Raw genomic sequence first — 121,896 nt, forward strand, 5'->3', positions numbered from 1 at the left:
AATAGCCCTTTTAAAATAGAACACCACAAAATGCTATGATTTTCAGAAAAATAGAGCTATTTAACTAATGTGGAATTTTTTGACTTACCAAAAAATATCTGTTCAAAGGAGAAAAAAAATTTTCATTTCAAAGCTCAGAACAAAACCTCAATGAGGAACTGTATGATTTGAGTTTGACTCTTCAGTAATTTCTTTGTTTCCATGATTATTCAGAGGAAAAAGAAATTGAATAAAGAGGTAGACTTTCTTTTGTTTACTGAAAATATTCATTTAACACTCATGGTACCTAACTATAACATACATATGATATTATAGCATGGAGGTACAAAAAAACAGGAAAAAAAGATGGGTATCTTTATAGAAAGGGGCATGAAAAGGCTAAAAAAAGAATGGGAAATAATAATAAAGATAGCTTCCATTTTTTGAAAAACAAATAAATGACTGAGTTCTTTATTCCTTTTTTAAATTTGATTCTATAAAATATTCCTAATTGATAAATTAAGAATAGTCACTTTAAGAATAAGATAAAACTTGTTTTTCTTCTTTTTCATGGTTTTCCTTTCTTTTATTTCTGATTCTTCTTTTACAACATAACTAATATGGATCATAATATGAATTATATGATTATACATATATAACCTTTATCAGATTACTCACTACCATAGGGAGGTGGCAGGGAAAGGAGGGTGGGAGAAAAATATGGACCTCAAAAGCTTATAAAAAGATCAATTTTGAAATCTATCTTTGTATGTAATTGGAAACAATTAAATAAAATAATAAGAACAATAAAAAAGAGAAGCTAAGGAAGAACTGAGAGTTATATCTGAAGTTACTAATGTGTTTCAATAATTAGCAGTAAGGGAAGCCATCTCTAAAATCTCTTTAAGACTCAATTTACATACATCATTTCCTTAGCTCTAAGAACTAGGCACAACTGTATGTTACTCTTAACTAAGTTTGTAAGTAGGGGAATTTACCTTTCAGGATATTATGGAGGAGATGGGGGTGGGGGGGAAATCCTGTTTCCTCTACACTGCTTTCTAAGAATGCATTTTATTCTTGAATGACATAGGGATAACTGAAGGGCACTACCAGTGGTTCTCTGTCATCTCCTTTAATGCAGTATTCCTAGTGATCCCTTGTCCCTTAATGAGATTACAGACACTGATGATTTACAAGAAGTGAAAATTCAATTGGAATGATTCAAAGTGACTTTGATAAACTACAATCCAGTGGACATGTGTTCTTGAAACATATTTTTATTGATTACTGTTGTCCCTAAGCAATGAAGAGATGACCCATCATGAAGATTAAAACTATTACAGACAAGAAAAGAAATAGAGTGGAGGCAGGCAAGTTAAAATATTTTGAAATTTCTTATGAAGTTGATTTAACCTTTGGAATTTTATATCAATCAACTTGGGTTTCAGTTTTACCTAGGGGAAAAAAAAAGAACAGTTGAAGACAGTGACCATGATATGGGGGTCTTTGAATTTATTCTCTATGAGAAATGGTTGAAGAAAATTAGGGAGTGTTTATTTTAGAGAAGAATGAAATGATGGTCATCTTCTATTATTTAAAGAAGGGTCATAGGGAAGAGAAATTAGACTTTTTCTAATTTGTCTCAGAGGGCAGAATTAAGAATAATCAGTAGAAAGAGAGTGGCTGCTACAGGATTGATAGAAGGAAAAACTACCTAAAGGTCTGAACTATCTAACAGTGTCATTAACTACTTGGATTGATTTGAGAAGATAATTTGTTGTAAAAAGAAAAAAAGTTTTAAATTTATAATCCAGAGACCAAGATTGAATGCTGGCTCTGAGTCTTATTAGTATTATAATCATTTTGTCTGAATTTCCTTATGTATAAAATGGAAATATGATGTGGCACTACCTATGTTATGGGGAAGTGCCCTGTACATAATGAAATAAGAAATGATATAAAAATATGAATTGTTATTCTTAATGTAGGCCACAAGGTGATGCAGTGAATAGAGCCGTGTACCTGGAGTCAAAATGACCTGAGTTCAACTGTGATCTCAAACGTGAAGCTACGTGACCTTGTGCAAGCCACTTAGCTTGAAGGTACCTCAGTTTCCTCATCTATAAAATGAGGATAATAATAATAATAATAACACCTACTTCCCATGGTTGCTGTGAAGATCAAAAGAAATCATAATGTAAAGCATTGGACAAACTTAAAAGTTCTATATAAAATGTGATTTTAAAATTACTATTATTACTGTTCTTATTCAACAAATTGCTGAAAGCAGAAACTGGCTGATCACTTGCTGGAGACGTAGAAGGCATTAATGGTCAAGTATGGCTTGATTGGACTAGACAACCTCAGAAGTTCCCTCCAACTCTGAGAGCTTGTGAAGAACTTCCTAGAAAATAGAGACTCAAATGAATTCTAAATGAAAAAAAAATTCTTTTTGAAATATCATTAGGAGAAGAGTACAGAACAGTCAGTTTGGGGGCTAGTTGGGCTGGTTTTGGAACCTCTATGCTGCACCTCATTAAAGTTCACACATCCTAAAAATTGCTCTGTTTCCTGAGCATTTCTCATGCTACTGTACTCTAGTCCTCTCAACTCTGAAGTCAAAGTTCCTTGACCCAGCACTGGGCAATGACAGCCATTCTAACTACATATATTCTAAGTATATAATTATTCCCCTGACACTCCATTCTGTGAACCACAGAAATAATGAATGTCAAAGCAGACAAGAACTTTAGGGCTCATCTAGCCCAGTCACTTCATTTTATAGGGAAGGAACCTGAGGCCCTGAGAATTATATCTAAAGTTACTAATGCGTTTCAATGCTTAGAGACTGGACTAAAGACTAAAGATGAAATGATTTTTCTCAAGTATTACCAAGCTAGTTAATAGCAAACTCATTAACAGCACTCCATTTCTCTTGCCTAGTGCCACGGCCTGGCTCAGAAAGATTCAGAAGGTTATGTTTCCTATCAAGAATAAAAGAAGAGACACTTCTTTTCCTGTATTTTCTTCTTTAGTTTTTTTAATCCTAAAGCACCCACCTTCTTTGTCATTTCTTAGTTCAATTAGAGGGGGGATGCAAATTAGTTCACTATTTGACTTCTATTACAAAAGAGGAGATTATTCCTATAAAGCTTTAAAATGTCATTTCAAGTAGATTAAGCAGGATAGTTTCCTGTGTTTAGTCTGAAGAAGGCAGGGGACACATACCAGTTTTGCCACACCCTTCAGTTACTAAAGTGACATGAAGGTACATTATAGGACCCAGATGTTAGCTGCCACAAAGGAAATTAGTTTGTCAAAAAGGAAGACTTGGACCTGAAGGACACTTTGCTGTGCTGTACAAGCATGCCTGGGGGCTCGTCTAACTAAAGGACTGAAAAATGCACTTTTGGCCAAAGCATGTTTAGCCAAGGAATGATCACAAAAGAACAATTAAACTCTGAAGAGGTTGAAGCCTCATCAATTGAAGACATCTTTGGAAGACAGCAGCATTTTCATTGGAAAGTCCAACGACAGCTGGGAACAGCAGCTTCATGGAGAAGACCATATAACATGAGCAACTCTGTGGACTAACAGTACAAGATAACTTCAAATGAAGATGCAATAAAAGTAACAGAAAACTAGGCAACAAACAGGGCAACTCTAGGAACATGAGTTTTTGGAAAGAGTACCTTCTATCACTACAGCATGCTTATTAGTGGAAGTTGTTATTCTTTTACACAGAAGGAATTTTCCCTCGTTATTTACTTTCCTATTCTACTTAAATTAAAGGTCTATTATTTCAAATTTATTTGATTCACTTTAGGGACAGTTTCAAGTGGAGGCTCAGAGGTATTTCTTTGAATATAATGTTGACCCGGGGAAATAGAAGGGATCCCAAGGTAGCTAGGTGGCACAATGCATAGAAATGCTCAGCCCGGAGTGAGGAAGATTTATCTTTATGTATTCAAATCTGGCATCAGACCCAGAGGATTCACTTAACCTTGCCTCGGTTTCCTTATCTATAAAAAGAGCTAGAGAAGAAAATGGCAAACCACTCTAGGATGTTTGTCAAGAAAACCTCAAATGATGTTATGAAGAGTCACATGAGTGAAAAATAATAAGTGCCTTAGAATGTAGTGACTTTCCAATTGTGAGAGGAATTTAAGTAGAGTCTAGATGAATAATTGCTAGGATATTGCAGAGGAGATTTCTGTATACAGATAAACAGGATTAGATGTTCTCAGCATTTTTGAATCGATAATTTTCTCACACTTTTTCACAATGAATTATGATAGAAGTAGAACTGGGTTGTCAGAAGACCTGGTTCTAATACTATGTCACCAAACTTGGAAAAATTTTTCACTTAAATTCTTTTGTACTTAATATCCTCATTTAGAAATTGAAAGGGTCACCAGATAACCTTTCCAGTTCCTTCCAGGTCTAAAATGTTAGAGATTTTTAAAATAGACAACTTTTCAGGCAAGTATTTATTGTAGAAAATGGTATATTCCTTCATTTAATACCAAAAGCAATCCGCTTTCTACCAGTGCCTCTTTTAGTATATTTTAAGCATGTCATGGTGGTCTGTCTTCAGACATATGTTTAATTATAATGATTATTTCTTTGATTTCATGAAAAACAATCTATGGATAAAACTTTCATCTTGTATCTTGAGTAGAAAAACTTTATTGACTTCATTGCTTACATAGAATAATGGATAGAAAGACAGCTTTGGAGCCAGGACAACCTGAGTCTGGTATATGATGCACACTGCTTCTCAGTTTCCTGGTCAATTATTTAAGGCAATTAAATTGCATAGAATCAACCTATCTTCATTGATAGAGGGAATTTCTTATCCTTAGTGCCTCCCTCCTCTTCTCTCCCCTTCCCTTCCTTTCTTTTTCTTTCCTCCTTCCTGTCCCTCTGTACCTAAAGGGCATCATACCCTTACCTGTGAAAGCTCTGCTCAAAGGAATATAAACTTCCAAGATATGTTGGAGTTTATAGGCTATATTTCTTTCTTAAGGACCAGGACCAGAAAATCACTCTAGCTTTAACTGTTTGGCCAACAATATGCCTGTTTAGGATCAGACTGTTCAGAGTGAATGTAAATAGTAATTATTCTGTTTGGGCCAGAAACCCTGAGAGTCTTCCTCTCTCAGATTGACTTTATTTATTTACCTGTTTTTGACTAAAAAGAGAACATTCTTTTGTTGTTGTCCTTGTTGTTGAAAATAAAAAAATATATTTTATTTTATTTTTGTAATTATATGTTTTGATAGTTTTTTTAACATTCATCCATTTGCAAATTTATAAGGTATACACTTTTCCATTACCTTCCTTTCCTTTCTTCTCCCCTCCCCTTGACCTCTAATAATCTAGTAAAAGTTATACATGTGCAATTCTGTTTAATACATTTACATTTTCATCATTTTATGTAAGAGGAATTAGGACTAAGGAAAAGAAAAGAAAAACATGACATGGAAAGGAAAAACATATTAAAAAAATGCACACTGTATATATTTAGATTCTGTGGTTTTATGTCCCCCCCCCGCCGAATGTGGATGGTATTGTTCATAACAGGTCCCAATATTGTCCTTGTTCTTTGAACTGCTGAGAAGGGCAGCTTCTATCATAGTTGATCAACTCACAATGTTTTTAATGTATATAATGTTCTCTTGGTTCTTCTCCTTTTGTTCAGCATGTAATAAAAGAGGCCATTATTTGCCTTATTTCCCACCTAGTCCCCCTTGTAGCTAGGGCCATCTCTAGTTGTCCTGATATATATATATCTTGCCACTGGACCCAGATGGTTCGCTGGTGACTTTGTTGTCTCACTTAAATCCACTTCACTTGTATATTATGGTATCACCTCCCTAATGATATGATCCTCTTTGAGAATGAATCTCCAATCTAGTGGCATCACAGGTCTAGTTTCTATTCCTCTTAGAGAGAATATGAGCAATCATATGCATGATTTCTAAATCACTCATAAGGAGAAAACTATTGTCTTTTAAAATGAGGTAGGGGGTGGCTAGGTGGCGCAGTGGATGCAGCATCGGCCCTGGAGTCAGGAGTACCTGGGTTGAAATCCGATATCAGACACTTAATAATTACATAGCTGTGTAGCCTTGCAAAAAAAAAAAAAACCTAAAAAATCCCTCCAAAAAATTTGAGGTAAAATTACAGACATAATGATAAGAGTAGATTGTTGAACTTTGATGCTTTAGTCCTTGATTACACCTGGAATATCACCCATGTGTATACTCCCTTCATATCTTTGCCCCTGCTACACTAATCTAGAACATTCTTTAAAATATCTATTATAATTGTGGGGATGCCCATCATTTGAGGAGTGGCTGAACAAGTTATGGTGTATGAATATTATGGAGTACTATTGGTCTATAAAAAAACCATGATTGGTTGGACTTTAGAGAAGCATGGAAAGAATTACATGAACAAGGAAGCAGAGCCAGGATAATATTGTATATATTATCAAAATTATTGTGATTTGATCAATTAAAATGGATGTAGTTCCTCTCAGTAGTTCAGAGATCAAGGACAACCCTGGGAAACTTGTTATGGACAATGCCATCCACATACAGAGGAGAAAACAAACAATGGAATCTTCACTTTTTTTTAAAATTTATGTTTTTCCTTCCTATCTCATGGTTTCCTTTCCCCTTAGTCCTAATTCCTCTTACACAAAATGACTAATATATAAATATGTTAAATACATATGTACTTTTAAAAATCAGACTTTTACCATACTGTTCACTGTCAAGAGATGTTGGGGAAGGGAGGGTAGTAGAAAATTGTGTAACATGAATTTACAAATGAATGAATGTTAAAAGACCAAAAATTAAAATGAAAAAATCTTTGTTATTCTTAAATAAATAATTCTAAGCTTCAGAACCTTGGAAAAGAACAAAAATTAAAATAAACATTAGTAATATAATGGTTGATAATAATCATAATAAAATAAAGACCAGAAAATAGACTCAGGTATCTGAACCATGAAGACAAGAACCATTTGAATTATTTCAATCGTTCCTTTCTGACACCATGCTGTCTAGTCATAGAAAGCTATAATTGAAACCATGCAGTCTGTATAGTAGGTTCATCATGGGTTCTCACTGAGTAATCTCATGTCCTATCCATGGAGGGAGTCCAGAGAATCCTTGGGGTCAAGGTGACTTCACTTAAATATCAAATGGGACATATGATCTTGTTCCCTTGGGGAAACAAAAATATTAAAAGTCAGTATACACAGCGAGGTAAAACAGGTGTTTTTATACTAATAATCTATTATTTTATTGATATTCTCTATAGAAATGGAAGGAGTCCTTTTTTTTAAAGCAGTAAATTCCCAAACAGGAATCTTAGCAGACAGAACAGAGAAATTTTTTTGGGGGGGAGGGAAGGAATTTTAGAAAACCACATACATTTTCTGTAAAATCATACCCTAATGAAAGATATTAAGACTTATAGAAAAAAAGAACAGTGAAATCTGTTATGATATTAATAGGAATATCCCACAGAGACACATCCTTGGTTTTTGACTAATAAGTCATACCACACAGTAAGCTATCTAATTTAGCACAGTGAAAATCATGAAAGCTAAACTGAGTTAATGTAGACTAAATCTCAAAATTGGAAAGAAGGTTCAAAATATATATTCAGATTAGAAACACATTTTCTGATGAAGTATTCCAATATAAGAATAGATATTAAAATATAGTCAAAGTTACTATTCTTTCCCTCAGATTACTTTGTCCATAAAATATTAGTGCTGAATGGGAGGTGATCTTATCCAATTCCTGAATTTAACCTTTGAAGAAAATAAGACCCAGGCTGCTCGTGGTTATGAAATAAGCAGATGAGACAGTCACACATATTTTTATGCCATGTGCAGACTTCTTTCCCTTATTTGCTTCATTTAGTCTTCGATAGCTCTCACTATAGGTCCAATTAAAGGAAAAGGGAAGAAGTGAGAGGGGAGGAGAACTAGAAGTAGATAAATCTGGCAGGCTTTCTTATAAATCAATTAAAAAAATAATGATAAGTAATATTTATGCAGTACTTTGGTGACCAAATGTTTTGCACACATTAATCTTATCTGATCCTTGTGACATCCCTGTAGTATAGGTACTATAGTCATTATTATCCCTCCTGAGTTACAGAAACAAACTCAGAGGGGTTAAATGACTTGTCTAGGGTGACACAAATGTCTATAGGTAGGACATATTGTTCTTGGACTTTATGTATGCAAGGTGATGGACTGAGTTCTCACATCCACTCATATTGCTCCCTCCCTGGTTTAAGGTCTCTCTCATTGGTTCTCAATCGATAGTACAGTTCTGACCATGTCTCTACCTGCTTAAGACCCTTAAATGTTGTCTGTTGCCTCTACAGTAAAATATAGACTTTTTTATATGGCATTTATTTGAAGCTTTCTCTGGATCCAACCTATAGTTATAGCCAAATTTCACAGTAGTTCTCACGTCCTCACTCTCTCTCCTGGCCTGCCTTTTGTTCCCTCCTTCCTCCATTCCTTAGTACAGCCAGCGAACTTTATGCCCAAGATATAATGTCTTCTCACCTCTGATTCTTAAAATCTCTAATTTCTTTCAAGGTTCAGGACAGGTGTCACCTTTTACATAAGTATTTCCTAACAGATCATCTTTCTCCTCTACCCCAGGTGATTAGCATAACTCATACTCTCTCCTATCAAATCTCAAGAATCATATGGGCAGGACTCAATCCAGTTGGATGATCCCTCAAAGATTCATGGTTGCTTTTTGACTTATTGCTCCCCTCCCCTGGAGTAATATCAAGAAAATCCAACATGCTTACAGTATAACTTGTGTTTAGTTTTCCTGATTGTAGGTAACCACATTCAGAGTAGTAAATTGGAAGGAGGCAGTCTTTATTTCATCTCTGAAAATGCAAAAGATGCAAAGGTCTCACAATATTCCATAAACAGATACAGAAATCCATTTCAAAAAAATCAGAAACATAATGCATTCAAATAGTCTTTTCTAACTTACCTTGGGAAGAGATGTGAACTTAATGTTGACACTCAGGCAGCATTATTACACTCTGAAGGAGACTTAGCCCTCCCACAAAGCAAGGTCCTACATTATCTCTCCAAGATTTTTCATCCTGTGAACCAGATTCTTCTCAAGACACAAACATACTTTTTGGGAGTTGTTCAAAAAGCAAAATCCAGTTCCGATTATACCTACAACGCAAATTCACTAGCTTTGCCTTCCAAGAGGGATACTGTTCAGGAGCTACAGGGAAAACTATTCTTTCTCCAAAAATCATGTGCTACCCTTTTTTTTCTTCAGAAGGTCTTATCCCTGACTATGGGAATTCTCAAATTTGGGATTACACATGGGCATCTTGAAGCTGCCTAGGAAATCTTTCTCTGGCTATAAGGATAGTGTCTGCAGTCATGCTGCTTAGAGAATTAAAAATCATTCTTCTTCCAAAGAGGAATTTGGGATTCATGAATTATGTCCATTAGCTACCTTCTTGGCTTCATGGATACTTCATGGATGCTTCTTCCTCAAGCTGTCATTAGAATTTCTTAAGAAGGAAAGGAGAGGGAGAAAAGAAAACTACTATTTCTGAGTAGTTTTTGAAGTAGTTTTTGAAGAATTATTTAAGGCAAAATCCAGATAAACAGTTTAGATCAGGAGAGATTAGATGAAAGGAGAGAGAAGGGAATAAACATTTATTAAGTTCCTACTACATACCAGTTACTAAGATAAATAGTTCACAGATATTATTATCTCATTGGATGCTCATAACCTTGGGAGGCAGGTGCTAGTGTGATTTCCCTAGTTGAAAACTAAGACAGAGGTTACATGATTTGCATTGGGTCATAGATCTAGGAAATGTCTGAGTCTAGACTCGAATTCAAATTTCCTTGACTCAAGTCCCAGCTTTCCATTGGACTTCTGTATTGGTTTCTATAAATACATATCAAAAATAGAGCTTTGAGAATCATCCATGTAGAAATGACTCTATAGAGAGAAACCAGAAAAGGAGGTCTAGTAGAGAGAATCAGAATGATAGGAAGAGGATCGGAGCTCAGGATCACAGGAACTGAGAACAAATGAGAAATCAGAGGAAAGGAGTAGTTATTGGTTTGAAAAACTGCATGAAGGTCAAGCATGATTAAGCAAAGGCTGTAAAGTTAGCAATTAAAAGAGGTAACCTGAGCTCCAAAGTCCATTGATATAGGACTCTTCTCAGTGGTAGAGGTCAATGATCTTCATCTGTGTGATAGGTGGGAAAGAATTGACAAGAGTAAGAGAGGCAAGAGAAACATATTTTATTTTGACTTCCAGTTTCAACAGAGAAGATCTTTAATGCCAACTTCTCTTCAAATCACTGAAGGAAAAGAAAGAGACTGGGAAGAAACCAGAATGAGAATAGTTGGTAGTATCATGTCCTTATGTTTAACTTCCTATGCTGAAAACAGAGGAATTTTCCTGTGTGTGAGATCTAGAATGCTCTCTTTTGGTTGAACTGATATATCTTGCTCCCAATGGGAGAGTTCCTTCAATCTGTATAGTCTAGTACATATTCTTCTAGGTATACTTTCTCTGATTTTTGCTATTGACTTCAACACATGTGTGTCTTTGTTATTTGCTATGTGTGTTCACTGTGGAACTGATATTATGTGAGAGGGGCATTAAAACCTTGGATATAACTTGGGGTCCTCTTTCCCTGTTTAGAAAGATTGGGATATTAGTGTGAATCTAACAATTACTGTTCCTCTCTCTTCCAGACTACTTGTATTTAAGGGAGCAGATAGATAAAACTAGTCTGCCACTCCCTCTCTAAGGAGAAAACAGTGGCCAGCCTCTGCCCCCAACCTCCTGTTTCCTCTCCTGGTAGGAATCAGTCTCCCTTGGAGAAGGGTTGGGGGAAGTGATGCTAGAGAATCTTGCTTCCCTTTCAGCCACACATCAGGATTGCCACATTATAAAGGTGATTAGTAACTTTGAGGGAGAAGTTTTTCTAGAATTGTGACCTCAGTATCTAAACCAACAACTGCTAAGAGATAAGTCTCTAAGGAAGTAGAGGCATTGACTATTGATTACTCTTTCCAATCCTTATGGGGAGAAAAACTATAAAATGATAGCCTAAGGAGATAGTGATGATAATGTTTACCCTTTGTTCTTGAAGAAGAATAAAACATAAGGAAGATGATGCCATGACAAGCAAGTGAACAGTATTTGATTGAAGGAATTATGAGCTAAGTCATTACTTCACTCTGTCTTCTGGAGTTATTTGGGTCTAATGAGCAGATATGTGTCAAAATGACTGGATATGGCACTGGATGTGAGGCTGTCAGGGTTATGTGATTTGCCCAAAGTCACAGAACAAGAAAGAGTCAAGTTTCTAAGGTTGGATTTGAACTCAGGTCTTCTGACTCCAGGGTTGGTGCACTATACATTGTACCAACTAGCTGGATGGTATCATAAGGTAAAGTATCTATTTTTTTTAATAATGGGACAGACTTGAGTATGTTTATAGACAATGAGAAAAGGGCCATTAGAAAAAAGAAAGAGATGCATGTGTGACTGGGTAGTGGAGAAGGATTTAGTCTGAGCTCTAAAACAAAGGTTTTGAACCTGGTGGTCTTTTATTTATTTAAAAAATATTTCTATAATTTTGTTTCAATATGTAATTGGGTTCCTTGGTAATACTATGAATTTTATTTTATACATTTAAAAACATTATTCTGATGAGTTCACAGGCTTCAACATACATCATCCAAAGCACAAATAGGAAACCTTTGTTTTAGAAAGAGAAATAAGAAGATGGAATCAAAGTAGAAGACTAACTTAGTCTTGGAAAACAATAGACTTTTGAAGGAAAGGTAAAGAGAATAGGCTGAATTTCAGAATAGCTGTGAGATGTGGAAGAGGAAAGATGAGAAAGTTCATTACTGATGGTCTCAATAGTTTCAATAAAATAGAAATTAAGATCAGCTACTTTCTGAGAACCTGAATTTGGAGGGGTGTGTGTGTGTGTGTGTGTGTGTGTGTGTGTGTGTGTGTGTGTGTGTGTGTGTATGTGTGTGTGTGTGAAAACATGAAAAAACTTGAAAAAGTTATTGTACAAGGACAATTCACTCATCCTTTCATTTGAATGACCCAAACATAGGTTCATTTCAATATTCTTTAGAATATGAAGGAAGGAAATAATCATTTATTGTTTCTACTATGGGATAGGCATTACACGAAACACTTAACACTTTATTATTGAAATTAAAAATTTTAGTTTCTATTTATTCATGAGTAAGTATCTTTTGATACTCACAATAATCCTTGGAGGTAGATGCTATCAATATTCACATTTTGCTATTGAGGAAACAGAGCCAGACTAAGGTTAAATGATTAATCTGGAGCTACAAAACTAGGAAGTGTCTGAGGTTAGATTTAAGCTGAGATCTTCCTGATTCTTGGTTGAGTGCTCTATCTATCCCCTGTGCCACCTAGCTAATATGTAATTTTGTAAGCTAAAACATATAGTAATAGGCAAAATATTTACATGTATTTGCAACAACAGAGATGATGCATAAATCTGAAAAGCTCCATACAGAATTTAGTGAGGACCATTAGTGATAGCATCCTTAGAACCTCAGATCCCTGTCCACTATAAAGCTTGCCTACAATTTTGTCATTGTTAACAATGTTAACCCATTTTACAGCTAGGATGCTAACTAAGGTGGTTTGCTGAGTCTGCTTATTAATCTGCAAATATACTTTTGGCAAATTAAACTGCGTCTCATGCTGCAAGAACTAATATTGAGGACACTGTGAATGAGATCAAGTACAGGCATTCTAGGTATACCACATACATTGATGACTGACTACTCCTAGAATTTCTAATAAAAATGACAAGATAGGCTAACAATTCAAATATTTTTATCAGAATTAAATCTTTAAAAAATCTCTTTTTAATCCTGAAACGTAGAAGTGGTTGATCTAACAGAAGAAAAATTCATTTTTGAACAATCTAAATGCCTCATCTGCTCAAAAAGTCAAAGATAGGATGCCTGCCCATCTTTATAACTCTATTACCTTTACCTTTGAATTTTTTTTTAAAATCAGGAACATAAATATAACTGGAGAGACATCAAGGGCTATCTGGTCCTGATTCCAAAAATGAGTAAATTGAGACCAAGGGAAGTCAAATTGTTTGACTAAGATAATACCAGTGACGGCAAAGGCATCAAGACTTGAACCCAGTTTCTCTAAATCTAGAGCCAGCTTTTTTTTTTTCTTTTTTGCATTATATTGCTGCTCAGAATAGCCCGAGTAATAGAACTTGGCGTTATAATTCCATTTCTATTCATTCTTCAACAGTAGGGGGAACTCACAGAGGGGAAAAAGTTTAACACCTCACCCTCCAAAGTGATATTATTGAAACTAAGTATTTTAGTTACTATTTATTCACGAGTATGGACTTTGGTTGTATATTTTTGTGAAACCAGTTTATTTTATAATAAATGCATTTAATTTTCATTCTAACATTCTATGTATTGCTCCCTAGTGTTATGTGTTGGCTGACAGCATCAGCTTTTGCACATCCCTAATCAAATTTTGTCTAACAAAAAGCTGAACTAAGCATATTTGTTTTCCTATTTATAGCTATATGTGCTTACATAACATATGAGATAGCAAGATTTTTAAAATACTGATCTGAATCTTAAGAGCATTCATTGTATTGGGTTTAAATAAAAGCTATGCATTCCCATTAAATGGGAATATTAAAAACAATTGCAGACAGACAGCAGCTTATTGCCTGCTCTCCAACCAGTAGAATTTTTTGTATTCAGCAAAAGTAAAATAAAATAGCAGGCAGAAATTTATTGTTCAAAAGATATTTTCCTCCCCCCATCCCTCTTAGTGTTTGCACAATCACCCTGGCACTCCTCCCCTCCTCTATGTAACACATACTGGATCACACGTGTACAATAATGAATTATTACAATGCGGCTCAGGGAGACCCATTGTCATTGGGTAGCACATAAGCAGCAATTTCACCATATCAATAATTCTGACTGCCACTGGGAGCCAGTGTAGCTGAAACAGATGTTTCATGTTGATAAGTAGGGACTGGGAAAGGAATTTTTATCCTACTGTTCATTTTTCTCCATTTCCTCTACCCATACCTGGCAGCAACTCCTCTAGTACAGCTGCCACTTGCAGCCAATCTGCTCAATTCCAGCTCCTAGGTCTCATTTCATAAATCACACTCAATCCTGGTCAAACTCACACTTTCTGAGTACACTTGCTGCTTCCCCCTTTGAAAATGACTATATCACAACAAGAAAAACTAAGTCACTTGGGCTTAAATTAGTGGGGTGTCACAAATCATTAAGAGGAACAGGCATCCAAAGAGTGCCATTCGGTATCCTCCATTAACCATTTACTTAGGAGAGATTCACATACTGCATTTTACACAAGAAGATTATATTCAAATGAAACAAGTTGGGCTGAAGCCCAGAATATCCACAGGGAAGTTGTTCCATGCAAAATGAGTAGGGTCAAATACCACTGCTTATGTTTGCAAAACACCCCCTGATTCTCTTTAAAGAAAATAAAACTTTATCAACTATGCCTTTAGCCAAAGATTGTTAACCTTAAGTTTGCAGCACTTTAAGGGTTCCTTAATTTTCAAGAAGTGTCAAAAAGTTCTCAAACTAGAGATATTCACTGGGCCAAATTATTTGAATTTGCTTTAACAAATATGTACCATATGGTATTTTGAGGGACGAAGTGAAGGGAGTTTAACAAAAATCAAACATACTTGCATACATGAGATATTTGATATTTTTAAAGATGAAGAATCAATAAGGTAAATAACATGGGATTAAAGTAAGACACAAGTAGGTTTTTACTTTGTTTAATTTTTCAATTTATTTTTTTAATCATTCCAGGCAACCTTACAGGGTTCTGATTAATATGCTTAGAAATTAGGATAGTGGCAGAAGCTGACAAGCTCAAGCTAGCATATATGATGGGAGAGTAGGTCACAAGCCCATAAAATGTAGACTTTTTAATTTGAGGGAAGGGATATTTTAATCAGTGCTCTAAAAATGAATGAACTGGGACCCAATGCTACCTTATATTTGCAAATCTTTTGGGGGGGTAGGAGAGATGTGAGTTGGAAGAACAAAAATGAACTGGATGGATCAGATTTTTTTCAATCTAGACGCATTTTTCCTTGCTTATTGGGATGATTTTATTTAGAAAAATGATAAATGCATCAATAAATTTTTCATGGAACATTCCAATCCTTTAATTCTGTGGGGAAAAAAGTTTTCTTTTGGGGGGGAGAATTCAAATTAATATTTTCCTAATCCCAATTCAAGATGATTTTTAAAAAAATCATAAAGATTTATTTAAAGTTGTGACTAGGCCTATAAGTCCAGAGAATCAAAGCTTCAAGGTATCTTTTTTTAAAGCAAAGATATGCTTCTAATAACTATTTTCTCTAGAGCTGGGTCCTTAAACTCAAATTATATGTACAATATTTCTTCTTCCAAATTAAAAAAATACATATTTTAATAAGTTTCCTACTTTTTCATTATGTAGAGTCCTCTAGATTATAAACTCTTAAAGAATTTGGATTATATCTCTTTTTGTCTTAGGTTATCAGCAAATTAAGTACTAAAGAAAAACATGTTGAATTGATTAAATAAGTTTTTTTCTCTTCAGGAAGATCTGCATTCCTATATGACCTTGGCCACTTACTAGCTACATGTGGTCCTGTTCAAGTCACTTAACTTCTGTTTGTCTCAATTTTCTTATCTGCAAAACGTTTAGCACCATTGTCATCATAATATTAATGATATACACCTATCTCCCAGGGATGTGAGGATCAAATGAGAATATTTGTAAAGCATTTTGCAAATCTTAAAGTGTTATATAAGTGCTAAATATAATTACTGTTATCTCCTGTATTATTATTCTTAATCTTTCTCTTTATAAAGTTGTTTATTCATGACAAATTCTTCCCAAAAAAAGTGCAAGGAACTGCAGAAAAATAGTCAAAAAATAGTATTTATATATTAATTTTTAAAGTTTGCATAGCATTTTACATATGCTATCTCATTTGATTCTACACATGCAATTCAGTGCAATTGTACTTTATTATTCTCAACCTCAGATGAGGAACTGAGGTTGAGCAAGGTTAAATGACTTACTCAATGTCACACAGCTAGCTACTATCTAAGGCAGAACTCTAACTCATGTCTTTCTGTCTACAATTCCAGAGTTCCATGTACTGTTTTACTTAACTCCTTTGGGGGTATCAAATAACCACCATTTAAGATCTAACCTTAATCTACAATTACTCTCTTCTTCCTCTCATTCAGCTCTCAATTAGAAATTTTCATATACATGTGCTATTAAGAATGACCAAATTAGTTATCCTGTACCTATGTAATTAGCAAAGAGATTCACAATCTGGGCTTTGCAGAGCCCAGGGCTATGAGAAGCTTGTCAAGATGGTACATGAAATATTTCTGTAAATATTATGGACTTAAATAAAGGTTGTTGAGGCGACAGGGCAAGGCGAGATAGAGATAGATAGATAGATAGATAGAGAGAGAGAGAGAGAGAGAGAGAGAGAGAGAGAGAGAGAGAGAGAGTTATTCTGTACCTGGAAATTTTTAAAGAGGCAGTTGAAGGAATAATTACTGCTAAACAAAATCAAATGAATGAGATTTGGATATGGAAATCTTTTCTTTTAAATGAGCAAGAAAAAAAATCTGTGACAATGACCTAGTGAAAGATCAGCTAATTGATCTCTGCAATAACCAGAAACTCCAAACTGATTTCCAATCAATTAAGTTAAAATTTTTTTTGATATACTATTGGAGAAGCATATCACATTTTTACTAAATATACTCATAAGATTTTTAATTCAGTTTAAAACAACTTATTTTTGTGAATCAGTAGTCTCATTCCAGTTCTCATTAAAATCTAAAACAGAAACTATACCAAGAATAAAACTGAGGTTGACACAAAACAGAATCCATGGTTGTACTAATTTATTTATCTGTGTTCTTATAAACATTCAACAATTTTATAATACCAAAATGTGATTGTATACAGAAGTAAGTTTTCTTTATAAAATTTTAATTTATTTTTTTGTTTTTATGTGCATATGCATTATAAGTTATAGAATTTATTTCCTTTCATATCTCTCATTTAAAAAGGAGTAGGAAAAGTTTTACTGACAGCTAAATTCTTTCAGGAAGGGAAAGAGTTAGAAACCCTTGACCTATATTCTGGAAGATATCAAGATAGAATTAAAAGACTTTAGGCAATAACCACAGGAAAAAAATACCTCTATTTGTTCTACATTTCAATTTTATAGTTGATATAGGAGAGAACGTAGAGCTTCAAACTGTTTCTGAGCAAATATTCCTGGGATTGATCTGATTCAGTCTATGGATCTCCTCACCTGGGCAAAATCCACACCTTTTAGGAGAAGTAGGCAAAGAATACTGCAAAATTCTACTGGAGGGGTGTGAAAAGAAATCACAATTTTATTAACATTATAATGGATTTCTTGAATCCATGGATATAGATCCTCTTTGTGACTTTAAAACACGGTGCTAAATTATGAGACTGGTTGTATTTTCTTGAATTAATAAAACCTCTTGAGAATATCTGACTTATCTACCACCATAATACTAGTCATTATGAATTGAGGAAATATAAAATATAATTATTAAACATTTATGTGCCAATGAATATGCTAATATTTTAAATGCTATTTTAAGTAACTCTTTTCAAACTTAATGAATTGACTTACTGGGATAAAAAGACAGATGTTCCATGAAATCAGAAGACAGATTTTCACCATTAAATTAAACACTACAAAAAATCCATAAACCATAATTCAACTGTCTTTTCTACTTTTAAAAGTTAAGCCTTTTAGAATATAAAAAAGTTCCTCAACTTAAATTGTACTAGGAAAGAGGGAAAACAAAAAACACATTGCTTAGTTTATCCTTTCCAAGGAGAGAAGCTCATAAAACTATTGTTTCCCCAGTAGAAGGAAAACTACAATTGATACAAAAATATTCAGTGGATTTGTGAATATGTTAAAGACTTCTAGCATTAGGTACCATATTGTGCAATAAAATATATTAAAAATTGCCTGCAATTTAAAACTAGCAAAGCAAAACAAGAGACCTAAACCTTTTATCAGTCTTTACTCTATTTTCCTGGAGGGAAGGAGTTGTGCTTCAGATTATGTCTAATTAGACTGGCATATCACCACTTCTATAAAACATCTGATATCAAATTCTGTTCAACCATGCATCCATATCCTGAGACCTATAATCTTGTAATTCATTGCTCAGTCAAAGTGTAAGATTGATGGGGAAAATGTTGCACTGTAAAAAATGTTCCTTCTACTTAGAAAGCTACTCCATAGATTTAGAAATCTTATCATCACATACTCAACATATACAATGAAATTTCAAAGAGCATCATTCAGTATGACCTTTTATGCACTTGCAAATTTCTGTATGTAATAAAACATTTTGAGCTCAGAGAAAGTAATACTTAACACCTCAGTCCTGTACCACCAAATTGAGCAAGTCCAAGTCAGTAACACTTGGATAATTAGGATATTGTTCCTATATCCTCACAGCTGGGATTTGCAAACTCATATTTATGGAGTTAAGTAGGAAGAGGGGGAAATAGATACTTATAGAAATGAAGGGGAAATGAACCTTAAGATAGGATCCCTTACCAGAAAATTTGCTCATGTTACAATATTTTCCCTTTTTTATTCATGCAATGAATCTTGGTGTATAAGTGCTTAATAAGGCTTTTTTTTTGTTCATTCATTCACATGATGGAATCTCAGTATTTTGGAGTTGGAATAGATCTTATGATGATAGGACTTAGGACTGTAAAGAACCTTAGAGATAACCCTTCCTTACTGATAAGTCTGTTCCTTAAGTAAAATTACTTACTTTATTAGTTTTTAAGGTTGGTGATTCTCTCAAATAATCATAGAGTTAAAGATCACTAGCTAGAGTCATATAATTAAAGAAAAAAACTGAAGAATTATAAAGGGCTCCACAAAACTCAAAATTCCTATTAAGTTTCATGAATGGAAAAACTCTATTAAAATAAACCACTGATACTCCATTTCATTTTGAAGGTGAGCCTGAATTCTCAAGAGTATTCCAAGGAAACAGAAATTAAGGCAGGTATCCCCAAGTTGAGAAGACTTTTAAGGTGTGGGCTTGCCAATAGACAGTGTCTGAGGAGGACTATAAGAGTATAGAATTATAAGAGTAACTAACAAGTTATGAATTATTTTGGTCTTTGAAACTCATCTTGAAGGAATGACAATTTACTTTATTAGAGGGAGTATTCATCTTAGTAAAATCACCTATCTTTCAAAATATTGAAGAATAAATGGGGGAGAGCAGTCATAATTTGACTAATATTGGTAAATTGCCTTACAGTTTATTTCTTTTAAAAATTGCTGCTATAAATAATTCCTTTTAAACACATATGGTCAGTATTTTCCAACAGGTTTACTTTGAGTTTGGTTTGGAAAATGGTATAGTGTTTCTAAGTAGAATGCTTAATTTGAGTGAAAATATATCATGAAAATGGAAGAAAAATAGAAATTTAATAAAGAATAAAGAATCAAAATTGCAGTTTGCTTTTTATAAACTATACTAATGAAGGAGACCAAAGGCATGTTTATTAAAAATATTGAAACTAATTACCTAATTATATCTTACTTAATCTAACAAAAAATTCATCTTTCATTGTCTAAGTGCATGTCAATTTACAATAGGATCTCAGAGGCTGGGGGTAGGCATTGGTCAATGGAAGGGAGTTTTCTAAAGTGTAATGGAAATGGAGAAGGAATATCTAGGATAAGCTATATGCTATTAACTAGATGTTGGATACAATTATATTATATAGACATGTAGGATATATTCAACAGTAAGTACAAAAAATAAAATGAGACACAAGCAAAATTTTTTTCCTATTTTTAATTGTCATAAATCAGTTCTGCAGTGTCTTGGGAAAGAAGGAGGAAACTGTGACATGCAAAATATTAACAAAAATCAATGTTAAAAATTATCTTTACATGTAATTAGAAAAAATAAATTTTAAAAAAGAAGAGGAGGGGAGGATATCATCAATGAGTCACAAATCTGATAATCATAGTCTTTCAAACACATCATCTTGAAAAATTATACATTTATTCTAACAATTTTAGCACAACTGAAAACATTTTTGGAACTTCAATATTGGAATTTTCTTTTGAGTTTTTTGATGAACCACATGAGATAATTGGCTTTATATTTAAGAGTTATGGGTGATGGGGACTGGTACATATATAAAGCACCTCTCACAGTTCTCCCTTAGGAAGAGAGGCCCAAAGGAGTTGGCTTCCAAAAAGGATGGGACAATGGAATGTGGAATTGAATGGAATGTGCAATGGAAATACCTTGGTGAAACTTGACCAAGTGTAAATCCAACCTAATAAAAACCATAATCAAAATTTTGTACTGTTAGATACCTTTTTATGATGTTTGGGGAATGAAGTACTAGTAGTAGCATCACTGGATTGAAATGATTGATCAGCTTTGAGGTTCATTATTACCATTCTAGTCTTAAAAAAGGTTCACTGTGGTTGTTCCATAGTCATGTCCTATTCTTCATAACCCCATTTGGGATTTTCTTGGCAAAGATATTGAAATTTGTCATTTCCTTGTCCAGCTCATTAACAGATGAGGAAACTGAAAAAAAAACAGGGTTAAATGACTTGTCTAGGGCCACCCAACTAGTAAATGTCTGAGGCAAATTTAAAATCAAGTCTTCCTGATTACAGGCTAGACACTTTATTCATTGTTTACCAGTTATCCAATTATCCAATTCTAACTAAAATATATAATGGTATCTATTTTTTTCAAAGGTCTATTCACACTGGATTTTTATAGCTTTCATTTTGCTATTCTTGCCATTGTAGTAGATATAGAGTGGCATCATTAGTTTGTCTTGATAAATTTCTCTGATTATTATGGAGTTTAAGCAAATTTTCTTGTGACTATTGATAATTCTTATTTCCTCTGTCATAAATTTCTATGCCTCTCTATTGAATATTGCTCCATTGGGGACTGGATATTATAAGTCTTACTGGTATACATCAGTTACTTACAGATTCTAGATAACAGACCTTTATCTGATATATTTACTGCAAATATTTTCCCAATTGGTTTCTTTTCTAATTTTAGAGCTATTACTTTTTATCATACAAAGTCCTTTTATCCATAAAAATCAATCCCATTGATTCTGTTTCCAATGATTTTTTAGTTGATAAAACACACCCTTTTCTCCTTAGCAAAGTATATCTTGGCTTCTTCTAAACCCATTGTAAAAGAATTTTTGATATTTAGGTTTCTTATCCAGTTAAAATTTACTGTGGTATATGGCATAACATAAGAATCCTTATTTTCAAGGATTCCTCCCCAAATTCTTATTGATTCTTAATCATAGTCATCACTCTTACATGTGGGTTTGTCAAACACAAAACCTTTTATGTAATTTGGATTCTGCTTTAGTCTTTCTCTATTCTTTTCCCAACACCTAAAGGTTTGTTTGTTTTTAGATACTTATTGATTAATAGTACCTTTTGAGATCTGACATTCTCTGTTTTCATTTTCATAGTTAATGGCATTATTGCCCATCAATATAAATCATGTTATAATTTAACTTGTTAATAATCAGTTGGCATTTTTATTAGTATTGTATCAAATCAAAGTTAGTTTTGGAAGCATTTACATTTTAGAAAATATGCTGATGAGTAGGCTATCTCTCCATTTATTCAATTCTTCCTTGCTTTTTGTCATAAATAGTTCTAGAACTGCTGCTTTTAAATCTACATATCTGACAAAGTCAATTCCAAATATTTGATAATTTAATTTTTATACTAAAGTTTATATGTGATGCTTGGCTCAATGAGAGAAATCTAGATTATTTTTGCAGATTTATCTTATATTGTAGTATTTTATAAACTCGTTTATTACTTATTAAAATCCAATTATTTTGGATTTTCAGTAATTGTGATATTTAAATTAATTAATCAAAAACTTTAATTAATCATATGCAATGTTCCAGGGACTGTGATAGGCTCTAAGAATGACATCCAGAGAAAGAACTATAGAGTCTGAATACAGACCAAAGTATAATATTTTCACTTTTTAAAATTTAGTTTGTTTTTTCTTATTTTTTCTCTTTTGTTCTGGTTCTTTCTGAAACAATTTTTATTTTCATGGAGTTTCCTTCTAACCATCCTCATTCTTTTGATTTACTATTTAGGCTAACTGTTGTTGATAATATTTCAAAATTATTTAAAATAGGAATGATGAGAGAAGACATAATTGTTCCCTTCTTCCATTTTTATGAGAAAGCTTCTAGTATATCTCTATAACTTATGTTTTTAACATTATTTTTTTTAACATTTCAATTCATACTATGGAAAATGAATCTATTCTTTTTAAGAATATTTTTTAAAATGTGTGTGCTAGGGGCAGCTGGGTGGCATAGTGGATAGAGCACCAGCTCTGGAGTCAGGAGTACCTGGGTTCAAATCCGGTCTCAGACAATAATTATCTAGCTGTGTGGCCTTGGGCAAGCCACTTAACCCCGTTTGCCTTACAAAAAAACCTAAAAAAACCCACAAAAAAACCCAAAATGTGTGTGCTATAATTTATCTAATTATTTGATCATATATTCTTCCTCCCCCTTATTTATGAGTTTAATTAAACATAGAATTGTAATGTTAGAAGTAATGTTTGAAGATACTAGTTGGATTCAAAACTAACCAAGAGTCTTTTCTATACTATTTACAGAAAGAAGACATGTTGCGCCTCTATGTGAAAACTTGGAATTTAGAGGAAATTCATGCCATTTTGAGCCTTTTGGACAGCTCTATTTTTAAGGGAAATTTCCCTTACATTGAGTCTACATCTGCCTTTTAGTAATTTCCACACATTGTTTTTATCTCTCCCTTCTTGGAAGAAGCTGAGTAAAATTAATCCTTCTGCTGTGTGCCAGCTGGTCAAATATTTGAAGGAAGCCACCATGCTTGTCACAACCTCCTAATCCCCACCTCTCTAAATCTCCATCCTTCCACCAGTGATTTTATGTATTGTCTCTTGTCTCTTTACTGCCCTAAAGCATCTTCTCTGGACACATTCCACCTTGTCAGTGTCCTTTCTAAATTGCAGTGCTGAGGACTGAACTAAATAATTCTGACAATAGCCTCCTGGCCTTTTCAGGTTCCTCCCCACTCCAAACCATCTTCAATTCAGTCACTAGTTATTTTCCCATCATGTTATCCTAGCCCCCTTTAACTTCTTAGTAAACACCAATGTTTCCCTATAATTGACTCCAGGATTAGAATCAAAGTGCTCTGCTTGGCATTCAAAGTCCTTCATAATCTGGCCACCTCCTACTTTCCCAGTCTTCTTACACCTTATTCTTTGACATGTACTTTTTGATCCAGCAACAATGACCTTGTGACTGTTCCACAAACAAGGCACCCTTTCCTGTGTCAGGACCACTCCTTCCTCCACTCCAGACTACTGACCTCCTTGGTTTCCAGTCCAAAATAAAATCTTACTTTTTATAGGGAACCGTCTTTAACCCCTTTAAATTCTAGTTCTTTCCCTCTAGTATTTTCTATTTTTAATTTATTATATATATATATATATATATATATATATATTTACCTTGTATATATTTGTTTACAAGTTGTCTACCCCATTAGATTATAAGCTTCTTGAATACACTGTCTTGTCTTTTGCCTCATTTGTATCTTCAGTTCTTAGCACAGTATTTGGCACTAGTAGGTGATTAATAAATATTTATTAATTGATTGATGTGATCTGACCAGAGGAGAGAATAAATGGATCATGACTTCATTCTTTCTTGATACTGAGTCTCTTACGTAGCACAAGATGGCAGCTTTAAATGTTAATCTTATGGCACAATGTTAAGTCACACTGAGTCTACTGTCCACTGAATTCATCTAGTCATGGTTTCTCTGTCCTGTAAACAAGCCCATGTAGATTGTTAATAAGATCTGGGGAAAAACTGATGAGATGTATAATTACTCTTCCATTGGAATCGATTGCTTTCAGGTATTAAATGATCCTTGCATTCTATTCATAAATCATACTTCATCATGATAGATTTTTAATACACAATTTTATTCTATTTGTGGTTGGGTTATTTAGTATTTTCAATCAATATTTATTCATGATAATTATATGTACTTAAATTTCTCAGCTTCATTTAGTTTATTAATTAAGCATTTATCAAACACCTACTATGTATCAGGAAGGTGTGTGCTAGGTGTTGAGGAGATAAAAAGAAAAATGAAAAATTCCAGCTCACAAGAGTGTTACATTCAAAAGATTTGGTGTTCTTATTGTCATAGTTTTTTTATGTTATAGACTCTTTTGGTGTCCTAGGGAAACCTATGGATCCTTCTCAGAATAATGTTGCTATATGCATAAAATAAAATTGCCAGGATCATAAAGGAAACCAATTATATTAAAACAAAGATTCCCCCCCCCCCAAGTTATCCATGGACACCATATAAAGAATCCTTACTACAATGGGACATAGCTTGTACATATATTTAAGTGTATGAATAAATACAATGTAGATTAGGGAAGGGGGCACTAAAATTTGAGGGAATCAGGAAAAGCTTCATTTAGTAGAAGGTAGTGAGTTGGGTAACCTACTGTCTTATGTTTTGAAACAGATAATGTTCTTTTCAAACTTGGTTGTAATTGTTCCATAAATGGGGGAAAAAGTAAATTCCTTAATTTTTCCTCAAATTATTATACATTTAGTTTGTTTAATGACCTATTTAGCTTTATAATTTCTTATATATCTTTTGATGGATTTATCACACATTTATAATGGCATGTAAAGTATATCTCTCTATTCCTATTTTACTTCATTTTTCTCATAATTTTATAAGGTTTTTGTTATGAATTTTGCTGTAAAATTATTTTGTGTATTCATTCATATCATACATATTGAAGAGTGATAAACTTTTACTTATGTGAAATCTTTTGGTATCATACAATGTTCTTTGGCATTTTATTTAATGCTTTTTAGTTTAGGTTCAGCTTTTTTGTCCTCCTAAGGAGTAACATTCTTGCTTTGATGATTCCAGTATATAGTAGAGTCAAATTTGTACTCTTTAATTCTGACTTTATTTAGAGGTTTCTGGAATTAACATGTTTCTGTAATAAACACGCATTGTATGCAGCAAAGCATTCTGTGACTGCTAATTTTTTTGAGAAAATTGTAACTTATTCGTAATTAGTGTTAGACTTGCTAAGTTAGGGTTTTTTTCTGATGCTATCTAAAAAAGTTTACAATGCTTTTAATTTTTTTATTATCCATTCAAAATTAACCAAATCATACTAAAAATAACTTTCTTTGCCTTATATTAATTATTTAGAGAGATAGAATATTTATCAAGGGCCTGTGCTCTCTCCACTGTGCCACCTAGCTGCCCCTAGTTCTTAATATTATTCCAGACATTTTTCTAAATCTGGAGATCCAAGTATAAACAAGAGGTTTGTATTCCTGTTGGAAAATCTCAGTGAGTTAAGCAGGTAATAAAGTGAGAGTGGTTTATTTATGACTTTTCTGAAATGTTAATCTGGGCATTGGAGTCAGTCAGGGTAGAGATTTCTCCTGGGGTGGGGAGTTATGGTATTTTTGGAAGAAGTCCAGTATAACTGAGAATAATGCTTTTTTTTTTTTTTTGGTTATTAAGTACAGAATCTTTGATTTGGGGTTATCTCCTTTCTGTTAATACTCATGGAACATTTCAGGATCATAGAATATTATATATCATATAATGGATATCATTTATCTAGGCTGGAAAAGACATTAGAGTTCACCAAATTCAACTCTACATTTTAGAGAAGAGGAAAACAGAGAGGTTAAATGACCTGCCTGAGGTTATATTAAGTGTTAATCTGGATTCTTACTTAGATCCTTGGACTCTAAGTATCATACTAATTGCACTATACCATGTTGCTTTCTGTAATTTTTTGAAACTCCAATCCACTCTTCATTCAACTGTCAAAGTGATTTTCCTAAAGGTCTAATCATGTCTCTACCTACTCTACCTACTCCAATGACTCCCTATTTACCGGTAGGGTTAAATAATAAAAAAACAAATAGATATAAGAAAACCTTAACAAGGTTCATTTCAATTCAGTGGACCCAATGATACTGGTTTCTTTGCTGTTGCTCAAACAAAACATTTAAATTTCCCATTTCTAGGCATCTTTTTTGTCCTCCAGGCACTGGCTTCTTTCAAGTCTCAGTTAAAATCCATTCTTCTACAGGAAACTTTCAGAATTGCTCTTAATTATAGTACTTTCTTTTTTGTTGGTTATTTCTAATGTATCTTGGATCTAGCTTATTATTTGCAGTTATTTTCATATCCCTTCTAAAACTGTGAACTTCCTGAGAGTAGGGACTGTTTTGTAATTAGCACAATACCTCATATACATTAGGTACTTAAGGAATTTTTATTGTCTGATTGACTGAGGCACTTATCTGTAACCTTTATTTAGATTACTTTGAATATTTTCTTTTTTAGGTTCAGAGGATTGCTTATTTATACTTAAATTTTACAAAGATGTTTGCTTCTAGTATATCCATCTATTACCTTTATTGAGTATGCTGAGTTTTAATAGCATGATAATTCTGGTTTCAAGACCCAAAAGTCATCACTCTGGCTATTCTATGTTCTATTGTCTTTTTGAAAAGTTGATTGGAATACTATTAATTATTATTTGCAGTTATTTTCATATCCCTTCTAAAACTGTGAACTTCCTGAGAGTAGGGACTGTTTTGTAATTAGCACAATACCTCATATATATTAGGTACTTAAGGAATTTTTATTGTCTGATTGACTGAGGCACTTATCTGTAACCTTTATTTAGATTACTTTGAATATTAATTATTCTTAGGATTTATCCACTTTTGGCATCTTATGTTTATTTTGTTTATTATTGTCATATTGGAGCTTAACTGCTATAAGTTTATGTAGTTTAAGTCTCAGATCTTTTCCTTATATCATACTATGATCCTATAAAGGCATTCAATATACAATATGGATAATCTGGACCTGGATTCAGGAAGATAAGAGGTCAGATACTTATTGGTTAAGAAACCCTGGGCAAGTCACTAGACTTCTTTCCTTAGTTTTCCTCATCTGTAAAATGTAGCTAATAATAGCACCTAACTCCCAGAGTTAGGATAAACTGAGGATAAACTGAGATAGAATTTGTAAAGTGCTTTGTAAACCTAAAAAAATATATATATTTAAATACCAGTCATTTCTACTATTCTCTTTATAGGTGCTCTCTCTCTCTCTCTCTCTCTCTCTCTCTCTCTCTCTCTCTCTCTCTTGTTTGGGCTTTTGCTTTTGTGGGGCAATAGGGTTAAGTGACTTGCTCAAGGTCACACAGTTAATACGAATCAAGTATCTGAGGGTACATTTGAACTCACATCCTCTTGACTCCGGGGTGAGTGCTTATTCACTGCACCATCTAACCCCTATATAGGCTTTCTTAATGAAAAGGCACATCAGCAAATCACTTTTAGAAAAGTCAGTAAGGATAAGAAATAATCTCAGATCATCCCAAGGCACTTACTGAGTGTGTGCTGTTCTTAGAGACACTGCTAAGAACTTGTAGCATCCATAAATGTGATAACAAGAATAACAACTAAAAGACCTTATGTCTATATGGCACTTCCTGGTTATATATTGCTTTCCAATGCATTACCTTGTTCGATATTCACAACAGCTGATAAAAGAAGGCACTTCATTATCTAAGTGATAAAGTTAAGAGTTATACTCAGGCCCTCAGACACCAATTGGTTTGGTTTTACCACTTGTATCTTTAGGTGATGCCATACCTAAGGAGAATGCTGGATCAATGGTCTATGACTCAATGAGTGTCTTGCTGAAATTTATTCTCTAAAATTTTCTGGGTTTGATTACTTTTAAAGATAATGCAATTTAATAGAAGTGGATCTAAAATAGTAATGTAAGTAAACAACAAAGGTGTGATTTCATGATTAATGTGTTTTCATACTAATCAATTTTAGTCTTTTAAGAACTTAATTATAATCCTTAATATGAGAAAATGATATTTTAGTAATTTACAAATAAGAAATTTTATCAAATGATGCAAGAGGAAAGAGAAACTTAATAATTTCTCATCTTAGCATTTTTATTTTAAAGAGGAATTTTTAATAGAGGAAAGATAATAGATTCATAGACTTAGTATTGGAAGCACCTTCCAAGACTGTATAGTCCCAATTCCTCATTTTTACAAATTTTAATTGACTACATGTAAACTCTCATATACAAATTATCTCTGACTAATGAATGCATAAACTGTATTTTTTGTGAGTAAAGTTCTTTGCAAATCATAAAGCGCTGGAGAAATAGAGAAATATCAATGCATTCATAGGGATACCAGGCCTAGACAGGGAAGATGTCTTTTCTTGTCATCTGTAGGGTCTATTTCATTCCCTTCACCACAGACAACTGCCACTTTTCCACCTCTGATATTCAGAAATATGCCCCTTCATCCTGAAGGAACAAATACATTTGACTGGAGGACTCAGCCTGGTACAAAACTACTAAGATTAAAGGTTGAAGGAAGCTCTGTTTCAGATCAGTCAGGAAACCAGGTCATCTTTCTTTCTATCCATCCATTCTATCCAGAGCATCAGGATCTAGCCAATGTACATCTATCCTGATACAATGCACCTCTGTCTTTAATCTTCACATATATACATATATGTATATATATACAAAATGTATAGTATATAATGTCAACATTTTGTCAGACCTCAGCTACTTTTTCAAGTGGCTCTCACTGGATTAGCACCCTGGCCCATATGCCTTGAGTTTCTATTAAACTCAGAATGGATTAAGAACCAAGTATAAGGGAGCAGCTAGGTGGTATAATGGATAGAGCACAGGCCCTGGAGCCGGGAGGACCTGAGCTCAAATCCAGCCTCAGACACTTAATAATTACCTAGCTGTGTGGCTTTGGGCAAGCTACTTAACCCCATTTGCCTTGCAAAAACCTAAAAAAAATCAAGTACAAAACAGGTTGTGTTCCAGATTGCTTATTAATCTATTAGTGTACAACATCATTACAAGTACAGTATAAAATTCAATGACAGTTTACAACTTGTTTCGTGAGTAGTCTTTTTGAAATATTTAATTACTATTCCAAAATATTGCCAAGGTTATTTTGAGATTAAATATATTAATCAAAAAATTTTATGCCTACAATTAAACCTGGTTTCATACTTTATTAACTTTATCTTAGTGTATGCTGATATCAATAGAAATTTATTTGATAATATTTCATATTAATATGTATGTGTTGAAAAAGTTCCATTTTGGATTTTATTACTTTTCTAAGGTAAAAGTGATAGAGGTATGTTTCTGTTTCTTAAATTCAGAAGAATTTTTGTACTAAGTTTTTCCATTTGTCTTTTTTGAATGCATGTAAAGTAATATTAACATGTAAAATTTGCTAGTGTATATATATATATATATATATATATATAGTGCTTCAAAGTTTATGCACCTTGTTATGTACTTTAACTCATTTCTAAATTTTTGTGTGAGATTTTTGTAAGGTGAATAAACTGAGGTCTAGAAATGTTATATGCATTATCCAAGTTTCATTAGGTAACAGAGAGTAAATTCAGGATTAGAACCCAAATTCTCTGACTTCAGATCCTGTTTGCTCCCCACATATATGGATGCATATATATATATATATATATGTATATATATACATATATATATATGTGTGTGTGTGTGTGTGTGTGTGTGTACATGTACATGTGTGAAGATATGTGACTTCATTGGTGTGGGGTATTCATAGTCAGAATGAAACCAATTCATACTGTAAGTTCTGGTCTTCACCATTGCTTGGGGATAGTAAGAGATTAAATGACTCACCTGGAGTCAGAGAGCCAATACACATACAAACATAAATATAAACACATATACACATAATGTATCACAAGTACATGCATATATATGTGTTTATGTTTGTGTCTATGAGTCTATTTTTGGGTATGTGCACTATGTGATATGTATGTATGAGTAGGTATATGTATATGTCAATCAGGACTTCATTTTTTTATTCCCTCCTTTTGATTTAATCTGTCCTTTATCTATTACATCACACATCCTCTATCTCTGTTATATACTAATGTATATTAATCTAGAGCTAATTGTTTAATAAATAACTTGGATGAAATTACCCCCATGCCACTTGGAAAATATGATGAATAAATTGTGATTAATGCTTCATTCTTATCTAGGGCCTTAAAGTTTGCAAAATATTTTCATTTCAAAGCTGTTTTAAGAGTTTAAAACCTAAGGGAACATCTTAAAGATTCACATAAAATCTGTAAGTGACATTTTACTCTACTCCTATCCTACCCCACCCCATCTCTCTCTCTCTCTCTCTCTCTCTCTCTCTCTCTCTCTCTCTCTCTCTCTCTCTCTCTCTCCACCCCATATACATATTATGTACATAAATATATGTTTATATACATACATGTACATAATATATATATATATATATATATATATTTGCATACACAAATACATTTTTGACCCTAAGAATAAATTGAATTTATCCTATGGCCAAAAGAAAAAGAAATATTATTAAATATGTATGTTTTGTACCATATTATACTATAGTATAATATACTAAAATATATATAATATAATATACTATAATATACATATTTATCTTATATATAATATGATAGTATTAAATCAGATTATATCATTGTATTATATTATCATCAGAGACAGGGTGGATTGGGTGCTGCATATATGCAACTATATATGTACATATATATATATATATATATATATATATATATATATATACATGTTTCTAGTTAGTTATTATTATATCTGCCTTTTAGATCACATGATGAATGCAACTTCTAGGACCAGAGATTCAGAGCCTGAGCATTCTTTAGATATCATCTAGTCCAATCCTTTCATTTTTTAAATTAAGGAAACTGAGATCTAGGATTAAATAGTTTAAGGTCATTTGGTTCTAAGTGACAGTTCTGGGTCTTCTGACTCCTTTCTGATACCCAGAATAATGCCCCAAATTTTTCATTCTAGTGACTAAAGTAGAAGAAGAAATGTGGAAGAAAATGAGCATTAATATATAGTATAAATATATTCATACATATATTCATATACTGATATACTAAGTACCAGGCACTGTACTGGAAACTTAGGAACAAAACAAAACAAATATCTCACTTGATCCTTGTAACAATAAGAATATAGTGATGCAGTAAGTCCTGAAAAATATAATTAATATAGAAGAAATATAATATTTCATTTAATATGTTTAGAAGAGTATTTCAACTTTAAGATATAAAGAATAGGCATGTCCTGATAATGATGTTTTGAAATGTGATTTAAGTTCTTTATACTTGCTTTTATTTAATGAGATATTTTAATCATAAAATAGAAAATACATGAAAATTTTATAATTTTTAAAAATTGATTTAACTTTTAAAATAAAAAAAATTAATAGAATTCATATTTCAATATAGGAAATTAACTTGAAATGAAATATAAATATGCTATGTGAGTTTTAAGAGTTGGGGTGAAGGATACTTGCTTTCTACCATTGTGATCTTATTCTTCTGAATTAATATTCTGAAATGAATTACACCAAAGTTTCTCTATCACGTTAAGAAGTAACACAGTTTGCGGAATGTGGCTAAATTGCTTAATCTGTATTAAAACTGACTTGGGAGCTGATCAACACATTATAAATTCACTTTACTGGCAAAGTATATGAGTTAGTTGTTAATTTTTTTTCTTTAAAAGGAATAAGAAAAAACAACTAACCCTTGAAGACACATCTGCCTATTATTCAGAATTTATGCAGAGTGTTTTATTACCAAAATTCAATTAATCCTCTGAGAAATTAAACAATAATATATGATTTTCTCCTGGCAGGCAAAAGTAAACTAGATTTAAATATTACATTTATTTTAAAGCCCCATTTACTTCCTTAAAAAAACTCTCCTTAAAGCTTTTAAGCTAATAATTACTTTTCTTTATAAAAAAATTTGCATTTAGTGATAGCCTTACCTTGTACTCATTCTGGAGAGCACACCAAATGTTGTGTCAACATGATGTGCAAGGGAGGATCTGCACAATTATCTGGTGAATTGCAGACAATCCTTAAAGACTCTCAGTTGCTCACAGAAATGTAAATTTTCTGGCCTAGATTATTCAAAATGGCTTTGGGGAGGGTCCTGAATATATCATGTAATTAGGAAAACCTTCAATCTGGGGCTATGCCAATAGCTGTTAGCTTAGGACACTTTAAAGACTAGAGCTACAGTAATGTGGACTAGGGCTGGAGAACACTATGCTTTTTTCCTTACCACTGATATAAATAAGAATAATTATGCAAAAATAAAGCAATTTTCTTTGAAAATCACCTCCAATTATTGTCATTCTTTGGTTCTTCAAGTCACTGACACAACTTCCAGTTGCAGAGGTGCTATATATTGATAAAATACAGTTGTATAGACACACACTTAAATTTAGATTAGTATCATCCCTGGAGAGGCTAGATGGACTAGAATGTTGATTGCTGCTTTTCCCTAATTTGTCTAAGTGCTTAAATATTCATAATAAACTGGAAAATATTTATTAATTGTAAGATTAAAAACCAAATTCCACCAAAAAAAAGAATGCCTAAAGACTTTTGGTGAATTTTCTGAAAAATCTTAGAATTTTTTCAACTTCCGAAAAACCACGTAAAAGATTATGGTCCAGCTTATTTCTGTTGACATTTATTGATATTGAAGTTTGATTTTCTTATCGCTTTTAAAAAAATATGAGAAATTAAATAAGGGAAAAGGGTAACATTTAAAAATCAACTGAAAGAGAAAGGGAAAAATGTTTTTCAGTTATGAAAAGCAGGACCAATAATTATTCAATGAATTTGGAAATCAACTCCAGCAGAGAAGTATATGAGATTCCTGCTGATATTGGTCATCTGAGAAATAATGATTTATTGCTGTTCAGGGTATGCTTACTTATGTGGATGCAATTTTCCACTATGGAATCAAAATAAAATAAGTGTTCCAGCTGTTTGTATAGTTTCTTTAAAGAGATGAAGAGAAGAAAATTGAACACTAATGAGTACACTTAGCACAGCTGATTCACTCTGTGACTGTGAAGTGTACAATACTCAAAATTTAAAAGAAATGCTACATAGCCAAGTTAGCCTCACCTATACTTATTTTTTAAAAAATGAAAATGATAAAAGATAATCTGGGGAAATAGAAATTTAGAGAGATGTGAGAGAGAGATTTTAAGAAATTTACAATGAATACAAACTCCCTGCTTTCTTCCATAAGCCTTATATGTTTGCATTTTAGATAATTTAAAAACTTAAAGTGCAAGTTAATGAAAAGCTTATTTTATGCATATCATTTAATCATTTTTTTTTGGTAAACAGGTAAATTGTCAAAAAATTCCTAGTCATAAAAAGGTACTGTAATGGGAGAAAAAGTCTTAGTCGGGACAGACCTCTATACAAAAAATCTCACTGCCTATAAATGCTTTCCTTAAATCTGAATTGTGTGGAAACAGTCCTTGTATTGAAAGTAAAATATACAAGATGTCCTGGGCAGATAAAGTATCGAAACATTTTTAAATCATGTTTTTGGGAGAAGAATTTCAGAACCTTAGTCACCTGAGAAATAACCCAGAATGTGGATAAAAAAAAGTAGACCTTGGAGTGAAGAAAATAAAGAGTTTATTTTGAATCTGTAAGTGGAAACTTTAATCACGAGAAAAACTGGCCTATCGTTATGTGGTAGAGTACCCAGCCTTGAGTCAGGAAGACTGACCTTTAAGAAGACTTCAAATCTGACCAGACACCAATTGTATTACCCCAGACAAGTCCCTCAAAACTGTTTGCCACAATTTCTTCATCTGTAAAATGAACTGGAGAAGGAAATAGCAAAGCACTCCAGCATCTTTGCTCAAAAAAAAAAACCCAAATGGGGACATGAAGAATCAGACACAACAAAAGACTGAACAACCACAAAACTGACCCTCCAAGGATAAATGTTTCTTGCTTTATCTAGTGAATTGATGTAGTCTGTTCGTAAGTCTATAGGTTGAAGATGATGATGAAGAGCTAGCATTTATAAAGTAATTTCATATTTGCAAAATGTTTTGTGTATGTTAAACTATTTTATACTTGCAATAACTTTGTGAGATAAGTGATATTATTATCCTCATGTTATAGATGAGGAAACTAAAATTTTGAAGTTGGACAAAAATTCAAATAATAATTATTTGATTCAGACAAAATTATTGGAAGAGATGAAAAAAAATGTCATGCCAATAGCAGGATCATTAATTTTAAAGTGAAGATAAAAAAACTCAATGTTTACTTACAGCAAAGCAGTATAATGGATTAAGCATTCTAAAAGTGGGAGAAACAACTATTAATCTAGTAATATGGTCAGCAAATTCCAACACCCTCATTTTACAGGACAGGAGACTATCCTAGAAAGTGAAAAATGACATACAAATCATTTAAGTGAATAGTGACTCAGTGCTGAGAGTAAATCCAGCCCACCTGACTCTACATTATGCTACCTTGCTAAAAAGTATTTCCCTCATACTTTAAGTTATTTAACCAATTGAATTGATATTTGATAAGCACTGCACTTCTATCTTTCAGTTTCTTTTCCTCATTGTCTTTTTTGGCTCCACTCATCATATTTTTCTTTCTCTCCAGTGCTTTGAATTCAATCTGGTCTCCTGTTAGATGCGACTTCATAGCCCTGTGGGATTGAAATGCCTTGAAAACCTCTTGAGCTCTTAGCAATCCTTTAGCACACAAGCAAATTTCCCTCTGGCTCAGTTCTAGCTTCCATTGTTAGACACTTCTGATCTGATACTTTTGATAAACCACACCAATATGCCTCTCCAGTGCTTGCAAACTCAAGCCCAACAAAAGAATATTGTCTAGGACTTGGTAACTTCCTTTCTCTGGGGCTTCCTTTGAATCCCTCTCCCTTGTGTTTCTTTTAAATTCTCCTTGTGGGTCAATGTTCTGCTCTGGTTAGTGCATCATTCAAGTTTGAGATTTCCTGCCTGATTTTCCTGATTTGGGCTGTAAGAACCCATGTAAATGATCGTTTCCCAGTCCATGTAAATGACTCCTGGCTTCTTAACAAAAAAGTCATATGACAAAAATATTTATAGATATTTTTAAGTTGTTGCATTCACCTTTTTCCTCAATCCTCATCCCTTTATCTAAGTCTTCCTAGGCCAATTAAAAAAAATTTTTTTAAAGCTTAAAATTTTTTTTCCTTAGGACAATTAAAAAAAAATTTTTTTAAATTTTTTTCCCTAGGCCAGTTTTAGTTCAACAGTAAAATCATATTGATTTGATGAACTGGATGAATTTTTTTATATTGCCAGGCTAATTAGGATAAGCAATGATTCTGTCCTCATATAACATGCAATCACTATGGTGATATACTGGCAATTCTCTGGTCAGCACATCAACAAAAATCATAATATTTTAAACATTGTCTTCATTCAGATTCTAGGATTAATTTATTTCCTATTGTGGCAAAAAAAAGTAATTTTTTCTGTATGAAAGACTATTTTGTGTAGGCAAAAAACAAAATTAGAAATTAGAATTGAGACCTGAATTTGATCTGAATCAGCACTGATTTTTTTAACTTGTATGTCATTGAATTTAACCTCCCAGGTGGACCTCCATTTTTTATCTGCAAAATGAAGTATAAGTTTTCTAAGGCAAAAAGTGGTCTCCTGAAGTCCAACCCAGATTAAAATACAATATAACATAAATAAAATACAATATAACAGAATTTGAATTCATGGTTTCCTTTCAATATCCATTCGATTATGAGCTCCTTGAGGGCAGAGACTCCTTAAGTTTCTTTTAGCTCTTTTTGTAATTTCCAGCTGCTCAACAAAGGGACTGGCACAGAAAGGTATTTAAAAAATATTTATTGACTTATTATGCATCCACAGGGAGTGTTTCTATTTGAGTCTGCCAATTACTGCTCTAAGGTATCTTGCTTCATTAAATCTTATGAATGAGCCATGTTTTTTTTTCTAATACAGTGTTGAATAGCTTTATGAAAAATTAAATGTTAAAAAAGAAAAATTAAGTGTTCATGCATTCATCCAGATGTTTTATCTATATATAATAGAAAACATCTGGTTATTTGGAACCATCTGAGCAAACAATGATTTGTTCAGATTTTAATTCGAATGTCTGACACCATCGTACACTCATTTGAACCATGAGTTGGCAAAGGAAATATTGCTATGCTCTTGCCGGCTCCCTTGGGAATTGAATGGTCCAAATCATCTCCTAAATGGCACCATCATTGCACCTCCTGAGATTAGTAAGAGCTAAATATTGGATCAGAATTCTACATCATTGCAAAAATCTTTTTCAAAGAAGTATTTGTATTTAACTTGTGTGCTGTTCAAAGAATGACAAAATATAAATTTTAAAATTCTAAATCTTTTGTTGGTAAGATTTTTGTTATGTTTTGAGGTGTTTTTTCTCCTTTTGAACCACATGAAGCCACTTAATAGGCACACAACCTCTTCAGTTATTTTTGCTTCTGATGGCACTTCCAGCAGAGAAAAGCTAAAATTAACAGACAGTAAACTAGACCCCCTGCTGTCCCCAGAGGCCAAAATGCCAGGAATCTCAGAGAAATTCTCCAAAGAATTGCAAATGTTAAAGGCAAAAACTAAAACCAGTGAACAAACCATTATAAAAACTAGACTAAAGAAGGGAAGGTCTGTTTATGTGGAACTTAACAGGTGTCTGGATAATGTTATTTTTTAAATCATTTATGTTGAATTAAAATAGACTTTTCTTGAGTCAATGGAATTTCAGCTTGGTTCACCTATCGTATAAGTAAGCATGATTAGTTGCATAAATACAAATACAAACTATCTCTTGATGGAGAGTCCACCAATTAAATTGATGGTTAATGTTGTTAAACACAGAGAGTCAAAAAATATAGGGTATTTGTACATGGAATAAGTTTACAAGTGAATTCTGTAGGAGCAGGAGTACTTACAACACAAATGGGAAAAATGAAGATGAAACTGAAACACAGAGGCAAAAAAACATGCTCACCCTTTTTAATAACTGGATTTTTTATTCTTATTCCTAGTAGAAGTTGCTTCAACAAAATGCTTTACATTTGAAGGAGAACAATGATGAGGCATAAATCCTAAGTGAATTCTCAGAGAGATAGACATAGTATTTAAAGAAATTTCACTAATATATTATTCTTAGATTTAGTAAAAAAACTAACATGAAAAATTAGGAAGAGGATTGCCTTTTTTGCCCACTGCACAAAGAAGGGGAGATATTCTTTTTCTTTTAGGTGACAGAACAAGGAAAACATATGGACATTAGAAATTTTTAAATAAACTTTGTAGTCATTTTGTTTATGACATGACTTCAATGAAGAGGAGTTAACATTTATTTAGAGAATTGAATGCTGTAAGAGGTTTTATATATATTATGTCATTTTATCCTGATGATTGTGAATTAAGAACTAAAGATATAACAAGAAATGACTTGACCATAGTAATGCATCTTGTAAGTGGTAAAAGCAGGATTTCGTTGCAGTCTTTTCCTGATTACAGGTTCAATATTTTTATCATACTACAATGTTTATATGCCTTAAAAATGATTGCTTGTGAATAGCTTCAGTCGAAAAATTTATTGAGTTATGAACCTCTTTAGCTAGATTGACCTTCCAATGTCAGAGACTCAATCTATTCCTAAAATCTTTCTCAAAGTCTGACTTAAAGATTTTTAGTTTGATAAGGTTGTCTGCTCTACTAACATAACCATCCAGAATTTAGAGTCATCTTGCTGCCACGGGCAGACATCAGGGTCTGACTTTGGGATTTATGTGTATTTTGATTACTAGTTAGTATTGGAAAATATATTAATACTTTAGGGGGGATAGCTAGGTGGTACAGAATATAGAGCACTGGCCCTGGAGAGGAACTAAATTCAAATCTGGTTCAGATACTTAGTAGCTGTGTGATTATTGGGCAAGTGACTTAATCTGGATCACCTCCCAGTCCCACCTCCCCCCACCCCAAGAAAGGAAAAAAAAAAAGATTTTGTGATGTTATTCAACTTCATAGAAAATGAGAAGTCCAATAAGTGATGCCTTCAAGGTTTCCCTTGCCAAAAATTTTCCTTAATCCAGTAGAGTTCGCCATTAACTAGGCAGACTTTCCAAAAATATAATGCTCAAAATGAAATTTAATTTTCTTATAAATTGAACCAGATGGACACACGTATCCCCTCCAGGTCTGAAATTCTGCCGTTCTACTAAATAAAAATGTTTTGCTTCAAGAACAAAAGCCATTCAATATACATATTCTGAAGCAACATTTCGAATATTATTACTCATTTGCAACTTCAAACATTCACATTCAAAAATTCAATGACCACAGTTCATATGTTTGTGTTCACACCCAAAGAAATCCATAGCAGCATGGAAACATAAAGCCTAAATGAACTCTCAAGGAGATGGATATGTTTTGTTGTTGTTGTTGATTTAGTAATTTCTTTAACAAATTCCTAGATTTATAAAACAAATAAACAAACATGAAAAATCAGGAAGACTGCATTTTATATTCATTATCTAGAGCTGGAAGAATCTTTAAGGATAAAGATGCTTATAAATTAGAAAACTGAGATTTACAGAGTTCAAACTAGGAGTTCGCCCATAATCACACCAGAGCTATGATCAGAAGAAGAATCTGAACAAAGGTCTTTCTGAATTCAGGTCCAAACTACAATCCCTTGCTCTCTTAAAAAACAATTATTCAAAACAATTCATTCTATTCTTTTAATTTAAATGCTTTTAAATACTTATCTATGAGGAAAGAAAATGCTACTTAAAGTTTTTTTCTATTTATTCTCATTGGAAGAACAATATTCATTACAATGTATATCTTAAAAGCTAATAAAATTGACTGTATTGGGGAAAAAAGCACAGTAACCAAGCAATATAATTAAATATATAATATATAATATATTATATAATATATAATATATATATATATATATATATAAATTAATCAGCTATTCTGGAAAGCTACAGTACAGTGCCAGATGCCAGAACCAGTTGTTGTTGACTAGATTTCTTTTGGAAAAAAATATTATAAATTTGAACACATCCTGACAGAATGATGTTCTCTAACCACTATTATGCTTCTCACAGGGTTCCAGCTGGGAAATTACAACTAGAACACATCTGTCCAGATGTTTTCTTGTTGTTGTTGTTGTTGTTCCCCAAGATCTTAAAAGGACAAGCTATTTATGAGACTGGTGGGCTTTTATTATGAAGATGATCTTTGAGATAATTATCTATGCAAAAAACCTATTGTAGTGTTTCTTCTTTTTTTTGGGGGGGGTCAATGATTTTCAATGAGATATAATTAAATAATACTAGACCAAGAATCAGAAGATATGGATTCAATGTTTGAGTCCCTTACTTGTTAGCTGTGTGGTCATGGGTAAGTCACAATCTTTCTGAATGTCAGTTTCCTCATCAACAAAAATTACTGTAATGATACCTGCCCTCCCTTTGTCAAAGTGTTGTTGAAATGAGGAAAAAATGCTCAAACAGCGCTTGGGAAATTATGAAATGTTATCTGATGTTATATTTGTTATATTTGTCATATCTACTGCTATTTTTTAAAAAATTAATTTATAGTTAACTCCCTAAATCCATTTGCTATTAGATTGTGAAGCAGGGTGTAACAGGTCACCTGTAGGATGGTAAGATATGAAATTTATTTTTTTTTAAAAAAGTGTTTTAAATGAATTTGCTTATCTTTTCAGATAAATTCTGAATGATTATTTTGGACTAAAATATGAAATAAAAAAATGAAAATATGAAAGCAAGGGATTATTGTGAGACAATTGTGGCATGGATTGGGGGAGGGGTCAGAAGTAAGGGAAGGTAAAGACTACTGCCTGGGAGTCTGAGAATTCTGCCTTTAAAGGCCAGATCGGTTACCTGGTGACTACTAACTATCTGAGTGACCTCAAGCAAATCATTCCTCCCTGGACTTCAGTGTTATAATCTTTCAAAAAAAAAAATTGAGGCAGTTGGACTATGTCAGTTTCCACTTAGTTATCAATTTATTATCTTACATCATAAAGGGTTCAGTCCCTACTGGGTAGAACAGATTAAGATGCCTGCATGATTTTATCTAAGAAGTGAGAGAATTTCATTTTGTAAAATTCTACAATTTTGTAAAATTTGATTCCTATTTCTGTTGGTCTGGCCATAGACTGGTGAGTAGGATTGACTATTGTCAACATTTTTATTTTTTTCCTCGATAATATTTTTAATGCTTTTTTACATCATTCTCACTTGATGAGGTTATTGAAATCTTCAATCATGGTTAAAGAATATACCAGTACAGTGCTAAAAATGTGTAATAAACCATCATTAGGCTAATAAGTACTCTATTAGAAATGGTGCTTTTAAGAGTCATATAGAAAAGTAAAGGCCTGCTGCTTTGTTCAACCTGTGCTGAGAGATCAAGAGGAAAAAATGCTGCCTTGGTAATCAGGAAAGAGATGCATTTAAAACTCTTCTGAGGGACAGGGGACTGAGCAGCACAGTTAAGACCAGCAACATGTGGGGAAGTGATGACACTGAATAACTGTTGCAAAAGCTGATGAGAACCAGGGTGATTCGGATAAAAATGTTGACTTTTTAATGGAGAACAATTAGAATTTGAAAGAGACTAGGACTCTAGTGAGCTCCTGTGGGACTCAGTGTCTAGGATCAGAAGAAACTGAACCCTCGCGCTAGACTTCATTTGAAGCTTATGCATCTCTGACAGTTAAAGGGGGGGAAGCAAAGTCATTGGTATCCACATGAGATATGCTGGTTGGCGCACTGCAGTTATTCCCTGCATACCCCCTTGAGAAAGGAAGAGTCAAGAAAATGAAGACACACAGAACAAGTAGAGTGAGATCAGGAAGAGGAGGGGAGGGAAAAAAGATATGTTATAACATATACAAAGGGGAGGTCCATTAAGGAAAAGAAAAATGAAAGGAATATAATATATAAAAAAGGGAATCATCAGAAATTAATTAGCACAATCACAAACATTGAACAGTGTTTTCAATAGGACATTCAATAAGCTGGACCATACGAAAACCAAAGCAGGCAGAAACCATACCCATTCTACAAGAGCTGTAAATTGTAATCACAACTGCAAATTGTAAAGAGAGATTACAAGATGGAAGCAGCAGATAACAAAAACCATGGAGGCCTGGAAGGTAATTTTGCTTACTTTTAACTATGCAGATTAAAAGGAACTGAAATTATTGTGAGAACTAGCTAAGAGTTGCAGAACATGTCTGTAAATGGACTGGTCAAGTTTTAGATTACTTTACTCACAAATTATAATGCCATTCACCCACCAGGTATTTCTCTAGTTCACTTAACTTAAAAGCATATGCAAAAATTTAATCTCTTTTTGTTGTTCAGAGCCCCTTTCCTCATCAACCCTATTTCTTTCTCTGGGTGTCAAATTATAGTTTTGTGTGGTCCTTGTGTGCTTCAGAAGCAGTTAAGTGATGATCATGGGAAATGTATAGATATTCAAATAATTATATTTCAGTTTTTTCACACAAATAAAAAAATCTTCAAACTAAGGAGAAGGTACTATAATAGAAAACATAAAATGTCTATATTTCACTGGAAATATGAAATTACATTCTGAATAACCTTATGATTTTCACATTGTAATTAGCAAATATTGATGAAATTTCTGATACCATAACAAAAAAAGATTTAATCTAGTCAATGAGAAATAAGTCCATGCTTTCTTGGAGGGAATTTTTGAAATAATACTTCCATTATGAAAAACAATTCCTAGTACAAGTATTACAAGCAAGGTAAAAGTCTATTTTCAGTAATTTTTGATGAGTTACATGCCCACAAAATACAGAAGTCTTAATACTCATGGCTGTTCCAGTAATATTTTTCACATAAACAGAACACAAGTTTAACATAAACAAAACATAGCTTTCATATAAACAAAATGAGAAATGCTTTCATCATTCTTGAAGAACATTAAGTGCCTTTTAACGAGTTCGTATAACTGTACTTTAATTGTACAGTCAGGTGAAACACTCTTGACTGCATCCCATTACATCCGAACTGCCTAGAGAGAATGCCAGTAATAACAATCGAAAAGACAAAGAATAGCATCAACAAGCTTTTCACGGAACTACAATAGCATCATCCCATCTCACAAAGAATAAAGAAAAAAAAAAGAATCCAGAATAGTCAGATAATAGATTTGTGACTTAAACTCCATAGATAAACTGGCCTGAAACAGTTTCCTTAGATGTGACATTTAAGCACAAAGTTTACAAACAATAATTTTCTACTTCATCTAAAAAAACTAAACATCCAAACTTAGTAGGTACATTAGTCTATAAAATGAGAGTATTTGTCCTGACTGTCGGATAGAAATCAACTTAAAAAATTTTAAGTCGAATAAATTATATTTTCAATCTGATTTTGTATAGCAAAGAAAACACCGAATATGGCCTGTTTTCAAAGCAAAAGACCTAGATAAAGTAGTGTTTTCATCATTTTCAATGGTCTCCACTATAGGAAGTGAGGTTTTGAGGAGAGGAAAATTTTTATTTCCCAAGTGTGAATCATATAAAAATTCCCTAGTAATTTCTAAACATCTAAGGTGAATCTTACAGTGGAAGTAGGACCAAAATGCTCTTGTATCCAAATAAATAAGGAGCATACCCAGGGTTTGTTTCCTTCTTCTAGTCTCCAAAATGGTGCTAGCTGTCATTTTCCATAGTGAATATTAATGGGAATGGGTCAAACACCAAAGTGAGCACATGTTTATGGGCAGTTTTTAAAATCAGAATGATTTAGTCCATAATATTTCAAGATAGCATATTTTAACTCTGAGCACATCAATCCCTCAATGTCGGTTTCTCTAATTTGCATAAGCACCATAATTGACAGCTTGTTAACAGCTCATTAGAAGCACTAAAAACTGCCTGATAAACAACAACTCCCGAACAACAGTGGACAAAGTGTCTAGTCATGAATTATATCCGTCTCAAAAATCAACCCAATTTACAAAAGATAAGTTAAAAAGCAATGTGGCTTATCAGTACATTCATAAACAAAGTCTCAAACCCAGAAGTATGAGTTGACGTTAAAATCTGACTCTCAGCAATTCCTTCTGTCAGCTACTTTTCCTGAGTAAATGGGCTAATATGATAACTCCTTAGTTTTTTAAGAATTCTAATTGAAAATAAGAATGTTTCCAAGGTAACATCGTATACTTCCAATTAATGGACTGTGAGAGAAAAAAAAATAGTGGACTAACTTTCTACTATTTGACGTTCCTAAAAAAAAATCCGATTATAGATTTAGGATGCTGTTTTGTTTTTTGTTTTGTTTCAGTCGTTGGAAATAGAAAACTTCCCTAAGAGTGGTTTGAAATACTCCATAAGAGCCAGTATGGCTAGCCTGACAGAAAGGGGAAACAAAATCTATTTGTGTTTCCTGGTAAGGATATGTAGTGCTACTGGATGTAGTCCTTACTTATCTTTGGATGAAAGCCTTATTATAAGCTCATTTCAGTTGAACAAATCTCTCTGGACTCCCTGCTGAGCAGGGCATTTAAACTTTAAAGTAGAGAGGCATTCATTTTCTTTGCCTGACAGTGAGCACCTTACTACACAAGCCTCAGGATTCACACGAAAGCATTTAGATCTTCAGGGGTAGAACACATTAAGTCATTTAATGGCTCCATTTTGCATTTTTCTTCTGTAAATGGACATCAAACACCCCATTTCCACAGGTAGCAGGGACTATGCCATTTCTCACACTCTAGATAAAGTAGTAGTCTCATTATGAAGTGAATTGATTAAAATGTTGGTTTATCATCCTTATCAGACAGTCCTGTCAGATTAAGGTGTCCCAATGGATAATCACTGGAAAATATAAGATATGAAGCAGGCTTTGGAGGACTGGATTGGATATTCATTAGTCATCAAATGTGTGGAATCTGCTAATGTGAGCTCTGGAAGTGGGTTAAAAATTCTATGATTCTATTAAATCCATTCGTGTCAGGAATGTGGTGCTAGCTGCAATGGTTACAGAAACATTAAAAACAACAGCAAAACAACCTAAACCCTTCCCTGCCCTAAAAGCGCTTACCTATTGGTTATAAAACTTCAGAAGATAAAAGTACTTTAGTGCTCACAAAATATAAATGGAAGCAAAGAACCTACATATGAGATTTGCAACAAGCAACCCTCTGACATAAAAGATAGAATACACCAGCTAGAATGGTGTTCCAGAATCTAGTCCACTGATTCCTATTAATAGTAAGACATGGTAAGACAATGTAACATCAATTTGCCTTGATGTAAAATTACATACTGATTTAAAAAAGAGAAAAATGTTATGTTTTATATATTATACTAAATTTTTTATTTATTAATAAATTATTAGATATTAGTAAACTCATTATACTATTATTCTTTCTTTAAAATGTTATTTTTAATTTAATTTCCATGATATCTGAGGACACTGAAGTAAAACTAACCTGCTACCCTACTTTGTTTTGGGGGAGGATTTTGGAAAGGCAATATGTAAGTATTAAGGGTCTGAGGTTGGATTTGAATTCAGGTCTTCTTGACTCCAGGGCCGGTACTCTAACCACTGTAGCACCTAACTCCCCTACTTATTTTTTTTTGAAAAGATTTTTGGAAAAAAAAAATCTACCACTCTACTTCAAACTTGTGAATGCAAAATGGATCCCCCAAACCAGAGGGCAAATTATGAAAAAGGAAGGTATTAAAGCACAGGACATTAATAAAATGTAAACTCATGGTAACTGTATCTTTACAAGTTAAACATATATATTGTATAAAAGCATATATCCTATGCATATATGCATACACATGCATTCTAGAGCTGTAATCCAATTTGAAGGTCCCAAATTTATAGGTGAAATTTTGAGTTCCTGTTAGCACAGTCAAAAAATAATTTATTAAGTAAATTGCTATATATATATTGGACACTTTGCTAAACCCTGAGAGTAAACAGGGGAAAAAACCTCCAGTCCCTGACATCAAGGAATTCATTTTATAAATAAACAGAATATAAAATCAGAATAGATTGGAGGTAATCTAATAGAGGAAGGCACTAGGAGGGGGAAAGGTCACCTGTTCAAGGTGGATTCTGAGTTGAACACTGTAGGAAACCAGAGATTCTAAGATGTGGAGGCGAAGAAGGATAGAATCCCAGGCATGGAGGAGAATGAGGTCAAAAGCAAGGGAATGAGAGACAGACTGTGTGAAGAATAGCAACTAGGCCAGTGAATAAGTAGAGTTAATGACTTCAGTAATTAAAGCTCTTTATATGGGGTGTCCAAGACAAATCTGTTGTCCCCTGATTTTTGCTCTATAATGAATAGCATCACTCTAGGCAAACAGTAAGCACCTGTTTGGCTGACTGATCATCAGGATACTGTCAAGAAGTTCCTGGATTTTGATGTATGTGAAAACTATCAAGGGAGACAATTATAAGACTCTTTCATAAAATGTCCTTTAGTACCTCTGACACCATGAAGTCAAAATAGGAACTAAGATTTTTTTTTCCTTGAGATTTTATTCATTTAAAATTTTCTTATATTCAAACCATTTTCTTCCTTGCTCCTCAAAGGGTTAGAGTCAAACATAATATAATGGAAAGGACACCTAACCTGGAGTCAAATGATGTGGTTCACATCCTTATTCTACTACTTACCACCTTTGTCAGTCATCCAGGTAAGGTATTCAAATTCTTTGACCCTCAGTTTCTCTATTTGCAAAATGAGGTTAGATTATTTGATTACTAAGATCAATTTTTATCTCTGAGCCTTTGTTCATCCCATTCTTCTCTACTTAGTTAAGTCCTGTCTGAACTTTAAAACAGATCCATTTTTCTGTTCTCTCTCAAGCTTTCCATGACTCCATTTATCAGTGATAGATCCTCCTCTTCTGAGCTCTTAAAGGTGCATTACTCTATTTGACATTTAGAACATCTTTATATTCTTTTAAATTTCTGTTTATTTCTTGTCCTTCCAAATAGGATGTCAACCCCTTGAGATAGGAATCATATTTGATACCTCAATATCTTCAGTATTCAATACAGTATTATTAAGTAATGCTTGGTGATGATGAGACAATGAAATCTAAGAATAATTTAACTAGGACCTCAAGTGTGATGGGCATCATGGTCAAAAACTGCCAATTTCAGTCATTTTTACTGAGCCTGGGTATCTAGAGTTTAGAGTAAGATGGGAATTGGGCAATGATCCACTTAACTGCATGCTTTGGAACATTCAGAGGGATTCAACAAGCATTTTTTATGTTCCTGCTACATGTGAGGCACTATGACAAAGACTAAAGACTGGGTTTACAAAGACAAAGGAATAAAATAGTTTTGGCCCTCAAAGAGATTACATTTTATAGTGAGATGATAGTACTTAGATGATAATTACATATTTGGAAAGAAGAGGAAAAAATACAAAATTTAGTGAAGTAAATTTAAAATTATTCATGAATAAACAAATAGGATAATTTAGCCTTGTAGTAGATTTTTAAAATCTAGTTATCTAATATGAACAATAAAATTTCTTATGCTCAGTATATGACCAGCAAATTTTTCAGTAGAGATGCTCTTTGAGTTTGGAGATATAGATAGATAAGACAGATAAACAGACAGACACACATAAATCAGGATCTCTCTCTCTCTCTCTCTCTCTCTCTCTCTCTCTCTCTCCACTTATGTCTACTTTTTAGACAGCTAAATGGTTCAGAGGTTAGACTGCTGGACCTGAAGTCAGAAAGACTCATCTTTGTGAGTTCAAAGCTGGCCTCAGACACTGTGACCCTGGGCATCTTACTTATATAGGGTTTGCTTCAGTTCCTCATCTATAAAATGAGATGAAGAAGAAATCATAAATCACTCTAGCATCTTTGCTAAGAAAATCCCAAATAGGGTCATGAAAAGTCAGACATTATGGAAATGACTAAATAAAAAAAAAATAACTCTATTGGACCAGACTTGAATTTTATTTGTATGAGGAATACTCATTGAGAAAACTGAATAGGATTTGCTATCTGGTGCTAGAAACATAAATGGAATTATGAATGGGTCTTCTTTCCTTCTGTTTTAAGATAGTACTTGGAAAATTATAATGGGTAATAATTGGAAATGACTCTAGAGATCAGTCCAATCTCATTTTATAAATAAAGAAACTGAGGTCCAGGACTCAAGGAATAACAGGAAGAGCTGTATATTTGTAGTCATGGGATCATATTTTGGATCAGAACTCTGACACTAACTGAATTGGGGAAAGTTTCTTTTCTCTCCTCCCCTCCCCTCCCCTCCCCTCCCCTCCCCTCCCCTCCCCCCCTCCCCTCCCCTCCCCCCCTCCTCTCCTCTCCTCTCCTCTCCTCTCCTCTCCTCTCCTCTCCTCTCCTCTCCTCTCCTCTCCTCTCCTCTCCTCTCCTCTCCTCTCCTCTCCTCTCCTCTCCTCTCCTCTCCTCTCCTCTCCTCTCCTCTCCTCTCCTCTCCTCTCCTCTCCATTTCCTCACAAATTGCACTCGGATTACATGCTATAATTTAATGATTCTGTCCTTTATTACCTTCATAGCTGACTTTCTCTGGCTTGAAAATGCCCCTTTTAGAACGTTGGATCCCTAACTAAATATGATCTGATTGGACAAAATTCAGAGGAAATGACAATGCCCCAACTTCAAACCCACCCATCTTTATACTCTATTCTATGGATTCAAACTGATACTACATTAGTTTAAAAAAAAAGTCACTTTAGATTTTTTTTATCGGTACTGAACCTTCATTCAATAAAGAATCTTGTCTTTTAAAATAAGCTGCAGTCTTCCCCAAACTCTCTCATCTAATATTGGTATAACTGATTATTTCCCCTACACATATCATGATACCATGAACAGAAAGATCACTGGAATTAGGGTCAGAACACTGAGTTTGAGTCTGTTTGAGTTCCATGTTTGAGAACATGGAAATGCATGTCACTTAAACTCTGTAGCCTTTATTTCTTCATCTATAAAAGTGGGAATAACAAAACTGGTACTGTAACTCATAGGAATGAAAGAGATTTGAGAACTTAGACCTATTGTAATTTTTTAAGTTAAGTGACTTTTAACTTAGAGCTATTATATTTTATCTTAATTTAAATATATCATGCTAAATTATTAATATATTTTTGAATTTCAGTTTGGTCATTCAGTAGATTAGTTATCTTTTCTAGCTTGGTATCTATTGTTAATTAAGTATATCACCTGAATTTTCATAAAAATGATTGATAAGAGTGCTAAACAGAACAAGGTAAAAATAGAACATGATGCATCCCTAATGACATTCTTCTTGGTTGATAGTGATTCATTGATGGTTTAATAGCACAATGGTTAGAGTACTGGATTTGAACTCAGAAAGATCTGAGACACTTATTAATGGACACTTATCAGTTATGTGACCTTGAGCAAGTCACTTACCTCTCTCCAATTCAGTTTTCTCATCTCTAAAGTGGGGATTACGAAAGCACCTATCCTATCAAATGTGATAAAGTACTTTACAAAAAATAAAGTACTTATATAGATGCTATTATTATTTTTCATTATCATTATTAATATTATATGTTGGGTATAACTGTTTAACCAATCCTAAACACACTCCAATCCATACCTCTCTACTAGTCTACAAAGTTGTCATCAAGAATTTGCTCCAAGAACTTGATGAAATCCATATATCTCATGTTTATATTTCCCCAATTCATGAATGTAAGAACCCCACTAAAAACTGTTCATACATTTAGAATTGGATGGGACTTAAGAGGTGATTGAAGACAATCTCCTCATTTTTCAATGAGGAAACTGAAAAGCGGATAAGTTAAAGTTGCTCTAGGTGAAGTGGATTTTCAAGATGTTATTACTTCAATTCAAAATACATTAAACCATTAAATTTAGCAGCATAAAAATAGAGAAGTTAACATTCTCATTGGTCAGTAGCTTATTTTCAGTCACTTCTTATTTTGATTCTAGCAAATGAGCAGGAAAAGGTAATGATTTTGGTTTTTGCTTTGCATCAGTTTTCATCTATTAGTATGAACCAATACAGAATGCTAAGAGTGTTAAAGAAAAATTTCTCTTACTTGGTAGTCAGTTTTAAATGAAAGGTCAAATACTGCAGTCTCATAGAATTCTATCCAGAAATCAGATGAGTTTCATAGGACCTGTTCCTTGTGACATATGCATGACCCTTGGTCAAATTTCAAAACCTTGCATTTAAAAATTCATTTTAGAGTCTATGGAAGACCCCAGAACTTTTTTTATTATCCATAACTTAAAGAGGTTTATGACTTCAAGTTCTTCTATTGGATATAATTTATTTGGGTCTAGAAATCTGAAAAATTTAAAGCAGCTAGATATATACTTTTGTTAATTTGGGGCTTTGAGGCCCTCTTGGTCATTCTTTCTCAATAGAAAATTAAGTTGACTTCTGCTCATTCCTTTCTCAGCTGTTATTATAATTTTATCTTATTCAAGAAATGGATCTATACTTTTTTCCCTCTTATTTCAAAATTCCTTAGTATTTTGGGGAATGTTTTAGCTGAGTTGGACAGGGTTCTTCTAACAGTTCCTGATCCTTTTCTGCTTTCAATGTTGATTAGTCCCCACTAATCCCACTAGTGTACTGTCTACAGGAAATTTTAATTTAAAACTTCTTTTATTAACAAAAAAATAAATTAAATTCCTTAAAAAAGAAAAAACACAACTTTTTCTAGAACCACATTGGTCCCTTTAAATACTTCTCCCTTTACTTCCTCATTGGGATAATCTGAGATTGTATAATTGAGAAATTCTTTTGTGAAGAAAAATGAGCAACAAAAAAAAAATCTAAAAAAATAATATTAATTCACCATCTTTTGGCTTTTTTATTTTTACTTTTTGACAGACACCTGAACCAAAAAAATAAGAAAGGTCAACTGAAAAGGTGGAGAATGCAAAATCCATATGAAATCAATTGGTCTAGTGCTGCCAAGCTAACCATGGGCAAGACTCAAAATTCAATACATCTAGGAACTTTATAATAGGCTAATTTTTAAGTTGTTAATTTTATTTGATCCACGAATGATGTTATAAATGTCCAAATGGCTCTTGACAGAAAAAAGGAAAAAGAAAAATTTACCATCCCTGGTAAATTACATAAACTTGATGTAAACCAGTACCTCTGGCTATTTTTCATAGGATAATAATGTTTATTTATCAGTTATAAATTATAAACTAAACATTATCAAACATCATCTCTATCATATATGTAGCATGATCTACAAATAACAGCAAAATGTTATATTTTCTTTGTCCTTCAGAGAACTTGGTGGCCTAAATCAGTATTTAAAGTACAGTTATTTTTCCAAGTGTCATATTGAAGAAGATGCCAGTTACTCACATTGTGTTAATTTGAAAATTAAAATTAAAATTAACACAATGGAAAATTCTGTCTTTAAAAAATACCAGAGTCTGTCAGGTGGTCAAAAACATTTACTCAGGAACTACTGGATATAGAGTACCGAACTAAGTAGCATACAGAAATAGAAAATGATTAGGCATGCCTGCCTTTTAAAAAACAAAGCGAATAGTTCAGAGACATGACACATAAAACAACTGAGAAGCACATTACTAAACACAAATTAACATAATTTAAAATACATAGCTAAGTACTCAAGGGGTGACAAGTAGAAGATGAGGTCAATCACTGAACATTTATCAAGGAGATGATGAGCATGTCCTGGCAGAGAGAAAGTGTGCATGGAATAAAAGAAAGAACAAATGGACTATGAAAAGGTAGAGTAAGCACATCATGGGGTGGTGAAGAGAAGGGATGTGAAGATAGCAAGCAGATTCATTTTATTGATGGAAGGGGTCTACATAGAGAAAACAAAGAGAAATTAGATTGGTCATGTGAGAAGTGATGAAATAAAAACTGATGAAGTTTAACCTGGCATCTATGTACAAAAGGAATGGAAGTGGATAACAGAGAAGCAGACAGACTAGATCAGAGAACATTATAATAATTAGTTAGAAGGTGATGAAATTATGGACTATGATGGTGACTGTGGGAAGGAAGAGAAAAGGGAGAGTCACTAGCTGAGAGCCAAGAATCAAGAAAAGTTGATGATGGATTGGATATAGTCACAAATAAGGAAAAAATAAACAACAATTAACTTTGTTCTACAGGCTTGGGGAGTCTTTGAGGATATTTGTGAGATTGACAGAAGTAAAAAAAAGATAGTTATACGTATTCCCATTACTATCACTATAAGTGAAGTGTCTCAGGGAGCCATCCTTAGCCCTGTGCTTTTCAAAAATTTTATTAGTGATATTGATAAAGGTAGGAAGTTGGGAGGGAAGGCCAATTTCTCAATTAGATCTCCACAAATAAGAAAAATCAGATGAACCTAATAAGGAAAAACTGAAGGAGTGTAAAGTCCTGTACAGGGTTCAAAAAATCAATTGCAAAAGCACAGAATGTGTGAATATTATTAGATAACTCTCTCTCTCTCTCTCTCTCTCTCTCTCTCTCTCTCTCTCTCACAAAGGACAAATTCAGTATGAATTCAGAGAGTGATCCATCAGTCAACAAAGCTAATTTGCTATAAGAAGTAGCAAATTCAGAACAAAGGAGGTGATAACCCTATACTGGTAAGGCAACATCTGTTGTTCTACATTTGGAGCTAAACTGTGGGTGCTCCATTTTAGGAAAGACAGTGACAAGCTGGAGCAGTTCCAAAGGAAGGCAACCAGAGGACTGGTTGATGGAACTGAAGATATTCAGCCTGATCAGATTTAGTGGAAATTCAAGTAAGGTCTTTTTGTAGTAAAATTCTATCATACCTCAAGGGACATAAATCTTATTTTCTTGATCACAGAGGGCAGAATTAGTAGAAATGGGTAAAAGTTGAAAAAAAGGAAAATTTTAGTTTAAGATAATGAAAATCTTTATTATTATTATTATTATTATTATTATATAAGAACCATGCAAAAAATGAAATGGCTATAATCAAGAGGAAGAGTTTTTAAGTTGTAATGGAGGTGTAAGAATAAATGCTCATGTTTATATAGTCCTTTAAAATTTTTAATGCACTTTAAAATATTATCTCACATTATCCTTGCAATTACCCTATATGCATATATTATTATTTTTACAGTTCATGAAACTCAGGCAGAAAAGAATAGTGATGTGCCCAGGGTTTTGCTATTGTTATTGAGCAGTTTTAGTCATGTCTTACTCTTTGTGATCCTATTTGAATTTTTCTTGGTAAAGCTATTGGAGAAGTTTGCCATTTCATTATTCAATTTATTTTACAAATGAGGATACTGAGGCAAACAGGTTTAAATTATTAGCTCAGGTTCACTTAACTAGTAAGTATCTGAAGATTTGAAATCAGGAAAATGAATCTTCATGCTCCAGACCCAGTACTGTAACCATTTAATCACTTAACTGTCCTTTTTACTTATTTCCATCACTATAAAGTATATTAGAGGTTATATTTGAAGTCAGGTCTTCCTAACTTCACAACCAACATTGAGTTCACTATGCTACTTAGAAGCCAAGTAGAAGGTGAATAAAAACCTTTTTTTCTTTGATATCTTAGAGAGAATAGTTACTCATTCATGGGTTGAACTAGATGATGTCAAAGTCTTCTGTTGCTTTGTGAATTCAAAATTCAATAAACATTTATTAAGACACTACTATATGCAAAAAACTGAGCTAGTACATGATACAAAGTTTAGGGAAAATATGATTCCTGTCTTCATGGAGTTTTCAATGTTATGTATAAAGGAACAAGCAAACCCATCTAGTAAAACATAATACATGATAGAGTACATGGAGTAGATAAACAAAATGGTGTATGGGTTAGGAAGGGGGAGGAGAAAGAGAGAAAATTGGGAAAGAATGAGGTAGATGTAGAGAACCCTCCCTGGAAGAGACAACATTATGTAAGTCTTTAAACCAGAGAGAAGAATTCAAGAGATATAGTGCAGTGGAAACAGAAGGGTCAACTCAATTGAAAATATGCCCAGAAAAATTTATATTCGGTTCAAAAAATATTTTTACTAAATTCAAAACTATAGTAAACAAAACTTTGGCATAACTGGAGAAAATTTACATCCTAGAAAATAACTATAAAACTACTTTGAAATTTTGTCTATAAAAAAGTTCATAATCCAGACCTCTACTCATGATCTAATCATTTTTTTACTTGAGAAATCTGTTTTTATGCAAATATTAAATTTATACTCCATACTAAATGGAAATGGTTGCTTTTGATACAAGCTTTGTCTATACTAGTGTTTATAAACACTTCTATGATGCAATGAACATTTCAAAATCCCAGCAATAACACACATAGAAGAGGAGGGTGATTTTCCTACAATCAAAGCATAGAGACAACCTCACAGTTGTGTACATTTTGGTATTCTTATAATAAATTTGGCCTAATGGGGTGTTCTGCCACCTCTTATGTGGCAACTACTGTCCTCACAAGCCTTTTAGAGGAATCTGACAGTCATATGTCTTGTAAATAGTCGGTGAGAGAAAAGGCCATACTATATTTTAAGTTGCTTAAAAACTATTTGCAATTAGGACACCAAAATCTATTGGAATCCACACAATCACAGCACCATTTGCAGGCTTGCTGCATATGCACTGCATGTATCAGGATTTACAGTGTTCCATAACCAAGGAAATTGTGATACAAGATTGCATTTACTTTTATCTTACCCAAAGTAACATTATCTTCTACAACCATAAAGAAACTTCACTATCATATAAATCTATTTAAAGGAATTGGCACTGCTACAATAAAGGCATCTACACTGTGGCTTATTCCCTGCAAATCACCCAAATGTTAGTAGCTAAGGAAAGAGACTTTTGATTTCTTTCTGTATTGGCACGGCAAGCCCCCTCTTGCTCTGTACACACATATCCCTCAACTTCTGTCAAAAGCAAGAACAAATTTCCTAACCAAAACTGAAAAGTCCTTGGCTTTTCAAATGACTATAAATTGCATGGCTAAGTGCATATGGCCACAGGGCTGTCACAGTTACTCTTCTTGACAATTCATCATACCATACTAATTCTATAATATCATTACTGCGTCTCTTCTCACTGTACTGATCCAGCCAGTTAATTTAATCAACTAATAATAGATTCAGAAATGGATGCAAGGGGCCCTAGCACTTCAAATTATATTACTAGAGATGCACAGCAGTGAAAGTGGTGCATTCCTTACTTGCTGTTAAATGTAACCTCCAAAAGTTAGTTCTTCCTAGAGTTTGCTAGGAGAGAGCCATGCATGCTTGCCTCACTATGGTACAAATTAAAAATATCTTTCTTTACTTCTTTAAAAAAAATCAAAACAATCCAGAATCTATATCATGTGGTTGATGTACTCATACTTCAAATATACTTTTTGTGCTTAAACAAAAAGTTGATTTTACTATTTTTAAGTCCTACTATGGAAAATGCTGTTGTATACAATAGGGAAAAAATCAAAATCTAAAGAGTTGGTAGTAGAAATCAGAGTTGTATGATTAACTACAAAGTGAGCCATTCAAGGATGGACAATTAATTTTATTAAATTTTAATCTTCTCTGCAAATGTCAATGATAATTAAAAAACATTATTCTTTAACATCTCAGTCCATCTTGCATGTCATGAAGAGTAATATATTAAATTAATACAAAGAAAAAATAGTAGTTCCAAAGCCTAATGATGAAGAAAAAAACAAATGAAATAAAAGGCCAGAAAATTATAATAAACATTGTTTACTGAAGCACATAGAATAATTTTTTTTTAAATTGCTGCTCTTGCTCTTTAAAGATTTATTTATTTGAAGATAAAGTAAGATTTTCTTAGGTCAAAAACTTATTGACTGTCTCTATTACTTTAGAATAGATTGTAAAAACAAAAAGAGAAGCTCTTGGTAATATGGTTTACTTCGGATCCAAGTTTTTTTAAAAATATATATATAATGCACATGTGCAAATATATGTACATTATACCTGAGTTCAAATCTAGTCCCAGACCCTTATTAGCAATGTGACTCTGGGCAAGTCACTTAACCTATGTGTCCCTCAGTTTCCTCAGTTGTAAAATAAAGCTAATAATAGCATCTATCTCCCAGTATTGTGTTAAGGATAAAAAGAGACCCCATTTGTGCAATGTTTAATATAGTATGTGACACTTAGTAGGCACTTTATAAACATTTGTTTCTTTCCTTTCCATGTGGATTTGGACATATATACACACATGCAGATAGATGTCTGTACTTCTATTCTCATCAATAAGTGGAGACAATGAGATGCTATGGTGTGACATATTGGAAAGATCACTGAACTTAGGGTTAGGGAAAACCTGGGTAATAGCTATATGATTTTGAAAAAGTTTCAGTCGTGCTGAACCTCAGGTGCCTTATCAAAAACAGTATTAAGACATGCAGTACCTGCTTCTCAAGTTGTGATGAAGAAAATATTTTATAAGCCTGATGAAGGTGTTATAGAAATGCAGACTGAGTTAAACTACACCCTTGTAAAATATTATTGCTACAAAGATGAAGCAGGTCCTGCACTGACTTTGAAGTTGGGTGGTCTGGGTTTCAATCTTAGCTGTGCCTATATATTACCCTTATGAACCTTCTCTCTGGACTGTTTGCTTATGTGTAAAATGAGAGGGATGCAGACACATTAGAAAGTCTCAAGCAGCTCAAAATCCTGTGATACTTAGGAAGTAGTTTAGCTTACAAATCCCTTCACTGGAGAATCTTCTAGACATTTTCCCCCCAATAATTTACCACAAAACTGTCACCATTTTAGACAGTGATGTTATTAAAGAATTATTAGACCCAGAAGAAAATTTAAGTATTATCCAGTTGAAACTCAAATATTTTATAGATAAGGGAACTGAGGCTTAAAGATGAGAGCAGTCCATGTTCCCAAATAACAACTGCCACTTATAGGAAATTTCAATTTGTGCAGAATACTTTCCTCAGTAAAACCCTGTAATGATACAAGTTTTGCTTTCTCCATTTTGCTGCTATTGTTCAGTTATATCTGACTCTTCATGACTGTATTTGGGATATTCTTGGCAAAGATACTGCAGTGGTTTGCCTGTTGCTTCTACAACTCATTTGATAGATAAAGGAACTGAGGCAAACAGGATAAAATGACTTGCTCAGGGTCACACAGCTAGAAAGTGTTTGAGACTGAACTTGAACTCAAAAAGATGTCTCCCTGATTCCAAGTCCAGAGTTCTATCTACTGTACCATCTAGCTGTCCCTATTTTCTCATTTTACACATGAGGAAAAATGAAGTTCTGTATCTTGCCCATCATCAGATTTTCAATGTCTCATGGATAAAATGTGGATCTCCACTCTCCAAGTTTCTCACCCTTTCCTTGATGTTATTCTATATCTCATTAGTTGTAAGATCATAAGACTTCTTATTGAATTAATTCTCACCACAGAATAAACTCCATTCATCCTATGAGCTCCACCTTTAAAATCATTCCCAGTTCTATTAGATATGATTCTAGGATCTTTCTGCTTTGTGAGGGACTGACTGAGCAAACTTTACAGTTTAATTGAAGTAAGGAAGTTCTATTAAAGAAACTCACTCAACAGGCTTCTTACACTGACATCTAGAAACTTAAAAAAATTGTCTTCACATTTTGATGGCTGTGTTTCAATGCAATTTGTTTCATTGCAATTCTAAATATTCATAAACATTATTCTAAGGAGATGTACACAGTCTTTATCAGTTTGCCAAAATGGGATTGCCACAAAGAAGTTTTAAAATCTCAGCTAAAGGAAATCCCATAGAAGAAATTCTCTCCGGCTATGCAAATTGCCAACTCTTCAATAGATTACAATCTGAGCTGCCTGGAGCATTGACAAGTAAAGTGGCCTATTTAAGGTTACCCACACCCAGAATCTCCCAGAGTAGAGATTTAAACACAGTTTAAAGTTTTGGGCTTCCCACTCTACTTTTCTAAACACAATCCCTTTTCTTTGTCCCTTTTCTCCTTTTAATTGTTAGCAAAGAAATAAACCAACCATCAAACACTCTATCCCCAAGACCTAGGAGATTATCTAAATTCCCTTGGGTCTGCCTGTCTCAAGTCTCTCTTCAATCCAGTTCAGTGTCCAGTCACCCACTAAAGTGATTTTTCCTAAAATGTATGTCTGATCAAGTCACAAACACTTCCACTCCCTACTCAGATAAATTACCATAAGTTCCTATTGCCTCCAGTTAAAACAAACAAACAAACAAGATGCTCTCTCCTACCTTTCTAGTCTACCTAGACCTTACTCTAGAATACATACACTTTGATTAGGTGACACTAGCCTCCAGGTTATTCCACAAATAAGACATTCCATCTTTCAGCTTCTCAGACTTTCTCTCTGGCTGTTCCCCAAGCCTGGAATGCTCTCTGTCTCTGTCTCTCTCTCTCTTTCTCTCTCTCTCTCTCTCTCTCTCTCTCTTCCTCCTTCTTCTTCTTCTTCTTCTTCTTCTTCTTCTTCTTCTTCTTCTTCTTCTTCTTCTTCTTCTTCTTCTTCTTCTTCTTCTTCTATTACTGACCTCCCTGATTTCCTTTGTTATTATTCGGTCACTTCAGTTGTGTTGGATTCTTCATAACCCTGTTTGGGGTTTTCTCAGCAAAGACATTGGAATAGTTTGCCATTTTCTTCTTCAACTCATTTTCAGATGATGAAACTGAAGGAAACAGGGTTATGTGATTTGTCCAGGGATACATAGCAAACAAGTGTCTGAGGTAAGATATGAACTCAGGAAAATGAGTCTTCCTGGCTATAGGTCCAACATCTATCCACTGCAATCTAGCTGCCCTTAGTTTTCTTTGATTGCTAAAATCCCTCCTCCATATATATATATATATATATATATATATATATATATATATATATATTGTTTTTGCTTTTTTGTCTTGTGGCTCTATTTGTAGTCCCATAGCTTTTACAATGCTTGGGACATTGTAGGTGCTTAATAAATGTTTATTGAATTGAATTTTTACAACAGTAAAGAACAATGTAAATAATGTTTTAGTATACCATGGACATCCAAACTCAAGATTTCTGCAACTCCAATGCATTTTGAATTTGAACTTTTTGGGGGTGGGATGTATTCATTAATATATCTTTTCAACAACAAAAAATAAGATTAATTCTATATTTACAGACTATGAAAATAACCTATAAAATCTATAAAAATACATTAATGTCTTTATAGATAACCTATAACTCCTTCAGAAATGTACCCCCTTTCTTTGACTACAGAAAAGTAATGATGAAATTATTTTGTGCTAAAATGTCACCCCTATTTGTTATATGTGTATATACATATTTGTTTATTTTATATATATATTATATATATACATAATATGTGCATATATATGTTTTTTCTTGTATTAAAGAAAGAAAAGATGGAATGAATGAAGGGGGGCAGGACCAAGGCACAAAAGGAACTTTACTATTATGAAAATGACTTTGCACAGTCATTTTGAGAACTGAGTGTAAATTCAGTAAAATGTCCATCCAATGTCACCCTTTACTAAATGTGATTCAGATCATGTTTGCCTAGCCTAAAAGCAAGGCATCTTCATGAGTACTGTAATATAACAAAACAAATAATTTTCCTTTCATCAATATACAACAGCTTTGTTCATTATTGAGAAGCGTTAGGTGGTAAAGTATTGAGTGCTATGCATTTTATGCTTAAATCAATGTACTGTCTTGCAGTTATGCCACCTAATGTGTTTTTAAGTCATCCGCTACAGAGATCAATGTGATTCTTATTTGATATTCAGTGTTAAGTTCAGCCTCATAAATTTAGAATTGCACTCTGTTATTTTGATGGTTATATATTAACCACGTACTGAAAGTTTTATGATTTTATACTCAGCCTGGCTGTAAATCACAGCAGTTCCATACATAAGGCATAGGGTCTGGCTTGATTTTTATTGCCCTATTCAGGGGGAAAACGGATGGATGGGTGGATATTTGAGGGAGTGAAACCTATGATATGTTTGGATAAATACCAGAGGTGTGTGAATATTAAATACATGCTTCAGAAGATCCAAATGAGATAATCCATGGCAACCTGGTAGCACTGGATAGTCACCATGTGATAGCGTCATAGACTGCCAAACCTTTATATTTTAGGGTACTTTTCCTGGGCTTGGCCCTGACCTGGTTTGATTTAATGTCACTGCTGCCTGGTAAAGCAGACACTACTGTGACTACATAATGACTGAGTTTTACAAACTGAGTTGTCTTGCATGTTAAATAAAATGCTACTTACTCGGAAAGATTTTGGTAGCTGTATGACCTCATTGTACATATTTTTTCCTACTCCTTTCTCCCTCTGCCCCCTGCCCCAAAGGTTAAAAAGGGCCGTGTCAACATGAGAACTGTAACAAGGGGAGAACAGCTGGGGCTTATCCCAGGAACTGACATCCAGGGTGCTCACATCTGGGGGTTGTACTTCCTCCCTAGGGGTAAGCGAGCTTCCTTTTCTGGATGTTCCAGAAATCACTTTTCTTGCATCTTATACTCTAAGACTTTTTGCCTTTATTATTTCATCTCAAATCCTGAAATAATCTGTTGGTCTTTACTGTGTAGAGGTTGAGAAAAAAAGAAAAAAGAAAAACCTGGAAACGGATGATGATGATAAAGCAGGTTCAAAGGCTAGCAAAAGTTGAGAAAGAAAAGTGGAGGGGACAAAGGGACTATTCTCTGTACTGTCTCAGACCCACTTCTCTACCAACTTTCTTTAACTCAGGTGAAAAATTATTGCTCATGTCTTTGGTCAATATTGTTCTCTTGAAATTCTCATCCAAGTACAATTTTCTAGAGGTAATACTGAGAGATGAAAAAAAAAAGTTCTGAACTTTGAGTCAAAAGTTCAAAGCTCCAATTAACTCAATTTTTAAAAAATATTCAATAAATATTATTATTTGTAATTTTTCCAATGGAAGTAGAGAACATTTGATAGAAAAACTCAATGACTCATTGACTACACTTCCCATCTTAGTTCTTTTTGGAGTATGTCTATCCTCATTGGAAAATTTGTTCTTTACTACCAATGATATATTTTCTGATGGGTTCTCATCTCTATAACTTAAACACACAATATCTTAGACTGTGGTTTAAGTGAGAAGCATTACAAAACATTTCAAAAAAGGATAACACTGGACCAAGACTTTGATCAATTAGAATTTAGCAGCCTTTAGGCAAGATACAGTTGACCTACACACTTCTATTTTTCTCTTCTATTTCCAAATTCTCTGAAAAATGCATTTCGCAACTTGTCTAGAACTCACTTGCTAAATTCCCCAGATATGTATGTGTATATATATATACACACATATCTATATATATATATGTACACATACACACAAACACACACGCATACATACACACATTTATATACACATATTTCCTGATAACAAATTCAAGTCAAAAACAGAAATGCTGCTTTTGGGCATCACATCTTGATCAAGGAGCCAACTCCCTCCAATATACAAAAGTACACTTGACTTCACCTTAGGTACAAAGTCAATTGCAGTTGTCTTCTCTGAAAAGATGACAGGGAGAGTTTGCATATGACTCTAAATGACTACATTTGCTTATGTTCACCCTATACACCTTATGCATATAATATAGTATGCATTACCTCTCCCCCAAACTTGAACACTTTGAAAAACTGAATTTGACATAAATGAGTATACAGGCCTAGGAGTCCTAGAAATTCTAAGATTGTCCCATAGGGCTTTCTAGAAGTGATGAATGCAGCCTAGGTCAATGCCTAAACATTTCAGCAATGTTCTTAGTTATAATGACAATTATTATTTTGTTTAAAAAGGTTTCAAAAAAATACTTGTATTTGTTTTAGACTGAACCTGTGATATCACTAGTATGAATAACTTCCAGTAAGGAAACTCCCTCTAACAAAGTAGCTGAACTCTGCAAATACTCTCGCTAGAGAGACACTTTGGATCACTGGGAGATGAAGGAACTTGACCAGGTTATACAGCCTGTATGACAGGATGGTAGAACTTCCTGTCTCAGAGAATTATCTTCTACATACTAGTTGACCCCTCATATTTTTAAAGATTGCCCCCTGAGAAGAGGAAAACAGTTTTTTTTGGGGGGGGGAGGATAGAGTTTCATAAGTTTTAAAGCTTTAATTTTATTCAATTCAGGAAAAAAATGGATGAGAAGACAAAGCTTCAAAATTAAATTGATTAGAAATATAAAGAGACCTCTGTTCTTGTTGGTGATAAGTATAATATTAAATTCAATTAATCAGATACTTATTAAACACCTAATATATATGTAGTATAGTACTGTACTAAAATCTGTAGGAGAGGAAAGAAGGGGAGATTTATGTTTTAAATTACAAAGTTCTTGCCCTCTGAGTTTATAATCAATTGTAGGGAGTATGTAAGTGTGTGTGTGTGTGTGTGTGTGTGTGTGTGTGTGTGTGTGTGTGTGTGTGTGTAGATGTGAGATATATAATTTAAACTATAATATAGGGACAAAGGAAAGATTCAAAGTATAAAAATAGAAAGCATGAAACAGGAAAGAACATTTTTAGCTATCAGTGGGAAAAAGTAGGAAATCAGGGACAAAGTTTTTTGACTGGAGGACCATATTATAAAAGAAGGCTGAAAATATAAATTGAAAGCAGAATATCAAGGATATTAAATGCCAGACTCCAGACTTTGCATTCTGTTCTACATACAAGTGGGAGCCACTGAAGGTTTTTGAGCAGGGGAATGACACAATCAGAATTTATTATTAGGAAGATTACTAAAGAGTATTATTAACAAATACCTTCAAGTTCTAGTAGTCTAATTATGCAGATAAGCATGTAATTATTTGTTAATTTTATAATTATTTTTTACATTTACTTTCTCATGAAGTCTGATATCTAGCAGGAGATTTTTTAACCGAAAAACATTCAACAACTCCTAATCCATGAAAAAAAAATTAAAAACAAATACAAGAACTCCTAGAAGTTGATTATTGGCTAGTCCTTGACCTCACCTTTGAGGCTCTTATAATCTTCAGCAGTTTGAATTGTCTCTGCACTACAGGGATGCTAGAAATTTTTTATTTTACAATTAACAAAGGACAAGAGAAACTTTTTTTTGAAACATATGTTTTGAAGTTAATTTAAACTATGCTGTTAATTTGAAATGTAGTAGCCCAGAATGTGGGAAATAACTATGTTAGAATAAAAGTGTAATAACAAATCCTCCTGATAAACAGAAATTATTTCTTAATTAGTGACTGTTGAAGATCATCTCTCTATTTCAGGGCAGCTTGGTAGTGCATAGAACCTGGAGTCTAGAAAACTCATCTTCCTGAGTGCAAAACTGGCTTTAGACACTCACTAACTGTGTGACCCTGGACATTTCATTTAACCTTGTTTGTCTCAGTTTCATCATCTGTAAAATGAACTAGAAAAAGAAATGGCAAATAACTCATATCTTTGCTTTCAAGAAACCATGAGGTCACAAGCAGTTAGACACAACTGAAATTGAACAACAGCAACAATCACCACAGCAGCAGCAGCAACAGCAACAGAAATATCAACCATATCTGCTTTCCTATAGGCTTAGTAATCAAGAGGTGAACATATATCATGTTGAAGTTTGTTATATGTATTCTATATACATATAAGTATGTGAAAATGAACAGAGGTGAATTAAACAGATATGTTCTATCTACTCCATTCCACTTCTCCACTTTGATTCCTTGTCCTTGATCTCTGTAGATGCCCATCTGATAAACTAAAACTAATGTTTTCAGTCATTTGATATATTCCTCTTCCTAGGATTATTTGCATCACAAAGGAAGACAACTGAAGAAGATAATGAATAATCCTTAAGAATATATATTTTTTAATTTTCCTATTTCTGACCCTGAAGCACCTTGTAGGGGAGATTTCTTTTTTTTTTTAAGAATGGGATAAGACAGTCTTCCCTGTATCTTTCAAATTATAAGCTATATGTAGGTGATTGGCTATCTATACCATATACACATATGTGTGAGTATGATGATTTCCTACCATTAGTTATTGTGTATATAATCTTATATGATTCAATAAGTACTAAAAGAGATTTAATCAACTTAGACCTCTCAAATACATACATGCACAAATCCTCAGAAGCTGCCAGTTGGAGGATGGCACAACATTTCTAAATTCCTACTGAATCCGGAGCCAATCTGCAACTTCAATAAATAAGGTTGACAGAGAAGTTGCATTCCTTTGAGAGTTTCTATTTGAAATAATTTTAGAACTGCTTTATGTATACCAAGGAAGCTGTCAGTTTATCTGATCTTCAAATACACTGTGAACTCCACAGGGAGATTCTATGGTGAACTACAGACTGTTCACTTAAATGAATTTAATTTTTTTACAAGATGAAGGCTAGCTACTATATTCAATAACAATAAATTCTATATTTGGGGTTTTGTTAACTCTCTTAATTGAGTAATAGGGGATAAAGATAAAATAAAGACCTTGCAAAAGGACAGTTAAGTGAATTTTATGTCTATACCTCAGAAGAAAATAAATCAATTCATTGAGCATATGGCTTATTAGGTTTTAATAGTTCTTTTCCAAGATGATTCTGAGTCCCATATTTTGAAAGATAGGGTAGTGGGTTGTTTTTGGAGATTTGCCGATGTATGGATAGACCATCTGTTTTCATAAATGAAAAGGAGTCAAAGATTTTGATTGCTATTTTCCTAATCAAGATCAATTCTAATACATTTCTAATATGCTGATTAACCAAAACTGACATCATATCTTGGAGGTGTTTATTGGTATCATTACCAAATGGATATCTGACTGCCCATGGATGGTTCTACATACTCCATACTGAAAATTGCTCTACACAATAGGGATGAGAATAATTGCATTGTAAACCATTGGATTATTTTTATATTATTATTTTACCCTGTTATTCAGATTATGAGATACAGATGGATATGTGACCACTTTAGTTAGTTGGAAGAGGAGACTGGCTTCCATTACTTTTGGGAAACTTTCAATGATACTGAGATGCTTACTGTCACTAAAATCTATCTCATAAACACCAGTATTCTCCCAGTGATGCTATCTGATTATAAATCATGCCAGTGCCAGTCTCTTAAGAGAATCAAAAAGGTAAGCAACCAAAGGGCAGTGGAAACATGCATGTAAGGTTTAAGGAGGCAGCAACATATTTATTGCTGTGATGACTTAAAGGACAGAATTAATGTAAGCAATCACTAAGTGCTTATATAATGATAAGAAGTGATGGCTGATCATATAGAAAAAAATGAGATGGCAGAAGGAGAATGGTAGCTTTCTGTGGTTGCACAGGCAGAGAGAGCTCATGGTTAGGAGTCTGGAAAACCTGGTTTCAAATCCTGTCTCAGACTCTTTAACTTCACTGAGCCTTATTTTCTTTAATAAAATTGGGCTAACAATAATGATAGTACCCACTTCACAGTTTTTTGTTTTGTTTTGGCATATAAAATGCTTTGTAAATTTTATAGAGCTAAATTATTTGTTTGTTTATTCATTCATTCACTCATTCATTCATTCATTCATTTGTTTGTCTATCTATTTATTTATTTAATTACCAGTGAATATTCTACAACATACTGAGAGTATCTTGTATAGATTTATGGGAAGATAAAGGTGATGTAAGGGATGAGAAAGTAAGGATAGGTTGTGGTATGCAGAGACTAAGGAAACTCCACCTGAAAGAGATCACTAGATCATCTAAATATTTAAGCATTATTTCACCCAGACTTCAGAGTTCTAACTAGGAACTTTTTCACTTGAGTCACATGTGATGAGCAAGATGGAGAGGGAAGGGGTGCATACAACACTACAACCTGTGGTTAGGGCATGCAGTAACTCAGAAGAAAGTCTGAATTGCCAGGAGAGGCAGTAACCTCATTGAGTTCATGGAGAGGCTGAGGGAGAGCAGGGATACAACCCTAAGGACAGAATCTTGGGGGTGGCAACCCATGTTATTGTGATCACAGCAGTTGTCATGGAGTGCAAATGAACTCTACCCTGAGATGCCACTGTTTTGGCATAAAGCTCCATTCTATATTACAGACTTTAACCTTTAATTTTAACACAACTTTATATATACATATATATATACATATATATGCATATATATATATATATATATATATATATATATATATATATATATATATATATGGAAGGAGCAATGGAGGATGGCTGCTGCAAAAGCAATGAGATGGAAAATAGAACATCATAGTTAAGGAGCAATAAGTTGAAAATTAGCCATATTGATTAGACTATAAGGAACATGGAGGGGAGTGATGTGTAAGGAAACAGGACAGGTTAGGAAAGTCTAAATTCTCTTGTGAAAGGTTAGCATTATTTACAACAGTTAAGCAGCACTGAACTTTTGGTTTAGCTTACATATTTAAAGACAATATAGCTTTCCCTTTAAAAATTTTCACTTCAGAAGTTAATAAAATCTGAAGGTTTCTTTTACTGAATATTTCCAAGATGAATATTAGTTTTTACTTTAAAAGCTTGTCACAAAATTAGTATTTACTTCTATCAACAATAACTAACAATTGTAAATCTAAGAAGCATAAATCCATAAAAAGTTTGCAAAAGTGTTTTCATGTATTGTTTCATTTGAGCCTTATGATGAACATATGGGATAAGTAACAAAATTGTTACATTGTTGCATAATATTTTACATTATATGTTCTATTATTAATATGGCATCATAATCAAATGAGATAATATGCATAATATTTGCAAACCTTAAAATTCTATATAAATGTATCTAAGATTACAAATGTGAGCCTTCAATCTTACCCTCTTTTGATAGGTGAGGAAACTTGAACTCCAAGTGACTAAGAGACGTCCATGGTCACAGAATTATTAAGTGCAGAGATGAGACCAAAACTATCTCTTTTGTACCATGCTGTTTACCAGTCAATGGTATGCCAATAACAGTCATAAAGATGGTATGTATGTACTTTCTTTCTATTTCAAAGGCACCTTCACAAGCTACTGCTATTTTGGTAACATTTTCAAAAACAAGTCCATGTGGTATGCCATCATAAAAGTTGGTCCTATTTCATCACACTTGGTAGGATTTCTTTGTCAACTCATAATAATGAACTTGGAAAGATTCAGAGACTTTTGGGAGGTGGTGCTTTGACTCTGGTGCTTCAAAAGTCATAAAAAAAAGAAAAGATACCCTCTGAACTTTGCATAAGAATTCTTTCAATTGATCAATGTATAACATGGAACCAATGTAAAGACTAACAGAATGTCTTCTATGGGGGGTGGGGGGAAGGAAGCAAGAATGGGGGGGAAAATTGTGAAACTCAAAATAAATAAAATCTTTCTTAAAAAAAATTCTTTCAAATCCAAATGTGCTGAGGGGTGGAGTGGACATACTGAACTTACTGGAGCAAGCTTTCCATTGAAAACTTTCTAAAATTGCCTAGGAAATATGATGGCTCTTCAGAACCTTTTCCTAGTTTTAAATTTTTTTTAAAATAGATCATAGATTTAGAGTTGGAAGAGACCTCAGGAATTATCTGGTCTAATTTCCTCATTTTTTCTTATTGATGGTAGAGAGGTTATAACATATTATCTTGGTGGTAAGTACCAGAGCAGGGCTTTGAACCCAATTTCTCTAACTCAAGATTGAGGCTGCTCCTCCCATTGCACCCCAAGATCTGAAGTATTCTCAGAGTGCCATCAATGGCAAAGGGATTTAATAACAACATTTTGAAGATAGTAATATTTATTTATCAAACATTAACTAGAAAATTAAATACATATCAAAAATGCTTAAAATTTTCAGATGGGAATATGGTTAATTTCTTCTATTTTGCTATAAAATTTTCTTGATTTCCTCTTATGAAAGGGTTACAGTTTACCTTCAGACAACCCAGACAAGTATTTATTGATTTAGTAAATGTATTTCAAGATGAAAAGGTTTTGGGGGTTAAGTTAGGAAAAGTAAGTTAGGAAAAGAGCTGTTCTATTGAATTAAAATTTCTTATAATGCCCCATGGCAATAAACTATTCCAGCTGTTCTTAATCCTCAGTCAATAAACATTTATTAAGCACCTTCTAAGTGTCTGATTCTATGATATTTGCTGAGAATAAAAAAGAAAGGCAAAAGTCAGTCCCTGCTCTCAAGGAGTTTATAGCCTAATAGAGGAAATACTGTGCAAATGACCACATACAACAAGCTATATATAAGCTAAATTAGAGAAAATCGACAGGAGGGCACTATAATGAACAAGGAGTGAATGAGAAAAAAGTGTTTGTTTGTTTTGTCTTTATATCACCAGCACCTCACAAAGAACTTTCCACAAAGCACTTAAATGCTAGTTGGATTAGATTCCACAGCTTCTATAAAAACATTTTTCCCTAAAAGTTTTTTCTTCTAAAGAACACATAATTCTTTTATTTTCTATTGACCATTCAAAATATATCTTCCCTTCTTTTCTCCCATCTTGACTCATAGTACTGAAAGCTATGAGAAAACAGTCCACTCCTCCAGATATAGCCTGCAGTAAAAAAGTAAATGTATGAGAGACAGATATCCTGCTATTTGATTTTAATTTCAAAACTGATTTGAGGCCCTGGATTAGTGTTTAAAGATAGCCTGTGGAGCAGCAAACATTTAGTCCACGCCTACTAATGCCAAGCACTACTATAAATGCTGAGGTTATAAAACAAGGCAAAGGAGTTGCAGATAGGAACTAGACCTGTGATTTAATTGATAAACTGGTCTGGCAAAGGAGCTTCCTTTTACTAATGAATCCTGTCAGTCTACTGTTTTAGATAGCTCAGAGCACTGAGAATTTAAATGACTTGATCAGACTTACACAGCCAGGATGTGTTAGTGGGTAGGACTTGAACTCAGGTCAGCTTTTGATTTTCCATGCCACTTTGGCATTTATCTTTATGGATTTCTGTGCCATTTAAGCATATAAAATCTACTCCAGAAGACACATGCCACCATGACCTTTTAGAATTAAGGGAATATTTTTTTTAAGGAAGGGATTCATTTATGTTAACTTACAGCACATATGGTAATTTGACATTTCTCACCTTATGTGTACAGCATTTTGGCAAAAATATACAGGGAATACAGGGAACATGTGGTTAGGAAACACTATTCCTTTGCTGATATCTGACCTGAGAGCAAGTACTTTTAGCACATCTCAAAACACTCAATGAGCTTGCTATTATTAACTAAAGACTGCATTTCAAGTACATTATGGCATCACTTGAAGTAATGGCAACTGAAATGTACCTACTTAATGGAATCGATCTTTCATAAAGACTGCAGTAAAGTATTATCAGAAGTCACTTATTGAACTTTATTTCTGAATGATATAATAAAAAGTAGCACATCAAGAATAAAAATGCCATTTGTCACCTGCATCTTTGGCACCTCAGAAAATGTTATCAAGAAGAAGTAGGGGGCATCGTTTGAGTGATGTGACAAATGTAAAGAATACTTGCCCATTAAAGTATCATGCCAAGAGATCCCAGGTGCACTTGACCCTCAGACTTTAGGACTAAATTACAACAAACCCCTGCCTCTCTTTAATTAGGCATGTGCAGAGGCATGTGAAGGATGCCCTGTGGTTCCATTATTTTCGTACTGCACACTAAGGACATTCTTCTTCTTTCTATTTATCCATAGTCCCAACCTTCACAGAATTCTTGGGATTAGAAATGACCTGGGAGAATAAGCTTTGATGGGAGACATTTTGCTAGATCTGTAAACACTTCAAAGAAATACCACAATAAAAATTCTGCATTTCCTTCCTTCTATAATTGAGATGAAATGTAGATGTCATATCCTACTGGAAAGGTCATTAGGATTTAAGTCTCATAGCTACTGAGTTCTGATCCTATTACTGTGTAATTATTGACAATCACTTAGCTCAATTAAAATATTATGAATCCTAAATGCATAAACAAACATTTCAGAATGCAAAGAAGAGTAAAAAACTTCTATAACAAAGTGTGAAATTCTGTTAACAAGGTAGTTAAAAAATGCCAAATTTGCTCTATAATCCCATTCCTTTCTGTGCATTTTAAAAGTTTTACTGATGTTCTTTTTAGCATGTGTATCTATCATTACCCATTAACCTACTACCTTTCCCCCTAAATAGTGCTTCAGTGCTTTCTTGTAACTCAATGTGCCTTTAAAAACTGGGAATGCTGTAGTTAATAACAACAATAAACTAATTACTGTGCTCTGGGGTTCAAAGAGAAGGGTTCAATTTGAAGATTTCAAGAATAACTCTAAAACTTCTCAAAAGATAGCTCATTCCATGTGCCACCATTAGCTATATTTCTTTTGGGAATATCAGGATTTAGCTAATACCATGCTGAGTCCTCAGCTATCATATAAATACTGAGACTAACAAAACATGAAATATAAGTCAGATTTGGTTTTCTTTTTTAAATTCATGCAGAAAACAAAGGATTCATACTTGAACCCCCAAATCGTAAGATAACTTCCCTTTCTTTTCCATTAGACCTCCATATTCTATCTCTGGATCTATATAACCCTCATATAGACTCATAAATCTATTGTGTGTCTTCCTACTCTTCTAAGCTCTGAGAAAACTTGATGTTGGAGACCTATATAGTTCTCATCATTTATATTACAATCCCATTGAATGGTTTCCTCTTACATAAGAAGGTAAAAACTTTATAAGAGAGTTTATTATATTATAATTATAATTATATTATATATAATTAATATATAGTATTAATTAATTAATATAATAATATAATATATATTATATAATTATAATTATAATTATATAATTATATTATAATTTTAAGAGAGTAATTCAGCAGTCCCCTCTGGAGGTTCTACCCTCCCTAGCAACTACATATTTCTCTAAGCTTCTAGTAGTAAGCTTCAAGGAAAGGATAGATCTGGGTTGGTCCTCATCCTCAAATCTTGACATACTCCTCCTTACCTTTCATGAATGCACTAAACAACAGCTCCTCTTCCAATTCTTTCTCTCTGAACAAACTCTAGAGAAGCTAGCATCCCTTTCTTTGAAGTAACTCTATTTTGCTTCTATATATTGACTGGGCAAGGGTTTCTATATATATACTCTTGGACATATACCTGTGGGGATAATGGTTAGAGCACTGGACTTGGAATCAGGAAGACTGATCTTCCTGAGTTCAAATCTGACTTTAGACATTTAAACTGTGTGACCCTGGGCAATTTACTTTGCCCTACCTAGTTTCCTTCTCTGTAAAATGAACTGAAGAAGGAAATGACAAACCAGTCAGTATCTTTGTCAAGAAAACCTGAAATTGGATTATGAAAGGATAAGTACAACTAAAATGAATGAACAACAATAACAAAGACGAGCTTCACTAATGTATAGGGTTCTCTCCATGAAAAGGACACTTGTATCTGATTTCCTATTTTCCTTTCATTTTCTTTCTAGTCTTTCTTTTGAACACCAAACCTAAAGACAAAGCTCAGATAAGTGAAAAATGTGTAAACTTAAGTCAGTGTCAAAACAAGGTTTCAAAAGTGGAGCAATGGAGGTTCAGTACAGGGGAATTTGCAATTTGCCTCAGGAATTCAAATCTTATCAAAGACACACACTCTGAGAAAGAAAGGAATCATTTAGGTTATTTCTAGAGATCTCTGCTGTTCTTATTATTACCATTATCACATACAGGTTTCAAAATGTTTTTATTTGGATGACAATATTGAATAACTTGGGGAAAAGATGGTTAGACAGCAGTTCTTCTGAAAACGAAGTTGACAAGAACTATGACAAGGCAGCCACAATAAGGCAATACAATATTGCATATCATTGAGAATAGCAATTCCATGAATAGAGAAGTTAACATTAAATATAAAAAGAAATATCATGATATTCTGCCCTCATCAGATATCATTTTGGGGTGCCATGATTTAAGAAAGACATTGATAAATTGGAGTGTGTCCAGAAGAGGGTAACCAAGATGCTAGAGGGACTTTAAGTCCATGGCTCAATTTGAGTCCATATGAGAATCAATTGAAGGAAAATTGTGTTTGGCCAGGAGAAAACAAGATTCAAGGGGAGCCTGAGAGAAGATGGAGTGGAAAGGCAAAGAGGCAAAGTTTGCTTAAATATCAGAAAAAAATTCATAATAATTAGAGGTGTCCAAAAATGGAATTGATTGCCTTGAGAGGTAATGCATTTCCCCCTCCTTAAAAGCCTTCAAAGAGAGACTTACTGACCACTTATTTCACTATAATGTGAATGCCTTTCCTGTCTGGGTTGGAATAGAAAGTCTATCAAGAGAGAGGACTCGATATGCCATGTTGTCACCAACATTGGGAGACAGGTTAGCTTAAATGGTGAAAGATAATCACCATCAAATCACTGTATTGATGATTAATCTGTTGAGAGACAGCTTTGGATATACCATGTTTTCACCAACTTGTCACTAGAAAATCATATACTGGCACTTTGCCTAGCATTACTGGGGCATATGATACCTTGCTGATATGAGAGGAAAAGCATATCCAGAAGACCAAGGATCCTGTGCATTCAGATTTTCACCAGAAGTCCTATCCCTATTAAATCAGATCATGGGATGAAATGATTCTAGAAAAGGCAGTGAGAAGGATGTCTTTGAACAACATTCCTTTCACTTATAATAAACAAATTGTGCAGGTCAGGTCATCATCTATATCATGGCATTGCCCCCTTTAATTATGAAGGATAACTACCGTACTGGAACAGACAGATGTTGATACCACTTTCAACTTTCAAAATCTGTGATTATATGAAAAATAATAACTACAGTGCTAATGCTATAAAGGCCCCCCTGAATAATTTTAGAAACAAATATTTCAGGTACTTGTGCTATCAATCCATGTCCTTTATTTTGGTGTCTATTAATAGTTAGCATTTGTCTTAAACAAACTGCTCTTATTTTTTCAATGCTTAATTGAAATTATGGTATAATTATTAAAATTATGATTTTTAGTGGCAGCTAGGTGGAACAGTGGATAGAGTACTGGCCCTGGAGTCAGGAGAGCCTGAGTTCAAATCTGACCTCATATAATTGATAATTACCTGTGTTCCCTTGGACCAATCACTTAACCTCACTGCCTGATAAAAATAAAAAGAATAATAAAATAAAATAAAATTAGGATTTGCTATTAATTCATATTTAGTTTAATGCTAAAACATGCTAATAATTTGATCATTACTTCAATCTCTGACCAGACTACAAGCAGAAATACTGGAGGAGAGAGCAAAATTAAGTCAATTAGAACTTTGAGAAGGTCACACACTTTCAGATTTATGGAAACAAAGAATTTTTCATAAACAGTTGACTTAGGGGCAGCTAGGTGGTCGAGTGAATAGAGCACCAGCCCTGGAGTCAGGAGTACCTGAGTTCAAATCTGGCCCCAGACATTTAATAATTACCTAGCTGTGTGGCCTTGGGCAAGCCACTTAACCCCATAGCCTTGAAAAAAAAAAAGAGTTAACTTAGCTCTCTTATATTGGTAGTGCTGTATAGATGTTAATTTATTCATCGGTATCCTTGGTTTTGTTTGGTTTCTTTTTTTTTTTGCTATGTTGTTGTTTTGACTCTGTACTACAATTTTGTTGGTATAGGGAGTTCCTCAGGGTGGAAGTTCCTTCTATTAATACAGATCAACAGCTGTTCAGTAACAGATAGTTTTAGACAGTCACATCATGCACTGAGAAATGTTTTGTCTATGGTAACATAATCCACAATTTTCTGAGGGTAAACTTGAACCTAACTGGTTCTGATTCCAAGAAAACTCCATATTCACTAAGCAGATAATTCAAAGATTAAATTGTACTTTACCCAAAGTAAGTAGTCTATTCTATTTTAAAAGAGGTAAATAACATGAAATTACAGAAAATCATTAAATCTTAAACTTCACTGAATAAACTTGACTTTAAGAATATGCATATAGAGAATAATGTAATTAACACAGAATTCCCCATGGCAGGATTTAGTTCAGAGGAGGAAATTGACCCTGATTTGAACACCAAAGCAAAGACATCATTATGTGATTTGACAAAAATGAATTAGTATGTAATCTAAATAAACTGTATAAACAAATCTATAAACAAGATTTTTTTCTTTAAAAATCATTTAGAATCATTTATTTAAATATAAGAATTTATATTATGTGGTCTAGCACATAGAGCATGTGCATTGTAATCAAGATCTGGTTACACAACTCTTCTCTCAGATACTTAATAGCTGTGTGAGTCTGGCAAAGTCATTCAACTTGTGTTTGCCTCAGTTTTTTCATCTGTGAAATGGGGATAATAATATAATCTACTTACAAGGTTGTTGTAAGGATCAAATGAGATAGCAATAATAAAAGGGCTTTGCAAACCTTAAGCACTTTATTAGTTGATAGTTATTATTATTATTATCACCTGATATCATTCAATAATATTGTCATTTTCTAGTTCTTATTTGATACTATTATCACTTGGTAGTTTAATTAATTAATTTTTTAAAAAAGATTTTGCAGGTTGCTATACCTTTTATTCATTAAATCATTATTACATAGTGAGTGCCTATTTAGCTCTTCATTACCAGAGAAAAGTGGCTTCATCTGTAAATTGTCTGATGATGGACTGTCCATTATCAGGAGATTCTGATAATATTGAAATTTTTCAAAAGTAGGATGTAATGAAGTGAGAACATAACTTAAAAATCTGGGTTTATTTGAGTAAATTTAATAATCTGCCCCCCCCCACTTGCATAGTATAGAATGGGAGGAATAATATTGGTTTGTATTATGGATTTACTATCAGCACTGATTCAGAATATCTAAGTGATACACAAATACACAACCTTCCTAGAAGGAACAGAAATGTCAGCTACCTAGAACATATACCTTTGAGGGTTGTTGTAAGCTCAACTATATGGAAAAACAGCAAGAAAAAAAGTGCTCTAATAGAGGTAATGTAGAATGAATGAGACACTAGTCTTGGAGTCAAGAATACTTGAGTACAAATTGTACCTGGCAGTTGTGACCATAAGCAAATCACTTAATCTCTTGGTTTCAGTTTTCTTAATTGTAAATGAGACAACTATAGTTTGTATCAGTTCAAAAGTTATCATCCTATCACCCTATCATGCAATTTTATATAAATGTTAGTGGTGATGATGATGATGTTGATGATTATCCTTTTGGGGGGGGGTGAAGGCTATAAGGATGTATGTTTTCCTTGTTATCTTGATTTCTCAGAGGAAAATTCCTCTGCCAATACAGTTCTGCACAAATTCTATGACTTCGAGTCATAAAGTTGTCAAGACCCTAAAGGTAAAATGACTTGCCCAGGATTTCCCAGATAATATGTATCAAACAAAGCTTGATCCTAAATGTTCCTAAGGTCAGTTCTCTATCTATTATGTGATTTACTTCTCATAATCATTTGAAACATAAAAAATGGAAAAGGCTGTGAAAGAACCCACTATGTAAAAATGGACACTACTCAGAGAAAAATGTCTATTTAAGATAACAGATGTCAGTTACCACGTGTTTACTTTCTCAGGCAAATGTGACTAAAAATTGCTTAGTGTCAGATGTGAGCTTTACTTACAGTTCCTTTTCAAAGCAAGCTACTCATGACCATATTGACAGAAACTGTTAAAATGGTTTCTGTCAAAGACATATCCCCTTAAGGGACTGTAAGGAAGCTCTATCATTTTCACTTACTTGAACTTGCCTTGGCCAAGACCTGAGTGATATTCAATCACAATATTTGCCTTTAGGACTCTTACAATCTCTGTAGTCAAGCTATCTTCTGATCTCACCTTCTGCTGTTGAATATTCAATCATTTTTATATCACTAAATCACCATCATAAGTTACTACTGGAGGAAAAAAAACCCAAGAAATTCTTCAATTTCAGTTGCCTTTCATATTCCCTGTGTCACTCATATAGTGCAGAAGCTTTCTCCTTCTATTGCCTCACTTTTCCCACCCAGCTATAAGTTTAATGATATTCCTTTAGCCTGTATAGAAGATAGATAGTACAAATACGCTCAGGAGTTAAATAGATTCTAAAATGGGTAGCATTTTCTTCATGACATGAAATCTTGGATATAGGGGATGCAACTTATTTACAAGTCTCGGTGAACTTACTCTCGTTAAGTAGCAAATACATAGGAAAATAAAGAAAAAGTGGGCAGTAAATTTTGCTTTGTGAACTCTTTTATTAAATATCTTTTATATTTCCTTTTTCTGGACCCAAGTAGTTTATATTTTAAAGTTTCTACTTCTGCTAATTAAAAAAAACCACCCACAATAAATCAGAGGTTCTATCCCTATAAGAAAAGACAAGATTTTTTTTTTACAGTAGCAGAATCTAGTCATAAACAAACTTGGAGAAATACATTATGCCTTTAGTACTGTGTCTATACTAATTTCAAAGTCACTGCCAACTCCCTCTGTTATTCCCTAGTGCAAGTTTGTACATCTTCATAATACCTTCAGAATAATTTATCACATAGTAAAGATTTTAAAAAATCATTATCCTTTTGATCTAAAAATCCTTATACTTCATCTTTAATACCTTCTTTTGAAGGGGTCTTTCTAGAGGAGTTGCCAGTATGTTTTACCCTTTGGAGAAATCAACAGCAGAACTCAAGCAAAGCTTTAGGAACTTCAAATGTTATTTTTTTATGTTAAAAAAAGTTTTTGTGGTCTATCTCTGCCATGACAGTTTTTACTGTGAGAAAAGTGTGCAAATCCTTGAAATATCCAAAAAAAAAAGGCTGAATCGGAAGGTTGAATCATTAGAAATACTGCTCAAATATATCAGCCAATGGTTTAAATGTATTTTAATATTTAGAGGTCCTCCTTGCCTAAGGCAAAAATATTAGCACTGCATTGGAAAGAAGCATCTGAAATTGATTTATACACTCTGTTTTTTGCACCCTAGAAATTGTCCTCATTTTACTACCAGAGGAAAATTTGGTTGAGGTGAGGGGTTGGAGATGAAGAGGAAAGTAGGAAAAAGTAGAATTCAGACTAGCTTAACATCATCCTCTACAAAGCACCTATAGGAAAAGGGACTGGAAGTCAGAATTAATCATGACCTGGTAGTTTAACCAAAAATGAAAGAAAATAAAACCAGTTATTCAAAGTTGTTAATTGTTTTTCTGATTATTTTCTTTCTATGTGATGAGATATTTTTGTATTGGTTCTAGTTTCTTTCTTAGAGGAAGAAAGTTATTGAATTGCAACTTTTTTTTACATGATTTTGGGAGGGAGAGGAGAGAAGTTTTATTTTCTCCACCAGATCTGAGATGCCATGATTCCCTTTCAGTTAATGATTTGTGCTCAATTCCCTCATCAAATTGGCTTTATGAGATTGCTCACAAATGCTAATCCTAGGAAACTGTCGATTGACATCTTTTAGACAATAACATTTTAAAAATAGAAACTAGTTGTTTGGTGTGTCAAATTAAGTTCCACTTTTTTCATTTATAATATTTCACACTTAAGGGTCTTGAAAATTTAAATTACACATTTGAAATGTAATTGCCTAAATGCTATATAAATTATTAGAATAATCTTGCTAATCCTCTCAGATTTTTCAGCAGTTAAACCATGTATGAACAAGTTATAAACAAAATTCCCCCAAATTCCACTGAAATATTCCTAAATTCTCTCTCTCTTTCTAGTCTACATACCTACATGACACTCAGATCATTGCTCCTTAAGAGTTCAAAGAGTTCTCAGGGGTCCAACCCATGACCAAACAAATATTCTCTCTTCAGCATCCCAGACACATAGTTGAATTTATTTTTGAAGCTTTTTAGTGATAGTGAATTCACCAGTCGATTTTAATGATATATATGAACAAGGATACATCACCTCATCAATCCGAATTTCAAAGGTATGAAAAGAGGGTAGAAACAAAGGCAAGTAACAAAAGGTAAACAGAAAGCTGTGGTATAGTCTAATATACATTGTGTCAGTAGTAATAAACTTTAGAATGAATTGATGTTAATGAGGAAAAAAGTAAAGATAACAAAAAGGTAAATTAAGTAATTATGGGGGGGGAATCAAAGAGAAAGAAAGGAAAGGAAAATAGGACTTCCTACTTAGCAAGAATAGGACAGTGATGATGGACAACGGGGAGATGATATCACTATTCAACGCTCATGTTGCATCTGTTATCTCTACCAAAGAGAATAATTTTTTGGCCTGGAAAGGGCAGATCAAAAATGGTTAATAGCTGAAATTCAATATAAATAGAAAAACAGAGAGTACCTAACTTTTCCTGAACCTCTTTCAAGGTCTTCAAAGACTTATAAGATGGGGCGGCTAGGTGGAGCAGTGGATAGAGCACTGGTCCTGGAGTCAGGAGCATCTGAGTTCAAATCCTGCCTCGGACACTTAATAATTACCTAGCGGTGTGGCCCTGGGCAAGCCACTTAACCCCATTGCCTTGCAAAAAAAAAAAATAAAACCTAAAAAAAATAAGACTTATAAGACATGGTGAGCAATCAGGCCAATTAATCAATAATCTTTGAAAGTAAGAACAGAAATGGTGCAGTGTTGGTTCTGTTCTGTATTAATTTTTTTTAAATCAGTCCTTTGGATAAGAACTTAGATGGAATGCTTATGATATCTACATGTGACACAAAGGCATTTATTGAATTTTTTAAAAATGGAAGAAAAAGAACCTGTATTAGAAAATTGTAAGTTTGTGATCTTGATTTTGATTTACAGCAAAACTCTAGAATGCTTCATTAAAAAGATGATAAGTCAACATTTGGAAAAGGAAAAAGGGATCACAGTGAACCAAAATTAGTAGAAACAGATTATGTTGTATTCATTTTGTCTTCCTTTGTGATAGATTATTAGACTTGTAAATAAGGCCAATGCTATGTATTGTATTCTCAAATTTTAACAAAACAATTGAAATATTTCTCATGCTATTTTATTAAAAAAAACAACAACATGGTAGTATGGTTTTGTTTTGGTTAAAAAATGAATCATCACCATAGATTCAAAACAATGCACAGCCATTCTCAAAGAGTTATCATTAATTGTTCAATGGCAACTCAGAATGGTCTCTACTAGTTTAGCTAACACTATCTGTTGCTGACTGTTCTGTTTTAAATTTTTTTTAAATCAGTATTTTGAATAAGAACATAGATGGGATGCTTATTAAATCTGCATGTGACACAAAGGAAACAGGGATAGTTAATATATTGGATGATACAGGATGTTTAAAAAACTTAAGCTAGGTTTGTTGAGCTGAATCTAATAAGATGAAAAATGTAAAGTCATATGTCTGGTTTCATATAATCAATTTCATAAGTACAAGATGAAGGATTTATGGTCAGACAGCTATTGTCTGAAATAACAACAAATGAGGATTATTTTAATGGCATTCAAAATCAACATGAGTCATCTTTAATGTACAACAACCACAAAAATTAAAATAAATTCCTTTCTACATGGAAAGAATCAGTGCAACATTAAGGAGGTGATAATATCATTGTACTTTGCCTTGTGAACAAGGCTACATATTAATTTCTGGTTATACCATTTAAAAATGATACTGATACACAGAAGAATATAATAGTGTTCAGAGGAAGATGATCAAGGGGAAGTGAAGGAGCTACATACCATATGCCATAGGATTAATTAAAAGAATTGAGACTATTTAGGAAAATTGACAAGGAATGGGGCATAGGAGCGGTCATAAGCCAATAAAGACTTTTCAAGAAAAATAAATTGATTTATTCTGCTTCATCCTAGAAAGCAGAACTAAGAGCAATATGTGCAAGTTTCAGAGATGCAGTTTTAAGCTTGAAGTAAAACTTCTAACAATTTGAGTTGTCCAGTAGACTGACTTACAAGGGTGTAGGGTTTCTTCTTTTCTAGATATCTTCAAGTAAAGGCTAGACTGTCATTTATCAACTATGTTTGAGTGAAATCTTGTTTAGGGTGCTATCTAAGGTTGCTTTCTCCTTGAGTCTGTTAGTAGACAAATTCTCATCTATTTATTATTCTGTGGCAATAAAAACTTTAAAAGGCTTTAAGGTTTGGAAAATGTACTTTACAACATCTCATTTGATCCTTACAACCCTATGATGCCTTATGGTAATATTTTTAAACAGGTACTATCATCCCTATTTTACAAAATTATTAGCATCAAAGACAGAATTTGAACCCAACTTACTTGTGGTCTGATGCTGATGTGATCTATCTTAATTCTTGGATTTCTCTAATTTCCTTCCTTTTTATAGCAAGTACAGATATTGGAGAACAATTCATTCTTCTCTTTGAAACAGACTTTCTAGTTTCTTAAGGTATCATCTGATGAGCACTTGTAACTCTATCTTCTACTCTGATTTTATGCAAAATATATTTGGTTCTAAAATACATGAAGCAATGATAATTTGCACTAAAATTTTCATGTTTGATCACTACCTCCTTGTTGCTTCATAATGTCAAAAAAATTTCAAAGCACTGACTGGAAATAATAGTCAGACCTTAAGGTTCAAAGTGCTCGATTTGATCTTGAATCCATGAAATTAAAAAGTATTTCCATCTCAATAATAATTCCCCACTTTTTATTATATTAATGGATCATAGCTGCTATAAGAACATGATATTTTCTTTATATTAATTATTTTAGTATTTTTATTGAAAGTTATAAGAAATAAATTCTTCTACTTAAAACAAAATATTACTATATACAAAGAATATAATACTTCAAAGTCTTCCCCACTGGGAGTGGGGAGAGATACATATTCATTCAAGCAATATTGTGATTGCTTTAAAACATTCTTGTAACTCCACACAGAAAATTGAAATTTAGGAACCATCCAAGAAAATCAGTCTTACAATCACAGCAACTCTCTCTAAGCAAACAAAAAAAAAAAATACCAAAAAAATACCAAAAGCCTTGTATGCCTCCCTCTTTGCTTAGTTCAGTGAAGTTCAATGCTTGGTTATACCAACATTCCATAGATATGAAAGACTGTAAGAAGACTGAGTGGAAAGGTTGTTGATTGTAAGACTGGAACATTGAATCAATCTTAACTGGAACATATCAGATACATCATTGTTTGTTAATGTACTATCTCCTTGTTCCATGTGATATAAGGAAATAGCATGATTTTAATTACCTGAATACTATAAATGTTTAATTGGGTAAGATTTTACAGGTACAGGAAATTCTTGGTGAAGAAACTCCTATCACTGAAAGTCTGCATCTGTGGAGTGATTTATAATCTTAGAGAGTACCAATGCCTGGTACTTTGAAAGTTTTGCTTACTTATCCAGGACTGAGGTGGTCTATCTTCTTGATTCGATCTATTTTAGTAGTTAGTTTCTTGCCACTAGGGTTCTTCAAGATGAGGCTGGGCTACCCTTTGTTAGAAGTGCAGGAAAAGGGGTTGGTTAGACAAGGGGGAGAACCATATTGCACCTTTAGAAGTTGAGACTATTGATCACTACCCATTTCCTCTCTGCTCTACATTGGAATCTCATCCATATGAGATGTACAAGCGGGAACTCTTGCATACAAAGACTTGATTGTTTTCCCCCTGAAACATCAATTATTAAAGAACACTGTATATTAGCAGAGTCATATGACTGTTTTAATAGAAATTACACTTACATGATTTGGGGGGCAATATCACTTTGTAGGCTGTGAGTTTTATCTTACTACATGCAGAATTACCTATTTTACCCCCCAAAAAAACCCACCAAACCCCAAAAAACCTATTGCTGGGATACCACTGCCTTTATGATCACTTACCTCATCCAATCAAAGATCCTATAAATGGAGAAAGTTATAAGAATGTTTAATACATAATTTACTTGATTCTCTTTCACCAGGTGCCTTGCAGGCTGGCTTAGCAGATGTGAAGCTCCTTTCATCATATGATTTGCAATTCTGTCCTTGGTTTGTAATAAATTAACAATCCGGAATAATGTACTGCATTTTCAACCACAGATTTCTAATAGGAACAGTTTTTCCCCCCTTAACTAAGTAGCCCTTTAAAAAATCCTTACTGCAATGATTTTAAGTTAATCTTTTAATGTCAATGACCTTATAGACTGGTAACATTATAGAAAAATTATTCATTTTATGGGATGTTCTAATAATAATATTTGAGCATAATTTAGAAGAGTTTCCCAAATGTTTTTCATATAATTAAATGAAAAAAATATATTTTATATGGTAACTTCCTGAACCAATTAAGGTTCAGAAAAGTTAAACAATTGATCCTATTAAGCACAGAGCTGCTTTTGGAACTTAGTCTATTGTTTGTTTCTTCCTTTTCATTGCTTGTTTTTCAGCTACACTGTACTTTCTTTTCATGTCCTTATCTGTGCCTCAATAAAGGTGGAAGTTCAACCATATGAATACTTAACTGGTAACTTGTATAGTGTTTATAGTAGACCTACTTATTCATTAAGATTTTTTTTCTTTTAAAATAGAATGCCTCAGTCTGTATTCAATCAATATCAGTTCTTTTTCTGGAGGGAGACAGTATGTTTTATCATTCTTTCTTTGGAATTGTCTTGGATCATTGTACTTCTGAGAATAACTAAGCTATTCACAGTTGATCACCTTTGAACATTGCTACTATGTACAATATTCTCCTGGTTCTGCTCACTTCACTTTGCAATAGGTCATATATCTCTTTCCAGGTTTTTTTGGAAATCATCCTGTTTGTCAATTCTTATTGTTCAATAATATTCCATTACTATTCAGTGCCACAGCTTGTTTTACCATTTCCTATTAACGGGTATCCCTTTGATTGCCAATTCTTAGCCTTAGCTATAAATGATTTTGTTCAAATAGGTCTTTTCACTATTTGGGGGATGCTTTGGGGACATAGAAATAGCAATGGTATTGCTGAATCAAAGGATATGCACAATGTTACAGAGGTTTGGGCAGTTTCAAGTTGCGCTCCCGAATGGTTGGATCAGTTCACAAGTTCCCCCAAAGTGCATTAGTGTCCCAGTTTTCCCACATCCTCTCCAACATCTAACATTTTCCTTTTTTGTCATAGTAGTCACTTTGATAGATGTGAGATAGTACCTCATAGTTGTTTTAATTTGCATTTCACCACACACACACACACACACACACACACACACACACACACACAAAATTCACATATACAACATATAGTTTTATATATATCCATATATTTGTCTAAACATACATAAAATATCCATACACACATATTAACCAAAAGGTATTAATTATTGCTACATACACAAATATGATTCAATTTCATTTTTTGCCCCAGTTTGCACTGCAGTCATGGGTAGACAAATAATAAAGTGAAATAAATTAAATTGGTCTAAACCAGAGCTTTCTTTCAAATTCCATATTCTTAATGCTTATTTTGGTCAAGGCCCATATAAATTACTTAATATGTGCTTGATATTATAGCTGCAAAATGAAGTGACCTACAGTCTTGTCAATGCAACATAAGCCAATAATTGAAATAATTGAAATAGAGAAAGGCTTTCATTAAAGTGTTGAAACCACCCATCTTCATCCTTGAGTAGTTAATCTTCACCTGTACCTTGCTTTTGTGTTTTTTTAAGAATGTAACTATACTATCTCCTTATATATCTAAATATTTGACTTAACTTTATACATCATTGTATAGATCTCATAGTTTTATCAAGCTTTACTTACATTATTTATCAGCAGCATAAATAGCATTATAGTTGCCTTTAATGATGTCTTAGGATAATACTTAGACCCTCACAACATGATTTATACAAAACACTCATTTTCAACTTCCAATAAGATTTTTTTTATGGAGAAGAAACTAGCACAATTGGTTTAATAGGTTAAATATTTCAATATGCAATTTTTTTCAATGTTGGAACTTCCTTCAACCACACAGAAGATAACTCACCTATAACTGATTAAATAAGTCTTAGAAAGTTATATGAGACTAAAAGATGTTAGCCACAACAATAATATCTCATATAGATGGATAAGGTTTAGAACTATAATTTCAGTGGGAATTCCACAGAGGTCATTTCTATCAGATGCAAGCTAGTACCTTCTGTGTAATTTACATTTTCAGAGAGTTTTTTAGGGCAGAGATGGAAAAAACTTTGCCAGACACACTGCAATACTCTTCAACCACTAAACCAGATTAAAAAGTGTTTAGGATCTATTTAACAAAATAAATAAAAAATACAAAAGAATATAGACAATTTTAATATGTGGTTTTCTTAGTTAATATGTAGCCAGCAGGGATCTTCATATATTCTTTAGTGGTGCTGTTTCTACTTGAATTTGACATCATCGGATAAGATACAGAGAGACTAAATAATTTGCTTGGGGTCACACAGTCAGCATGCATCAGAGTAAGCCTTGAACCTAGAGTTTCTTAGTTCTGAGGTCAACTTATTATCCAGTACATCTCTATAAAATATTTATATAAACCTTTACATATGTTATTCCATTTTCTTTTCACAACACTACTCTCATGCAACTTACATTCTCTTGAGGGAGAAAGCATGCAAATAAATAAGTACACACAGAATAAATGCAGAGACAATAACTTCTATAAATACAAGATAGGTAGGAAAGATAACTAAGAGTTTGGGAGTTTGGAAAAGACTTCATTTAGAAGGTAATGATTAAGATGCATCTAGAAAGAAGAGTGAGGAAATAAAGAGAAAATGTATGCTGGACTTAGAATAGCCAGTGCAAAGGTACAAAGATATGCCTGGGAAAAAATAAAAAGAGAGATAGGTCCAATTTGATCTGACAGAATTCAGGAAGGGCATGCATAAGAAGATAGATGATAAATGGATGATGATGATGATGATGATGATGAAGATAGATAGATAGATAGATAGATAGATAGAAGTAGATATAAATATAGATACAGATGGACATAGATATAAATACACACACATAAAATTTTTTTTAAGGTTTTTTTTGCAAGGCAATGGGGTTAAGTGGCTTGCCCAAGGCCACACAGCTAGGTAATTATTAAGTGTCTGAGACTGGATGTGAACCCAGGTACTCCTGACTCCAAGGCCAGTGCTTTATCCACTACACCATCTAGCCACCCCCACACATAAAATTTTCATTCCTATTGCCACCATCACAGTCCCAGACCTTCATCACTTAAGTTAAAACTTTTATGGTAAACTCTTCATTGATCTCCCAACTTTCATTTCAATCTCATTTCAATCAGTTTTAAACTTTGTAACAAATTAATCTCTCCTAAAAGACAATTTTAATTCATTCCTGATCTAATCAAAACCTTTAAATAGTTCAAAAATGCTTATAGGACAAACCTAAACAAAATTTCTAGCTTGGATTCATTCAAGGCTTCCCATTACCTGGGCTAAACTTAAGTTTTGTGGCTATCATAGGATTTAGAGTATGAAAGGATTTTAGAGATAATTTTGGTTCAGGGAGTTTTGTGTCATAGACTCCTTTAGAATCCTAGTGAAGCTTATAGGCCTCTTGTAAGAATAATATTTTTAAATGCATAAAATAAAATACATAGAATTTCAAAGGAAATCAATTATAATGAAAAACAGTGATCAAAACATATATTTTATAGAAGCCAATGTATGCCAGCTTAAGCATCCCTGATTGAATAAACCTTATTACTTAACACATAAGAAAATTAAAGATTTAAAAGAAGCCAAAGTCAAAAACTTCTTAACCATGCTAATTCACCATCTCTCCTGAACTCATCTCATATCAATTTATTTCACAGGATTTTTTTCTTTGTTCTATAGATCCATATTCCTTCCCATCTGGCCAAATTATACCCATATTTCAAGGTCTAATGCAATCTTTTTCTCCATACCCATATACTTCAGGAATAATATGCTTGACCTGGTGTTCAAATACTATCTTGAAACTTAATACTTTTATGACCTTGAGTAAACTATTTAATATTTTTCACTAGATTTCCTCCATTATAAAATCTGTATAATAATACCAGAAGTCTTTACTACCCAGGGTCATAGTGAGGATCAGATCAGACCATGTCAAATGTGAAAATGTATGCAAAGTGCTGTGCAAATCTTAGTCAGTCATTACTACTCAAGTCAACATCAATCTCTCCATCCCCTGAACTCTTATTGTATTCATTACCTAGAATACCACTCATTCTGATACTTGTCATTTATTGGCTTGTACCAATGGTTTGTAAATGGCGGGCGACCTTATGCAACACTTCTGTGAGTTTCCCCTGGTAGCTGCCACATGGCTGAGCAATGAGCAGGCATTCAATAAACTTCTATGGAACTTGCTTCAATTCAGTAAAGTTTAAAAAAGAGGAAAGAAAAAGATATATGGAAGTTCACATCCTAATAATCTCACTAATTATTTTTAATATAATGATTTACTGTTTAAATAGAAATAACCTTTACTAAACTAAAAGTTGTTAAAAATGAGTAGTACTAAATGAGATCTCATCTGAGATGACTTTTTTATGTCTCATTGCAAAAAGAAAACAAAAATTAGTCTCTTGGGTTGGTTGTTCATGCTTTAACCAGACTATTACTTTCCAAATAAATTTCCCTTAATATTTTTCCCATTCTTTTAAAAGATAACTTTGAATTATCAGTTCTATGGTAATATATCTAGCATAAAATATAAAGTATATAAAAATTTGCTCAAACTTCCTCCAGATTCTAGCTCTCATTCATTAAAAGTTCATGACCTCCATTTACTCTTTTACATAGATTGAAATAGTCTAGGACCGTATCTCTTCCCATTAACATCTTTATTCCTTTCAAATAGCTGAAGTTCCATGAATCTACCTCTTTTCCAAAGAGTAGAACTTCAATTCCTTCAGTTCCTTTGAACAGAAACATTGCTGCATTTAAAATATTTATGTCATAAGTTAGATATTCTCTTTGTAGTTTAAAAAAAGAATCCAACAACATAAAATCAAATATGGAGACGCAGCCCTTCTAAGAGCAGCTAATTCATTACAGTTACCAAAATATTTTACTCACCACCTTGCAGAGGAGTTGTCTCTATTCATCAGAGTTACTGACTTTCATTCATTCCCATCCTTAGATACCCACTCTGTATCACTCTCATGTGGTATTGGGAGCTTTCATAAATCATTGAATTTCCCTGATCTACCCTTAGTTTTATTACCTTCCATTTATCTACAATAAACTCCATAAACCACTTATCTGATCAAAACTGAACATAATTACTACTCAGTCATTTCCCTCTACTTTAAATGGCTTCCTTCCTAAAGGCCCTAGGGTTTCCTTGATCAGCTGATGTAGCTAAACCTAGAAAGGATATTTTTCCTAGGTCTATTTCCTAACTCTTCCAAAAAGTCCATCGAGCTAATCTTACAAGCTCTAGCTTAATGCAAATATTTTTTATCAGAATTTCTGAACTTGGTTTTGAAAATCCCCAAAGTAAATCCAGTTATCACTTAAGATGTTGGGAATTATAAAAAGGAAGCCTGAAACTCCAAATCAAAACACATCTTCAAAGCAAAATTTGTTTTCTTTTTTTTTCTATTTTAAAAAATGCCACATAACTTTTAGGAGTGGACAGCAAATCAAAAAAAGCAAACAATGTGATACTCCACAAACTGCCTAGACATGTCAATTTAGAGAGTTAATTAGAAGATGTATGCACCTAACCAAAGGGCACATAATAATTGTCAGAAGCCTCCTATGAATCAAGGTCTCCTGTTCTCAATTTATATTACTCTCTATTACTCTCTCTATTATTCCTGGGCAATGAGTGGCACAGTAGAGTGCTGGGTTTTGAATGAGGAAGACTCATCTTCTTGAGTTCAAATTTGACTTCAGACCCTTACTAGCTATGTGACCCTGAGCAAGTCACTTCACCCTGTTTTCCTCAGTTTCCTCATCTGTAAAATGAGCTGGAGAAGGAAATGGCAAACTACTCCATTACTTTGTACAAGAAAACCAAGTGGGGTATTGAAGAGCCAGACATCACTGAACAACAGCAATCTGATAGATGTATCGAATTCAAACTAGAAGTAGGTATCAATGTCCAAAATATGTTTTGTTTTGTTTTAATTATTTCTTTCTGACTGGTTTCTTTCATTTATTCTTTTTTCCATTCATTCTTTATACAAATAATTCATGAAAATTAGTTCTCCACAAATGCTTTTACAGCTTCACATTTGAAGTCTCATGCAATATTCCCCATTACTGAATTAAGAGAATGTCGGGGTGGGGGAATTCAGTAGAAGAATCTTGTCTTTTTTCTGACAACAGCTACTCAAAATTAAATCACAAGGTTTTTTTTTTTGCTTTTTTTTATGACTCATATGTATAAACAGGCTGATCTTCACAATATCCACAAATATATTAGTTTATTTCTTCCTTCTACTTACTGTGTCCCAGTTTCAGAATAGGCAATTGAAAAGTCTTATTACTTCTCACATATTCTTCTGAAGACCTTTTTAGTTGGATATTATTTCCTGTGTAGATTTGTATGCTGAAAATTTATACTATCAACTTCATTATCTTTAACTCCTTCTCTTTATTACCTTTATGCTGGATTCATAGCCTGCCTATCCAACCCATTACATAAATTTAATTTGGTCCTTGACAAAAAAATCAAATTGAAAAAATAATGACTGAATAATGGGCAAGAAAGTTATACTTTTCTGGCTTTTGGGGTCCGTAATTATGCTCCAACAAAGCTTTTAACCCTGTTTCCTTTTGCCTCTCTACTGAAGCAAAGCCCTGATATCAGAAATTCAGCAGCTTAAAACCAAATGATTATCCACCAAACTCAAAGTCTCCCTGAAGGCCTGGAGATTACATATGTAACAGAATCATCCTACCCTTGCCAACAGTAAGGCTTAGGCCTTTATTTTACTTATTGTAGCTACTGAATGTGCCCCTTGCTTCAGAGCCTCAGGGAGCAATTATACACATGATAAAAAAAAAACAAACACAATAGAGAGGGAACCCCCTCCAAATTCTTATATTTCAATTTATGAATGAGAATATATATACAATAGAAATAAGATGTGTTCTCTCACATATATCCATTTTTCCAAATACTAAACTCTGTAAAAAATGCAACTATTTACTCTTTGGATTGAACAGCAATCATAAAATTTTCTTGTGGACAAAAAATTCAGAAAATAATAGGTAACTAGTTTGATCATTTGATCTTATATTATCATAAGCTCCATTTTTGACATTATGAAAGTCATTCTCTGAACTACCCTCATCATCTCTTCCCAAGCCCTGCCCTGAGCTTAATTTTTATTCTTTTGCTTTATATCTTCTATGCACTGAATTGAAGGTCCTTAAGCATTTCATTTTGTTGCAATGTTTAGTCTTTCTGCAACTCATTGTATATTAACGTTTTGGTTACATAAAATTGGAAAAAAACTATAATCTACTATTTGAAATAAATATTCTAAAAATGATCAATTCAACAACAGAGAAGATTTAGGGCAACTAAATTTAAAAAATTAGAATATAAAATATTTTTTTCAATACCAGTTTAAGACACTTGTCTAAAGAGTGAACATTCATTTGGTCACTTTTCCCTTTTTAGGATTCATTCTTTCCCTACTTGAATTTTGAAATTCATTTTTATTATAAATTGTGTATTCTTGGTCATGTCTAGAAAGCAAATAATGACTTTTAAACTTGTAACTAGCAGACTTGGTAATTATATACAGGTATGATGATGTAAAATACGAACTGGATTTAATATAATTAATTACAGTAATAAAGCTAAACAAGTTTCTCTTGTGTTAACCTAGAAGATACTCTCTTTCTAGTAACCTTGGTTAGGAGATCAGAGAATGATTTGAGGAATCTATGCCTAAAGGTAATAAATGAGTTGAACCTCACTATGGAAGCTAGATTCAGCTGGGTACAACTAAAATGGGACCCAAGAGAAAACAGTAACCTACCTCCAGGGTTTGCTCATCTAGATGGATGACCTTTATCAAGTTCTGATGATGTATTCAATGCCATACTGAAGAGACAGACACATGATAGGATATTCTAAACTGACTCAAGATCTAATGACTCACTATAGACAGACAGACTGCCAAAGGTATCATACAAATAATCCGTCTTGTGTTTAGTACCAGCTTGCTTTCAAAATGATTTTATGAAATACAGTGGAATTAAATCAACATTTGCATTTTCTATCTCTATGTGCAAAATGAGAATTTACAATTTTCAAATTCATTGGCAATAGATGAAAAGAAATATTTCCCATAATTACCATATGTAGAGAAAGAGGGAAAAAAGTACAATAATTTCACCCAAAGTCTTAGGAGTCATTTAAAGTATCCCATAGCCATGCTACTTTAATCTCTCTGGACTTCCATTCCATCAACTGTAACTAAAAACTATGCTAGAAAACTGAAGGACATACATCAGTCCCTAAGGTGAAGAAATTGCCTAAGGGATTCAGAGTACATGGAGCTATATGTGCTATCTCACATTTTTAAGCATGCAATTAGTTACTGCTGTGCATTATTGGGTGTCCCATTTTCTCAGGTGATCTGGAGGACATTGAGGAGGACATATTTTAAATGGGACAGTTAGCAGGGGGGAAAAAATGACATTCTCATTTGGCAATTCCTGGAAAATACAACTTAAAGATGAGATCCACTTTGACCAGTGAAGACTGTCCAACTACTTACAGGGCTCATTTTAATTTGAACTAACCTACCCTTATAGAATGTAAAAGAACTTAATAATCTATAAAAGTATTTTTAAAAGGGAAAATTGGGAAGAAAATTTTAAATTGTATAATACACTACTTCAGGGCCTGATCTGGTTTGCAACGTAGCTATTAAAGTGAGAAAATTCCAAATGTTGGTTCCTCTACAGAGAGAGGAACAAAGATCAGTTTATCTGTGTACACAGTGTAAAAAGGGTGGTTGAGTGGTTCATTGGTCTTCTAGGTTACAGCACTATTATACAAATCCAACTAGAAAGCCTTGCCTTTAAGTTTAAGACAGATGCATTGGGGTCTTAGTTTCTCAAATGAGTTACCTTTTCTAAGTATATGTTTTAATATAACCAGCTAGCAAGGAAAGGAAGAAGAGAAACTCTAAATAAAATCAATGAGTGATTTTATGAAATTTCATGTACCCCAAGATTCAACAAGTAGGCTTATGTACAAAATCCCAGATCAAGAAAAGTCTTACTTTATAACATCTTCTCAAAACCCAAAACTGTATTAGAGAGAATCTCCCTTGGAGTATAGCATCTTCTGACTTCCTCTTCAAGAGGAGCATACCTAAAAGGTTATTGATTTGGTTCTGAAGGACATGGGGTTTATTATGTAGGAAGCCATTGCTGGGCACAAGTGTGAGAAATTAATGATGGCTTTGTAAGTGTCCATGCTGCGGTGTGGAACCAGTGGGGCAACTGTCAATCTATATGATAATACATTCCCAAACTTCATAAAGTCAGTGATGTGAAAAAGCATTGATTTCTTTTTGAGCTAAACAGATTTTGTCAAAGAGAAAGAGAAAGGAGTTTACTGAAGTTAACACCTCAGCTTGCAGGATAGTAATTTCTTATCTTAGTAAATATTTTATAATCTCACGTGTAAAATCCCTTGTTTTCATTTCTGGGGAAAAATGAATAACCTCACTACACACATTACTAATAATATTGATAATTCTGCCTCTAATTGATCTTGAGTTCTGAATTTATTACATTCTTCCTACTTTGGAACTCTCTATCCCGATTATCTTACAACCCTGCTTCTCTCACTAAGAACATTTTCTTGTTCCCAGTATATTTATCCTTAATGACATGGCAACTGGTATCCCAAGAAAAATTGAATCTAGATATATAGACTGCTTTTCTGTAAGCAAGGGGAGGATTAGCATAGTGGTAAAAACTTTTAAAATGTATATTCTTTACCAAGGCCAAGAAAAGAGAACAAGAAAACACTCCCAGTCTACACATTCCTACTCATTCATTTAGTAAATTCTTTTCATCCATAACAATTCCTGGTAGATCCAAAGCAAGCATTTTCTGTCTGTATCCTTGCTTCACTGGGCAAATCCCATTATAAGTGCTGTGTGTAACAATGTAGCTGATTTAAAATAATTGTAACCAAAATAGAGCACTGAGAGTTTTACTATATTTATTCTTAATAAGACTAGCATATACATGAGTCCTGGGCGGGGGGGGGGGGGGAATCTATAAGTACGGATAACATATTTTTTTCAGGAATCTTATTGGTTAAAAAACTATCTAAAGATTCTTACTTGCAAGTGATTTTCTTTAATTGGCAAATCAAATCATTTTTGATACCATATGACACAAAGTAAAAAGAATATCAGTAAGTAGATTTAATTTTTTATTATATAAAATGCTTCTAAAAGTAATTTTCTATTGAATAATCACCTTAAAGTGCTAAATGTGCCAAGTTTCACAATTTTTTAAATTCCAAAATTATGTCCTAGGAAGTCAAGAGTGGTATTTTACTTGAGAGGAAACCCTGATTAGCTACAGGAGTTGCTCTGTGACATGAGAAATATACATCTCTTTTCTCCTCCCTGGAATTAATTATTGTAGAATTGAACATAAATTTAAATGAGATGTGGTGACTTTTCTTTAAATTCATGTAACTTACCCTGAAAATTATATATTTTCAAAATGATGTATTTTCAGCACAGTTTGGATTCTGAATGATGTTTTAGCTCTGCATTGCCATTCACAACAAGCTGTCACACTACAAATTTCTTTTTTTAATATATGAAAATACTTATGGTTGTTCTAGCAGAAGTCTTAAAGTGTTTTGTATAAACATTCTTAACTGATCTATTTGTAAACCTTTTTAACAGCAATTTTCATTCCAAATATACAATTCACTCATAACAAATCATATAGCATTTGATGTTTTCCTAAAAAAATCAACTTGGCCTAATGCAATTTATCTCTTAATTTTTTTTGAAAACTAAAAACAGTTAAGCATCTCAAAGAAATACACAAATAAGGACTTTATCTCTCTAATGACTTGTTCAGGCTTTGCCAGTACTTACCGCTTAATGATTAGAGCATTTAATTTTCAACAAAGCTTCCAAAGTTTCATTAAAACCCACCTACAAAGCTGATGGATAAGTGATAGCGATTGTGATAGAAAACATGTGGCATATTATTAACCTAAATAGGCACCAAGGCAAAAAGTAAACGTGTAAGGGAATACTTTTTTTGAAGGCAAGTTTCTTCCTATTTGTCATTATTAAACTCCAGAGCATCTGCTATAAGTTTGATCTTCAGTGCGGATATGAGGCATTGCTGTCTGGAAATGAAAGTATAAGATAAGGTGGTTTTCTTAAGAGATCTTCATGGGGAAAATAACCCAGGTTGCCATAGTGGGGGGGGGGATCAATACAAAGACTAGAAACTCATGGAGTTGGGATGTTTTCGGGTATAGGTCATAGTTTATCAAGTTGCCTTCTTTGCAATGTAATTTACTTGCTAATAAGAGCAACAGACTATATCAGAATACTCTGTTATCATCAAAACATGATTTTAACATACTCTTTTCCTTTCTGGTATAGTTTAAGCATTTTTCCCCCCAAGGTAAGTGGATAAAGTGAATTTAAAGGCAAATGAATAGATTTGTATTGAAATAAAAAGTAAATAAATGAATAAAAAATACATATATTAGAGTTCAGAACATCAAAATGCATTTAAGAAAGAGGCCTACCGTTTTCATCATCTGACTTATTTTCATTATCAGAGTCAGTCAGGGTAAGGGCTGAGTTTTCACGACTTGACAGACCGGAACTGCGCCTGGATTTGATCCCTCTCCCCCACAATCTTATAGCATGCTCTGGAGACATTCCTCCCTCTGTATCTGAGTCAGCATCAGATCCTGTGCTCAAGGAGTAGCCTTGGTGAAGAATTCCTATGTCAGAGCAGTAACCACTTCGATGAGGAGAGGGTTCACAGATTCCTAGTTCTGCAAGGGTGAAGTTAGTTCCTAGGATGACAACAAAAGAAATAGCAAATTAAATCAGGGAATTGAAACAAATGAATAAAATAGTCTTGAAAATGTGAAGATAGATTCTTTTGACTACCTAACACAGATAAAACTGTTATAAAGTGAGATAGATTTTTGTTTCAAGGTGGTCAAGATTTGTTATGCACTTATTATATTCAAAGAACCACATTGAGTTCTGGGGATACAGAAACAAAAATCAAACTGCACATCACTGCAAGAAAATTCCAATTTACATTATGAGAATCATCATGTACGCATAATTCAACTAGGAGTGAGTATTTTGGTCAAAACTCAAATAAATGTTAAGGGCTTATAATCACTCCCATGACAAGATGTCCAGGGAAGATTTTAGTGTTTTGATCATTCTAACAGTCCTTGCCAAGCATAAGGTGGTTCATTGTCCTGGCAGTACAAAGGTGTTGCCATTTTAATGACAATATGGGTTAAGTTCTATTTTGATATAACATATCAATCAGAACCCATAGGAATGAGCTTCACTAGAAATATTCAAAGTTTTTACAAAGTGAATGCTCCCAGATTCAGGTAGCTTATCACTCAGACATATAATGTGAGCTTTAAAGCCCAAGAAATTATAGAAAGTGACAATCTTTTCCTATTTCTCTGTACAGCCTCATTCTCTTTAAGCTACTTATTAAATTTGCAAAAAACCCACTAAATAAACTCAACTTTTTGTACTCTAAGCAAAGGAATCTTTGTGAGTAATTGAGTGATGATGAAGCAGCATGCTCTTCCCTACTCTGTTTTAATTACGTTAGTTAATACACTCTACTCTTGACAATCAGAGATCATTTATGACCTCAAAATAAGGTTATACCTAATCTAACATGAGGTGGTGCTTGGAAATGGATTTTTTTGAAAATATATATACTTTTAGTGCCCAGCTTTCTAGATCAGCTTATTCTGTCCTTAATTTATAATAAATATAATTTTAAGCTGCTTTTTTTTAATGCACACTGACCTATTAAGACTTATTTGCCTATGTAAATAGAACTAAAGGATGGGCTTCAATGAATTGAACCCAAATATACATATAATTATTTTCTATAGAGCAAAACATATCTATTGGAAAGATAAATTAAGCAAAAATAGTTATCAGCATGGGGGATTTACCTACTACCTGTGCAAAAAGAAGGGAACTGAATACCAATCAACATATCACTAAATGGTGTTCTTTATTCCCTATACACTTCTTATCATCCTATCTTAGTTTCCTTCTCTCAGCCCAATTTATTAAATTCCAGCTTACATCCTAGGGATTTAAGAATTGCCAGTAATTGTATATTAAAAATGTACATTTCATACTCAGTAGACTCTTGAAGTGAAGCTATTGAGTTCAGTTATGCCTGAGCAGTTAGCCCTTCCATTTTGATCCTCTGGCATCCTATACAATGGGACTAATACTTTATTTTTTTAAATTTATTTTGTTTATAACTAAATTTTATCATTTTATTTATTTTTCCAATTACAGGCAAAAATATTTCAACAGTAAATTTTTGTAAGATATTGAGTTTCACATTTTTCTCCCTCCCTCCTTTCCTTTCTCCTTCCCCTGACATAATTCAACCTTATATAGGTTATACTTGTATAACTATGTTAAACATATATTAATATTAATCATGTTTTGAAAGAAGAATCAAATCAAAAAGGGGAGGAAAAAACTATGAGAGAGAAAAACCATAATATGTAAATTTAGTCTGCTTTCTGAATCCATAGCTCTTTTTCTGGAAGTGGATGATTATTTTCCAGTACAGAACTGATACTTTCTTTATGCTCCTCCCTAACTTCTACTTAACTCAAGGGAACATATTCAATTATTATTGACATGTTTCCACATCGTGTTCATATCATACTTTTAAAAATTGTACTATGAAACAATAGTATGTTATTTTCTTTTGTCATGAATTTTTAAAAATTGCAACTTTTAAAGTTTGTGTATAGATAGATAGGGATATATATATACATATACATATGGAATTATTTCTATATTTGTATGTATATGTGTATTATTATATATATATTATATCTATTTTTATAAGACAAACATATAGGACAGGGAATAAGACATATATGATTTCATTTGTACTGGGAACTCCTGGTAAAGAAACCTTTTTTTATCAAGGTATTTCAGCACCTGCTCTACAACTTATAATATCAGAAGATGGCTTGGTGGGTGGGAATGTAGTCTGAAACCATAGACTCGACAGAATTACAGAATGTGAACTGAAAGGTTAAATGATTTGCCCAGGGTCACACTTCTAGTCTATGTCAAAAGAAGGATTTGACATAAAGTCATTAAGCTCTTTATACTTTTCAATGTAGGGGGATTTAATGGCAAAATTTTATCTAATGATAAGATTTACATAACTAAAATCAGCATGTTCTATGCTATAAATTCCTTCATTTATATCACTATTCATAATATACCCAGATCATTATATAGAAATATCTCCATATATCAATTCATAAGAACCACTGGCATACACAGAAACAAGAACAGAAACATCTTTTGATCTCTTCATGCTCCATATAGACAACAAGTACTGAAGGGCATCCCTTAAGGTATCCAATTGGGAATTCCAAAATGGGGATCATCTTTGAGACTAAAGGGCAGGGCAGGGACTAGACCAGATTCAACTTTAAGAAACAAAAGTCTTCTTCAAACACCTTCTACCTGCCTCCTCCTCTATTATACCTGGACCAACTTTTTTGCCAATAAAATTCCATATTCATCTTTCTGTTTTTAAGCAACTCAAAGCAAAAATTTTCTTGGGCAGATTTATATGTGTGTGTGTGTGTGTGTGTGTGTGTGTGTGTGTGTGTGTGTGTGTGTGTGTGCATACCTGTTTGTTTTTGCCTAAGTAGGTAGTAAACATAATAGACAGTGTCCTAGAGAACTCCATTCCTTTTGATCTACTGGGGGATATCTCATCAGAAGGATGCTATGGAATTCCATAGCAATACTTTTTTTTTTAAATTATCAATTTCAGTTCAATTCAATTCAATAGACATTTATTGAATATATTCTATGTTTTGAGTTAAATAATTTAAAACATTTTCTTAAAACAATAAACTATTTTTCAAGAGGAGTTTAAAAACTGTTGGATGAAACACATAAGCAATATACCTTTTAGCTGCATAATCTTCACAATAGAAAGGATTCTACAAATCTCCTTGTCTAACTTTCTAATCAAATGATACCCCTGATGTATGGTCTGTCATTTCTGCTTCAACATTTCCAGGAATAGAGAGTTCACTACTTTACAAGGCATATTATTCAATTAATGGGAAGCTTCAATAATTAGAAAATTTGTCCAGATAATGACTTCAAATTTCTTTCCCATTACTCTTATTCAATGATTTCAGTTTTCCTTAATGGAGCTATGAAGGATAAACTGACTGACTTTTTCACACATAGCCCAGAGAATAAATAAAAGAAGCAATCATGATCCTTCTTAATCTTCCTCCCCCTCCCCAGATCAAATGCCTCCTGTTACTCTGACCATTATTTATGTAAAATAATTTCTAAATACCTTACCATCTTGGTTAACTACCTGTAAAAATTTCAAATTCTGAATGTACCACAAAATCTAGTACTCAAAACTGCTCATGATACTTTAAATGTGGTAACCCATAATAGAGTACAGTAGAGATATTACATTTTAATAAAATTTATTGAACTTTGTATTTACATCATGGTTTGTCCATCCTTCCACTAAAGATTTCCCTATGACAAGGAAAATCAATTAATCAAAAACATCAGATACTAAGTGTCTAACATTGTATACTTTCTAATACCTCACTACTCTGCCTTGAAAATGAAGGTCTACATCTGTATCTTTTCTTTATTACTTTATATGATTTTTCCAGTGGTCTGTTAGTCTTTTCATTTATATTGTTATGGCAATTGTGTATGTTGCAAATTTCCCATGGTTGAGTAGGTTAAAAAGTAGTAAATGTGTGATTTTGAGTCAGATTTTCTAATGCCAGAATCCTTCCTAAATACCACATAGCCTATGTCACAAGTAGAGATGAAAACTGAACACTTTAGTAAAAAAAAATCTGAATATTTATACAGAACTTAGCGTTTGGGCATTGGGACAGATTGGATTTTTGTCTGAATGATTTTCTTTTTATCTGGGCACATGGTGTCAGGCAAATGTGACCTCAGTTGGCAAAAAAGTTACTGTGATGCAAATAGTGAAGCTCTAGTTCAAGGGTAGACACAGATGGATATGAATGAAATGAAAGAATTCCCAAATACCACAAATTTTTCTGCCACCTTCACAATTTTAATACAGGAAGGTGAGTGACATTATTAACTTGTTGCACTCATCCAAGAAATATATGCATGCATGTATACACACAGACAGAAAGACAGAGACAGAGACACAGAGAGATTCCTTGATTCACATTTTTTTCCCTCTCTTACTGGAAAACTTCTTAAAGAAACATACTACCATTACCAAATATTTTGAATGACTATCATCTCCTAAATAAAAATAACATGCTCAGAAACTTCTTGAACTTGAACTTATTTTCTGCACTAGTAAAAATGCCAACATGATTAAAAATCATTTGCAGAATTAAAAATATAATTTAGTTACTTTAGGTGAAAAAAATTAGTTATGTTTATATTTATGACTACAAAAGAAAAAAATTTTCTGACTACAAAAAAAAGACTTCAAAAGAAACAGATAGTGACCCATGACAAAGAGTTGACAATAATCTTGCAGCTGAGCATTGTATTCTAATGAGTACTTCTCTGGTTAGAGAACTCTTCTCAGGTCCTCCATTATTTAAAACTGGCATCAATGGATTTCTTGTCCTCATTTTCTACTTGGCTACTTTCTTGGACTTCATAATTTCCTGAAACTCTCCATTTTGCATGATGAAATCAACTCAGAAACTTCTCTTCAGATTGCTGCCCATTCCAATTTCATGCTCATCACTGTCTCCAACTTTTATCTTTCCAGCCCTGCTTTTCAGCTTTTCTTTTATTGACTCTCCCATTAGATTGTGAGCTCCTTGAGGGCAGAAGCTATCTTATGCCTTTCTTTGTAGTCTGGTTTCTTTCTTAGCATAGTGACTGGCACTTGTCTCTGGCACTTAATTTCTCTTTTGGAATTTTTCTGAGAATTAATGGAGACTAGAAGACAAGAACAAGAAGTCCATAAAGGTAATATGAATTAATACTGGACATTACAAATCCATAATTTTCTTACTCAGCACTCCTCCCCAGTCTCAATGATCTAGCGGGGGGCAAAAACCAATCCATGGGACTTATGATTTGGTATCCATTTAGAGATTCATCTTCCGCTGCAGAGATTCTGCCAGTCCATCCCTCTACTGCCCTGTTTACATCATCCTGTTATAGTAAATAGCAGATATTACTTAACTTAAGTTAGGGAACTCCAGTGGTGTCAGAGGCTTTTCTTAAAACATGCATCCTTCTCTCTCCAAGTTTGGCAAAAATGGGAGGTTTTGATTCAGATCAACCAGATAACTAAAGAACCACAGGTGGAAGAAGAAGCTGAGATTGGATTGTCCAATTTTTGGATAATAAACTTTTTTCAATGAAAATCAGGATAGTCAATTTCAATCAGGTAGTCGATAAGAGATGAATATAGGGGGAAAGGGATAAAGCTACTAAGATAACCAATCAAAGAAAATACAATAAAAAACTGTAATACTAAATTTAGAAAGGAAAAATTTTTTAAAATAAAAATATGACAGATCTCTGTTAAATAAATCTTCCAAAGACATCAATACTTGATGAAACACAAGACCTCAAGAACTCTCAAGAAAACATAGAACTACAGTAAGATGTTTCAGAATGGTTCAAAAGAAAAATATTTAGAGAAATACAGAAGTAAGAAAATGACATAATGAACGCTCTATACAGTAGAAATAATAAGCAGAATAAAAGAAAAAAACTTGAATCCTAGTGGTGACTCTCTCCAAAGAAGTGAGAGAACAACAGTTTTCAAATATAAATTCATTGAAGCACAGGACAATTTAGAATAAGAAAAACATACCAAAAAAGTGAATATCTCCCCAGAATCACAAAAAGAAGTCAGAGCTGGAAATGATCCAAAAGCCCACCTAATCAAACCCATATCTAAACAAGAATGACCTCTATAATATATTTGACAAGGGGTCATTCAGCAGTTGTCTAATGTCCTCTATTGATGAGGAAGTTGGCATACTATTAGATAATCACTTAGATTATCTAGATTATTTTAGATCACTTTCTTAAAAGTTGAGGTTTTTTATACAGTGTAAATGGTACTTTACATCCCTGCCACATGTTGCCTGTGTGACCTTAGACAAATGATTACATCTCTTTATATGTGAGTTTCAGGTTTAAAATGAGGAGGTTGGACTGGATGATTTTTAAGATCTCCTAATCTAAATCTGTGATCTTATAATTCTTCTCAGATCTAAATTTGCTTATTTACAAATTCTACCCATTCTCTTGGTTCTTCCCTCTGGGATCAAGCAAACCAAATTCAATCATTTTCTATAAAAATAGCCTCTCAGAAACCCAGAAACAGCTTCTATAACTATCTCAAAATCTTCTTTTCTTCAGACTAAATAATTAATATTCTCATGTGGCATGAGCTTGAAGTCTTTCATTACCTTGGCTAACTTTGTGTATATCAATGACCTCCTAAAATATGGTAAGAAAATTTGAATGCAACACTACAGTCATAGACACTAGAGCACATTACAATGAAAATAGAATAGAATATCCTATATATATAGAGAGAAATATAGAAAACAGAAATCCATATTTTTGGATATTATAGTTTTTTGCTTTGGTTTGAAGTAGCCTAACAGCAAGTTGACATTACACTGATACAACTTACTGATCTGAATCCCAGTAGCTAGTATATGAAAAAGTAACTTTCTTTACAGAATTATTGGAAGAATTACTTCAAAACTGTCCACCCTGAAAGTCCTTTCAAGGAATCTACATTCTTAATCTTCTTAATGACAGTGGTTTTGTGATTTATTTCTATTTGCGGGGGAGGAGGAAAATATGGACATCAATCATGGAGTGAGAGTCATGATTGGATATTCAAGTTTATTCTGCTACCATGCAAATTCAGGTTACAATGAAATGCTGTTTCAATTCAAGCTGCACATGTTTAGATATACTTATTGCCTATTCAGTTAAATAATGGTGCATCTAGCCTGCTCAACTTTGGACAATATACTTGATGTATCTATGCAGAAGCTACTGATGTTCATTTGCAATACTTTACCACTGGCAGTATAGTATTTGCATTCTTAACAGTCATGAAGGTGCCTGTCTTCAACATTCACTTGATGTTGGAAAAACACTGACTTTCCTGTCATTGAAGGATTATTGTAGAGCTCAAGAGTTCATGAACTCATTTACATTCTGACACATCATGAGATGAATATTTCAGTCTGTACTATTAGGTGCACTTAAACAAGGTGGATATTTTACCCAAGTAACTGGCCAGAACCTCTCTGTCCATAAAAGTCTGAGAGAACAACACTGAAGAGAAGAAATACTCTTCCTCATATAGCATTGGTAATCATAGAATATTATTAGGAAATGGCCACTTGCAAATTTCTCTCATTTTGTTTATAGGCTAAATTCAAGAGACAAAGAATTTGTCTGCTTCAAGATCCTTTGTATATTTAATTCTAAAAGATGAAATAGAATAGTAGAAAGAAATGGATTTCCAGTAAGAGGTTCTAATCTCAGCTCTGTAATTATATGACCTTGAACAAGTTATTTTACCTTTCAGAGACTCAGTTTACTTATACATAAAATTACTGGATGTTTTGGACAAGATAATCTCTAAATCTAATATGTCATCTAATTAGGATAATCACAAAAAGAAGATATCATAGTTCAGATCAGTCTGTTTTCTTTTGTTTTTTTCCACATTGTTTCATTTTCTTAGGACATATTCACATGCATACACACACACACACACACACACACACACACACACACACACAGACACAAACAACCTGTAGCTTATAATAGTTTAAAGGCACATGTAGATTTAATTGTATTTAGCACCTGACAGCTGTTGACTTACCGGGAATTGTTGAGTCACCATTCCAGTGTCCGAAAGAGATACAGGAATAGAAAACAGTAGCTTGTTCGATGAAGGAAAAAAACAAAACACAACAAAAAGCCTTACACCATCACAGCTGAAGTACCACCCCATCAGTGCTATTCTGTACAAGTTCTGAGTGATACTATTACTAATCAGTTTCAGAAACGCCAGAGGCATAATCATCAAATACATCACTTCCAGAGTAGTTTGAAGTATCAACCAAAAGAACTAATGTACATTACTTTCAACACTGATGGACACAACCAACTGTAATGAAGACATCTTCATAAAAATTTCTATATATATATATACATATATTATATATATATATATATGAATCCACTGATGTCTTAAAAAAGTCTTCACACTAGCTAATCAAAACTCCCACCAAAGCTAGAGGTGTTAAACAATTTATGTATACTGCCGACGATAATCTTGTGAAAGAAATATCCTCTGAGAGGAAAGACCAGGATTCCATAGAGGTGGTCTTTTTCCACATCATGGAGACTTTGTTTTATTTTTTTTCAGAAAGTGCAGGCAAATATTGGACTCAGATCATCCTTTATATCTGCATCTCTATGTCACTATAGATATATACAATAAACACATATACATGTATTGTAAATAAAGGCACATAAACATAAATATATATATATACATATTTAAAGTTTTAAAATGTCTTTGACTTTGTCATTTTAAAATCAATTTGCATAATCAAGCTAGACAACCTTGTGTAGTGGAGAAAATCCTGGGTTTGGAGGCAGAGCCTTTAAGTTGGCATCACATATCTTCTACTGTGAATCTAGCTGGCTTTGGGAATTTTGAGAGCCTTATATTAACTCTAAATCCTATGGTCTTATAATTATATATTTTCATAGTCATCACTCAGATTAATTACATAATAATAACCCCTCTTCCTTTATCCCAAGTCCAAAATAATGGAAGCCTATAATTCCTGAAAGACAGGAAACAAAGCAAGAATTTTAAAAGGAGGTCTCTTATTTTTTTAGCACATATATGACAGAAAAAGAGACTGCAGTTAAGCCTATCAAGCAACAAATGACTTGAGGAGAATGAAGAACTGTGACACTAGATAGAAGAACTAAAAGCACATTACTACAAAGCTCTCTTGAAAGGAAAATCAGTTCTCTACACCTACAGAGTTCTAAGGACATTACTTTATTAGAGCACATTATTGCAACTGATATTTATAATGATGCTCCTCTCTGAAACATAATTTTCACTCTGTGCTATTTAAGAAGCAAGGGAGGTATAGAATATACTTTTGGGAAAAAATTCATTAACATGAATGATAAAGGGGAGTGAAGTTTGAGTATTTAAGTGGGAAAGATTCGTCTATCTAATATATATATATATATATATATATATATATATATATATATATATATATCTGGGACAGCTTACTCTCCATGAAAGTCAAATATATAATGAACATGGAAATAATAGAAGTGATAGTACTAATCATTATTATTTTTAAATCTTAACTTCAGAGACATTATTTCTTTTCCTCTTACTGATTGGGACTTCTTTTCTGGAAATATCAAGGCATACAAATACAGTACATGAAATCTTATGGTAGGTAAATATCACTAAAGTGTAAAACTTTTCATAAAGTATTTTTAACAATAATTTTGAACTTTCTTATAATTTCTATAACTTTCTTTTTTCATTCTCCCAAAATCACACAAATGATAGAGCCAAAAATTATAAAAGCACTTTAAAATTTTAGCAAAGCATTTAACTTGCATGACCTAATTTTATCCTTACAATAACCCTGTTTATTGTCCCCATTTTACAGATGAGGAAACTGAAGCCAAATGACATGTGTTCAGCAAGATGCCTGGCACATAAAAATTGGTTAATAAATACTTTTGGTTGATTGAAAGCCTTGTCTCCTAGACTTTCACTTTCAGGTCTATACCATGCTGCATCAGCATGAGAAAATCCAATGACTTCACTTGCTCCTACTGTTTTTATTATATGGATATTATATATAGATATATAATTATAATATTATTATATTCAATATCAAAATATATTGAGCAAACTGATCCAAAAATTTCAAGTTAGCAATCTTATGAATCAACATAATTAAAATGAAAGTGGCAAGAGTTACCCATTCTTAGAGACAGCAAAAAGGAAGATTGATAGATGTGTAAGGAGTCACCAGTTCAGTCCTTGATTTGACTGATAGTCAATCTATGTCACTATGTGATGCTCTGCCTTTATTTGGAGGTCACATCTAGTAGGTTGCTGCTTTCTTAAGATGCCAGCCAACCCTTCCCAGCTAAAATGCTGTTTCTTTGTAACAACATGTGATTAAATTCAACATGACACATAACTGTTCTCAGTAGAGATCTCTTTTTGTTGAGGTTTTCCAGGTGCTTTATGAAACCATTTGCACTACCCAGCACTTACTGTACCCTCAACTGTGGAACAATATTTCCCCTTATTAATATAGCTCTACTTTCTAAAGTGACTGCTCATTCTGTATTCTCCTTTGTTGTATTCAGATGGAGTAAAGGGAAATTGCTACATCACTAGCAAAAGCCCAGTATTCCTATGTCACCACAGGTTAGTAGTTTCCTTAATTTGAGGACTCTCATTACAGGATGACTAGGGCTCTGCAGTGGATTATTGTTTCCAATAGTTATTTCTTGCTTCAACTTCCACTCTCTTAGAGTTGCCCTCAAATTATTTTCTCTTGTGTGCAGTATGCTTAATCTCAATACAGCTAAAAAAATCAAAATGTTTCTCTCCAAAAGTCTATCCATCAGCATTATGAGGGGCATACTCCTTCAGTGAAGCTTTGGTTTGCTTTACTGCTTAGCTTGTAGGTCTTCTGCTTTTCAGTACAGATGATCCTAGGGAATCTTTTGTCATCAGATAGGACTCATATGAGCCAGTTGGCACACACTGTTCACATTTCAGAGAAATCACAACAACAGAATGATGAGCTTTGGATTCTTCCCTTTTTAACTTATGAATACCAAGAACAGGTTGATACATTCTTGAAGTATTTTGAATCTTGTCTTAATACAGAAAGAAAAAAGTTTCCTTCTCTCTCTCTCTCTCTCTCTCTCTCTCTCCTATACATAGTCATGGGTATAAATACATATATGGTTTATATATATATACATATATTATCATTTTCAAGCTATTTCCTTGCATTAAAAATACATGAAGATATTGCACAACTTGCTATCCCACTCTGGGTCTCAGTTTCCTTATTTGTAAAAGGAGGGGGTGGGATCCAATGACCTCTAAGACCCCTTCCTAGTTTTGTGTTGTATGATTCTATATTCTCTCTGGTGTGAAACCAGGCATACAGCTGCCCCATTGAGATCAGCCTGGCAGGAGAAAGAAACCTATGGAGAATCGAAGGAAACAAAGAGCAACTGACATGTAATTCTCTTCAAAGGGAGGAGCCCAGAGGCTTTTGAATTTTGTTTGTGCCTAACTTTTAAATGAATGGTGTATCAACTTGTAGATGAGCTTAGTGAATTAGGCAACATCTAAAAAATCTCTTTGTTTATTAAAAAACAATGCAAATAGACCTAAGGGATATGATACAGTAAAGTAGGGCACAGAAACATGCATGAATGGACAGAAAGGTGCAAGCAGTCACATCCACTCATGGGAGGAAAAAAAGCATCAGTTTCACCCAGTCATTCAATCTTACCATTCTAACTCTATTTCTTCCCCTCTGAGAATTATATCTCCTCATTTTTATTCTGCCTATTTGCTTGTATTTTTCTATACATATAGAAATATTTCAAGACAAAAAAGGGGGAAAATTCAGTTTTTTGTTGGTTTATCCATTTCAGCTTCTTTTAATGACCCTCTACAAAGATAAAGTGAAATTTTGCCTTAGAATCTTCTTTCCAGGACCTTATATTTTCCCTGCCATTGTGTGGTTGCTTCTTAATCAAAATTTAAGAACAAGAAAAGATAGGTTATGTATAATTATGTTTTGTTTTGCCAATTTTTTTCTAGATTATTATTACAAGCAAAAAAAAATAAAGGTCTGTTTTGTGCAGCACATATCCAACTTCTGTAAGTTTCCTATGTTACAATGAATCCAAAATGTTCGGCATCATTTACCCTTTTTATTGTTAATATAAGGATTCATTTTGAAGACCTCAAATAACATGAAGTTTATTCATTTATTTATTTATTTATGCATTGCATGCACTGATGAACTAGCCTGCTCAGCAAGCATTTAACAGATTAGACACTTGAACATGGTTTCAGGCAATGCTCTCTCATGTTTCTGCGTATTGCCTGATAAACACTTCAAAGTAAACCGCTCATAAATATGAAATGAAAAGCCGAGAAGTCGTTATGCACAGCTTTGAGATACAAATCTCTTTATTCCCCTCTGAAGTGGGGTTTGATTGACATAATGAGTCATAGATCCTGTCCAGGGACACACTGCCTTATCCCCCTTTTCCTCGGGAGACAGGGAGACTTTAAAGAAATCCACTTCAAAACTTTCTGATAGACAGCGACTAGGAAAAAAAAAAGTTGAATCCTATATTAAATAACTTATTATTTTGTGTTAATGCCTACTTTGACAACTATGACATATGTCAGAGTTTGACAATATATCCTTACACAGACATTATTAACTACAACTTTTAGAAAGAAAAATGCCAAATTCTAGGAAATTATGCCAGACTACACCTTTTCTTTTTCTATATGAATTGCTGCTATGAAAACCTGAAAAATTATACCCCATACCTTCATGATAAGGAAAAAAAATCACTAATAAGATAACTGCAGAGTTACAGCACCAAAATACAATAGGGACTAGTGATTATTGTGAAAAACAATCTTCTTTTTCAAGTCAATTTTTTATTGAGGCATTGTGTTTTGATACATCATTAGTCATTTTCCAATCAATAAACCTTTTCCCTCATCTCCCCCCATGATCAAACATCTCCCAGCAATTAAACAAAAACACTTAGCATAGTAATGTCTAATATAGACACTGTCAGTGAAAGTTACTTCCATTTTTTGATTTTGACATTCTTTACCAGAAAAGTACCTTGTTTGATCTTCACTTGGAACCTACATAGTACATTGTATGTGATATTGTATGTGATTGGAGGTAGACTGACTTCCAGTGCCACCTTCATTATGTTCATTGTATAACTTGTTCTTTTGGTTCTACTATCTTCCCTCTACATCAATTCAAAGAAATCTTCATATATTTTTTATGAATTCTCCAAATTGTTTCTTCCTTACAGCCCAGAGAAATTCCACTATATTCATACCCCATGATTTTTTTCATTCTTCAAACATTGACAGTATAAGTTATTTCTGACTCCTTTTCATGCCTACTCCTGCATTGAAATATTACTTGTCTTTACCTTTGTTTATTCAGCGCCTATAATCTGAAGGTGATTAATAAATGCTTGTTGTTGACCATACTGCTTAACTGATGTTTTATAAATTCTGAATTTTATGGATTCATAAACTCTCAGAACTGAATGGAACTGGAGAGGTCATTTTGGCCAATACCAAACTTAAATATGAATCCTTTCTTAGTGATCTTGACAATGGTCAGTCAGACTCTGCTTGAAGACCTCCAGTGACAGTGACAGTGAATTCATTTGTGGAAAGTAAAAAAAAAATTAGGAACTTTTTTTCTTTCTACTGAGCAAAAATCATCCTATAAGATAACTCTTAACTGGTAGTAGTTCTGACTAGTATCAAGGAAAATAAATCTAATTTTTTTTTCAGCATGCCTATCTTGGAAATATTTGAAATCAGTGAACATTTTGTCCTCTAAACCTTCTCTTCCTCAAGCTGATAGTTTGTCTACTAGATTTTAAACTCTTGATTCAGACATTCAAGGCCCTCTAAACCTGACTTTACACTACTGTCTTGTCTTTCTTTTCCTTCATATAAATCATATTCTAGTTAAACCTGGGTTATTCTCCACATCTCATTCTCATTCCTGCCCTCTCTTACTACATGTCCTGGTTCATGCTGTATCTGATGCTTGAAAAACCTAGTGCCTAACCCACACTTAATAAATGTTTCAGGATTGAATTGAAAGGGCTCTTCCTCTCTACATTCAACATTACCTCAGTTTGATTAGTTTTCATATTTCAATGTTAATTCATATAGATATTGTGTTTGTTGTTTAGTGTTGAACTCTTATTGACCCCATTATCATTTCCTTCTCCTGATCATTTTACAGATGAGGAAATACAGTTAAATACAGTTAAATGATTTGTCTGGTGTCACACTGTAAGCCAGTAAGTACCTGATTCCTGATTTGAACTCATCTTCCTGAATTCAGACCTGGTCCCCTATCCAATAGGCATTCCCCTCATATAGATCTTGCAATCCATTAAAATCCTTACATTTTTTCCTCTATAAAGTAATATCTAGTTATGACTTTATTCAATTGATCAAATTGATTTAGGGGGGCTCAATTATAGGACTCTACATTTGCTTCTATCACATTTCACCTTGAAAGCTTTGTGAAATTTTCCAAAGGTAATCCGATTCACATGGTTCTTCTTACATGCTCATTTCTGAACCTAGTGTAATGTTTATCTGTAGTCTGTCCAAGGTACCCATGTTCATCTATCTAATTTTATGTAATAACCTAAATAATAGAATTTTTCATTTACTTTTTTCCTGTGTAGATTATCTGGCCAGTCTCATTCGATCACTATAGAACTCCATGAGAGGATGCTATAGCATTATGAGGTTTGATTTAGTACCAAGTTATTGACAAAGAGGAACATTACAGGGGACCTCATGAATTATAAGGAATCTGTCTTCCATTTAGACCTTCCACAGGTTAGCCTTCAAGAGAGGGGTGAAATTAGTATAATATTGATGTTTGATTCCTCACTAATATTGATAAGCATTATTGAGCAAAATTATCTATCATTACACATACTGTGGAATATTTTTAATGATCCCAAGATATTCCCTAGAGTAATACTCTCACCACCTTTTAAAAATATCAACATTTTCTGAAAATGCTAAATAGCCCCAAATTATGGAAATCAGTCTCCCGTGATTCAACCAAAATGTCTCCTAAAGGAGACACAGATAAATGATTTGCTTAAGTGGAGTAATATCATCTAGAAAAAGGTATAGTTAAATAAAAAGGAAAGGAAGCAACAAACAGGCTCATATTGTGAGATCAAGGGTTTATAGATGAGCTGCCCTAAATCTTCTCATGTAGCTGTAGATTGTAGAAAAGAAAAACAACAACAAAATCTTGATAAAGGACTTATGGGAGGCCATATAAGGTGAGAAGGGATGAATATGTTGCTATCTTAATCATTTTGGAGTGTGCATTCAAAATATCATAAATTTAAAGTAGGAAGGTACCTTAAAAGTCATTTAATCTAAATATTTAATTTCATAAAAGAGTAATTGAGGCTTAGAGAGGTTATGTCACTTGCTAAAAGTTACATGGTAGCAATTGATAGGGCTGAGATATGAATGAAAATCTTTTGACTTCAAATTCATGGGTCTTCAAATCTACGTACCATGATCCATTGACATATTATTAAATTTCATCTTAATAAGTTTAACTCATTTTCATAGCTTCTGGAGACCTCTTGGACAATGATTCTATCTTGCAATAAATAGTTATGCTTGTCAGCTTTGTATCAGACATAAATATGGTAACTATTCCATCTTTGTTTTCATTAAGGTCATTGACAAAAAATATTGAAGAGAATTAAAAATAGTCTCAGTGCCCTTCATTTAAGAAAATAGTCCAGAAATGATCAATTTAACAGGGACCCTTAGGAAATAGTATAATTCACAAGAAGTAGCTGTAGAATTTAGAAAAACTAGATTTGAATATAGATTCTAACAGTGACTAGCTGTGTTGCAGAGACAACTGATTGTTTTAGTAAGTAAAATTGAATGTTGCTAGCATAGACCCGGATGAAACTAAAATATAAAATGGAATTGTTATGCTTTGAAAATTTTTAGAATATATATAATGCATGTTATTATTACTGTTAATATGATAAAGTCAATAGTGGTTATAGAAAATCAGAGGAAGTATGGTTTTTTGTTCCCTTTTGTTCTGAGTCATCTTTTACAATATGCTTAATGTGGAAATATGGTTAACATAATTATACATAAATAACCAATATCAGTACTTGCTGACAAGGTGAGGGAGGGGAAAGAAAGGAGAGAGAATACAAAAATGAATGTTGAAAACTAACTTTGCATGTAGTTGGAATAATAAATAATTTTTAAAAAAGAAAGAAAATCAGAGGATGAGAAACTTTGAAATTTATGCTTAACAAAGAAACTAAGCAATTTGAATATACCCAAAGCTCAAATATAGAAGTCTTAAATTCTCATTCTATATTTGATGAAAATCCTTAAGTACTAAGCAAGTAGTATATGTTGGTAATAGCTACAAATATTAATTGATGAGAATTATGGCAGTAAAAAGTAAATCTAAACTTCAGTTTCTCATATACAAAATGGTATAAGGTTTACAAATATGATAGATATATTGAAAGAATTACTCTAAAGGCTATAAATTCTAGAAATGATGCTTTTCATTAAATGTATCAAATTTATTAAATTCTCATGTAGGTTACACAGTACCACATAAGTTTTTTTTTCTCTGCAAAGGAAATTAATAAGATGCTTATAAAAACTTGAATTTTCCATTGAGATTATCTAAATTATAAGGGTAGGAGAAGGGTAAGCAATTCAGAGGGGAAAAAAATAACTATAGAATAATGATAGCCAAATATTATCTTGAAGAGAATGAATACATAGGTCTCTTGGGATCAAAACACTCTTAAATTAAGTCAGAGTAAAGACAACAGATTGTTTTACTGAGAATAAATCTACCCAAGAAGACTTTCCAATCTTGAGCTTTCTTAATCCACTAGAGTAGACTGAAAAGCCTGATTAAACAGGCTGCAATAGAATCAAGCATTCTCTTGCCATCCAAAAAGAAGCAGCTGTCAGTCACACCCTCATCCCCCTGCCCTGGATCTCTAGGGAATAGCATAAGCAAGCTGTCTCCAGGATAAGGGCTCCTCAGAGAATAGCAGTCTGCGTGGCCAGCAGCAGAAAAGCAGCCTGCTCACTGGGTCTATTAGCCCTTTGACTTCCTTCCTTCACTTGCAAATATACATATAATACTTAAGTGATTGATTAATACTGTCCCAAAAGAAACTCAATTAAACACTTAGAATCCTTGGGAAGGGTACCTAGGGAGATTCCCAAGCAGAGATGCAATTTAGTATACACAATTTTCTGGCCTTGAATTGTAAATCCAGTTCTTTATCTTTTAGAAGGTTACCTTTATCATTTGAAGAAACCCCTCCTGTTCCATATGAATCCTAATTTATAAACAAAGTAAAATCGAATGTTGCTAGCATCGACCCAGAACAACCAGGTTATGAAAGTACTTGGGAAAAAAACTACTTTTCTTCTTCTTCTTCTTCTTCTTCTTCTTCTTCTTCTTCTTCTTCTTCTTCCTTCTTCTTCTTTTCTTTCTTCTTCTTTTCTTTCTTCTTTTTCTTCTTCTTTCTTCTTTTTCTTTCTCCTTTTTCTTCTTTTTTCTTTCTTCTTCTTTCTTCTTTTTCTTTCTTCTTCTTCTTCTTTCTTCTTTCTTCTTCTTTTTAAATCACACACAAGATTTTTGGATATTCTTTCTCTTCTCAGATGAAACAGGGAAGTCCAAAGAAGTGGTAGGGAGTTGGCTTCCCTGGTCTTTAGGCCTATCTGGTGAGATGTAAAGTAATGGCAAGTTTAAAGGCTATTATTCTATCCATGGAAGGCTAGTAGTCTCTTTTGCAGTTCCATTCTCTAGCTGGCAAAATGTTCTAAATACCCTTTTAAGAGCCAGCTTTTAGTCAGTCAGTCAGTCAGTCAGTCAGTTAGAAAGCCCTTATTAAGGGTTTATGATACTTTCAATGTACTAGATAACTACTCAAGTTTTGGGGATACAAAGAAAGACAAAAGAACAGCCCCTGCCCTCTAGGAGCTTACAATCTAATCACCATCATACTACTTTACTGGAAAATAAACAAACAAGATTAGAAACTTGCTGTTCCCCATTATGTCACAGAATTACAATATAACAAATTTTGTAGGTTAAAATTTCTATTTATCCTACCCCCTGTTTTTTTCTGTCATATTTACTGTTAAAATTTTGACTATTGCTACCTACTTGAGAATTTAGTAAAATTTGTGTTTTTGTTCTCTCACATACTATTCATTATCTAAATATATTATATTGTTTGGCCTAATGATAAAAAAATAAATAAACCAAACTGAAGCAATTTGGGAAAGAGAAAAGAGCACCAGATTTCAAGTCAGAGAATCTGGGTCCAACCCTCTGGTCCTGCCACTAAAAAATTTGTGGGACCACTTCATCTTTCTTCTTCTGTGAAATGAAATTATTAGATTGAATCATCATTCTAGCTGAATGGTCTATTATGCTAGTACAGCCAAAATAATTTCCTCTCTAAAAATTCTCCCAGAATAAAAGGCAAGAGGTAAGACCAGGACTATAAGGTGCCTTCTATGATTCTATCATCTTCACAGTTCCCCAAATATTAACTAAAAACATTTAGAAAATAAATGCTAAGAAAATTACTCCCCTTTGAGCACTGGGCACACAATAATTGCTAAATAAAATCCTATTTCTACATTAATACAGTTTCTATTTTTACACCTCCTTTCATGTATTCATTCTACTACCAAAGAAACTCTTCTAAATCTTCAGTAAATAAAAGGATGATTAAAACATAATTGAAATAAAGACTCCTCGATCAGAAATTTAATTTCTACTCAGTCATCTATGCACACACTCACAACTCTGTGAATGCCATGCTCTCTACCAGATTTAGGAAGGGAAGTGTGAACAGATAATGGTCTAATATCTCTTTGTTCTTGAACTATGAAAGCCATATGCTACCTGGCAGCCCACAGCGCCAAGCTGATGAATCCAGGCAGTGATTAAAGCATGAATAGAGAAAGGGTCTTTAAACCACCTTATTCTAGCTTAATGGTTATTTTAATACTTGGTAAACTGCACAGCTCACTCACCAGGTCTCCCAGGCTTTCATCGACTCTCCTCACAGAATTCTCAGGTGATCCTTTCTTTTGAACAAATTACTTCAAAGCTAAGAAAAACAGCTCAAATCAGGAAAACTGGAATGTGGACCTTTCCAGCTCCTCTCTCTCGGGTCTCCCTTACACACATAGGCTTGTACTTTTCAGGCGTGCAGCCACCTGTAAAGTGCTGATCAGCAAGCTGGTCAGAGAATGCTAAGTAAGCACAGTCTCTTGCTATATACTTCTGAAGAAAGCTGCATTTTAAAGTCTTTCTCTTAGAACCATCACACATCCCTCCACTGCCATAAGCATAGAAAAGACATAGGAATCACTGTTTGAAACAGAACAGGATGTGAGGGAGTATTGGCCACTGACTTTACCCTGTTAATAGTGCCAACAGGTGTCCAGATGCACCCATTAATAATTAGCCTGGAGATCACAGGTTGCTGTTTCCAAAATTTGGAAGAGTAAATTCAATTCTTTTGGTTCCTTTCAAAGGTCTAAAAACCATCTAATCTCCTTTATGGTTTGTGGTCATATAATCAAGACAAATGTCTCCTCTTAAAAAATCATTTATTTTCATCTTTTTAACATCAAAGAAACTTATGGACTTCATATATTCCATATATGAAGAGGCAACAGAAACTGACACTGAAGTCTAGAAGACCTGAATTCCTGACCCACTTCTGACACAGTCTGACTGTGTGATCTTGGGCAAGTCACCTAACTTCTCTAGTCAACTCTCTAAGACTCTAAGATGCTAACGAAGTACTGATATGGATTTGTAGAAGTTCTTAATCATTGAACCCTATATTAATGAAAACCACAGGTCTGGTAAATTTTTAAAAATTATATACTTGACTCATGGTGGTTCATCAAAATAAAAGTATTAGAACAATTATTTTTCATTTAATAATGTTATTATTTTGTTTTCATGACTTTCATTTCCTAATACATATCTTTCCTCTGACCTCTCCGGAGAGTCATTTCTTATAAAAGAATAAAAAGGGCAGAAATATCTCGGTAAATACAATGAAAAAACATCAACTAAGTCTGACTTTATGCAACATTCCACATCCAAATTTGCTTAAGCATTTAATAAATGTTGGTTGACTGATTAGTGGTCCAGGGATCTACTGATCAGACAATGTGAAAAAGAGCAGATAGGGTACCCAAATTGAAGGTAGGAAAAAAGGATAATAAATCTAGATAAGAAAGGAACCTTAGAGGTCACTTTAAATAAGAGTTTAAAAAATAATGAAGGTAGTCAAAATCAAACAAAATGAGTTAACAATGAATTTAAAAGCAGGAAGCGAGTTGGAAAGTCTCATGACAGAAAAGAACTATGCAATGTAAAGAAAGTTAGAGTGGGAAATCTGTTTGGATCGTAATTCTCTCACTGATTACCTGGTTGTTCTCAGAGAAGTTACCTTCTCTGGGTATGTCATCTTTAAGAGGTGGTAGTTGAACTAAGGTTCCTTCTTTAGATCAAGGATCCTCTGAGGGCAAGATTTATAGTTAGAAGTCCTGGGTTTAAATTGAAAACTAGCTCTGCTACTGTTTCTTACCTATATCACCTAGTTAAGGAGGTTGGATTATAGGATCCATAAGACTCCCTTTCTTCTCTCAAGCTATCATATGATAGCTTATGATTTCATTTTAAACTCATTTAAACTCATTTTAAACAGATTTAAATAGAAATCCAAATCTGTTGACTTCCATTCAATTCAATAAATATTTCATTTGTCAAATAATCTTTAAACACATACACACATGCATACACACAAACTATGAATTTCTCCACACAGGAAGGATTTCAAGGGAAAGAAAAGTTCATCTGAATTTTAATTAAATCTCCAAATCTTATACTAACCTTTATAACTGGTCACACAGATCTGGTTCTAGCAATGTCATTAGATAAGATAAATATCCAGGAACTAATGACATAGTCTGCATAAGGCACATCTGGGCAGAAAATGAAATCTGATCATTCTTTGTTGTTGCAATATCTGACAATAATAATGGTCAATAAAACTCTCAGAAACAAATCAAAGCACAAAATTACCTGAAATTTTAATCACTGCTTTCCTTCACATTTCCCAGCCCAATTTTAAAAGATCTATGCCTGAGAAAAGCAACATGGAATGGAAAGAACAATTGACTGAGAGCCAGAATTTGCTTAACCTCTCTGGGTCTCAATTTCTGCTATGGGGGAAAAAGGAGAAAAATGGACTAAATGACCCATGCACTTCCTTCCAGTTCTAAATCTGTGATTCTGCTAGTTTATTTAAGGTTATGTGTATATAAAGGAAAGCAAGATGGTGCAGTGGATAGAGCACTAGGCCTGGATTTAGGAAGATTCATATTCCTGAGTCCACATCTGGTTTTAGACACTTACTGAATGATCCTAGACAAGTCATTTAACCCTATTTGCTTCAGATATTTCATCTGTAAAGTGAACTGGGGAAGAAAATAGCAAACTACTCCAATATCTTTGCCAAAAAATCCTCAAATGGCATAAAGAGTCAGATATGACTGAAATGATTGGACAGCAAATATGTACATGAGGAACAGAAAGGGAAGAAGAGAGGAAGATCAACTTCAATTACTCAAATAATTGCCTTAACCTATGATTTTAGTTTGAAAAAAGAAAGATTCTGCTTGAGAATGGGAGACCAGTGTCTACTTAAACATACTCTATCAGGAACTTCAGATTTTTCCACAATCATATAGATCATAATTTAGATATAGGAAGAAAATAATTGGAATTTGATATTATCAGTGATGCATCAATGCCTCAGAATTAGGTGCTACCTCCAAACAATTAAAAAAAATACCAAAAACCCAGAGGCATTATATGAAAAAAATCCTGCAACATATAGACTAGGAATTAAAACACACTGCACACACACACACGCACACACACACACACACACACACACACACACACACACACTCTAAGCTTTCAGACAGTTATAATCTATATGACATTCTCAGCTCCTCAGTCTTTCACTCCCTCTTCCCCCTATATCCAGTATTGCCAAGACCTGTTGATTTTACCTTCACAGCATTTCTTACATATGTCCCTTATCTCCTTTGAAGCTTCCACTACCCTGGTGAAGGCTCTCATCAAGTTAGGTGTCAACCAATGCACCACGTGCTGGTTGGCTTGCCTACTTTAAGACTCTAGCTGTCAAAGTGATCTAAAGTGCAGGTCTGGCATCAGTACTTTCCTATGCAATCAGTTCTAGTGACTCTTTATCATATCTAGGATCAAATACAAACTCCTGTTTGGTGTTCATAGTCCTTCATAATCTGTGTCCTTCCTCATCTTTCCAGTCTTTTTACTCTTTATGCTCTTCTTTCCAGTGACACTTGTCTCCTTGATGTTCCCAGAACAACAAACATTATCTCCCAACTGTAGTTGTTTTCACCAACTATCCCTCATGTCTGAAATGCTCTCCCCACCCCACCCCCATATCACTGCCTTCTGGCTATCCTGACTTCCTTCATGTCCCATCTAAAATTCCAATTTCTTCAGGGAAACCTTTCCTGATACTTAATAATTTTAGTGCCTTCTCTCTATTACGTCAACTTATCTTGCTTACAGCTTGTCTGTACAAAGATTGTATTTTGTTTCCCCATTTGAATTTGATCTTTTTTTGAAATCAAGGACTTGTCTGTCACCTTTCTTTGTATTCTTAGTGTTCTGTATATAGCAGGGGCTTAATACATGTTAATTCACACACATTGTAAAGTGCCTGCCCTGACCATCTCAAGAAGAAAAGGACTATGTCCTGGAAGAAGAGAATCCTTGGTAGAATGTTAATATTTTTAAGGATTTTCCCACCTCAGATGGAAATCAATGATGTGTCAGCAGAACTGCCTAAGCTCCAAAACCAGGGAGAGAAGGGAAGGAAGATGAGAAGTGACAGATGAACATGTTTCCATTTTTAACAGAATCTTACTCATCTCTTTTAGAAGCCTATTATAAGTAATAAAGTGTATTCAGAAATATTTTAGGCTACAAACTTTGACCATTATTTGCTGATAAATTTTAGAGAATATGCTCTTATTTTTTTCAGTAACATGATACATGGTGAGAGTTGACAATTCTTTGTGTAGATGAGTTAGTGTAACCGAAAGATTGATATAAACAGTATATTCAATTAAACTTTTATTAAACAATTGTGAATTCAATCTTGAAGGATGATGCTTTGTTTAAAAGAAGAGAGAACTGCTATGACTGCCAAATTTACAGGTAGAAAATTCAGTAGATAAAAAAGTTAACCTTTATAACAATGTACAAATTTAAACAGGCATAATTATCATGAGATTGCCCAATCAAGTTCCTAATCTACTGAGAAATCACACAATTTTATGCAAAAAGATCAGCATAATTATATCATAAAACAACCTCCAAACACAAATCACCACACATAAAAACAAACAAATGATTAACACCAGGAGCTCAAAAAAAGATAATAAGAGACAACAGACCTCAGAGTAAAATAAATAACATTTTAACTGCTTAAAGTTTTGGACATTTTCAAAGCTTGTCTAAGTGGTTCTTTATTTCCCAAATGACTGGCTTTTTGGATCCTATGTACCACAATGTCATTATATAACTGGCACCCCTTTCCCTGCCAATAGGCTTAAACACAAAATATTCAGCTATAAATTTGATGATGGTTAATTCATAGAAAACCTATATTTAGTGGGAGTTGTCAAAAGTAACCTAGAAATAAAGGTTACTAATATGTGGATTTGACCATAGTAAAAAGAAGACAGTAATCATACATTTTATCCAAGAGGGCTGAATCAGAAAAAAATGGAATAGTTGACACACCATATCTTTAGAAACTAAGGGACAAATATTTGAAAATTAATCCAAAATAAAGGCAGCTTAGTTTGGTAAAAGGAGAACTGGGCAAGCAAAGCAATTTGGGTTAGAGTACTGCCTCTGTCACTAGCTGGGGGAATCTTACAAAATTCAATTAACCACTCATTGATTAAGAAAAAAAAAGACAGCAGTTGAATTAGATGACGCCTATCAGCTCTAAAATAAAGAAATAAACATTGAATGAACAAGTGAATAGATAAATAAATGAATGGAAAAATGACACTAATAATTCTGAATAACAAAGTTAATAATTGAAACAAAAGTTTTGCTTTGGATACAATAGAATATAATAAATTCTTTGAGGGCAGTAAGTTTTATTTTTATCTTTATATCACTAATACCTAGGACAGTTTCTGAAATCTGAAGGTGATTAATAAATGCTTATTAACTGGTTCATAGGCTTCACTCTAATTCAAAGTACTGGACTATACTAGTCAGAAGTACTATATTGGGGTGGCTAGGTGGTGCAGTGGATAAAGCACCTGCCCTGGAGTCAGGAGTACCTGGGTTCAAATCCAGTCTCAGAAACTTAATAATTACCTTGCTGTGTGACCTTGGGCAAGCCACTTAACCCCATTTGCTTTACAAAAACCTTTAAAAAAAGTACTATAATCACCTCCCACTGTGTTACTTATTACACATGACTTTAGACCATTTTCTTATTTTTTTAAGGCAATTGGGGTTAAGTGACTTGCCCAGGGTCACACAGCTAGGTAATTATTAAGTGTCTGAATACAGATTTGAACTCAAGTCCTCCAGACTCCAGAGCTGGTACTCTATCCACTGTTCCACCTAGCTGCCTAGACCACTTTCTTATTAGGATCATAGATTCAGAGCTAGTAAAGTCTTTCAGAGTCATCCAATCCAACTTCCTCATTTTACAGTGGAGGAAAGTATAGTACATGGAGTTAAAGTGACTTCTTTGTGCTTATATAAGTATCAATTGACCCAAACAGGACTTGAATCTAAGTCTTTTAATGCCAAATCTCACTTACTACAGTAGCATAATGCAAATTTTACCATGTGAGTCTCAATTTTCTTTTCTATCCAGGGAAGGGAAACAACTATATACGCGACTACTATGTGTCTGGAATAATCATAAGTTAAGCAACTGTTATGTTCTATGCCTTGTGCTAACTGCCTTACAAATAATATCACATTTGATCCTCCCAACAACCCTATTATATAGTTGCTATTATTATTCCAATTTTATAGTGGAGCAAAAGAAGGAAAATATATATTAAATTACTTGCCCAGGGCTACACAGCTAGAGTTTATGGCTGGATTTGATCTAAGGTCTTCCTGATTTTAGACTTTATGTGTTAACTGGCTGCCTATATAAACTTGGGGCTTGGAATAGATGACCTCTGAGATTTCTTTCATCAATAAATTTCTTTCATCAACAAATCTTATAGTTTTGCAACTGAGTAATCTTAGATCTCATCTTATTTCATGGAGTAATTTATATTTTCTACATTATAGTATTATTCTTTGAATTACATGTTAGTATCTACCCTATTTTCAAGATAAAAGGGAAAAGTATTAGCCCTTTGCCAAATTATAAATTGTTGATATTATAAAATATTGGGTGATTAATAAAGATTGACAATATTGCTAATAGAAAAGCTCTGAATGAGAATGTTGAAAGTCCTAAAACAATTATTAAAAGAAAATAGCAGGAATTCTAATTGTTATCTTTCAAATAAGGAGGACCTGAGTTCAAATTCAGCCTCAGACACGTAATAATTGCCTAGCTGTGTAACCTTGGGCAAGTCACTCAAATCCCATTGCCTTAAATAAATAAAAATATTACTTTTCAAATTAATAATTAAAATAAAACTAGCATTTATATAGTGCCTTATGTTGTATTAGGTACTATTCTAAATGCTTTATAAATATTGTCTCATTTACAAACATTAACTCTGGGAATTAGTTGGCATTTTTAGTTCTGTTTTCAGATGAAGAAAATGAGGCAAAGCAAAGAAGACTTTCCACAATGACACATAGCTAGTGTCTAAAACTGGATTTCAGTTTAAGCCTTCCTGTTTGCAGGCCTACCATTTTTTCCATTGTGCCACGTATCTACAAATTCTCACTCTTCTTGAATGTTGTGATACCAGAAGTTCATTTTAAGGCCATCTATTACAGGATAGAGGTCAGTATAAGTTAAGACATCATACAAAAGAATTTAAAGTCACAGTTAAGTGATTATATTATAAGGAAGAGGATCCTCAGGAAGGTATGGAATTAAATTCAGGGTTATTTCCATTTCATATTACCTTAGTCCTTGATATTAACAATCATTTCATAGTGAATCTTTTTTTTCTTTCTTAAAAAAAATTGTATTTATTTAAAACAATGGGGTTAAGTGATTTGCCAAAGTCACAAAACTAGGCAACTATTAAATGTCTGAGTCTGGATTTGAACTCAGGTCCTCTTGACTCCAGGGCCAGTGCTCTATCCACTCCAGCCACCTAGCCCCATGAATCATTTTTGTACAGTTGTTTTCCAATTGTATCTGACTCTTTGTAACCCCATTTGAAACCTTCTAGGCAAAGACACTTGAGTGGTTTGCTATTTCTTTGTTCAACTCATTTTATAGATGAGGAAACTGAGATAACCAGAGGATTAAATGACTTGCTCAAGGTCATTCAGACAGTCAGTGTCAGAGATCAAATTTGAATTCAGGAAAATGAATCTTCTGACTTCAGAACTGCCACTCTATTTACTCTGCCATCTAGTTGCCTGGTGATAGATTTGCCCTCATTTAAAGACTAACATTTTTTCCCAATTCCCTCCAGTTATACCAAACTTTCCATTTCAAACTTGCTGTGTATGATTTGCATTCCTCAGCTAGTAGAGGGAGCCCTCTTCAACCCTCTTTACAGTGATCCTCCCACCCTCTTCAATCTCCATTCCTATCTCTCCTGCAGGCAAGAACAAAAGAAGTGACAGGAAAAAAGAAGAAGAAAAAAGCAAACCAGGGACCAGATCCTGCTTTTCATTCTCTTAATCAAAGGATATAGCAGTCTAAGCTTGGCATTCACTTCAAGGAAATTCTCCCATGCCGAGCTCATCCAGATCAGCAGGCCACAGCAAGCTAGCTAAAAAATCCAGAGTAACTACAAATCACTGCTCCCACCCCCTATCTAGGACCCCTGCCCAATCTGAAAAATAAAGTAGAAACTTAAAGGAAAAATAATGGTTGAAACCAAGTAGGAAGTCTGTGTGGTGTTTGTGTGTGTGTGCATATGTGTAACAATATGTATGCTTTAGTTTAAAAAGATGGAAAATATATGGATTAGATATAGGTATGTATCAGCAACCTATTCTTATTGACCAAGGTACACATTGAAATCATTTGCTTAATCAAATATCTTGATTATTAGAGAACTGCCATGGATATTCATCTACAATTATACTGAGTATTAATTCTTCCTTCCAAATTAGAATACAATAAATACACTTAATGCAATCTTTCTTTAACGATTTAGAAGGCACTTCAATGTCTTCTAGTACCTTGACTTATTATAAATATCAATTATCCATTTCTCAGCAAATAAGAATGATTTTTCATTGACAGAATTGCATGGAGAAAAGAACACTGAACAGGGAACCAAGATACCTAGATTTCAAATGGAGTTATGTCCACAACTGACTAATTGTGACCCTGTAAAGGTCACTAAACTTCCCTGGATCTGTTTTCCCATATATAAGATAAAGGAATTAGATGAGACTTCTAAGGTTCTTTCCAACTCTAACATTCTGTGAAAGCTGGATAAAATAGTGTTACTTTCCCCCTTTTTAAACTATGTATGGGGGCGGCTAGGTGGCACAGTGGATAAAGCACCGGCCCTGGAGTCAGGAGTACCTGGGTTCAAATCTGGTCTCAGACACTTAATAATTACCTAGCTGTGTGGCCTTGGGCACTTAACCCCATTTGCCTTGCAAAAACCTAAAAAACAAAAACAAATAAACTATGTATGGAGAGAGAGAGAGAGAGAGAAACAGAAACAGAGAAAGGGAGAGGGAAAAGAGGGGAGGAAAGGAGAGGGAAGAGAAGAGAGAGAGAAAACTCTAACTTGGAAAAATAAAACATTTAGCACAATTAGGAGACAACAAAACATTATGAAACACACCCTTTTAAAAAGAAACTTAAAATTGAATTTCTATTAAGCAACTGGACTC

General features: G+C 33.5%; 2 long non-coding RNA genes across 2 annotated transcripts; one reads left to right on the forward strand and one right to left on the reverse strand.

Moving 5' to 3' along the window:
* Positions 1–6,980: 6,980 nt before the first annotated feature.
* On the reverse strand, positions 6,981–66,740 carry LOC141506055 (uncharacterized). The gene is made up of 3 exons (XR_012473760.1): positions 66,351–66,740; positions 8,842–8,925; positions 6,981–7,220 (listed from the first exon to the last, which is right to left on the reverse strand). It is a non-coding gene; the product is annotated as an uncharacterized LOC141506055 (long non-coding RNA).
* On the forward strand, positions 59,804–120,895 carry LOC141506054 (uncharacterized). Its single transcript, XR_012473759.1, has 3 exons — positions 59,804–59,967; positions 66,364–66,502; positions 120,642–120,895. It is a non-coding gene; the product is annotated as an uncharacterized LOC141506054 (long non-coding RNA).
* Positions 120,896–121,896: the final 1,001 nt, after the last annotated feature.

Source organism: Macrotis lagotis, chromosome 1 (assembly GCF_037893015.1).
Source record: "Macrotis lagotis isolate mMagLag1 chromosome 1, bilby.v1.9.chrom.fasta, whole genome shotgun sequence".
Taxonomy (NCBI): domain Eukaryota; kingdom Metazoa; phylum Chordata; class Mammalia; order Peramelemorphia; family Peramelidae; genus Macrotis; species Macrotis lagotis.